At 32.7% G+C, this 130,150-nt stretch overlaps 6 protein-coding genes and 1 long non-coding RNA gene across 17 annotated transcripts; 3 read left to right on the top strand and 4 right to left on the bottom strand.

Moving 5' to 3' along the window:
* The first annotated feature begins 787 nt into the window (after positions 1-787).
* On the top strand, positions 788-3,373 carry LOC126838346 (cytoplasmic 60S subunit biogenesis factor ZNF622). 2 transcript variants are annotated; one of them, XM_050572700.1, is made up of 5 exons: positions 788-862; positions 1,544-2,255; positions 2,332-2,515; positions 2,623-2,739; positions 3,138-3,373. In XM_050572700.1, exons 2-5 carry the CDS (start codon positions 1,553-1,555, stop codon positions 3,247-3,249), a joined length of 1,116 nt encoding a protein of 371 aa, XP_050428657.1. In that variant the 5' UTR covers positions 788-862; positions 1,544-1,552; the 3' UTR covers positions 3,250-3,373. The 2 variants fall into 2 exon arrangements, with proteins under 2 accessions (XP_050428657.1, XP_050428656.1); XM_050572699.1 differs by having other exon boundaries at positions 795-924.
* Positions 3,374-4,423: 1,050 nt separating this feature from the next.
* Positions 4,424-7,012, top strand: LOC126838605 (uncharacterized). Of its 2 annotated transcripts, XM_050573148.1 has the most exons (6): positions 4,424-5,324; positions 5,401-5,538; positions 5,634-5,816; positions 5,882-5,962; positions 6,273-6,417; positions 6,570-7,012. In XM_050573148.1, the coding sequence occupies exons 1-3, from the start codon at positions 4,662-4,664 to the stop codon at positions 5,646-5,648; spliced, it is 816 nt and encodes a 271-aa protein (XP_050429105.1). In that variant the 5' UTR covers positions 4,424-4,661; the 3' UTR covers positions 5,649-5,816; positions 5,882-5,962; positions 6,273-6,417; positions 6,570-7,012. The 2 variants fall into 2 exon arrangements, with proteins under 2 accessions (XP_050429105.1, XP_050429104.1); XM_050573147.1 differs by having other exon boundaries at positions 6,273-7,012.
* A 3,745-nt stretch (positions 7,013-10,757) lies between these two features.
* Positions 10,758-12,006, top strand: LOC126838466 (uncharacterized). Its single transcript, XR_007685700.1, has 3 exons — positions 10,758-10,899; positions 11,561-11,745; positions 11,858-12,006. It is a non-coding gene; the product is annotated as an uncharacterized LOC126838466 (long non-coding RNA).
* A 1,532-nt stretch (positions 12,007-13,538) lies between these two features.
* Positions 13,539-15,439, bottom strand: LOC126838718 (uncharacterized). Of its 2 annotated transcripts, none has more exons than XM_050573370.1 (4): positions 15,301-15,439; positions 14,591-14,713; positions 14,416-14,521; positions 13,539-14,255 (listed from the first exon to the last, which is right to left on the bottom strand). In XM_050573370.1, exons 2-4 carry the CDS (start codon positions 14,704-14,706, stop codon positions 13,599-13,601), a joined length of 879 nt encoding a protein of 292 aa, XP_050429327.1. In that variant the 5' UTR covers positions 14,707-14,713; positions 15,301-15,439; the 3' UTR covers positions 13,539-13,598. The 2 variants fall into 2 exon arrangements, with proteins under 2 accessions (XP_050429327.1, XP_050429328.1); XM_050573371.1 differs by lacking the exon at positions 15,301-15,439 and adding an exon at positions 15,201-15,298.
* A 4,205-nt stretch (positions 15,440-19,644) lies between these two features.
* LOC126838714 (D site-binding protein-like) lies at positions 19,645-20,802 on the bottom strand. The gene is made up of 2 exons (XM_050573365.1): positions 20,541-20,802; positions 19,645-20,475 (listed from the first exon to the last, which is right to left on the bottom strand). Exons 1-2 carry the CDS (start codon positions 20,633-20,635, stop codon positions 20,046-20,048), a joined length of 525 nt encoding a protein of 174 aa, XP_050429322.1. The 5' UTR covers positions 20,636-20,802; the 3' UTR covers positions 19,645-20,045.
* A 4,110-nt stretch (positions 20,803-24,912) lies between these two features.
* LOC126838085 (uncharacterized) lies at positions 24,913-107,076 on the bottom strand. 3 transcript variants are annotated; one of them, XM_050572199.1, is made up of 19 exons: positions 72,469-72,773; positions 51,150-51,275; positions 48,692-48,731; positions 39,940-40,083; positions 31,726-31,894; positions 31,541-31,654; positions 31,081-31,329; positions 30,876-30,995; positions 30,655-30,794; positions 30,023-30,242; positions 29,844-29,921; positions 29,567-29,671; positions 29,359-29,488; positions 29,069-29,291; positions 28,663-28,999; positions 27,579-28,029; positions 27,004-27,506; positions 26,763-26,915; positions 24,914-26,663 (listed from the first exon to the last, which is right to left on the bottom strand). In XM_050572199.1, the coding sequence occupies exons 2-19, from the start codon at positions 51,169-51,171 to the stop codon at positions 26,319-26,321; spliced, it is 3,543 nt and encodes a 1,180-aa protein (XP_050428156.1). In that variant the 5' UTR covers positions 51,172-51,275; positions 72,469-72,773; the 3' UTR covers positions 24,914-26,318. The 3 variants fall into 3 exon arrangements, with proteins under 3 accessions (XP_050428154.1, XP_050428156.1, XP_050428155.1); XM_050572197.1 differs by lacking the exons at positions 48,692-48,731; positions 72,469-72,773 and adding an exon at positions 106,623-107,076 and having other exon boundaries at positions 24,913-26,663; XM_050572198.1 differs by lacking the exon at positions 48,692-48,731 and having other exon boundaries at positions 24,915-26,663.
* On the bottom strand, positions 57,542-61,035 carry LOC126838087 (uncharacterized). Of its 6 annotated transcripts, none has more exons than XM_050572202.1 (5): positions 60,799-61,035; positions 60,661-60,719; positions 58,113-58,293; positions 57,946-58,036; positions 57,542-57,841 (listed from the first exon to the last, which is right to left on the bottom strand). In XM_050572202.1, the coding sequence occupies exons 1-5, from the start codon at positions 60,886-60,888 to the stop codon at positions 57,651-57,653; spliced, it is 612 nt and encodes a 203-aa protein (XP_050428159.1). In that variant the 5' UTR covers positions 60,889-61,035; the 3' UTR covers positions 57,542-57,650. The 6 variants fall into 6 exon arrangements, with proteins under 6 accessions (XP_050428159.1, XP_050428162.1, XP_050428163.1 ...); XM_050572205.1 differs by lacking the exons at positions 57,946-58,036; positions 58,113-58,293 and adding exons at positions 60,162-60,209; positions 60,307-60,397 and having other exon boundaries at positions 57,542-57,793; positions 60,480-60,719; XM_050572206.1 differs by lacking the exons at positions 57,946-58,036; positions 58,113-58,293 and adding exons at positions 60,070-60,209; positions 60,307-60,397 and having other exon boundaries at positions 57,542-57,701; positions 60,480-60,719.
* Positions 107,077-130,150: the final 23,074 nt, after the last annotated feature.

The raw sequence follows: 130,150 nt of genomic DNA on the forward strand, positions 1-130,150 counted from the left end.
TTTATAAGCAAATGAAAATTGAAAAAAAAATAGAATCTTCACGAAGAAATAAATTTAATTGTGATTAAGTTATCAAAAAACTAAAATCGCTACCCCGTAAATACAGTTCTTCTCTATCCATTGTAAAAATTGTATACGGCTACTGTAAATACCGCCTTCACATTCTTGTCCCCCACAAAGCCATTTTTTGCGGATAAATTACGGGTGGGTAGCGTCCTCTTAATCGTTATAATAGTATATTATAGCAAATTATGTTCATATCATAAATAGTTTTATACGTTTTATATAATTAATATTTAAAGTAATAAATCTATTACAACTAGCTGCCTAACACCGCTTTAAAAATTAAATTTTTATGCTTGTTTCAGTTTTCTTTAAAAGAGAACAAAACTGGAAGTCGTAAGTGCCAGAAGACCTTTAGGCACAAAAGAACCGCAATCGTGTAGACCGCCCAGGGGTATATGTATAATCTAAAATGTATATTTGTCTGTACAATTTTCTTTTAATAAATAATAATTATATTGTGTTCTATATCTTATTTTTTAAATTTATTATTAATTATGAGTAACTATTTTGTTTGTATATTTTCTATAAATTATAGTGCGTTGTTATTTTTTCCCTTCCTCAATAACAGGGCAAAATAATAATATTTTTGATTTCGTGTAATAATAATATTATAGTCGGTGTATGTACTGCCCCTTAGAATAATAGAGTGTAGGCAGCGCAACATACACCAACGCCATGACACTTTCTGTTATCAAATATTGCTGGCTCGTTAATGAGATAATGATAACATGTGACTTCACAGTTCACTTCACACTTGTAATAAGTTGTAATAATTTTACAAATTATATTACAATAGGTAATTATATTAATATTTGTATTTACTTCCACGAGAACATTGCTTATACTTTTGATTCAAAGGTAAGTTATTTTTCTTGTTGTAATAACGCTAGTGTTGAATGTTTACTTGCTTCTTATCACAAATAAGTAAGTAACATGCTTCAAACTGAAACGAGACATCATTTTTTCTTGTTTTGCCGAAAACGTCAATGTTGTAGAATAAATTTAATCTTTTTGTTCATCGATTTGGATTATACAATACCCAGAATAAGTTTCGTTAATCAACAACCTGGAACGAATCCTTTTGTTTAACTTCATAGGTACTAAAAAGTGTCACTATTATAAAATTTGTCTTTTTAGTATGGTTATGGAGACACCTTTACTTTGAAGGAGGCAGTGATGGCCCTTAGTAGGCCATTTTAACGGGAAATATAAGGTTTTTTGTTTAGTAGGTTAGGATATATAAATATGAGTCAACCATGTATTAATTCCTAATAATACATAAGTATACCCAAAACTAAAAATAATAAGATTTTGCACAAATTAATTTGTCAAGCTAAATATGGTGAATTGTTTAATGTACCCTAATAATAAAAACTTTAGTACTATCTTATAATCGGTTATGATTAGACTGTATTTAGTTTTACGTTATGCCAAAACTTCTTATAATATTTATGGTAAATTTTTATTTTTTTTACAGTTGTAAACTATGAGTATCTCATATCCAGGGGCACACACGTGTGTTACGTGTCAGATTGTCTTTGAAACAGGCGATACTCATCGAGTGCATTACAAAACAGACTGGCATCGTTACAACTTGAAAAGAAAAATTATTAACCTGCTTCCCGTTGATCTACCGACGTTTAACTCGCGCATTCTTAGTCAACAGATCAAAGAGGAACAAGATAATTCAAAGAGTTCTATTTACTGTACAATATGTAGAAAATCGTATACTTCACAAAAGTCGTTTGACAATCACTTATCGTCCAAACAACACAAAAGCTTGGCTGCTGTGTCCGATAACGATAACAAAGACATTGGTGTACCAGCCGAGAAAAAAATCAATAAGCCAGTTGAAGTTATTAATAATACTGAGGAGAGTGACGATGAGTATGAGGACGTGGACGAAGACGATGAAGCGTGGGATGGTGTAGTCAGTGACAACAACCCAATTATTAACAATATCTGTTTGTTTTGTCCGCATAGCAGTGAAAATATGTTTGAAAACCTTAAGCACATGTCTGATGAACATTCATTTTTCGTACCAGATATTGAATATTTGGTAGACATGAAAGGATTGTTAGTGTATTTAGGAGAAAAAATATGTCAAGGTTTCATGTGTTTATGGTGTAACGATGCTGGTAAAAATTTCCGAACAATGGAGTCTGCACAAGCTCATATGGTGGATAAAGGTGTGTTGTGTTTCCAAATGTTTAGATTTTATTTTATATTAACATTGTGTTTATGGTGTTCCCTTTTTGATTTCAGGTCATACAAAAATGGCTCACGAAGGCGAAGCTCTGTTAGAGTATTCAGATTTTTACGACTATTCTTCTAGTTATCCAGAAAATGATACCGAAGACAATTATCGAATTGTTGAAGATGTCAACTCTCAGTTGATATTACCTTCTGGGGCTAGAATAGGAAAGCGATCGCTTATGAGATATTATAGGTAAGACTCGTTCACAGATTATTAGTACTAGTGTTATAGAAATGTGCTAACGTTATTAAGCGGGTACCGTGTGATGTGTGTTTTAATAGAAATTAATTTGTTTACAGGCAAAATTTAAATCCGAATAGCAATGTTGTAGCATTGAAAGGGAAAAAGTTCGACAAAATCATCAACCACTACAGACATATTGGGTGGACAGGAACGTTCCCCGCTGCTGCTGCTAGGTACTTATTTATAAATTTTCATTTATTTTTATAAAACATACCTATTGTACTTATATAATAACACTCGTATAGTTAATTAAGCCCTTATGGAAGTCATAAAAATTGTTGTTTATACTAGAAATGCAATTATATATATATATAATAATACAAAATTGGTCCTGATATTCAGTCTTTTTTGACCAAATAAGGGTTAATGTCAATCATATCACAATTTTGTTAAAATCGCATCTTTTTGACAATGTGTGTATGTAACTATTTTATTGTGGTATGTTGTTATTCCAGTTTGTGCTTACACAATACAAATACACACAGTGTCACATCATGTGTTTTAAATGCCAATAGTTATAATTGTTAATGATTTATTATTCCGCTAATATACTATTAATATATGTTCATAGGAAAGCCAGAGATTTGAAAATCATGAGACAAGTTCAATCAAAAATTTACATGCAGTTGGGTGTGAAAGCAAACAAATTCCAAAAGCATTATCGTCCACAAGTGAACTTTTAGATTTTATATTAAATATGCTGAAATTCTTATTGTATTTTTATAGCTGTTTTTCCTTGTAAAACATTATAATGACAATTAGAGTAACTGCATTTTAAAATAAATTACCTTGTTTAATTTGTCTAAATTATTGTTCTTGCCATTTTATTTAAAATTTTAAGCTAGATTCACCATACTCATTGTTTTAATTTGCCTATATCTCTTGACCAATTTTTGGCTAAGTTAACTCGTAAATTTATTTTTTTGTAATTTGTCCACACAATTGGACCGCCTTACCCATACTTTGTTTTAATAAGAATGAAAAATAAAAAATAATAATGTTATTAATAATTATAATAATAAATATATAAACAATTAAAGTAATGACTACTATAATCACGAGAAACACGAATGTGAGGCGATTGGGAGAGCTTAGCGCTTATCAGCAGCACTCCCGATAACCGATTTTAATGAAACAAAATTAATATTTCTTTAAAGAAATGTGAGGAATAACTTGTTTGTTGTATATTTTCTGTAATGAAACTGCTTTTGAATAAAACATAATTGTATATTAAATTTCATTAAAAACTGTCAATAATCTAAGACTTTGTACGGGCTTAGGTAAAAATAAATTTCATGTTCGGATTTCTTACTTTAAATGTATATAAAAACCACTCTAATTCTTGGTGAGGTCTTAGTGTATACAGAAATAGGGTATTGCATATGGACTAAAATGTATTGTCATTGTAGCTTTAAACACACTTGAAGGGCTGTGATAAAAGTGTATCTATTAAGGCGCATTGTATAGACAATTGTTCAGTAAAACTTGACATTAAGCTAAAATTTGTAAACTTTTAATTAACACATGAGTCAAGAGAAGAGGGATCTATTAACATAGTAATAATCTAATTAACAAATTATTATATTTTTATTTCCAACAATCCAAATATTTTGTGTTAAACACAGTTACTTGTTAAGTCTGTATCTTATAAAAAAAAAAAGTTACAATTTAGTCTCTAACCTCTCTGGAAATAATATATTTTCCCCCTATTTTTTGATATACATATCACAGAATAACTATAGACTACATAGTAAATAAATATTATGAAATACGTAATAACTATCTCATGATTATTTTGATTTCTGTTTACACATCACAAAATGGTTTTTTTTTGCTTACATACGAGGTATTCCGTATTAGTCGCCCATCATAATGGATACCCATTGTATATTTTGTTATTAAAATAATAGTAAATACTATTGTATTTCTATGGACGATATATGTTCAAGTATAACCTCTGTGACTGTAATTAATATATTTAACTGTTTAATACACAACATAGTGCAGTCGGAGAGACAACACGACGTACATTTTTAAAGGCTATTTTTTTTAAAATTTGAGTTATTTTTTAATTTTATATTGAATTAATTGCACCATGAATTACAATAAACCAGAACCGTTGTCGTTGACGGGCAACTTGGTAGAAAACTTGCGTGTTTTTCGGGAATCGTATGATATCTACATGGAAGAAACTGGACTGGCGACAACAAATAATGAAACAAAAGTCAGTATTTTACTTCATTTCGTTGGTAAAGAAGGCCTTGGTCTTTATAATACATTTGTGTTTGAAACCCCAGAAGACTCTAAGAAAATTGATAGTGTAATAGAAGCATTTGAAGATTATTGCAAACCGATAAAAAATATTTTGCATGCCAGAAATGTTTTTTACAAGAGATATCAAAAAGAAAATGAATCTATCGAAGAATTTTTTTCTGCGGGTAAAACCTTATTTGAAGATAGTGAGTTTGGGTCAGAAGATGAAACGGTCTTACGAGACAAAATAGTAATGGACACTACTGATGCTAATACTCGTAACCGTCTAATTGAAAAAGGTGATGTCACTTTGAATGAAGCTGTAGAAGCGCTGCGTATTGCTGAGGTACAATGTAGGGAGCTCGAGCAAATGCAGCTGGATGAAGAAGCAGGAAATGTAGTGGGTGTCGTTCAGTTAAAGAAGGAAGTTGGCAATGTTATTGAAAAAACTACCAAAATTGATGGATCTAAGTATAAAATTGATGACGATAATTTAAAAACCGAGGTGAAATTATATATTTTTTTTCTTTTTTAATAACATTAAATTTTGTTTAATTGGATCAAATGTTTTTTTTTTGCAGTATGTTATCAAAAACGTAATATCAATTTTAAACAAAATTACTCCGGAAAATAAGGAATCATTGACTGAAGATTTTAATGCATTGCTTATCGATTCACACGAACATTTAGAAACAATAATAGATATAGTATTTGAAAAGGTACTTCTGAAATCCAATTATTGTTTTTAATAGTAAATGTATGTATATTATTTATCTAAACAACTATATATAATTACTATATTCAATTACACTAGGCAATTGAAGAATAAAGCTTTGCTCCTCTGTGTGCATCTTTGTGCCATGCTGTACAAGGTATGCAAGTTCAAAAAGGTGGCAAAACCACTTCATTTAAAAGAGGTATCATTAGTAAATGCCAAAGTATTTTCGAATTGGATTCTGCTAAAAAACTTGCAGAAATAAATACTTTTACAGATCCTGTGAGTAGTTGTTGTGCTCTTTGAAATCCAGAATGGTTGTTATTAATATTTTATTTTCATACTAGAAAAAGAAAAAGGAACTTCAAACAGAATTTGAAGAAAATGTGAGAAGGCTGAGTAATGAAGGAAATTGTAGGAAATTGCTGGTATAATTTTTAATTAATATAGAAACATGGTTTACCACAGATTTTAGTTTATAAGGAATTTCTTAAACTTATTCTTGATTAATATTAGTTTTCTGTTAAATCATAATATATGACGTGTAATGATAATTTTTTTTATATATTATAATAATTTTCAGCATACATTTACTAATAAATTTAGAGATCTGTTACACCCTGAATCCCACTACTGAATTAACATACTAAATGTTTTCAATCAGATAAAAAATAATACGTTTAAGAATAACTAAAATAGTTTTATAGAAACTTGAACGGTTATCTATTTGTTTTTAAGATTTATTGGCGAGTTATTCAAACAAAAAATTCTTTCACCAAATATTATGTTATATTGCATAAAGAATTTAGTAGGTAAACATGATGAAGATTCATTAAAATGTTTATTCACTTTGTTAAAGGCTGTTGGAAAAGAGTTAGAACGAGTAAGTTAATTTTTTTGTAATATATTAAAAAACTGTTATAAATTAAAGCGCAATATTTGTAATTTACGTGTGGCAGTGTAACACATTTTGAAATTAAAATTTACATTATTCACTGAATGCTTATAATTTTGTATAAATGTATTGTTTTTTAGAATTACAATTTAAATGAAATTTTTGATAAATTAAAACAATTATCTTTTGAAAAAAAGAAAGCAAAAATTCCCGCGAGGATACGATTTATGATCCAAGATGTTTTACGTTTAAGAAAGGATAGATGGATACCTAGAAAATCGCAACAAGATAATCATCCTAGTGCTGATCGGTTGGGTAATTTAGCTCTTTATTATAGAGCAGATGTAAATAAATTATATTTTTACTTTATTTAATATGTTATTTCAAATAATCACCAACCAGGTCTACCTAACCAGGTAGGTTGAAGAGTATAAGTGTTGAACTCATTCTTCCTTTTACTTTCAAATTTATAAAAATAAGATTTAAAATACAAATTTTAATTGTTAATCAATTTTTTATTTATGACCTTTCGAATTCAGTTATTTTAAATCTGAAAATATGTGTATACAGTGTTTTTGTTGATTTGTAGAGTTTATTTTGTATTTTATTTTTTGTTTATTTTTTATACTTTATTCTGATTTTACTTTTTAGTTTTGACAATAGGGAAATTACAATATTATTTTGTTAATTAAAAGCAAATGACATTGTGTCGTATATTTATGGTAGTGACATTTTATTTAATTGTTAAAAATTACGATAAAGAAATTGTAATTTTTTTTAATATTAAAAAATAATAAATACAAGTTGAAAAAAAAAAAAATACATCTTAAGTACTTTTTTACACTGTGCGTTACTACTATTATTTCTTATAAAGTTGTTTTATCTTGTGACCTTTATACACAAAAAAAAAATCTAATGAAGTCGCAATTAGAGAGAGTAGGTACAAGTTCAATTATCATCGAAAGTAGTCATTAAATTCTGTATTGTGTTTTATATACTTGAAGTTGCTGTAGTCAATTGATACATTTTTGTGACATACTGATGGCCTTAACTAAATGTACATGAAATTTGCGGTAAAAATATCTTGCTTAATAAAATTATGACATTATGCTAAGTCTGAATTTTATATTAAGAACAAAAGGTAGTGGAGATTTTGTTTGCCAATCAAGAAAAAAACTATTTATTATAGTGTACATTTTAAATATTATTACATTTGTATGATAAGCATTGTGTTATGGTTATTTGATTAATGTAAATAAAACGTAATAATTCATAACTTTCTATTAAACCGCAATTTATATAAACGCACAGAAAATGTAATAATTGTAATAAAATAACTAATTTGTTGCGAAGACTTGTTATAATAATTTACATTGTACAGAGTACAATTACATTGAATTAAAATACATTAGTTATACTTTATAGTTGTAAAGGTTTTAAATTTATTAGCTTGTAATTTCAAAAACAAAAAATCATGGTTATTATTTTCAAACAATGATATTTTTGAAAACTAAATTTGATAAAGTTTTTTAAAAAGTCTAAAATGTATTTATGCAAGTTCTTCGTGTTAAAAAAAAGTTTGGCTAGATGATTGTCGGTACTTAAGTACCAACAAAAAATTGGTGAAGTACCATCCAAGTACCACAATCAAAACTCAAATTTGGATAAAAAAAGAATAAATACAATTTTATCCATATCTAGGTCAACTAACATGGTAAAGCAAAAAAATGTTGATTAAAAATTATTTTCTTAGATTTTATACAAGATACATAATACATATTTTTTTAAATATAATATTTACATTTATGTTCAAGTTTTGAGGCCACCAGGGCCTATTGAACTTCAAAAAAAAGTTTTCAGAATCATTTTTATCGGTAGGTAAGTTTTAATCCCATCTAGTAAAGTGTAGTTTCATCGAAATTTAGGAGTTGATATTTTACATAAATATATAATACATGTTTAAGTATTAATAAATGCTTAGTACCTACTCTGGTAGGGTACAAGGTATAAAACAAAAGCTAATAGAGATTAATACTTTCGATGTACCATAGATCATTGCAATTTGGAAAAAACGATTTTTTAAACTTATCCAAAGATCGTGCGTATATGTATAAGAATGTTGCTGATGTTAAGGAATAACAATTATACACTATATGATATACACTTAATGAATAATACTATCAGGACAAAGCATAGTTGAATACCTGTGAAACTAGACCCAGCTAAAATGTGTTACCTTAAACTTCATAAAAAAAACGGGTTAACCTCGATTTTTAAAATATACATTTTGCAGTAAACTATCATCAGTAATATAAAATAATATAGCAAAAAGATTTTTAACAGTTATAAAATATATATTGATCACCATTAGTTGAACATAAAAAGGGCAATATAAAAATAGCTTTAAAAAAATAATAGGCTATTTTAAATAATTCTTTTCTTATACTTCCACAATTATTATTTAGCCCATATTTGATATATTTTTCAACTTGACAACAATTAAATAAATTAAATAATTTAATTTTTAAATGGTATATCTCATGAAATTTCAAAATATTAAAAAAAAACCAAAATTTTGTTAGAAGGGTTTATCAGAAATATCATCCATAAGAATGTGTTTATTTTTAGGGGGGTTTAGCGTGGACAATTTTGAGAAATTTATTTCGTTAGACATAAAGAAACTCCGGTTGGGAATTGCCCTTGTAATTAATTATTGAAAATAAAATTATTCAATAAAAAAAAATTATTATTCTTAATGTGTCTGCACGTGACTACTTTACAACAAAAAGGTTTAAGCAAATCTGTTTGTTATGTCGACTTACAAAATACAGTTTTTTTTGTACAGTTTGTAAAGACTTTTTTTAGTAGATATTTATTTGGGGTTTTCACAAAAATGCCAGAAAACCAACACAAAAAATGTATAATATTCCACCTTTGGCATAATAGAGCAGCATATAGAAATCTTATTTTTGAGAACCGGAGAACAAAGCGCCTAATAGGAATCCTATTAGGAATAAAAAAAAACCTATCCATGCCCCATAGCAAAGACAGGGAGAACACAGGTAAGTAGACAGGCAGGTAGGTAGGTATTGAAAAATATGAAAAGTGAAAGTCATAAATTGGTAATAAATTTGTTTGCAATTTTTTTATTTTTCTCCAATAAAAATAATTTGACTAGATTTTTGAAATATTTTTATTTTAAAGGTATACCGTGTTACACATTACATTTTTCATTAGTCCGCTTTATGTAGATCTAAATGCGCATAAAACTATATTGCCGAAAATTGAAATAAATTAACGGTTTTACCCCTCATGGGGGGAGGGGTAAAACTGCCAACCCCAGTGGGGTTTTATGGAAAGAACAATAGTGTTAATATAAAACTTAGTTTGATGATATAACATGTCGCATATATAAAACAATTACCTATTTTAAATGTTGATTACCTAATCTGGGTTTTTTTTTTTTAATGTAGATAGTAAATAATTATTATTGTCTTGAGTCGAATCTCAAAAAGATCTTCGGTCAACATTACTCTATCGGATAATAATTAGAAACAGGACGGTTAATTGATACCTAAATATTTAACTCCGCAAAAAAGATTCAAATAAGAATTCAGGACAAATTCTTCCCAATTAACAACTTGTGAATAATATGGTAGAGAAAGAAGCAATAAAAAATGTATTTATTAACACACCTACAATTTAATGTAATATCGATTATTGTTTAATTGAAATTTGACACTACATAACAACGTCTTTTACAAATAATTATATTATTATATATTTACAAATCGGTTGACAAGACACACTTTGTGTGTGATCCGCAAGAAATATGCTTAAGACGTTTAGTATAATATTTTTATGGAAAAGGTTAAGAAGAAGATGTCTGATGGTGCTCAAGGACGTCTAGTGACTTTTATAGGTGCAACGCTACCGCATGATTGTAACTATAAACCTACAATATTGTATAATTAATTGTAATAATATACATATGTTTTAGTGACCCAACTGTGTCTTTTATTATTACAAGAATACCCTTGGCCGCCGGTTGACCACAAGGCTCGTCCGAATTACTTAATCTCTCTTCTACCTATCTAGGCACATAATGTAAACGTCTACCGGTTTTACTCGATTGGCTGTAAATATAATAATAATATTGTGTCAATGCATATATTAATATAGGTATTATGTATTAACGTGAAGATGTATTTTTGGCCGAAAACATCTAAAAACGGATTACCTCGAACGGCCCTGGTTGGGTTAATATATTGTATATATTTTTTTATAGTTTTTATGGAATTCAATTATTTGCCCTCCACTACTTCTGCTACATCTTAAACGGGTATATATAGGCTTGTGACGACCGGCAAACGCATATTACTTTCTTACCAAGTCTTTGTGCATTCACAACTCGTTTGAAACACTCAGAAAAAAAACTCAACCAAAATCTCCATCATGTCCAAGTTCACGGTAAGCTAATCAAATATTGTTAATTAGTATATATACTTGTTTAAAACCTAGTATTTAACGAAATACATTAAAGTATTACATACTTTAATGTGTTTAGAAATCGTTAGAAAAATGTTTATAAATTTACTATTAAAAAATTATTTTTAGTCAAGGAAAATATATTTACAAGGTTTGAGTTTTTCGTAAGTCGTAACCAGTGAAAAAATATTTAAAAAAACACTTTGCCACAAAAAAACAATACACTATAGCTGCTATATTGTCCGGCAACAACATAGTCTGAGTTATTGTTTTTTATGTGGTTAAGGTTTTTTTCTTTTTATATAATATTTTATTATTTGTTTCTTACCATATTATATAATAAACTCTTTTGCAACAATTGTGTTTGTAAAATATAGTAAGAAAAAAATAATAAAATATGCCTTGATGTCCCCTAACACGATGGATTCAAAGTAAACTAGTCGAAAATCATTTTTTTTTTTATTTTATCGTAGTAGATAATTTTTATTTTTAACGTCGTCTTAAGACGCTATATCATTTATGAATAAAATCCCACAATTACTATACAATATTTTTAATGCTGGGCATAATAGAATAAGGCTTAAGTGTAGTTTTGTTTTGCATTAAAAAAGTTATTAAAAACAATTGTATATTTGTTTTTCAGATGTTTTTGCTGGTAGCCATCGCCTTGGCTTTCATCGGTTCTGCCGCCGCTCAATTTGTCGTCTACCCGACCAACCCCGTGTACTACAACCCTTATGGATACAACTACCCTCTGACCTACAACTACAGACTTGGCGGATACCCTTACCTCTTACGCCGTTAACCATTCACTTCAGCCATAATGTGGTATGTAAATTGATGATGTTTTAGAAGTGTTAAACAATTTTTAATAATCGTTAAACACCTGAGAAATGTTTGTATAAAAAACCATAATTTTAAGAAGACTGTTATTTTTCAGATCTTTACCGCTACACTTCTTTTTCAATATTATTCTATCTATACATCCAATCATCAAAACGTCGAAGCCGCCTGTGAATCGGAAAAAAACAACGTTTTCCCTTTTTGTATAATACATTAAATTATTTTAAATATATTATTTTGTTTATATTTCAGTTAATAAAATTATAACAAAAAAAATCCATCTTTTTTTAAATTCTAAAATGCTTAATTAAATGTCCTAGGTATTGTCTTCCTACACCGACTAATATATATATATATATATATATATATAAATAATATATTAACAGATTAACTGGTTTAAACATCAGTATTAAGTATCATAATTCACATGCTTGTGTAGTAACTAATGAAGAACTTGTAGGAACTGAGTCTCCCGAATCCAACGGCTGTTGCATTCAAATTGAAATCTATAAAATACAAGATACCTATTTATTAAAAAAAAAAACCCTAAAAGTATTATGATAATATGACTTGGTCTCTGACTTGGACATGCTATTGAACCGGTCTGTTAACTTCATTATCTACTCTTTGTTATTTTGACTGCGGTCAATATTGATATAGATGAATATTGAGTTGGAAAATTCAAGTTTTTTTTTACACGTGCAGGGCTATGATAAAGTCAAGGTACTTATATATATTTGTTTTAACCAACTCTTCTTAGCTAACTGAAAACGGTTCCAGTATGTCTCTAGGCTAAAACACTATATTTAATTGTATACAGGTAGAGGTTCATTTTATCGTGAACCACTAAATATCTCATAGGGTTTAATGAGAAATTATAAATTGTTTTTTTGTCATAATGTTTTTATTACAATGTGATCACAATTTTTAACAATTTGTTTTTGTTTTCCCATATTGGTTATTTTTTATAGCAACTTTTTAAACTTAAACGGTAACTACATACATTATATTAACTTTTTAAATTGACAATAATGTACTGTGTAAATGTTGACCGGTCGATAACCGGTTTTGGATTACTATATTTCTGAAGTTATTGAAGTAAGGACGGGAGGGAAGTGCAGGATGGGCAGTGATGAAAATAATACTACACTCCACATTTCCTCCTGCCCTAAACTTAAAACTTCAATAACTTCAAAACGTCGTCATCGTTTCCGCAAATCGTTCACAACAAGAACAGACAAAGGTCTAATAATGATAATAATAATAATAGTTCTAAGAGAAGGTCTAATTATTTGTATTCAAAAAAATAATTTTATTGTTATTGTTTAATATTTAATTTCTATTTTCTAAGATGATTTTCGTTGTTACTTGTTCTTGTTATAAATAATTGCTTACTACGTATGTCGTTTAATACAATAAGTAAGTTTTAATAAATGTTATTATGAATAAAAATATATTGAACACAAATCGGAATCAACAAAAAATATTGTAATTGTACAAACAGTTAATTTATTCAAAATAAAATGCCAAACAATTTTTTTATTCTATTATTTTGTGAAAAAAACTTTATTTTATTTTATAAATCAAATTAGAACCAATCAATAAATGGTTACATTTTATACTTGTAATAACATTGATTGTGATTACACTAAAACTGCATTTTTATTGATAAAAAAAAAATTAAAACTTTAGATTACCGTAAAACATTATTTAGTTAAAACTCAAAATAATAATATTTGTCAAAGTATAAATAATAACAAATTTAAAAGAATCTTGATTCAAACATAGTGTAAAATGTAATTTAAAAATTAAATAAATCCGCGATTTTCAAAAATCAATTAATGGAAAATATGTATATTATATTGCTTGGAACCGTGTTTGAAAGTTACGCTGTAACAACTATTACTTATCAAAGATATTTCGGGAACATTGTTCAAATTTTGTTGGAAAATGTCATTGCAAAAATCTACGACAAAATGGACAAACTTTTGGAAGTCTTTATCGTCGTTGTTGTTCGCTGCTTTTTTCATTCTGATTAATGAACTTGTATGATTCGTGTCCGTTCTTATTTTATGTGCGTTGAGTAGAAAATCTTTTTGGTCCTTGACATCTAACAGCGTGACATTAATTTTGAGACAATGGATCAGATCGAACAAAACCAAACCGGTGGGGTTGCCCATGTGCAAATTAACGATCAACACGTGACTGTACCCTTCTTGAAAACTCTGGATCAAATTATGTTCGTTCACGAAGAAGCAATAGTGTACGGCCGAGTTCGGTATTATTTCGCACAAAACAGACAACAGACTTTGTGTCGATTCGCTAAGGCTTGGTGCCGATACCGAGGTTGTTATTTTCGTAGTAGCGCTCGTTTTAAAGAGATCCGTCAGAGACATGTTTGATTCGTCGGGATCGATTATCATCAGACTGGCGTCGCACTTGGAGTCGTTTCCAATGTTCAACGATTCGTCCAAGTTAATGATACTGTCGTTGGCCTGAAACAAAATAATATATATATATATATATATATATGTACCTATTTAGAAACGGATAATCTTTGCACGGATATTGACCGTCTCACGAGAACTGCCCAAGTACTTAAATAATATCTATATACTAAATGATTTGTACATTACATTATGATATAATACACACCTTGATCGATTTTACAGTGTCTTTCCAGTCGGGGTCGATTTGGACCTGCAGTTTGATCAATTGTGTTTCACAAACCATAACGGCACAATACGGACACTTCGGCGATCTAAAAAATGAAAAATTAATTAGCGCAGTCCTTTGCTTAATTAAATACACAACCAATACGCTTTCATACCTACGTAAACAGAGCAGTATGCACTTTGTATGGAACAAATGGCCGCACGGAGTAGCGTGAACGCTTTCCGGGTATATCCCCGTAAACATTGTGTAGCAAATACCGCAACAAAACATATCGATACTAAAAAAAAAACATTTTAATTATTACCTAATTTTCATTCGTGTGTGTGTAAAAAACAAATCAAGTTTGGTTAGTTTAGGTTACATAACAAAAATACAAGTGTTTTAAGTAAAATCTAAAAAAAATACAGATACAATTTTTTACATTTTTTTTTTTTGTAAATTTTTAATCAAACAAAACTTGGAAATATAATCAAAATGAAAAAATTCAAGTGTGTATAAACACTCAAAGGAGTGCATTACACAAAACCGTTGTTAAAAATACGTTCTTAACCGTATAAAATGTTTTGATAGGCAACGGCCGCACGACGGAACAGAAACGATGAGATTAATGCACAACTAATATGTTAATTTTTTTATATTGTACATCTACTCAATGTTTTCTATTGGCTATATTGTATATAATATGTATTGTCAAGTACAAGTCAAATTATATATATATATTGTAATTCAACAAGGTAGGTAGAACATGAACTACCGACACTTACTTGGATACGGTGACGATTATTGGAGTAGTTAAAATGTATGCACAAATAAAAAGTAACCAGATTGTGAAATATTTTCAAAAATATAAATTGTAATACTCACTATATTTGGAAACCGCACTGGTATTGAAACAATATTATAACGATGCCGGTAGAAAATCGACTGTATTGGCATGACAGTCGTGTAATTCCCAGCAGAATTTTAAAATATAACTATTTAATTACAACGGTCATTAACAACAAATTATTTTCATATAATCTGTGATAATAATAAGTAGATATTGTATCACATTTAGAATATTATTATGACGCTATTGTTGACGTTTAGCAACAAAACCCGGTCAATAATTGGATTATTATATCAATATACTTTTATTAGTTGTATTTTTAAAAATAAACCGCCCCACCGCATTTATAGTCTCTCTCTACGCCTCTTGTATGTAATAGGTATAACAAAAAAAACAACAATCAACTGAAATATCCCATCATTTTTTTCTTGTTAAATCAATTAATTAAGTATACCTACAGTTAATACTAGGTTTATGATTAATCAAAAAATATTTAAAAAATTGTTCGTCGCTTTTTTAACCAGTAAAAGCTGTTTTAATGCCGAAAGTTTGCGTTTTGAGATCCTTCTCACTGGTCTGGATTTTGTACTTAGAGTCTGTTACTTAGAATATAATATAATCTAGACATGTTGTCTGATATACTGTCGTTGGCCGATTTTGTTGGCAGTTCTTGCCCTCCGGAATTTTGTTGTCTTTTAATTGTATAATAGGTGCTTTTACTGTAAAACCAAAATTAAGCGAGTTATTTTCAGTCTGCTTAAACATGTAGAGATGAAAAAACATTTTTAAATCGCTTTCAACAAGGGTGCTGTGATAGTGGGAAAAATAAATCAACTACCAAAATAGAGTCCTATTTATTGAGCTAATAATTATTACTCATCACAGTTTAACCTTCAAATTAAGATTTTGTAAAAATTTGCCCATACTTTACTCCTTAAAAATGGGCGGTGCGACGCCCTCTTAAGGTGATTGCATGCGGTCTGTTTTGAAGGAGTTTTGTATAGGCAATATATATTTAAAAGAAAAAGTGGTTTTTAATCAATTTCGACCGTGTCAATTAATTTACCGTTTAATTTGTTAGGGCTACAAGGTGTTATTTTTAATTTAAATAATTTTTTCTACGAGTAACAGGCGTTTTGATTTATTTCAGACCAAAAAGCTAGACAAAATTTCGAATACCTACTGGGATTTCAATTTCTGTAAAGAGATTCCGAGTTAGGTTAGGTTAAGTTAGGTTGGGTTAGGTAGGTTAGGTTAGGTTAGGTTGGGTTAGGTTGGGTTAGGTTAGGTTAGGTTAGGTTTGTCTACTTTACTATGTTTTGTTGGAAGCCGATTTTCGATTTAAAGTTTCTTTAGTTGATAAAATAAAATTTGCAATTTTACCAATATTAAAACATAAAAACATCAAAAATCCGTTTCCCACATAACCTAGTACATAGTAAACTTGCCAAAGAACTCTTATTATATGTCTTTACACAATTATTGAAATCGGACCGTCTTCATTTGTCCAAATTTTGTATAGCAAATTCGTAACGTCTCTCGCTTTGGTTGTACACATTAACACATACATATTATATACATTATACATATATTATGCGACATTGACAGTAGCTGTAGTAGAAGTGAGTACAAAGGACCGTATACCATATATATCATTATGCGGAAGGGTTGATTCCACGTTGCAATAACCTTTGTGTGCGGGATTCGATTAGAAGCTCATGTGTATATATATATATATATCCTATAAATCATATATATATAAATATATAGAGAAATTGTTCTATATGATGGCGGTTAGAACGCGGAAACGAGTGGTGTTCGACCCATTTCCGACCATACCAATAATATGTAGGGGAAACGGTGTCGACAACCTATTGACACAGTTCACATGCCCAAAATGCGAAAATGCGAAATAATCCGGACCCTATTCACTACACCACCGCTGTCACATTCGCATTCTACATTATATTCTGTATACACATCTATATTGTGTGTGGGATGATGATTCTGTGGGCCCACAAGAGTGTTTCTGTATCTTCTGTGTATTTGTGAGTGATGAACGTGCCCGCCGACCACCGGCAACCCTTTTGTCGTCGTCGCACAAATAAACACATCTCGCTCGAGGCACCTGCGTCTTGTCCTCCTCAGCTGCTGTGAATACAGTTGACCCCTTTTTTTTGGCCTTAAACACATAATATTATATATTTTCGGCGAAAACCGAATCGATTCGAGGTAAACGATCGTTTTGGGGCTATATAAAAATGAAACGTTTTCCAGAATGAATTATCCAAAAAATATGTCCAACAGAAAAACAGTTTCAAAATATTTTAATATTTTAATCGTATATCAAAATTATTAAATTAAATTTTATATTATATTATCGATATTTTATTATTAATATATTATATTGATAAATTGAGCTGTCGCCAACAATTTAAGTAAGACAGAAAATGTCTGTCAGATTAATTGATAAACATGATAACATGTTATGATAACAATGTTTTGATTAAAAATGTGTTTTTTGCTTCTCCTGTAAACCTTTAAAAGCTGAGATACACACTGTTAAACGACGATTTGTATGTGTCCTGAGATAAGTAATTAGTCAAGGTCGATCGGTTAAGTTGAATAATTAAAGGATTAACGATTAACTATGTTTAAAAAAAAACACTATAATACAGGGTGATCTTACAGGGTAGGCTTATAGCTAAAAGAAAGAGATCCTACAGGATGATCAATTTAACGTTTTTTTTTCTTAAAATAATTGCAATTTTCTAGTTTTTCTTATTGAAAACATTTTTTTTATGTTATCAGTAATTGTGCAATGATCGAATATTTACATTTTTTTTTTTTGTATTTTTTAAAGCTCTATTAACTTTTTGTTTTTTTGGCTGGAGACACTATGGTTATTTTATACACTTTTTTTTGACAATATCGAAATTTTTATCTTTTTTAAGATTTTCCAGATCTCCATCGACTTTGTAAAACTTTTACGGTAACGTATATAAGATTTAATTGACTTTTTGAATTAAGTATGACTTGCTAAACATTTTGACTGACCGACCAGCCAGCCGATTTGGATGATAACTTTACTACAGTTATAGTTTAAAAATACCACACTCCGACTTTCCTAAATTTTCAACTTTAACAGCTTTAATAAATTTAGTAATTGTCCAAACCGGTTATATATTATTATACCACCTAACATACTTTATTGGAAAAAAATTAATTTTTAAAAAGTGATGGGTCATTTTTTCAGATCTCAGAAACGCACTTACAAACGTCGTCCGCGTGTGTTAGGTAGAGAAAATTCAGCTACACATTTTATTATTATATTTATTTCTGAGAATTTCAAATATAATGTCCTTATTGGACCGAGGATTTTCGAACAACATATTATATTATATTATTTGAACGAATGAATGAATGAACACGGTTGATGGATGGGTTCGAACGGTTTTGCACACTCATCATATTATTATTATTGTCGAGAAAAACGGTGTGCATTTCGACCTTTATCGGTCTACACACAAGTAATCTTTTATGTTGACCAAGTATCTCAAAAGGGCGAATTCATTTCCAAGGGTTTTCAAAAAAAAAAAAAAAAAATAATAGGAATCCTTTTGTAAATATTTGCCGCTCTTAGCGTCTAATGCGTACCGGTTAGGTGCACTCCTTTACCGAATCCTGTATAGAATAAAATCTAAAATATGCACTCTGTGTGTGTGTGTGTGGTCAATCTTTTTGTGGAATATCACAAAATAACACAATAACAATATACTATTAAATAATTATCATACGTATCATCCACTCAGCCACACAGTTTCCGGATATAAGCTAAAAAAAATTCACTACTTGAAAAAAATAGCTAGTATTTTTTATTTCAAATGTGTTAAACGTGTGTAAACTGCAATTGGCTTTTCAATAATAATGTTTGTTTTGCTTAAGAAGCTTTTAAATGGGTTTAATATTATTGTGCAACCATAGCAAACCATGTCGACAAGACGAATAATTATTGCCGTCCTGAAAATGTTACATTTCAATAGTACTGATGGATTACAGATCTCCTTACACTGTAAGACTTTGGTTAGGTTAGGTTAGGTACAGCGTGGAGACATTAAAATCATTACTTTTCGGTAGATATCATCTAAACAACACAGAACCGCCATAAGGATCTAGAGAATTATAACCACTATCTAGTTTAATGTGTTACGTTGGTACACAACAAAATAATATATAATTGATTATGATAAATAAAAATATAATTTATATTTGTGAATTTAAAAAAAAATATATATAATATATATATTTCATAAAATATAAATGAGTATAAAAAAGTTAATAAAAATAAATAAAAATTGAGAAAGCATGTATTGTATAGTTAGACAATAGAAAAATTAGCTAATGTTAATAGCTAAACGTAATATAAATTACATAAATTAATTGCAATTAATAATTGTGAGGTTTTTTTTGAAAAAACTACGTTAAAAGCCGTACAAAATTATATTAATAATATTTCAAGTCACACTTAATAAGTAGAAGCTAAAAAATAAGTGTTTTTTCTTTGTCGCAAAAAATAATTTTTGTTGATATAAATAATAGTCGAAGAACACAATAAATTAATAATTGAAAAACCAAAAGAAAATTAATAGTACAAATGGAAAACCATGATGTCGTTTTTCATGTGCCGGCGGCGTGTTATGTGTGTCATACACGACATGATAAAAATAATAGACTAGAATGCCTTAACTCTAGAAACCCGTTAACGAATTATTACCGTGCATCACATGGACATGAGGAGCCTCCGCTTAATCTCCTTCATTTCGCTAACTTTTTTCGTCAGGTACATAACGCTAATCTGATTTTCTACGTATTTCTGCCGCTTCGCGTCTCTCGACCGCTTGGCTGCTTCGTTATTTTTTTTGCGCTTCATAACGTATGTATCGCACTGCTGTCCGTCCGGTCCCGGCGGCTTTTTGTTGGGCACCGACCGGCGCATCTTTTCAAAGTTTTTCGGCGGTCCCAGGCTCTCCAGGTACCGTTGCCTGAACGCCACAAAGTCCGACTGCTTGTATATGGCGGCTATCTCGTCCGGGTCGACGTCGCGCAGGTCGTCGCCGCCGGACGCCAGAGGATTGGCGTCCACCGTGGTCGATTCCGGGGACAGCCGTTCCGAGTGGACGCCGCCGCCGCCGCCGTAGTACGGGTATCGACTGTAAAATTAACAAAAATAATTATTATAAAGTTGTCGGCGTAAAAACGCATGCGGGTTACTCACCAGAAATCGTAGGCCGACACGTATTCGTAGAACGGGTTTGACTCGGGAGACGTGGCCACGTACACGGGACTGGTGGCGATCTTGGGCACCATCATGATGGGGTTAAACCCGTGAGTGGAAAATCCGGGTGGATAGGCCGCGGTCGCCGGGTAGTGATGGCTTTGCGGCACCGCCGTCGTCGCGGCCGCCAAGAACGGGTTGTACTCGGCCGCGTACCGTTGCGCGCGGTACGACGGGTCGTCGGCCGCGCCGCCAAAGTGCGTATGAGGCGTGTGGTCGGCGATCTGAGGCGACACCGCCGGCGCCCGGTACACGCTCGGGGCGACCACGGCCGCGGGCGGCGGCGGCTGCGCCTCGGGCGAGGAACGCGCCAGAGGCGAACGGCCAAGCGGCAAACGGGCCAGCGGCGATCTGGACAAGGCCGGCGGAGGGATTTTGGATACCGCGGCCGTGGTGGTCGCACGGGTCAAGTCCAACGGCGCGCCGTTCTCGACGTCCAACTCTTCATCCATGACGATATCCATTGCCTCCTCCTCGTCCTCTTCCATTTTCGTTAAAGTTGTAGGAGGCACTTTGTTCACCGTCAAGTCCAATGGCGCCGACTCGAATTCGTCCATATCGGTCATTTTTTCTAAATAACAATTAACAATTAACGTTTCAATTACTTGAAAATTACACTAACAAACTATTTAAATAATATTATTGGAATAATTATTTCTTAAAACGATTTAAATAATTAATCTTTGAAATTGTTCTAATAACTTTTACTTGAATAATATGTTATCTAGATATGATTATTTGTAAAACGTTTTATTCCACTGATGCACAACTCTGGCTTATGGAAAACTAATATTATATATAATTAAGTTTCAAGATAAAAAATAAATATTAAATTATTATTGAACTAAGCTAACCAATTGGTTAGCTTAGTTCGTGAATTACTATACATACAAATGTCTTTTTTTTCATAGTTTTAAATCGTAAAATCTGATTATCATTACACTTGAGAAACAAACTTACAAGACAACAATGAAAACAAGCTAATACAACCGAACAACTGTATAGAATCAAAATTGGATAATCTCCTCTATTATAATAACAGAATCCAACTTCTGAAGGAGACAAGTTTACAAACAACAGCCAATGCACAGCTGTGTTTAACTGATAATCCAGTTTTGGCGGATGACATGATATTGTTCATTGACATTAAGTTAGCATAATATTTACTGTCTACATAATCGTTGAGGATAGAAAAATTAACTCCAAAAATTCAAATAACTAATTAAACGTGTATTGTTATTTTCAAAGTCTAAGACTGAGGTGTAGTTGATCTCATATTATACACATAAATATTGGAATGGGGCTAAGGAAGTTCAGACATTAAATGGAAGCCAGATAATTAATACATTTTTAATTGAGTATTTTAATGTATAATATATAATATTAAAAAGTATAATTTTTTCGAATAATTCTTGGGGTTAGATATTTTATAGGTCTGCCTAAAAAAAATGTATTCCTGGATTACAGTGTGTGTGTTTTTTTGTCAATGTTGAGATAAGAAGATGTCGGCCAAGTGGGATTTTTTCCAACACAATAAGAAACCGGTTTGCGAAACACTTGTCGGCAAATTGCGAGCCCAAACCGTGTGTTGAAAGTGTGTTTAAGAAATCAAAGTATGAGACTTTATCGGCGACCGAATAATCTTTGAAATAACAACCGTTATTTTGATAATAATAATAAATTATTATTGTCCAACACTTGACAAACATAGCTAAAATTATAAACAAAACTTCTTTTCCACATGAGCACAACATTACTTAGGTAAGCCACTTAGTAATGTTTCTTTAGACTGTGAAAATCGCCTAGTGAGTGTCTTTAGAATAATAACTAAGTAATGTCGATTTGATGAGTTAGAACAAAGTAAAATCGACAGCTAAGGATAAAGTTTAAAACTATTTGATCAAAACTGATTGTCGACTTGTAAAAATGTGAGTTTAATTAAAAAATGTCTATAAATATATATGTATTATGTTACCATTTAAGTTTGAAATGTAAATACTAAATAAGATTGGAAATTAAAAAATACCGTCTTATATTGTAAAAATGTTTTCATAATTAAAAAACTACAAAACTGAACACCGGTGTAAGGCGTTAAAAGAATCATCCGGTACACACAATTTACTTTTTAAGTTAAGACAAATTTGCTGAAAAAAATTAGTGCCTATTGATCAAACAAAAGAAATATTTCTTTAAACTATAAAAAAAATAAAACCTTTTCTGGACTTGTTAACACAATGTTATTAAATATAAACGTGATAAAACCCGTAATATCGGTTAAAAAATAAATTTGAAAAAATGGCATTCGCAAATTTAAATAAGTGTAGTGAATTAGAAATATTTTTTATAATTTTTCTCCAAGTAAATTTCAAGTGAAAAACGATTATTTTTAATCTACCCAAAGTCGAACTAAAACTCAATTGACGTTAAATTTAATTTAAAAAAAAATCTCTCGGCTTTTAAAAACAACTATTTATATAATATACATATCGTTTTAGCAAGTGTTACACAAGTTGTCCAAATAAAATAAAAGATGATCCACCGAGATAATACGATATATATTAAACAATCTAAAATTATTACCTCGTTTTAGACAGTAATAATAATTTTAGACACTATAGCTGTTTAAAAAAAAAACACAAAAATAATAATAATTTAATTTTCCACTTACCGGAAGTATGATAGTCGATGGCCGTTTGATGAATAATTAAGACGTTTGTTCGAGTGTGTGTGTTTCTTGAGTACAGCTGCACCCTGTTGTCCTGTGGTCGTGGTCGTCGACAAACTGTGACCCATCAAGACATTTTCAGGCCTTTTCAAGTGTCATGGCTGTGGCAATGATAACCGTTGTTGTGGTGGTGGTAACAGTGGTTGTAGCTGTAGCCGGTGATGGTGTGTTGTCCGGTCTTGTGTGTGTGTGTGTGTGTGTGTGCACATTGAATACAAAAAAAAAATGGACCTGAACCTCTAAAAACGTGCACTTAGCACTACTTAGGTAGGCGACCGCGTTTTTTCACGGTGTTTAAAAAAGGTCAGATTGAGTTGAATTTTCAAAAAAAGGTACACCACAAAAATATTATTCTACTAAAATGTGCGGAACAAAAGGCTAGCGGAATCGACTCAAAATGGCAAAATGGTACACACCTATCTACGGTCAGGTATAGTATAGTCGGATAGCATATATTAGCACACAATAGCAATCATTTTTTTTTCCCAAACGACTTCTACTCGTCTCCATTACCAAGTCGATAATATGTAATAATATATATTAGAAACAGTCGCTACATAGAAAGTATTTCTGAGGTATAAAACGGTTTTTTAGGAAAATTATCAAAAAAAAATATATATCAATTACAATATACCTAACTATTATTAAAGCGGCAGTTAGCGTCTAAAAATCAAATATAATTTTTACTAATGTTTCAATAAAAAGTATATTCTAAGTATGTACTAACGTCTGCAGTAGACGGCCATTTGTTGGTTACATACAAGTTCTGTTAGCGGTCATGTGTGTGTGTATAATATTATGTTATTTATCATGTGCAACTGTATTTTTCAAGTACACAATTTTATAGTAACTTAAGTCTGCACAGCTCTGGTACCTACCAAAGAAGAAGGTAAAAATTTAAATTATACAGTCTTGCGTTGGGAAATAACTTTGAACTAAAATGTCTCCCAAAAAGAAAACCTAAAAAAATGTATAATTATTTTTAAAGATAATTTGCGTTTTACCTTAAATAGATCATCATATGATATTTATATAATGTCACATTTGCATGCAGCTTTAATTATGCAAATAAACACTTGAAGCGAATGAATCATAAATTTGCGTAACTTATTTTTAGTTTTGAATTTGTAGTTTATTTACTCGACTGTAAATTTTATCTTGTCCAGATAGATACTTAATAATGAAACGATAAAAATTCAGATGTTCTTTCAACAAATACGTTTATTCTTTGCCATTTAAAAGTCTTAATATTACACGGTATAAATTTGATTTGTAGATATGTATCCAAGTTAAATATTATGTTTGTAAAAAAAAATGTTATTATAATAACAAAACCGAAACACTTTTATTCAATATTCCTTTTATAAATAATTATATAATAAATATTTACTTAAAAATAGTAGGATATAGAACGGGATGATTCGTTAAGGAAAAGACACTAGTTTTTTTTAAAAAAACAATTGCAATTTTACTGTATTGCTTTTCGAAAATATGTTTGTTTTTATGTTATTTCACAACAATATTATATTAATTACTAAATATTATATTAGCTGTCAACGTTTGAAACTCAGGCTTTAGTAACTCGAAAAGTAATAATTATCCAAAACTAATTTGTAGACAAGTCAACATTGTCAGCAAATTATTTTTAATTTGAATATTATCTAATATTGTAAAATAACAACAACTAAAGTGTCCTTACCCCGTCTTAGGAGGAATCCAGTGTCAAACTTGTCATTATATTTGACAACAAAATCGTTGTGTCGTGTCTTAATAAATAAAAAAAAATGCAATACAGATATTGTGTACAAATAATTAACATTTTATTTCTACGTTCTTCTCACAACACAGTTCTGTTCTTTATAAGAAATTCCATACAAAAAATTATACAAGATTCACACATTTCCCCAGTTAAGGAGTGGTTAATATAAAATATATTAACATTGGTATCATCCTTTTTTTTCTTCTCGAAAATTTACAATTAATACACTATTTGTCCACTTGGCGGAGAGCACTATAACATATAGAGTACATACGTATATGTATTATATTATTAATAGTTTAATAATATTTATTAAGAATTTAAAAAAAAACGATAACTTATTAATTTCTGTTTTTATATAATTGTAATACATTTTTTTTTTCTACGATTCTATTACACATATTATTTTGTATTATTCGTGAGACTTATAATATAATATATTATATTTCGAGTGCACTGTGATAAAGATATATATATATAAATAGATTATTCCGGTTAATTGACATACACCGTTATTGTTAAAAAAATAAAAAACAAAAAAAGATTACTAAATAAAATAATATCGAAAACTGACTATTACGGATAGTGTCAAAAGAATATGACATAAATATGCGCATAAACAATACCTAAATTAATAACAATAACAAATTGTATCGGTTATTTACTATAAAAAAAGAAAAGAAAAATTGACTAGATTCTTTTTACACGTATACAAAAAACTAATAATACAAAAAATTGTAAAGTAGAAAAAAAAATACATATTAACAATAATTCATCCTCGGTTGGGGGCTTAACTAGAAATAATTCTCATGGTATCTAATCAATATATACCTACGAATCGTGCCAACTACCTGTGTTAACATGGGGCACACAATATATTATAGAGGTTCGACGTCTATTACTAAAAATATAATAATATGTATTTTAATAATATACACGCACACAATACCGTCGCTTAAGACGCAAAACCTTGTATATCATTTTTTTTCACTTTAGGGGAGAGCAAAAAATTCAGTTTCAATAACATAATAATCATCATAACTGATAGCGTGATACGTTATCAATCATTCGGTTATCGCGTTATCTATTTGACTTTATCATCGGTCTGAGCCCGCCAAACAGTGTGGCCAACTTGATTTGGCCAAAAAAAAAAAATATATATATATATATTATATGGTATTCAACAACAGAAAACGGTGGTCGGGTCGCGGGGCACCGACCACCGGTCTTAACGTCACGGCGAGAACACCCTGAGACTTCGCAGCAACTTGGCCAGCACGTTTGCCAGTCCTTCGGCGTGCCTGGTGAGCGTCTCCGTGCTGACGTCCGTGTCTATGAGCAGCCCGTGGAACGTGTGCAGCACGTCGGTGACTTTGACGATGAGATTCCTGGTCTGGAGCGGCGAAGACGTGTGCCTGGTCATGTTGCCGCTGAGCACGGTCATCCGGCGCAGTTGGGTCACGCACTGCGACAGGTTCGACTGGAACTCCGGGCTCTTCGGGTTCATGTAGCACCGGATCAGTATTTTCGACGAGGTCACCAGCTGCCGGGCCTCTTGGCACAGTATGTCTTTGGCTTCCTGCAAACCAAAACGGACAACGGTAAGCGTTGGTAAACAGCAGGTGTAAACCGCGTAAGAAAAGTCCTAACTAAACGGCTAAACTTCGGGTATTCGTACCTGAAACTTGCTCTCGTCTAGCTGCATGCCGCCTCCCTGGGCTTGGGCGACGTTACACTGTTCGCTGAACTCGTTCAGCCGTTCGATCAGTTCGTTGATGACCGACACTGCGTCCCTGGGGTTCGTATAGCTACCGTTACGCAATAGGGTTTCCTATTGCGACACAATAACAAGGAAGGAAATTTAGCATTTTTGCAATACCGTCAACGACAGCATAAGAGAAATTGGCAACGATTCTTACTTGCGAAGGCGCGGGTGGCAGAGGTGGTTTGGTAGACAGCGTGGAGTCTATCCTGGGAGGAACTTTGGGTTTGACCCGGGGCAGTGTCATGTTCTGGGCTCTGGTGGGCAAGAACGGTTGCTGCTGGGCGTCCGGACTCCGTTGCCTGGGCCTGGAGCAACACGAGAAACCGGGCAACGTCTTTTCGTTGGTAGCACTGGGTCCGTCGGGGGTTGTGACCGCAGCCGGTAGTGGCGGTGGTCGGGGGGGTTGAACGCCGGAAACGGGATCCGGCGGCGGTTTGGCCGGCTCAGATGGCGGCGGTTGAGCAGCGACAACCGGTTTCGGAGGCGGAGGTATGATGAACGACGATATTTGTTCGGAAGTCAACACGTTGGCCTGCTTCTCTGCGGCCTTGCCGTTGGCCTGCGGCGGCGGCGGGATCGTCATCGTGGCCAAGAACGACTCCAGGTCGAGGTTCATCAAGCCCGGGTTGTTTTTGAACCCTTGATCCAGTACGGAGTCTACGCGCAAACACCAATAATTATTATTCTTACTTATATTGCAGCAGCAATACGTCTTATTGTACCGCTTACCCAAAAACCTGTCCGAGGCGTTTTGCTGATGCTGTTGGTGGTGGTGGTGATCGTAGTCGGCGAACAGGGTGGGCGGAAGGCTACACTGATTGCCGCTGGCCGCGGTCGAACCACCGTTTACCGTTTGGGCGCTGTTGACTTTGTTCTGGTCCGCGGGAGGCGGTATGAGGGTCAGGTCGATCAGGTCCGGTTCCAAGTACAAACTGTTGCGCGGCAAAGACCTGTTGTCCTCCTGTAGGTTTTTCCACAGTTCCTGGAGTGCTTCGTGGCCCGAAGACGACGTCCCGACTAGTCCCTCGGGACTGTGCAGCCCGAAGCTGATGTCCGAATCCCTGTTGGTCGTCCGGTGCGAAGGACTGGTCGACGGGGTGTTTATGGATTCCGTGTCGCTTTCCATGTCGCCCAGATTGAGCGCTTGGACGGCCGCGGTTATACTGTCCTCCGAACCTTTCTGTTAATGACGATAATAAAAAAATGGTTTGGCTTAAAGTTATTTTTCTAAAAGAGGTATTACATATTATATGTTAACAGCTTGCGTACGAGCCCGCAACACCACGGGATACGTTTTTATGTATCTAAAGTGGCTAGTAAACATATGGAGTTTCTGTCTAATATTTTAGTGTTTTCATAATATCTGGCCCAAAACAATTCATTTGGCCCCTTAAATTATTGAATTTATTATTCATTTCTATTTTGAACGTTGTGAATACAACATATCTGCCCTCCCCCATTCCTACCCCGACCCCAACCCTCATCTCTCACTCTTCCTAACTCTCACCCCTTCCCTTATCTCTTATCTCTCTTATCAGATAAATCAGCTGTTATTTTTCGGTATGATAGCCGGTGTCGGTGTCGATATTTTCCGGTTGTGTTCCAAAGTAAAAACCATATCTCTCATCTCTTATCGCTTTCCCTTATCTCTTATCTCACTTTTCTTATCAGATAAATCAGCTGTTATTTTTCGTTATGATAAGCGGTGTCGGTGTCGGGTTTTCCGTGTGTGTGTGTGCCATAGCAAAGACATATACATGTCAATAGTTTATTATATTCGCGAGACACGGCGGGGCGCGGCAACAATACTTACTTGAGCCAACAGCAACAGGGAATCGCTGTGTTTGAGCTGACCCAAATTGGCCGGCGGCGGTGGCAACGAAACCGACCCGTCGGATGATATGTGAGACCCGTCCGAGTCGCTGGACTCGCGCTGGTGCCGGTTCAGATACTGTTCAGAGTTCTCTACCAGCTGTTGCATCTCGGCCACTCTTTTCAGCACCTCCTCGTTGTGCGTTTCCACGGCATGGCTATCGTCGTTCTCCAGTATTTCCATGGACACCACGCTCTGCACGTCGATGCAGCTTTTGTCTTTGGGTTCCCCGTTGACTTTGTAGCCCAAATGGCCGTTCGGATGCCTCTTCAAAGACCTACACGGACACACATCGGGGTTGGCGTTAAACCCAATTTTTTTTTAAAAAGTTTTTTGGTCTTATTACATGGTATTCATGTTTTTGTCCACGTTTCCGTTTTGCATGCCCGTCCAAATGGTTCTGTTGAGAGACCCGTAATCGTTGGGTTTCAACATTTCGTGACTGAACGGCGTGTACATGGGGCAGAACGCAAAGTTGGTTAATTTTTCTTCTTCTTTTGCGTAGATGGTCGACGGCCCGTAACTCCAAGTGGTCGGTTTGACGATGTGATGAGAGTAGTATTGAGGAGCTGCAAAGTAAAATTGTATGGTCAAATAGTTTTTTGTTAGCCTTTTTAACGGGCCGGATCCACTAACCGCTGTCTATGTGCACGGATTCACCTTCCCGGTCGATTGGCAAACAGCTGGCCATCAAAAGCTTAAAGTAACCTTTGATGACCAATATGAACTCGTCTGCGTCACGGTCTTCCATGCAAAAGCTCACCTCCTGTAAACACCGTTGCCAACGGGCTCGTGTCAAAACACACTACAGTTTGCCAATATTAATACAACTGATATTTTTTACCTTCTGTACCGTGTTTTGTAAATACAAAGTGACCGTGCTGGAAATTTGATCTTCTTTTTGCATTTTCACCAACGTGACTTGTTCGATGTCTGCCAAAGGAACAGGCTGCAAAGACCAAACGAGACTTTTATATTTTAACCTTAAAATGTCCGAATGAATGTGCAGTTGTAAAAATGGTCTCAAAGGACTATCAATTGTATTAATTAATACCCGCTATGCTATATTATACTCTTTTTGTAAACGGCATTGACAAACGACCGAATCGTCAATTGCTTACCATGCTGTTGCGCAGTCCCACGATTTGGCTAATTCCCATTTTGGGGCTGACTAGTATGACGGTTTCCAAGTTGCAATCCTGCAGACATGACGGTTGTCGTTATATTATTGACTGTGGCGGTGGAATGGGATCAATGGGACAAATTAAAAAAACTTGGCAAACAGCAGTGACACACTCACCCGGACGTTGGTGGAGAAACATTTGGCCCCGTAGCTGGGCAGTTCGGAAATGATAGTCAAGTAGTAGAGTTTGGCTTGGAGGGCCGTAAGCGTCTTGTAATTGGTGCCCGTCATCGTCTGGTTGAGCTTCAACAGATGTGTCAACAACTTTCGCAATTCCTTCCGTTTCATCGACTCCATCAGCGAAATCGGCACAAACTTTTCCAAACCAAACTCTCGCCTGCGAATCAAACGGAACACATAAAACAAAATCCGTTCCACGACAACAGTTGCACGGGCTACTGTCGGTGGTGACCAAAGAAACGGAGGGGCTTAAAGTAGAGGTTAGATAAATTACAGGGTGTATCAAAAAGAATGGTGGGGTTTCAAGCGGCTGTAGGTTGTGAAGTATTGGACTTACAGCGCTCTGGTAGGACTTAAATGAAAGAGGGAGTTGTCAAGTTTCGAATGACTGACACTAGATGTTTCTTAGTCAGAGTTCCTAGATAATTAGGTGCAATACTTCACAACCTACAGCCGTTTGAAACCCCACTATTCTTAACCCCACCATTGTTTTTGATAATACACCCTGTATTATGTAGTAAGCTAAGAGGCGAGCTGCAGTGTGACCAGAATACGGTGAAGAAACTTACTCGATTGCTTTGACCGTCACCTTGCAGTAAGGTATGTTGTTGGCCATGGCGTGTTGGTGTATGTGCAGTGCTGCCAACCTGAGCGCGATGTCGTACTTGAGTTCCGGCGCGTACCTTTCTTGGACCACGTCGTTGCAGCACTTGAAAACAAGAACAAAATAAAGAAAAAAAGTCATAAACATCTCGCGCGTGTGCGAGAAACGGTTAAAAGTGTCACATACTTGTAAGTACAGGTATTCGAAGGCGTTCAAGTCTTTTTGAGCTAAATCGCAGGCGTCTCTGGGCACGAACGCCACGCGGAACAGACATCTCAGGTTATGAGATCCCGGCCTGGAGGCCACCTGGAACCGAGCGAAACATCATGATGGTTTCGGTTAAAGCTAGAAAAATTGAAGGAAAAAAATAATAATAACAACAATAACCAACCCTGGCCAAAGTGTGTTCGGGGTCCAGCAGGGTAAGCTTATGTCTCCGAAGACTTTTGACTTGCTCGAGCACAAGAGCAAAGTGCTCGCCGGCCTTAATGCACAGTTTGTTCTGCAGCGAAGCCACCACGTCCTTGACTTTGGTAGTGGAGTCGTACTTGAACGACTTGGTCTGTCCGTTTTCCAGAAACACTTTGAGGACATTTGGTAACAACGCTATGTTCGGGTCACCACCGCTAAACGCAGACACCTGTGCAAAAAATACAGCCCGTGAACATTTCCAGACCAAAGACATGATGAACAAGGGCATCTTATTAGCATCGAAGAGTTTCAGAACTATCATCTGACGTAGTTCTGAAACTACAGAGCTTTAAAGCTGTACATCATAAAAACATCTCCCCCGTCCTTCTGAAAGTTCATACTTTCTTAATTAATTGCTCGCATTTCACTGTACTACTTACAGGGCACAGCGGTGAGCCGTTGACGAGAACACCTTCGGCGAACCGCACTCGAGACGGGTTCGACTTGAGTTTGGCTTTCTTGGCCGAGCTGAGCAAAGCAGATTTTCTGGCCGACTGTTTGGATAGGACATAAACGGCAGTTGAATAAAAAATATATGATTTAATCGAAAACTCAAGTGACTCACGTTGTCCAACGGTGGTTGGCAAACGAGCAAAGTGATGGTATCCGTGCAAGACCTGACCAGCTGGATGACATAGTCCCTAAGACCGTTTTGGACGTCTTCGTCGTTTATCCGAAGGATCTGGTCGCCCGGAAGCAGTTTTGAGTCGCTGGGTCCGCCTTCGGTGACAAACCTGCAAATCATAGCAATTGAAAATGGTTATAATTGAGACGATGATTATTAGAACAAGGGCCCAATTTCAAATTTTGGTTTTTTCAGGAGACAAAAAAAACTATCATTCTAGGTACAATAATTTTGTCTAATTTATTGCCACTTAACGGGTTGATTTAATTTAGCCAATGGAATTTTTTAAAAGTTATAAAATTGGGAATATTATACAACACTTAAAAAAAGATATCACAATATTTTACTTTAAAGAATTTTTACCAATTTACAGTTGTACTAACAATGTCAATAGTTTTACTATTGTTTGCCAAATGGTAAATTTACACCGTGGAATAATCTTAATGAAGAAGATTTGTTTTATAAAAAAAAAACCTGTTAACGGTGTATTTTTATTTCATATAATATAGTCATTGTAATACTATTGAAATTATTGCAATCAATTATAGTTAATTATTATGACACGGACAATGTGACCGTATTTAAGCTGTCAGCCCAAAAATGGTCTGGCACAAGGACCATTTCTTACTTCTTAGACAGAGTTGGGAAAACCCACGTCTGCCCCCTACCTATGTATTATTAATACATTTACAGAGATAGTTAATTATTATTGACAGACTAAAAGATCTAACCGAAAACAAAATAAAATTATGGTTTAGAATTTCTGAAAAAAAAACCGAATTGATAGTACACCGTTATTTTTATTATTAAATAAAGAATGTGCTTGTTAAAGACACTCGATATGAAATCTAACACTTTAATTCCAAATATTATATATCATTTCTTCAATCAGTATTATTATGTTTAACACCGGGAAAAGGCAGATAAATAATTTAGCCCACGCTTGTAAATCAAGAAGTATGTATAGTATATTTATTTATCATGAATTCAGTTTTTTTCTAATTATTAATTTTATCTGTTGTGTCAATAAAAAATAAATCTTTCCGTTTTCGGTACCTCTAAATTATTATAAAAAATTATATATTAAAGAAGACCATTTCTGAATGTTGTATAAAAAAAATATAAACTTTAATTGAAGTCTGAAGTCATTGACTGTAAAATACTAGAAATAATTTTTACAATATAAATGAGGATATAAAAATAAAACCTTAGTTGTATATAATGTATACAATTAAATAGTAGAATAAAAAACCGAAGGATGGATACATAAAAGTGACATTTACTTTTCATACTTTATACAATTTAAAATATTATGACTTTTAAATGCAATTCGCATATAAAATGCTTTTATATAAAAATGCTTTTCTCGCATTGAGTTTCATTTAAATTAAATGTTGATTTTATTTTTCGAGTTTATAAATCAAGAAATATGTTTATTAATTAATTTATCATGTGATTTCAATTTGGAATCATATTTTTAGAATTATAATTAATGTATATATAAATGCATTTATTTTTAAATCAAAACCATTTTATTTCCTTCAAATTTCATAATTTTGAAGAAAAAAAACAATACTCAAACAAACAAAAACACCTATGATGATTATTTATATACATAATAACTATTACCGTTTAATACATTTGTTTGTGGGCAAACACAAATAATTGTTTATTTTTTTTCTTCGGGGTAATACAATGTTAATATATATACTCGTATATATATATACATATATATTTAATACATTTTTTTTCAAATAATATTAAAACTTTTTTTTAGCCAAGTGCAAAGTCAGTTTCGCATTATTTTTTTATTTCCAATTTACTAAAAGCCAATCAGGTCAGGCGTTTCTTATGTAAAATAATCTCAGATTTTTTGAAAAAAATACTGGAAAAAATTTCAAATTTTCGGCAACAAGTAAAAACCAACTTTTTAGATTGCAAATTCAATTTTATCATCTTTCTGTTAGTCGAAAAAATAAATCAATATTTTTTTTCCAGGAAACCGAAGATTGTTTTACATAGAAACTGATTTTTCACAATTATTTTTGATGGCAGACACTATAAAAAAGAGGTGTCGAGACAAAAACTGAAAATACATTTTAGTCTGTCATTATTAACGTGACGTTTATTTATTTAAGCATTTTTTTGTTATTGGTAATTACCGATTTTTTTTTTACCTTAGTTCTTCACGGCAACTAACTATATATATAATGTTAAATTATAGCCAAGGTACGTGTGAAAATCTTACCTCGCGGGTCATTAGCGCGAAAAAGGGACAAAGGAACAAAAGTAAAAGACACACATAAAAAAAAAAATACTAGACCCGTTTACCTACCGAGGCCTTTTGGGACAAACAGATAACGGTCGAGATCCGCCGATGTGTGCCATCAAAAGACGGTATATATTAATACTTCAATAGGTATATGGAAAACATACAATGAAAGGTAATTGGGCGGGCGATGAACGGTAGAAAAAAAGTCGTCCAGGCAGAAGACGTAGGTCGTAAAGGTCTTGTACATGTACTGGGACGTTTGAAAGAGACTGTCGCTGAATATTTTACCGGAACCGCATTATCATTGTCTAGGAAATAATAATAATAATAAAAAAGGTATCTCATAAGATTCCTGCAAAACACAAAATAGACACTACAGACGCACATTATAAGAGTAAGTAGGTAGATTTGTTAGACGACGACGCGACGGTCTCCATTGAGAACATAATAATAAACATGTATTTTCTTCCTTAGAATATCTAATTTTATACAGTGAATATACATCAGCTTACTTATATAGCTCTTGAGTAAACTGTAAAAAGAAAAATACATCTTGGCGAGTCTTTGAGTGTCTTATATTTGGCTTCATCTACTTTGTCGACACTGCGAATTCGACATGGTATGTTTTTATTAAGAGACTTTAAGTTAAGATACACGTTATCATTTATTTTAGTAATATAATTGTACTATGCAGTCGTTTAATAGAATTAGAAACATTGTTTGAAATTGTTTTGTATTGTGTTTCCAATCATTTTGAATAGACACAAAGCGTAGCAATATATTTTTTTTTAGTTACTGACAAAGTGTTTTGAAATATTTAGGTCATCATCATAATATATTATTTATGTGCACATTTTCTAAAGCCCATACTCGAAAATGCATCGCTGCAGCGCGTCGCCCATATTAAATATGCATAAGGGCGAATACTGCATTTTGTGTATAAAATATGTTGATTTCTCTTGCGCAGTGTGCACTGTGCTTCCAATACAAAATGCACGGTTAGAACATACATACATAGTATTATGTAAATGTGTTCAATGTATAAATAAAAAATAACATAACAAAGCGCAAACAGAAATCAACTCTCTGATACTCCTCTGAAACGAACAAGGTTTTCCTGATTTTGTTATTTTTAACAATTTGTTTACACATATATTTATAAATATTATAATGATTTAAATTTTAAATAAATAAATACATTTTGTTTTAATTTCAATTTGGCAATAAATAGTTCAAGACCAATAACAATATATTATAACATTCGTAGAAAATGTTTTAAATTTTAAATAAGTACATTTTTAAAAATTTTAATTTGGTAATAAATAATATTATAAACAATAACATATAATATTTTTTGCTATCTTATATATCCTTATCCCTCAGTCTTTTTAGATTCTAACATTTTAAAACTGGAAATATCGACTAAGTTTGTTTTTCCCGCAAATCGTTATATATGTATATATATATATATATACAATATATAATTGTCAGTTGTCTGAGTGTTTACCGGTGTGCATTTTTTTTTTTATAATTTATACTCAGCCCTGACAGTTAAATAACCAATAAAAAAAAATGACAGCATCGATAAGCGGACAGGAACTATTACTCAAATAAAATATATATTTTTTTTAATAATAAAAAATATCCATTTTATAAATTACATTTTATTAAGTAATTGTAAGAACATTTCAATATAACTATTTTTTTTCATATATATATATATATATATTCATATACGGTTATATACGACTATCAAATTGATTCCTTGGTTACGACAAAATACTTTGAGCTCTATTTAGGTCATCAGTATCTATATAATAGTATATTTGACCCGTGACCGTGTCTAATAGCTTTCTTAAGATCAATAATTATGAACACCATAAGTATTTGTGTACAAAAATTTATTTTATATTTATAAACACTTCATTATATAAATGTGGAACGGATTTGTCAAGTCCTAATATTACTCTTCAATAATTTCTTAGATTATATTCATACATTTGTATCTAACTTTTACAAAGTGCTTTCCTCCTTTGTCGACTGCCTAACATCGTCCTTTGCAGTGTAATGGGAAAGCTTACTTCATGTTGCAATAGCCGCTATGGTCCTCACAGAGGTAATATTTTACAAAAAAATATACTTCAATAGCGCCGGTTTAGCAAAATATAATTTCTTTGTTACTGGCAGGTTGATTTTCAATATGAAAGGTATAAAAAGTATTAAAAAAAGAAAACTCAATAAAATACTTTTCTGCTGTGCAAGTTTCAGTTAGAAAATATGCAGTTGTAAATGACAAGTAAACAACTTTCAACGTATTATGATTATCAATATAAATTATGTAAATAGTAATGTGCTCAAAGATAATATTTAAGAACTGTTAATTAATAAGAAGCTATACTGTTTGGTGAAGACGTCTATTGATTTTTTTAAAACTTTTTACACACAAAAGATAAAATCGCTACACCATGAAAATAGTTTTGACCTGAAACTGTAAAAACTTTCTTTTTTTTTCTCGGTTCGTTTATTCATAATAAGCGTAGAAAAAAATTGTATTATTTAAAAAACCGTTTTGACTTTTTACAACTTTTAATTACATTTTTAATATATTTTAATCCGAAGCGAAAATGTCAAAACCACATTTTCGAAATACTTTTAGTAGTTATCTCGTTTTTTAAATAGCTGTTGGCGAGATTTTTTTTTTTTTTTGTGCAGTTGCAAACAGAAATTGAATTACACAATATTTAGCTTTTATACTACATTTGCTGACATTGGCACTAAGATGAGTACAAGTTGTACATAACTGCTGTAAAAGTTTTCCATAGAAAGAATTGTGTCTCTTTTTTTAAAAACAATTTGGGGAAAAAAACTAAACATTTCGTTAGTGTTGTCATAGTTAAATATACTAAATAGGTTATCGTCAAACGGAAACTGTTATTCTGTTCATTATATCGATTATCGACATAGTTCTATAATATATTGTGTACAATAGCTTTAAACATTAATTATACCGTGTCTAGGGTTTTGTATTGATTTTTCTATGCACTAGTTCTACTCTCCGAAATGTAGTTTTGTGAACTCTGACATTTCCAGACCAACCATACTTGTTTATTCGATTCTATTATACATCAAACCCACGTTTCGAGGGTATGCTTTCAAATGGTACAGGCGATGATAATAAATAACATGTGTATATTTTCAGTAGGTATAGTCTGTGGTATAATATTACATTGTGTATGTTTGGATATGAAAATTACTCGGTCAGTTTCAAATTCACAATGTTGACAGTACACCGTCGAACGAAACGAATAAATCCTATAAACACAATATAACTGATTTCTAATATAAGCTACAGAAATATGAATTATGTTTGTCGATCAACTTGAACGGGTCCATACATTGAAATACAATTTAAAGCCTAACACTAGGTATACAGGTATAAATGCAGGTCGGCAGCTATTGGATTTTATTGGCTATTCAAAGTGCACTACAGTAGGACATTTTTGATACACATTGCAAAATCGTTTGACCCCAAACTATGTAAGTACGAATAGGGCAATTGTAGAAAGCATATTGCTTTATAGTCTCGAACGGATACTGGAAAAGGGCAAACTAGTATAATAAGTGTGTGCTTGTCGAGTGCGTAAGTCCGTAGCTGTTTGTACTTGATCCTTTATTGATGTTCAGATTTATATAAAGATGTCTGACATGCACAAAAGTCGCACGTTGCCATGGCGAGAGTGTAACGTTGTAATCAAACCGTGGACGAGGTTTCAAAGAAAAAGTCACGAGGGTGTTAAGACGCTGGCTGGTTGATGCTAAGATTAATATTGCTGCTAAAACTCCTAATTCTGTGTGATGGCCAGCCAGCAAACCTCGGTCGTGATAAATGATTCTCGTTTTTTCATACATCTTTTATAAAACGATTGTCATTAATTGTTGAAACCTACGCTGAATCTATACTTTTTTGAGAAATATCTCTATCGCCAACAATCTTGTAGGCCGTCGACTTAAGGAAGACAAACGCCGTTCCTTTGGAAAAATCTTAAAAAATTAGTGTTCAAACTAATTAGTCTCGGAGAGAAAATCTGTCTTGGAGACGTTGAAGGCATATAAACTGCACTGCGTAGGAAAAAGCTAGTGAGATAAGACTACCGAGATGAACAAAATATAAGAATAACTGGAAATATTATTCTATTGTTATGTCTAAGGTAAATTTGTATTTAATTTGTCATTGTTTAATTTTCTAAGAAAAACCTATATTCTTGTTTTTTATTAGAACAAGTCATTTTTTACAAGGCCCAACAACTGAATGGAATACACTAGTAAACAACATAATATGATTGAAAAAAAAAGAAGTTAAAACATTATTATGTTTAGTACGCCATATTGGCAAATACAATATCAACTCAAGAAGATAGTGATTAATACTTGAAAAATGTACCCTACACAAAATTGTTGAAAATGGCTAAACCGTTACAATATGTATTTTTTTAAGACTCGAATTTTCTTAACACAAACATACAACAATATGGGCTTGAATTGATTTTTAAGTTAAAACAATCAATTGAACTCAAACCGAAGTCCTTTTTGTAAACCGGTAAATGCTCGTGACCAGCTTTCAACAGTTTTTATTTTTTATTAGCGTTATTTTATTTTATTTTTTTGCCTTCGAAACAAAATACCGACGTCCGTTATAATAAATATCACAATGGGACATACCGTTAAGCGACAACGATGGGGATTTATTTTGAACACGAGTCCCAGATAAGACAAGCGAAAAAAATGCATTAGCACTTGTCCGATTGAAAGGCGTAACAAATAAATAAAGAAGAATAACAAATTGAGAAATAAGATGGCCGGCGACAAACGTTTATTGAATAGTTTTTTGATTTGTATCACGGTAAATTTGTATTATTTTATTTTTTTAAATAAATTAACTGAAATTACTGTGTTTGAGATATTTCAAAACGGCAAAAGGTTACTCGAATAATTAAATAATTACCGTGCAAAAATGTAATGAACTCAACAGTGTGTCGCTTACCCAGTGTTGCCAGACGTACGGTAATTACCGAACCTGCACGGTAAATGTATACTACATACGGTATACGGCAGCAAAGTTAATACCGTACGTTAAAATTTTCAATTTTACCCCATTTTTAATCGGGAATCAAAAATATATTGATTTTTATTGTCAAAGAGGTCTAGTTTACAGTCGATTTAGTGGTCCCTTGGTATCCGATATAGAGATCCAATGACAAAAAAATAGATAAGCTTAGGTATAATGTTTACTTATGCCGTCAGCCGTGGCCCGTGCGGCTAACACAGGTCTATTTTTTAATTATTCGGTATTATTCAACAACGCTGGATAATACCAACCTTTATGGGTTTTCCCTATATGCGTTATTCGTTCTAGATTTACGTGTGATAATTATTATTTATCATATTTTTTTTTCTAAAATTTCATTAGCATTTAGCCATTACAAATTTAACATTACATTTCCATTTATAAAATGGAGAGGTTCCTATGCAAAATTACCAAGGTAAGTTATCACCTAAATTTTAATCAATTATTAGTATAGTGGCATGTTTTTTTTATGTTGACAAAAATGTATAATTTTTAATAATTGTATTAAATTGGATTGGTATCTAGCATCTTTAACGTAGGTAGTCACTTTACTTAAGACTTAATTACCTACCTTCCTAATAATTATTATTAACTAAATCAGTGTAAATAGTTTATAAATATATAATGATTATTGACTTATAATTCGCGAAAATTGTGTGAAATTTTTCGTGTACGGTAATTTAATGTACATTACGGTAATTTTGAAGACATTGTACACGTTAATCCCATTTTTTAATTCTGGCAACACTGCGCTTACCTGACGATAACCGGTTTCTCGCTGCCCGCCACAAATCCGAATCCAAGTTCAGGGTGTCTCTTCAGTGTCACCAACCTCGGTTTCGGGCTCTCCTCCACCAAATCGGATCTGGGGTCGTCGTAGCTGGTAGTTTTCGTGACATGGCTGCGAAACAAATAATGGTAAAATTACAAAACAATAACATAGTTACAGCAGTAAAATAATATAACATTAATAACATGTCGGTTTATCGGTTTATTAAATCGTTCACAACGACCGCCCGAAAACGACTTTCTGGGCATTTGTGTACGGATTACCAAGTCAAAAGTGTACATAAGAATCCTCGAATTCAAGACGTGCTCGTGACGACGGCCGCACGCGTTAAGAATAAATTATTTATTATTTCACGAAGCCTTCAGCAGCATGTCGTCTGATCAATACGCGCCAAACGTCTTACACCAAGTCAATTAAGTCGACTTGGGCCGTTCTGAAATTAATATTTACCGTGTCCGTGCTGCTCGTCTATTTATTTCAGTGGATGGCTAATTTTAAAAAGTTTTAATGCGACGCAAACGGTAGGGACCAAATACAGTCTGCCTAGTTAGAAGAAAAAAGTGGTGATAAGATACCAATGATAACAGTATCACAGAATAGATAAAAACAGAAGCGTCACTTTGTATGTAAACAAAAAAGTGACGGCCATTTTGTGACCGACTATTTAGTATTATGTGTTATATACACAACTAAAAATAATAATGTATAAATGTAACATTATTATAGTGATGTAGCCTAAAGAAGATGGCCAGTGTTTAACAATATGGAAAAAACCTCAACACGAACAATATTCCAATTAAAAAAAAAATTAAATTTGTTCATCGTTGTGATAAATTAAAAAATCACTCGGTTGATAAAATATTGTAGTTCGTTAAATCTGAATGATTAATGTGAGAAATTACATTGTATTTCAAATTATATAGGTACAAAATCTAAATTGATGTAAATTTTAAGCCGACATTTAGTCAAGCCAACCACACAGCTGGCTATACTTATATATTAGATGTATGTACATATAGATTAGAGATTGCACCTCTTCGGCTGCGCTTAAGACCAAGTAGAAAATTGCCATTGTCAGTGTACAGCACAGGCTTCTTGGTTGGTTTTAATTGTCCATTAATTTACCGTCAATAAATAACGAGCCTCGGATTTGTTTGCAACGCAAAACGTTTATTTAAAATTAAACAGCAAGCTATAATATATTATATTAGCGAAAATACAATAAAGTATTTATTCTCCAAAGTCCAAGACCTGTCAGACCTTCTACACAGGTCTGACAGGTCTCCGAAATACAATAAAGCCGGGCCTATCGTTTATTAGTTTTTCAACTTTCTTACAATTGACAAATAAAAAAAATAAAAAAATTTTACATTCCAGTACTACGATCAATTGGAAACGCTTTTCAGGTAAGTAAAAATACCTTTTGGCATAATATATGATATTCATTAAGAATGCAAAATCAGTAAACGGATGCACATAAATACAAATCATGTGAGATTACTATTGTACTAGTTAGTTTCCATAATACTATACATATCTCTAATTTAAATTCACCATTGTACATCTAGTGTAGTATGGTAGAGAGAGTAATGGTTAAATTTAATCTACAATAAAACATAGTTTATTAGTGAAAAATAATATGTTTTGTAAATAATGTATTAATATATTTTACACTGATTTTTTCTTTCAAATTATGTTCCATTTTATTTCATAGCAAAGCAAAATCGTTATATAAAATAATTAAATATGATCCTTCAAACAATATTGTTGTGCTCCGAAACTTATAAAGAGTATAATAAAAGGTAACAAAAGATTTAAGGTAGAGGTATATTGTATCGCCTGATCAGTTGATATTTACTGCTGAGAACCTACGCAGTTGTTTTACATTGAGATTGTACAATTCGAGTAAAATCCAATTTTGCCATCATAAAAAAGCATACAGCCCGATGAAAATTTCTATAATAACATTTCGATATTGGTATTTTTCAAGTGTTAGTGACACGCGTGAGATTAAATGTCAAAAACATCCAACCGTTTCCGGGTTTCAATTCTCCAGCAACAATTTTCACATCATGTTCACGTGAACTCAATTATGTTATAATATTTTGTAATACAACGAGAAAAAAAATGTATTTTTTAAAAGAAAAACATCCACGTTGCACTTGTTTTAAGACTACAAGCCATTGTAGGGCGTTAAAACAATCATCCTGTATTTTATTTATAATCTCTTATCTCTTATCTCTCTTATCTCTTACCCAAATACATTTCCCCATTAGATTACACACAAACTGTAAACAGTCATCAGAAGATCTGTAGAATATCAAAAACGCCTATTTTATTATTATTTTTAAATTATATTTTAATTTAACTTATTGGCAAACGTTTTATGGGCAATACAAATGATTACATATCTAATGAACAATGTTTTCGGCAACGATTCGACCTGAAAGTTTACTTATCCCGTCTAGAGGTTGTGCTAAAAGAAAAATGGTTGTAATGTGAAAACCGCTAATCTACTCTAAATATGCACGACAGGCTTAATAGACAATTATCTACCGCTTATTTGGGCGAACGGGTCTGCTGCTTGTAATTTAATTTGGACGAAGCAACACTACCGGAACATGTCCTTTTGATTGTGTTAACCTTAGGTTTACCTTCTTGACAGCTTAATGAGAATTGAGAAATTCCAAGAACGGCTTTGCACAGCACCTGAGCCCTATTCTTCCGTTGCTGAAATACTATATATACACATTTTGATTACAACATCTGGTGATAGAGACCAAAAAAAAATATATAATTAATAAAAGATTGTATTATAATTAAAATTTTTGAAAAAAACAAGAAATAATTCGATTTTTGTAAATTGAAAATGTGTCACCGTGAGAAGTTTGCTACCCGTTTATGGTATTTGCATTATTTAGAGTTTGAACACAAACACAAGTGCGAGAGGATTATTTATATTTTCCTCGGTTTGTACTGTTATCTCGTTTATATGCATATATTTATTAAGAGTCGAGTTCATTATGAATGCAAACAAGCTAAAAAGTACTTTATTAGAACAACCTATAACCGGGTTATTGGCGAAACATGGGAAAACGCTCGAGCTAATTGAAGTTGAACCATAATATATGTTAAGTGCGCATAAAATAAAATAAATAATCATTCGTTGCATATTTTAAAATTCACAATATAAATAAAGGTCCCTTGAAATCGGCGGGGAGTGGGAGGATATACAGGTCAGGTTAGAATTGTGTAGGGTAAAAAAAATGTAAGTAACCAATAATATGTAAAATAATTATTTTAACGAAACTAAACCTAACGAATTATGCCAAAAAAGTCAACAATATAAATGTATAAGAATAAGGAAACTGAAAAAGCTTGGAAATGGGTTTTTATGAAGCTCTTCACTGCACTTCTATATGCCAGAGTGATTCTAATAAGACCCCAAATGACAATTTTTTTAACCGTAAAAAACTTGAATACTTTATATTTAATTTGTATTTTGTATATTCTTGACAAGCTGTTTTTAACGAGCCAAGAATCCACTCTCTATATTATATTATAGTTTAGGAGAAAATTAAGCGTTCATGTAACACACAAACTTATATTAAAGCCAAGACAAATATCTATCTTTTCATTTTTAGTGTATAGCGTTATGTTTTTTCCTATTCACAACTTGTGTCTTAAAATGATCAACATCAATTTTTTTTTACATTTCAATTACCATCTTTTATTTTTTATTTACCATACTTCCATATTTTTTAAAAATCAAGAAAGTAAATATTATAATACACATAAAATGTACAAGACATTTCTCTATTGACTTTCGGACGTGACTGAGCATTTTCAAAAGTAATTGGAATAGAAATGTAATCGCTTGAAATGCAATAATATCAGATAATCACATTGGGAAAAGGTTTATACCGTATATTTATTTTGAATTAATAATAATTGTCTCTACTGCGCTTTGTTCTGATGGCTACATAATGATGATTTAAACATTTAAATCAACGAGGTCCGCTTTTTTAGATTGTTATTTTTTTTTTTTGTTTTAAACGTAGGTATGTAAAAAAAAAGGGACCGAATAAATATTAAAAATGAAAACTCATTAAAATTAATTCGACGGTGTTTACATTTTGCAAGGATGCTCATCATATAAAAATGAGTGAATATATAAATGTCTGATGGCACAAAACATGGGAGAACTTAACAACCTTTAGCCCCGGGCAAATAAAACTCTGCTACACACTATAACCGTGTGTGTGTCATGTGCATTAAAAGCATAAAACCCTCATAATAATATTGATTATCTTGGTTAGAAGCCGTTTATGTTGTTTTGAGCGTATTCAGACAGTTCAACTGATTTGCGATGGAAAATGGTCTTATTATATTATAAACCAAGTAAATCATATCTTTGCTATATCTCTGAGTTACCTGAGCCTATGATACCTACGATCAATGTTTTGTAGCTATAAATTCAATCATCGTTTGTACCCGTACAAAGTGTATCAGAACAGAACAGTATCAATCAAACTGTGGTAATGGATTACATATATTATATGTACTCCCTTATCGCAGAATTCCTCGGAGACTTTGGAGTCAAACCAAATTGAATAAAACTTTAAGAGACTGCCGTTGAAAATAGCCTACTGTGTGGACTCCCTAGAGACATTATTTTATCTGAGGCTACATTATTTCTGGCCTAGACTTCTATAGGCCAGTACGTCTGCTCGGTTATCAGTAAATAACTAAGTTTTAAACCATCAGTTAAGACTGATAACTGATAGATGAGCTGTGGGACAACGCTGTATTTTCAATCTTGTGTCTGTCTGTTGAAAGCTGAGAATCGTGTGAGATGTCTGCTTTAGAACCGGTAGAGAGTATTTACACATTGTTTTAAATTCATTAACAGAGAAATGCAACAATATTGAGCTAGTTGGTGTGTGTGTGTGCGTTACTGTGATTTAAACGGTTTACCAGCGATTCAACTTGCTTTTCCACCCCCCCCCCCACCCCTTAAATATTACCCCATTAATGAATAAAACCCAAACAACAAAGGAGAAACACTTTTGAGGGTTAATCGCTAAATCGGACGACGGCGCTTTCGTCAGCTTGAAAAGACATTTAATTGCTCGTTAAAAAAAGCCGATTTGGGTTTATTTAGCGAAAGTAATTAAAAATAAACGAACGCGCTCAATACTCATTATAAACGTTATACGCATAAACTCATCGAGGTTGGTTTAAAACGGTAATTATAGGTTATATATAGTTATATATATATATATATATATATAGGTTATAGTTTTTAAATTAAATTATAATTATTGTAGGTACCTCTACTGTATACAAGTAAATAACGCTTGATTGTTTTGAGAGTTGTTTTTTTTTCCTGTAAAACGGCATATCTTTGATATAATATAATATATATAGTAACATTTTTTAATGATTATGTCACTTCGGTCAATTACGTTCCATTAATTGCATATTAAATTTAAAAAAAAAAATTTTTTTAACGACATTTTATTTGAATATCCAACACACAAATTATCTTTTTTTTTTATGACATTTTCATGTCTTAGCTCTGGCACATAACCGAAAAAAGTGTTACCAAAAAAGTATTTTGTACGTTCAACGTTCAAAATAGAACTAAATAATAAATTCAAAATAATTTAAGAGGTCATATTTTTATTAATCGTTTTATCACTAAAATATTTGCCAAAAATTTGACATGTTTACTAGCCACCTTAGATACTGGCTTGTTACTGCTTGTTAACATACCATTTCATTATCTATAATTTCACCACTACTCTAAATTTATTCGGTACTTCTACGAGACAAGAAAATGCTCTTTCGCGGTTGCAGACTCGGCTGAAAAATGTTTTTTTTTTGTTTTAATTGATACTCAAATCGCATTAACTACAATATGTTTAAGCGTTTACTATTCATTTAGTCAAGTTGTAGTATATGGTATATGTAGAGAACATACAATATATATATATACAATATATACACAATGTATGTATCGCAAAATTTGTCTGGATAAACAATAGCTATTGTTAGCAGTATAAATTAACCAAACCGTGTATAGAGATAACGCAGTACAAAGTTAGGGTGGACAAAACAACGTGCACTCTCTTTGCAGTTAATTCGGGACTGAAGTAAGTGAAAACGCTGTCCCCAAGTATTTTCAATCTAGCGTTGGTAAAATTAGTAAGAGAGTAGCAGTGTTCATTCGACCAACGACGACAATAGATCTGCGGATACTTGGATTCTTAGACGATCTAGGCGTAATAGGGAATTCATTGCTGGTAGAGTTGGTTTACAGAATTGTATTCGATACAGATTTGGGCAACTGGCAAGGAAGGTACAATAGGGAACTGCAGGAAACGTTGGACATGGTGGACCAGTGACTAGTTTTATCAAATGTCGAAGCATCCAATGGATAGACCATGTCTCTAATAAGAGAAGAAAGCGAACCACCAAAAGCAGTTTTCTGATGGAAACCACACAAGGTAAACGACCACTTGACCGATCCAAGAAGATTGATGGACTGATGGAGCTGCAGAGGATCTAAACGAAATGAATGTAAAAGATTGGAATGAAATTGTGCAGGATAAAGTTAAGTGATTTGTAAATGTATTATCGTGCAAAGCCTTTCAACGTCATGTGAGTAAGTAATTACCGTAAACCTTTACAAAAATATTCAACACTGTAATAAATTGTTTTATGGTTGTTTTATTTGAACAGTGTCGACAAAGCAAAACGGCTAATGGCCGTGAACTGACACACGTATACCGTGTAAATATTTGTCCGTTCGGTTTCACTTTTATTCATTCTTCCGTGTAAACAAACCCCAAGTTTCGCATTACACATCCATAACGTGTACAAACCACTCAAAAAGTCAAACAGGAATTGCTTTTTGATAAAAAAAAAATCCCTCTGGAAACGATAAAAAATGTGCGTGTCGCTTACCCATAATTGTGCATTTAAAATATAATATATAAATTTGTATTTTATCTCAAAATCTGTAGTCAAACATTTTTTTAAATTTTTTTATGAGGAAATCCCCCCCTCACTCAACAAAAAAAAATAGGAAAATTACCCTTCTTTGTTGTTTTTAAAAAATATAGCCCAAGTGATTGAACAAGTGATTGAAATGAAATAATTTAGTGTTCCATAAAGTTCACTCCCCGTTAGTTTTTTTATACATTTTTTAGCTATGTCAATTGTCATAATTTTGCACATGTGGTCCAATCCCCTCACGTTTTTGTCACCGACTATACGTTTATTTTACGTTCGAAACACATTGAATCGTGTGCCAAAACGGTGTCCTAAAAGAATAAATGTTCTTTAGCATTTGTCAGATCCCAGAAGTATGATGCGATAATGCTTCTAGTGGTATTAATTGTTTACGGACAGAGCACCAGTTGCGGTCGCTTATTGTTGTTGTGTGTCCCGTCTTGTCACAATTAGATTATATATAATATTGTTAAAGACCCCTTCAACCACATCCCCTCACGCTCGTCTGCCAATTATTCCGTTTTATAATTACATCTTTATTCATAAGTCGAAGACACAGTGTCTACAGACATACACCGTCTTACCTTGTGTATAATATTAAAATACTGTGCAAACAACAAGAAAATAGCGGTCTTGGTCGTCGAAATTATTGCACTTGAGACTTGAAACTAAAGCGGCGAAAGAAACTAAACGCTTTCATTTGGTTTACGGTCAAAACTTCAACACACGGCTAATTAAATTAACAAAATTACTAAAGTTTACCGTCTACTAACCGCTGTTGTATTTATTTTAAAACATTTTTTTTTTTTACAACCGGTGATACCTTGCTAATAGGTTTATTAGTCCGTGTATAATCGCATACATGTATCTCGTGGAGTGTTATTATAAAATGTAACGAATAAGACTGCGTAGGGAATTGCAAACAAACTGTATCTATTGTATTCCTCGGCTGGTTTATTGGACATTTTTGGCTTTTGAGCGACATGGAAATTTCGTTGAAATCGATTTGCTCCTTTGCGGCGACGACCTACCATCTTATCTCGTCAGTGGAATTCCATCATTCTTAATCAAATCACCCGCAGCGATACAGGGGACCCGATGTGAGGGCTGTGAAGGCCCAAAGCGAAATTCGCCTAGAGTCGTTTTTATATTGATTTCACGTTACGTTGATGTTTGAACGAAAAACCGAAAATTTTTGTTAACATTATACGAAACTAGTATAATACAAACACACACAAACACATAGAGACAGACAAAGAAGGCGCTACGGATAGGCAATACAACGACTTGACGGTATAGGAGGACATAATGTTTTGCCAATAATACAATGTTTAAAATATATCACAGGTCTTCTACTAATATAAAACGGTAGTTAAAAAATACCGTTCATTTCGTTTCTCTTCCAAGGCATTTATTTGTTAAAATATAAAACCTGATAGCGCACAATGATAACGTAAACTGATAACAATTACTGATAACAAGTAGACAGCCAATGAGAAATTCGAAATCTGTAAAATAGGTGAGAGCGTCAGTGCGATTATCTGGTTTTATTCAGTCTGCGAGAGTATTATATTAGCTGGTGGTTAGTACAAGTCAATAAGTAAGTACACAACACGTTATAGTATTAAGTATTATTGTTGTTATCATCACACGGACGGGTACACCAAGATTTTTTGTAAAAGGGCGTAAAACGATTTACCTGCGGCCAATGTGATTTTTAAACGGGTTACACGATACATCTGGAAAAACAGTATACAAATAGTCGTCTGACCGTTTAACAAATCAACAAAATCAATATTAGATTGCAACATAATAACAATACCTATCATTAAATTTATCTCAACGGTTTTACCTATACTAACGCGCAGACCAGTTTAAATATTGATAATCGCCTTTTGTTTTAGCGTACTCCATTTACATTTTCTATGCTGTGGCCACAGTAGTTATCATCAATACTGTTCATGTGCATGCACGTACATATATAAATGTGTTGTGTTTATTCAAAGCCCTGGAAAGTTAGATTTCACAGCCGGCTGTACAATGATAATGATTTCGCATACATTAGCCAAAGATGGAATAACCGCGAAACAGCAGATTTATTATATCCATTACGGTGAGTTTTAGAAGTTATTGTAAGCCTGACGAACGGGATCATTAAACTGTCATGGGCTAGCACCCTGCGGTTCGGGTATTAATTAATAAGACAAATTATAATTTGAAATATATTATGATTATGGAATTTCAGAAAGGTTAAGTTAGATGACATGACATGCACCTGAAAAATACTACAGTTTGTTACCGTCGACTGATAAAGTCAAAAGAAGTTATAAAAATGATATTTCCAAAGAATTTTAATAGAATACAAGGTGATCCCGCCTGATGTAAGACACTCATTTTCTTGGCAAATATGAATATTTTGAAAATTATGTTTATTATACTCGTAGGTACATATTTTACTATATTTTTCAATACTTTGAAATTGTCTACCTTCATCCCACTTAAATCAAGTATCGACCTCGTTTTTTTTTTCATATTTCTAAGTCATGGCGAACGAATAGATTGATGAAAATATTGTTAATATGTTATCAAATGTATAAGCGACGGCTCATTTTTTTTAACCCGAGACATAAAAAGTGATTTGATATTGTCTTGGGAAAAAAATGGCTCGTTGATCGATCGCCTCCCTGGGGGTTTACAAAACGTGCCCGTGTCCTCGGCAAAGCTATCCAATTTCGATTAAATTTACCTAATATAACGCGGAGAGTGTATAATATATAAAACTGTTGTATAATTTTATTATCATAAAACACATTTTGAGTGGAACTGTTCACACCATTAGCGGTGGGGTGTGCGTTGCTGTCAAGCGATGGGCTAGACTGTGTTTGATTAACGACGAGGACACGGGCAACTGTTTGGATATCTGTGGTTTTTCGCACTATCTGTGAACGCTTGTGACATATTATACTATTCTATATATATACATGAAATAATATATATTTATATATTATACTAATATACAAGTAGTTCGCGGTCAAATGTAGGTAATGATCAGTAATAGAAAGGCAACTGAACCGCTGAACTCAACATATATGGAACGCGCCATTTTGTGTACAAATTTCATGGAAAGTAAAAAATGGTACGTTAGTTTTCCCATGATACATATTAAAATGTTAGGTTAGGTGATGATAACACTACAGAACAAACAGAAGAGAAACTAAATACATTATTTTGTTTACACACAGATATAAAACAGTATCGGTATTATTTTATACACACATAAATCCCACAAAAATGGCGGACGTCGACTTCCGTCCTTATCACTAGTTAGCAATATAGCTGTTTATTGAATACATCTGTGGATTCCCTTCTGTTTATTCTGTGATAACGCCGTCACATATTTGATAAATCGTAGAAATTTTAGGTAAGGTTAGGATGATAATATGATGATAACGCCGGCATATTATTTAATAAATGGCAGCTTCTTAGTAGAGGACAATTTCTTAAGCAGCCGACTATAGGCATACGCGTTCCATATAATATTTAATTCAGTGGACACAACACCTTAAACCGAACATCTCGAATAAGTAAAAACAAGAATGGTCTATATGATTGTTTAAAAAAAAAAAAATTATCCTTATGGCGGCACTATTATTGTACAGATATTGAATCAGGGGGCGGTAATAAGTAAAATATTATGAAGTAAACAAAAAGGCGAGCTGCAGTGTGACCAGAACGACAAAATTACATATTTTTTTAAATTTCTTTCACTGCAGCGACCATGTGGTATAAAACTTATTGCTTATCAGTTATAATATTATCACATCATCGTGTTATCATGTGAAACTCAAATTTATCTATTGAACTGTATAGTTGATGAGGACTTGGTTTAATGACTTTTAAACAATTAAAACAAACAAATTATCAGCAAAAACTTTTCTAAATTAAGGTAACACGTTAAGTATGGTATGAATTAAAATTAAAATTTGTTCTGGAAGGATCGTCATACTTTTCAGCCAGTCTGTAAACTATTATAGCACCACGCTTGAGTATAATATTGGTTACAATCAGAAAACATATTATATAGAGACATTACACCGAACGGATGTATTTTCTTATAATATTATACGTATGTATGTTTTGTAAACATGTACACTCACTTGATAAAATAAGGTCTTCCATCACCGTCTTGAGCTTGTTCCCAGCCGTACGGTAAAGATTTGGCAGCCGGGTCCTTGGGCCACGCCTCTACGGGCGGAAGCCAAGACGCCGTTTGAGTGACGTGACTGCAACAAACACACACAAAAACAAAACGCGTTATTATTATTATTATTACAGTACTAGTTGTAATGTTATTTCATTTATATGAATTATTAAACTTGAAACGTATCGTTATTATTGTTATTATTATTAATATACCGTTTTGGAGTAGTTCCAACTAGATACGGGGGTCTCAGAGATAATAATAATTGGCGTGGTGCTTATGTGTTAAAATTTAAAGTGTTGAATTTTAAGTGTACCGTATGAGTACAGTAAAAAAAAAAAAAACACCACTGCAGTTAGACTCACACACAACGTACTGTTTACTCAAATGCAACTAAAAAACTATAGAGATGGACATGTTTTTACACATTGTACACAAAATGCACTCGAGATATAAGTACTGTTGATTTCTCAACTTTCAGTGGCTTGTAGGTACTTCAGTAAAGTTTGGTGTCAATTTTTTATACTGCTCACTCAAGCAGAGTCAAGTATAGTATAATAGTCACTAGATGAGCTTTCGTAGGTAAGTATGTGACGTGACAAGGTGATTCATTTAATAAGGATAAGAAATTAATTTCCTATTTTTGGAGACATTATTCAAGTTTATGTAATTTTACAATATTAATTAAAACACCACACTTGGAGTTCGGTTAGGTAAAGTAAATGAATTGATTTGAATTGATGAAATTAAATTGATATCATGTATAAATATTTTGTATCAAACATGGTGTTCAAAAGTACTAACGTTAATGGATAGTCGTCAAAATGAATGATAACGTTTAAAAAAACATGAAATAATAATAAAAAAGAACATTTCCGAATCAATGGTGAGTGCGATTATGACGTGTAAGTACATAATTAAGTTTTGTCAACGTGTACAAATCAAAAAACATGGTCATTACTCTTTTAATTGGTATTTTTAGAACATAAAAAAAAATAACAGCAAATATATAGAGTAGTCGGATTATTTTATTTCTTAAATTAACATAAATAACTTACTAAGTATGTATGATGAACGTGACGACACGTTATAATTAATAGCGAATGTGTACCGTGCACGCTCAAAGCCAGTATTTTATGTTTTTAATATCTTGGGAGACGGTAAGTATTATAACTACATGGTAAAAAAAAAAAATAGAAAAAAAACATCGTTTATTTTTCTCTTTTAATATTTTCGAAATACACATAAAACGTCTGCGGTAGTAATATTTTGTGTTTTTAAGATTCTTTCACGAACAAACATATTCAAGAGCAATGTCAACAAACACCGGGTTCGAACTAAAATGTTTTTTCTTGAAACGTTCCAAAGACATTTTTAACATAAAAATATTTTTAAAAAAATACCTTTTCTCTTCCAAAACACTCAGAAACAAAATACTGTATTATTTATCTTCTTTTAAATATGGTAAAAAATACATTCCATGTGTTTGTACAACACACAAAGCCAACAGCCATAAATGTTGTTTTTGTCAGTTCATTTTGTTCGACGGATCCGAGACCGTTTGTTTATTAATTTTTTATTAATTTGAACATTGTATAATATATTAAAACCAATTTAAGCAACTGCTCCAGAGATAGGTATCTCATCCACTAGGGTTTATTGATCGTATGGCCCCCAAAGGCGAACCGTACACCGTGCAAGAGGACATTATTATGTTAATTCAGCGCGTAATTACCTTGGAAATGACTATTAAATCACAATAAATATGATACATGTACCGTCAAACAATACACACACACACACAGCAAGTCCACCGAAATTCAATACTAGCAGAGGACACAGAGGACCTGAAATTATAATATTATGTTTGTAACAGCTGACTCTTGTCCACCTCTTCGGTTTGAGATTTAAGCGTTACAAAAACGTCTTTCAGTTGCTGTACTTCAAATGACAATTTAGTTTTGGGTAAATAAGGTTTTGTAATCCGTCTTTACTCGCTATTGTTGTCTTTGAGTTGTCTGGCAGTAAAAGAATTTCAAACATATTTGCTATAATGAGGACTTAAAGAAATGTTTATTTTGTATAATAGAATTTAGCTGTTTTTACGGTCGACAACAAGAAAATCAAAATCATTCATTAAAATTAAATGAATTCATGTATTTTGTTGGCATTACTTTTTAATGTTGGGCTTTATAAAATTTTTTTAAATTTTAATACGAGTTTAAATTATTCTAATCTCTTATCTCGTATCTCTAGTATCTAATCTCTTATCTCTTATGTGTTATCAGTGTCAATATAAAGCGTTACGGAAATCGGTCAGACAAAAAAAAATGTGTAGCCATCCCAAAAACATATATTTATGTTTTGAAAACACATCATTTGAAAAAAACAATACCTTCTCAAGTCCGAATGGAAGCTAAAATAAAAATATGATAATTTAATTATCCATATGACGTCAACGCCTGCGGCATAGATACAATTTATTGTACCATAAGTTAAGTATATTATACATTTTGTTTTTTTTTTAATTTAAAACTTTTAAAACTGAGACACGGTCGAAATAAAAATGTGTTTCGGTCTTGCGACACTATCTGGACTATTGCCAGAGGACTATATATTATTTTTTGTAATTCCCTATGGTTAAATAGATGAAAAAAAAATTCAGACGAGGCGCCAATTTCCGAGCAGGCGATTTTTTTTACGGTCGGCATTATCCGTCTGCTGCTTAATAATAATTTATCACTACCAGTTGCTTTTTTTGCCCTCTTTGATAGTTATCGTTTTTTTGTTTTCAAGACCGTTGTTGGTCCGCTTCCAGTGAATCTGAATATTTTTCATTTTTTATTTTTTCAATTAACTTTAACTGTGTGTGTGTGTACAAATAATTGGCGCAGACACTTATTATAATGAAATAAAAAAACATACCACCGAAAAGCCAAGGTCGGTTAGGTCGCGGTCAGTGTTCCTTACTGTTAATAATCACTGTTCAGAGTGTAAATAATGAGTATTTTGACAGCTGTTGAAGCTCCTATATTGGCTTCGGGTCAAAACTAACATTATTGTATTGACGGTTTGCTAACGGTTTACGGGCTTATTCGCCCACACTGACCACTATCGTTCATGACCAGAACTAGCGGTTTTAGTTAATTGACAATAATCTCGAACATTATCCTTATCCGTTTTATTGATCGCCGGACATGAATGTCAGAATCGTCCATACATTATTATTATTATTAGTTGTGTATAGCAGGTTTAGAACATGGCCGCCACGTTTTTGTTTACACTTAAAACTGTCCGATTTTCGATTTCATTTATTCTGTGGTTAAACTACAGTAGTTTACAGCAATGAAATTATTAAAACTATTATTTTTAAGATATTTTTATTTTATATGGAAATTTTGCTTTGGCAATTCTTAGCTTATCAGTTTTTGATAAGAATTCCTTATCATAAAGTATTATTGTTTTTTTATTTCAAGATAATGTTATCATTATCACAGATAACAGATCACCGTGATATATTGAACGGTATTTTGTTTTCATCTAACTGGGCAGACTGACTTAAGTAAACCAGATTTGTTTTTTTTATGGAAATTCGCCTCGACTTGCGGTGGAATAACAACCGAAAGACGTGCATTATATTATTATAAATGTGTTGTAGGATCCACGTTGTTTACTTTTCAGAGCTCCAAGCGAAAGCTCTCGTTTTCCAAAACATTAAAAAATAACAAAACCTCTTCCGGTCCGGATCCAATGAAAACACATTGAACTCTCGTCTTGGTATCGCATAAGATGTCTGTCTGATGGCATCGTTGGACAACTGTGTTCTTTTGGATTGAAATTTCAAAGTACTTTTAGTTTATGTTGTATACAAAAAACCATTGGCATCCGTCATTTTCAACGCGGTGGACGTTTTTATTCGATATTTCTCTGGCTCTCTAACGGGGTGGCAAATTACATTTTCATTGCACTTCACTCCGAGGCGCTGGTCCGTCGTCATGGCGATGAGACGCCCAAGAGATAATGAGAGAAGGCCGACCTTCGAGTGTATAATGCATCGCCTTGAGTATACCGTGTCATGGTTTTTTCTTCTTTCTAAATACTACCGGCAAACTGTTCACGCGAAATCCAGTCAGTGTATTGCCTTCGATAAGACGTCTTGTTTTACCCGCTTTGACGCCATTTTCTTGACACGGTACACGGATATATGTTTAAGAACATATTACCCAAATACCTAAGACAACAGTTGCAACATTGACTACATGACGTTATCTCTTGATGGCTATACGTGGAACTTATTTTAGACAAACTAACGTGTCGAATTAAATAGATACGTTATCGATTGGTAAACTAGTAATGAGTGTGATGCTATACTTTTTCCTTCTTTCCTTGGCTCCAATCCAAGGAGTTGCTATACTATTAAGTCTACAGTCTGCCTAGTTAGAAGAAAAAAATATCGTTCAATATACCGTAGTGACACAGTAGTCAATGATAACAGTATGATAACTGTTATCAATGATAACAGTATCTCAAAAAAATGTATTTTATCACATAGAGTACCAACCGCACTGCAATAAAGATTTTTTTTTTTTTCTGTGGCCATACTGGTTCTAGTCCTTTTGCTTACTTCTTGAATATACCGTACAAGCTATTATATATTATTATCCGGTTCACAATCGATTGCCTGAAGCGTGGAATTGTATTTTCCTCGTGCTCGCAGGCTGTACGTTTCTTCGAGTAGTAAATAACAAAAAAATAAAACCGTTTTGTAAGTGTCGTTGTCGCTTGAGTTTAATCTGGAAATTTCGTATGGACGTCGCGTTCACTTTAAAGACATTACAATTGGGGAAATCGTTTTAATCCTACCATCGGCTGCTCATCCCTCTAGACCCGAGCGCGTGGAATATGTTAAGAAGCCTGTCGAACTTATATATATATATACACAGGACCGCCGTTTATTTTCTTTTACCATTAGATAAATCTAACGCGGGTCGAGTGTGAAGGTAATTTTAACGGATTTCCTTGTGTGAGCAAATATTTTATTGCACGGTTGCCTGGAATACAATGTTACACTACGGTCAGCGGCAACCGCCACAAGGATAGAAAAACGTCTGTCTTTTTATTCATTTTTTTAAAATTATTTTTTTCTATCCGGTAAAGTATAAAATATATTTGTACAGCTGATTTGGCCTGATTCTGATTCGGCTTTGTATTATGTTGGCAACATGCGTACTAATGAAATTGCAAACGAGACGATTGTATAGGTACGGTCAAAACGCCTTCTTAAACTTGGATTTGATTACATAACATAAATTGCCTAACTAATAAATAGCTTACTTTATTGATGTAGTAGTCGTAATAAACGGTGTTCAGAATATAGCGTCTAATTTAAATTTGGCGCCATTTTTTCCCACGACGGTTGGTAGCCGTGGTTTTTATCACTTTTCGTTATCTGTTATAATTCCGATTACTTGTGTATTAGTAGGCTTTTTTCAGTAAAATGTTGTTGATTTAGTTCGTTTCCATTATCGAGCAGATACTATAAATCATACTATCTATCATTGTTAAGTACATTATTTGTTTTTCAGTGTCAAAAATACAATTATAAAGTGCATTAATTCAAATCGACTTTGAACATACTTACGGTGACGATCCGGTTGTACCAGCATTACTTACTTATTTTATAAATAGTATTAAATATCAAATAATATCAAATAGTTTTTACTCAGTTGAGGCACATGTTTGACTATGTTTTTTTAAGATTTTAATTTATAATCCCAAATGTTTATATGGCGAGGTGCGCGCACAGTCTGTATTTGTACAAGTGGGTTTATTAAAAGAGCACAAACGTTATTTAAACGACCAAATACATATTAAATGTATAGAAGATCCTTAAGTGCTGGCAGTCCTGCTTATAAAATCCGTTTTCAGGATTAAATTAATAGAGAACCTGACCAAACATGGGTTCAATGTTAATCAAAGCATTTATTTTCTATGAGCCGGACGACAATTCACCCAGGAGATTCGAAGCCGCTTTCTTCTTGCAACTTTTAACGAAAACAGTTTAAAATATTTACTCCGGATTCTAGTAGCTTCCTCTCCCTATCGAGAATTTGCCACGTCCAAGCAGAGAAAATCGGATTTTAGAGGAAAACAAAATTCCTTTTCACTGTACAAACAAATAACTACTTAAGTATTTAGTAACAATCAAATCAAATCACTCGTTCTCCTCGATTGACTATACATTTCATAGTATCATACATGAAATGGATTATGTTATCTGATATGATCATCTGTCGTTATAGATTTTCAAATAACAGTTTTAACAAAAATATTAATTGATTGTAAAGAGTATATTTATTTATTTATAGGTTAAAAATAACGTCATAATAATATGATGTTGCGATAATAATTGTGCAGTTTTTTTTATGCGAATATGGCAAAAAAGTTAATTTTTGTTTCAATAAACGTCTACTACAATGTCAAAGTGATTGCCATTTGTGTGTTTCAGGTACAGACTAGGCTCGTCCGTCGCTATGCCCTGTACACCATCCTTACTGAACAATTGCCATTCGTTTCTAGAGTAAACGTAAATCGACGTACCTAACATCTCAGCCGCAGCATATAATTCCACCTCGGTCGCAAACGTCCCTATTGAAAACCAGAAAAAAGGTAACAATTTTGATAAAACTGTTGAAACAAAGATAATCGGACCTAACCAATGTGTTGTTAATCGACAAAAATGTACCTATTACCGTTAATGGCCATATTGTGTAAATGTTGGTCCAGTGTTACGGTCGGGTTTCCATCGAACAACGTACGAGCTATTTGTGAACCTCTTATAAACTAAAAGTGAATATATATATTATATTGATCAGATTATTTCATCGACTAAATTATTGTTTTTTTTTTGTGTTATTACATCGACCAGAATATCTCGCAACGAGCCACTGCATTGGAACGAACCAGTTAGCCACTTTGCCAGTGCAGAAAAAAAACAGTTTCCATCTCCGACCACGTCAATGGTAACAGTTGGACGAGTCAACGGCTTGCTTACTCTTCGTGGCACGGTTGCTTGAATGAACTGAAACATATTATTCGACCTTGCGCATATGTTTCTTTGCCAATCTTCAGTGACCGGCTTGAAAAACCGGCGTGAGTTCTGGATTTAAGACATACATCATTGATAAGTACACTATTGGTTTTTCGATGACAGTAAAAATTTTTAAAAAAATGTACATAAATTCAAAATAACTTTGATCGTACTTGCGGTGTACATGATATACATGACTTAATTAAACCAAAATTGTCCACAACGTGGGCAAACGCTACTAACAATGCACACAAAGTTATCGTTTTAAAAAACATTATTATTTTATTCAACGTTAGAACAACCTCTGTGCATAGGATGTAATGAAATAATGAAGTCACAACAGTAGTGTAAAAAAATGTATATTAATTTCTACTTCAATATTGATATTCTAAAATAACTCAAAGTTGGCTGGCAGTTGTTTATACAAACTGGTCCACTTAAAAAACTGTTATATTGGAACCAAGTTCTTTATGGCGCGCTCTTCTGGGATATATTATAATATTGATCTTTGTTAACTATTGATTGAAATATTATTATCTAGTTTTTACTCAGATGAGGTACTTGTTTGACTATGTTTTTTAAGTTTTTAATGTATAATCCCAAATGTTTAAAACTTTAATAGGTACACATTAACATAAAACGATTATTAACTATTTAATAATGCACCGACGAGGTGCGCGCACAGTCTGTGTTAGTACAAGTGGTTTTATTAAAAAATATTTTTATATCTTTTTGTGTCTAGCCCACGATATCTTTGAACAGATATTTTATCTTAAGAGTAACCAACCGCACAACAATGAAATTTTTTTTTCGTTTGTGTGATCATACTGGTTTTAGTCCTTTTGTTTACTTCAATAAATAGCAAACAAGCAATTATCATTAATGTTAGTTCATCTATTCATATTATTATTCTAAGGTATACAGATTACAAACGTTATTCAAAACACCAATCAAAGAACTATAACAATTATCCAATGGTGTTGATTGGTTGATGTTTCTATTTAAATTCTGTACAGCCAACCGAGTGGATTGGCTGCACTGTATATTATTGTACAGTACAGCCAACCGTTTGCGTGGAAGCTTTGACGGAGTGTGGTGCGGCCACAACGGGAACTAGTCGAGTAAATTAAGGTCCGAAACGACCAAATACATAATAAATGTATAGAAAATCCCTAAGTGCTGGCATTCCTGCTTATAAAATCCGTTTTCAGGATTAAATTAACATAGAACCTTACCACACACGGGTTCAACGTTAATCAAAGCATTTATTTTCTATGAGCCGGACGACAATACACCCGGGAGATTCGAAGCCTCTCTCTTTTTGCAACTTTTAACTGAAACAGTTTAAAATATTTACTCCGGATTCTAGTAGCTTCCTCTCCCTATCGAGGATTAGCCACGTCCAAGCAGAGAAAATCGGATTTTAGAGGAAAACGAAATTCCTTTTCACTGTACAAACAAATAACTACTTAAGTATTTAGTAACAATCAAATCAAATGACTCCTCGATTGACTATATATTTCATAAGATCATACATGAAATGGATTCTGTTATCTGATATGATCATCTGTCGTTCTAGATTGTAAAATAATAGTTTTAACAAAAATATTAATTGATTGTAAAGAGTATATTTATTTATTTATAGGTTAAAAATAACGTCATAACAATATGATGTTGCGATAATAATTGTGCAGTTTTTTTTATGTGAGAATGGAAAAAAAAGTTAATTTTTGTTTCAATAAACGTCTACTACAATGTCAAAGTGATTGCCACCTGTGTGTTTCAGGTACAGACTAGGCTCGTCCGTCGCTATGCCATGTACACCATCCTTACTGAACAATTGCCATTCGTTTCTAGAATAAACGTAAATCGACGTACCTAACATCTCAGCCGCAGCATATAATTCCACCTCACTTGCAAACGTCCCTATTGAAAACCAGAAAAAATGTAAAAATGTTGATAAAACGTTTAGAAAAAAAAAAATATTGGAAACCCAATGTGTTGTTAATCGACAAAAATGTACCATTAAGGGCCATATTGTGTAAATGTTGGTCCAGTGTTTCGGTCGGGTTCCCATCGAACAACGAATGAGCTATCTGTGAACTTCTCATAAACTAAAAGTGAATATATGTATTTATTATATTGACCAGATTATTTCATCGACTAAATTATTGTTTTTTTTTCTTGTGTTATTACATTGACCAGAATATCTCGCAACGAGCCACTGCATTGGAACGAACCAGTTAGCCACTTTGCCAGTGCAGAAAAAAAACAGTTTCCATCTCCGACCACGTCAATGGTAACAGTTGGACGAGTCAACGGCTTGCTTACTCTTCGTGGCACGGTTGCTTGAATGAACTGAAACATGTCATTCGACCTGGCGCATATGTTTCTTTGCCAATCTTCAGTGACCGGCTTGAAAGACCGACGTGAGTTCTGGATTTATGACATACTTCATTGTTAAGTACACTATTATAAAGAGTACATAAATTCAAAATCACTTTGACAAACATACTTGTGGTGTAGATCTAACTATACGATAATTGTCCACAACGTGGGGAAGAGCTACGAACAACGCACACAATGTTATCGTTTTAAAAAACATTATGTTTTTATTCAGCTTAAAAAACAACTTTTATGCTTAAGATGTAATGAAACACATACACGATGAGCCACAACAGTCGTGTAAAAAAATATGGTAATTTACACTTAAAAATTGAAAATTCTGTTCAGACACACGTCCTACTATGGTTTTGTGTATAATTCCAAATGTTCAGAATTTTAATTGGTACACAAAGACATACAACGATTGTTAATTATTTGATCAGTCATTGGCATGTCATTTGTCTGTGTTTGTTCACGTGGTTTTTTATGAAAAAAATATTCACATTTTTAACCTTCGATGCCAAACCGAGAAGGTATTTTTTAAAAGAAATCTTATAATAAAACATTTGAAAAAATATATATATAAACCTTCTGCGTGCACAAATCCTTGAATTGTACATCCGATTCAAAGGCAATTGTCATCTTGAACGGAGATGAATTCCTAGTATAATATATTTAATTACAGTAATGGCCAAACACACACCTCTGCCTCACTTCCCGCTTAATTATTGAGACATTCTCTGATTGAGAGTTCTCCGTCAATGCGAATCTGGCGCCGTTGTTTGAATCCAATACAGATTACTCATTATTCTCAAAATCTCCAACAGCTATGTTCAATGTTTCTATAAGTTCAATCATGTTTCACTTTATCAAACGCCAATACACTTGTATGCAGAAAATGACCTATCTCGTGCCTCTCCGGTATTTCTGAAACCAAATTGTGTTGTGTTGCTCAAATGTTGTCTTCGCATCGTTACAAAATATGTAGCTTTTAACCATACTTGAGGTGTCTCGGGCTCAAATTTAAATTACACTTATTTCCCATCAAATCTGGGAAGTTTAACCTCCAAGATGAAAATTAATCAGCAGATAGGGCTCATATGTATCCATAACATATGTCGAACAGGGAAAACAAATCTGGACTACAGATTTTAAGACTCTAGGGCAACAAAAGAAGTGCAATCCGTCGGTGGGCAAGTTGGCACGGTGTCTTGGAAATTATTCGTTGAACGCTGCTGTAGGTTTTGTGTTAACCGTGCCAAACTAATAACTTTCGCTTTCTTGTAGTTATATGTGCACAATCAATTAGTACACACATGTACGACAAACTAACGTGTGCTGCGCTAGAACCGAGAAAAAAATTTCAAATTTTTGTTTTTCGTTTTGTATTGTTACTATAATGGAACGTTCAGTATTTATACCGTACAAAATACATTACAAGACCACATAATAATATAGTATCACGTCGGGTGGTCCAACCGCTGCACACAAATGGCAATATACAAATAGCTTTTTTGTAATTTCTGCACATTTATCAAAGTCATATATATAATTTATAACTGTTTGTATCGTTCAAGTATGAGATTAGTCCTGAGCACTCGACGCGTTCATAGTTTACTCATCCTAATTTATATTAATTCTAATTTATTAAATACTGTTGAGTTATAAACGACAAAGGTGCGCTGGATAGTGATAACGTTTGTTTATCGTTGGTTATAAGTAAACCCTATCAAAGTATGTAACTTAAGATACATCCATGTGAAAACATTTTTTTTGAAATTCGAATGATCGCACACAGCTCTAAAAACAGCTAAGTGAACTATTTATTTATTGAAATAATTTTAGAAAAAAAATACAAGTTTATAAAAATAAGATACACAGGCGCAACTAGAGGGGAGGGCGGGGGCTAGGGAAGTTCAAATCCTTCTAAACTTGTTCAGGCTCCAAAAAAAAAAAAATATTAGCAAGCTTTCAGAGTTTTCAGGAAAGGTCTGTACTTGCTTAGCCTGCCCTCTAGATGCGCGCCAACGATAAGACAATATGTAATAATATATGGGAATGGGATAAATAAATAAAGCACGGGCATAATAATATTCGGTATCAATATTTACCTACCCTTCGGTTAGGTTACCCCCAAGCGACCCATTACTATACACAATATATATATATATATATATATATATATTCGATTCGACTGTAATAATAGTAATAATAATAATAATAATAATAATTGTATTATTGCTTTGACACTCGAGTGTTGTACAGTATTGGCGTATGTGCTCTGTACACCTCGAGTTCGGTTAATCACCCAGCCCATGCCCGTGCCCAAGGACGGTAAATGATTGACGACACGTTGCCATGGCGACTAGGCGGCCGAATCCCACGCCGAAAACAAAGCTCGGCAAGAACCTTATGCCGTACAATAATAATAGTAATAGTAATAATAATAATAATATGTGTAGTGTGTGGACGGCAAACGTGCAACAATAATTAAGACGTGTAGTTCCTCGGTTAGGTTAAAAAAGAAAGAAAAAGAAGACCCGCTTCCGCCTTTCGTCGGAAGACACCTTTAGACATTTGACAGCACACACAATAGACACTACCATTGACGTTGCTCTTTTGCTGCTTTTCCGCGGTTTTTAAGTATTGTCTTTTCATTTGGACGATGACGCACAATTCGACCGCACGTGCCTAATGTTGGCGTCACTTATATCGACACTTACAGAGTATGGAATAAGAAAAAAAACCACAGGCGCGGAATTTTCCACCTCTCAAGACGGTTCGAGTTAAGCTCTAAACGACGAGTCTCCAATGCTAAGTCTCCAATCAGAGTTGTGCATCATCCGAATAAAACGTCTTGATAACACATTATCCGAGTAAAAGTTATTCGAATGATTCCAAACATAATTTATACATATTTGATTCGAATAATTGAATTTGAAATTATTCGGATGAAAAATTATTCGAATAATTTGTAAACATAATATTTAAACAGTTTGTAAGCGCTTAATTGAAATGAATATATTTTAAAACATTATTTCGAATAAATATAGTATTTACTACGTTCATAAAATATATAAAACCAGAACAATATACAGGATAACAATTTTTATTCGAATAATTATTAATTACAACTATATTTTTCACTAACTATTTTACTATTTTATTATGCACAACTATATTTTCCTACGAGCCTGAGTTAAGCGTCTAATCAGAATAAATTGTGCAAATTGTTATTCGAATATTTACTGCACAATTTATTCGAATTTTACATTTTTCCCCTGTACGTTGGTACCAGTGATTAGCACTATAATCCAGTCATTGGCAATGCAATGTTTTTTTTTTTTACATCAGATAATTTCTTTTTTAAATGGATTTTGTGTAAAAAATGTGTATCTCGACGGTATAAAATATCTTCTGTCTGATATAAAACCTGATTCTGTATTCTATGTGGAATAAAAAAAAATACTATACTGCCAAAAATTGAGGTAGTGCTAATCACTGGTGCCGTTACCTGCAAATGATGTTTAAATTATAATTACTCCAAAAAATCACTTAAAAACTAATTAAATAATTTGTCATTCGAATAGTAATTGTGTTTGGAATTATTCAAATAACTTTTACTCGGATTGTATGTTGTCTAGATGATTATATTTTGATAACGTTTTATTCGAATCAAGTCCAACTATCTGTTTCTAATTTCGATTAGGTCGTGGTATACTATACAACTCGTTTCTCCGAAAATTTCTAATTTAACTTTAAGTTCTAGTCGCGGGTAATTTGTTTCTAACGTCGCTTCCAAAATCGATTACTTATCAATTACCGTTAACCTACAAGACCCGGGTTAAGACATTCGTACCGAGATTTCTAACTAATTAAAAAGCATTTAGTGAGTTTTTTAACGTTTACACAATATTATCGTTTCATTGGGAAGTTAATAAAATATCCAAAGAGCATATTATGCATGTGGGGACATTTATAATTTATACTTTGGAAAGCAGCAAGCAGCACTCGAGCTGACATAAGTGCAAACCGTTCTGTTCCGTGACGTCAACAGTCGATAAAGTGAATTGCCAGGTTCATTACCATAATATAATATAATATAATATTATGTGAACTGCTGCGCACAAGAAAATGTACAGAAAATGATAAAACCGCCCATCGATCCATCACGTTCTTCGACAAAAATATAAATTAAATGTATGTCAAGACGTTCAAACGAATGTGCTATATTCTATAATACACATAGTGATCTGTATACATATATTAATTTACAAATTCTGTGGTACCTTAAAGGGGTCTGAATGACCTGAATCCAACAACACCGCCCTCCCCTCCTTTATTTGTGCGCCAAAGTTTTTGTTAAGAGTTATATAGTTTCACTTTTTTATCCCGGCAAAAGTAATTACCTGCCGGACACATTTAGTGGTTTAATTAATTTCAAACCCTAATATTATTATAAAGCAGCACAAATCGGCTCAAAAAAAAAAGCAACACTGGAGATGCAGGTCGAGCCGACCGTTTTCAATCTACATTTATTAAATTATATATAAAATATATGGCTTATATGTATAATATACGGTACATAGATATAGTGTATCCGTTCAGAGATAACGCTGTATAAACGGATTTTAGAATAGAACAGTTTGACCTACTCTAAACAATAACGACAATGCAATAATTAATTACTCAGTTCACCCTACAATCCAATAAAAAATGTAAATAACCTCAATTGAATTCGTTTTAAAAGGGGTTCCGAATTAATTGTAATTGTTATAAAACACGGTTTGTATTACCGGTTTACACACAAAACGGTTGTTTGGAATTAATTGCATCAGTCAAGTCTAAACTCGGATCGACACATTATGTTTTTGTAGCATGTCTTTTTTGCCGAATGCAATGGAAAACATTAGTAAGATTGAATTGAAGAATTATTATCGAGATTATCGATTGAATAATCTCAAGTAAAATTAAAATTAAATATTTTTCATACGGTATACATGCACTTATCTTATATAAAGCCAAGACAAATATCTACCTTCTCACTAGTGTGAAGCACTTGGTTTTTTTCCCAGTTCACAACAAGCTTTTAAAGTTATCAACTTTTAAAATTTCTTTTCGTTTCAATTACCATACTTGCTTGATTTTTAGATCATTTTCAATGTAGTTTACATAATATTATTTTCTATTTCCGGTTGACCAAAACCAAATCCCTCCTTGTTAAAAAAAAAAAAAACCAAAATTTGGTACGGTTTACACGGATTATTTTACATAGTAGGTACAGATAACCTAACCGAATTTCAAAGTAAATCACTCATAAGCCATTTGCCAGCGTGTGCACACAGGTGTCATAATAATACATTGTTGTATTAATCCACCGGCGGTGGTCGGGTGGTGTCGCTGGGCTATTACTTGCACAAGGTATTATTATTATGTATGCATATACAGGGTGATCCTTGTATCCGATGCAAGACACTAGTTTTTCTCAGGAAATTCGTTAAAAATTGCTCTTTTTAATTGTCATCGTATGTCTTAGGTTTTCCAAAATCCAGTAGCCCATAAAATTCATGTTTATCAAATGTTTTGAGATAATAATTATCACAGTGACGCGGTAACAGTTTTCGTCGACGAACGAATTGATCTCAAATTCAAATATTTACAAAGTCATAGCAAATGAACGGATTGATGAAAATAGCAAAATCCGAACGCTAACATTTTTTTATCTACATATTTACGGAATTAAAAATATAATATATTGTTACTATTTGAAAAGAGCCAAGTCCATACACTTTTTTTTTATGCATGCAAACATTTGTTAGGCATCAGACATCAGACGGATCACCCTGTATACGTGTAAAATATTTACATTGCACAGTGTCGTTTGTCACTCTGTTTAGACAACCTGTGCCGGCTATACCGCAGCAGCCGGCGAGAGTACAAAAATAATGGTCGAGAAAACGACAAAAAATAAAATAAAAAACAAAATACAAACTCCACGACCTTTTGTACACTCCGGTGCTATTTTCAGGCCGGATCCGCCGTATCCTGTTAAGTCTGAGCATTTTGTAACGCCCGTGAAGGGGTGACGAATACCTATGTCCGGACTAGGACGGCAAAAACGGAAGTCGATCCAAATGAGAGAACTTAAAATATATATATATATATACGCATCCAGACAGCTAATGGGGGAGGTAAACGATTTCCGGAAAACCGTCTGGTTTGCCCCCCCAGCAGCGATGATCGCATCTCTAATATACACAGTAATTATGTTATTATTATTTAAATGGAAATTTTAATAAAACTCTCGAATCTTTAATTTTCGTTTTTTACCGTCGGTATATAAATAGATAGTAGTTTAAAAGGGAGCTGCCCCCACGGCTAGTCGGACGGTGTTTAATTAACAGAACTGTACACTAATATTTCGAGGCTTCCGATTTATAGGGAAACAGTCTTAGAGCGTCTATCTTTTTAATTTTGATGCTCTGTTTTTTCTAATTGTCCGTGTGAGACAAAATTAAATGATAACTAACAAAGATATATAATTTTGAAAACTTTACATTCATTTTTAATATCTTATATCGAAGTGTTAACCTAACTATGAAAATATAAATGTCCAAAAGTAGTTTTTTAATTATTTGTTTTAAGTTGGAAACAATCACTGAGGTAGTCTATAATAATAATACCAATACAAACTATCCACTAAGCATCATCATCACCGTGTGTACATATAATAACGAATTAAAATATGTCTGGTGTTATCTGTAAGAGTTGAAGCCAAGACAAAAAAAACAAAGTTTTTATTGGTACAAGCTTTTGCGGTAAGAATATTATTTATTATGAAAACAGATGACATTGTTTACAAACACACGACCTCCTGCTTCTCCTTCATTTAATTTTGAGCTCTTTTGAGTTAAAACATAGACGACGTTATTCTGGTAACTACCTAGTAAGAGTTTCTGCACGTACTTACACGTTTATATATATTTTTGCCTTTGAAGAAGAAAAAAACTGCACTTTAGAAGAGTTTTGCTCGCGGAGCTGCACGACGATTGAAAAGTAATTCAAATTCCGTGGGAAAAATAAAACCGCTCCGAGCTTGTTTTTTATATTTTGTTAGTTTCAACGAAAAGTTTCTGCCCGACCGCATTCGACAAGTCGAAAAAAGTATGTATATTTTTATTTGGCGAAAATCGATACCTAACGGTGCCACGGACATATCAGGCGAAATTAGTTTTGACGGTAACTTCTCGGCAAGACGGGTATACTTTCTGCTAGAAAATGTATTTCATTTTTCTTAACAAACGCTCTCGACTGGCTCCAAGCATGATACCGTAGTAGTTTATAACAATTTTTATGGCCAACTAAAAGTTTATTTGAATAGAATTAAAAAAACATACAGCCACAAACGCTAACAATCTGTGGTCATTGTCTGTCTGTAATAATATTATGTTCTAAGCCTCGGCAAACGCACTCCTTTATAAACTTCGGTGACTTCACTTTTCGAATAACACACGCTTAAGCTGTTAACAGATAATCGTCAACTATTGGCATACCAATAGTTAATTGTATATCTCTATGTTATTGGTCTGGATTCAAGAAATTTGATGTCGCCGTTATCGCGTTACACTTTCATTTTCACGTGATAGAGATAAGAGAAAGTGATAAGTGATAAGAGAGAAATGATAAGAGATAACATATCTATGATTAAATGTTTTTCCGTGGAGCGTAGAAAATAACTAGATTCTTTGTTTTTCGATTAAAACAACTCTTCCCTGCCATAATTGTTACTTACTGTCCAACGTTTATCAGTCTTAACTCTTAACGTGGTCGGGTTAAGCCTTTCGGGCGACATTGAATTATTGTGTGTTTGCATTTATTTGAAATTTTTTTGGGGGATCCGTGGCGGTCGCAGCTGTAGAATTCCGCCCTATATTTAAAATAAAGTTTTTTTTATATAATTCAAAAGTGCTTGAATTTGTTTGGGACGAGGTTAAGCAACTCCGTTTTTAGTATTTATTTTTCCGACGAGTAATGCTGCTATTGTGCTCGTGTTCGCACTGGACAATGAAAACCAATGGAGTTATAGCCGAGGAAACACGACCGTGTGATGCACATATGCCAATATATAATATAGATTTGCCCAAAGTACACAACAACCATAATAAACATAGATAATATAATATATCCGTGTATAAATATTTGTCGGACGAACTGCTTTTCGATATAATTGACGAGCAAACAAAACAAGTTGCCGGAAATAATAAATATATACATTTTGTGTTTGTATGTGAGTAGGTACTGTGTATCAAAATATACTCATCGTCCACCTACCTACATTTATCTCTCTCTCTCTCTCTCTCTCATTGTTTGCATTTGACCAATACCCAGTTGATATAACAAAACAGATTACACTCACACACACATAATATGCTAAATTGTTTTATTTGTGCAATTCGAATATCAGTCTTACTTTTTAAAACAAATTTGTTTATATTGTTTTTAATAATAGTAGTCTTATTCGCAGAGTTGTGCAAAAAATTATTACTCGAATAAAACATTATTCCAATAATAATTTGTTTTCAATTTATTCTAACAAAACGTTATTCCAATAATTTGTTCGAAATTTATTCGAATAATAAAATTATTCAAAACATTTTTCATTCGAATTATGTTCAAATTAATTATTTGAATAATAAAAAATATATTAAAATATTAAAATAATTGTATTACAGTTCATTCACGAATACAGATTGTTTTCCTATACAGGGTACTCATAGGGTATAATAAGAAATTAAATTTTTGTTTTTCATAGTGTTTTTATATGTATTTATGTGATCTCAAATTTTCGAATTTTTTTTTGTTTCCCAAACTTATTTTTTTTATATCAACTTTTGAAACTAATAGTAACATATATATTATTATATTAACTTTTTTAAATTGAGAATATTTCGCTAAAAATTGTTATTGGTCGATAACCAGTTTTGAACATTTACTTTAAAACTATAAGAGTTTAATAGTTAGGACGGGAGGGGGGAAATGCACCTTTCCTCCTGCCCTAAACTTGAAACTTCAATAACTTCAAAAAAAGCTGTTATCCAAAACTGGTTGTCGACCAGTCAAAACTTTTAATATGTTATTCTTGATTTAAAAAGTTAATGAAACGTATGCGTTAGCATTGAAGTTGCAAAAGTTGATATAATTAGTTTGGGAAGAGGGTAAAAACACTATAAAACACAAAAATTAAATTTCTTATTACAGCCTATGAGATATTGAGTGGTTCACGATAAATTGATCACCCTGTATATTATACCTGTTTTTCTATACATATTTTGTAAGTGAGTACAATATATAATATTTATACGAAATAATGTTTTAAAAAATAGTTCCTTAAAAAAAAATACTAACTATTTATATAATATGTTTGACATTTATTCAAAATAAAATAATTTGAAATTTTTGGAATCATACATTTTTGGAATTATTATTAACGGGAACAAAATGATTCGAAAACTATATTTTTTTAAATTATTCGAATAATAATTAATTTTTGAAATTTTTCGAATACTTATTTTTAAAATTATTTTTTATTCGAATAACTTTTACTCGAATCATTATTCGAGTAATGTGTTATCTATTATTATTATTAATTATTCGAAATGTGTTATTTATATGATTAAATTTCGATAACATTTTATTCGAATGGTGTTGAAAACTGTTAGATTTCTGTCTAAATTTTGGTCACATTCCGACTGAACAAAAAATCAAAACCTACTATGCGTTTAAGTTGCTTTTTTTTGACATATTAACAGTTCATCTACCTCCCCCCTCCTAGTGTTTCTATTCTCTATGATTTTTCAGACTTTTCGAAGGTTGTCGCCTATGATTTACACACAACATCAATGTGGGTAGTATCAATTTGTTGTTTTTTATAATATTATTTTTTTTATTTGGCAACTGGCACTCTACCTATGCGTTATGCTTCGCCGGCGGACCGATTTGAGCGTTCAAAAAAACTGAAAAAAAAAATAAAATACTCAAGAGGCGACACGGAAATAAAGATGATAATATTCTTTGTAACTTCTTTGCAAACAAAAAAAAAAAAACCTCCGTTAGCAACCACCTAGCAACACAAATAATGTGAGTAATGTGAAATAATTATTGTTGTTTTCATTCGACTAAAAAGGTGAACAGCCCCCCTTAGGCTATACGATATTACCATATAATAATATTATAACATTGTGTACTCGACGGAAATTTCTACTTTCTTGACAGAATCAAGTTGGTAGTTATAATATAGTCTAGTTAATCGCTAATTGAATCTTTAACATAGTTGTCGGTATTATAAAAATTAGTCAACAGCTATTTTTTAATACAACTATTATGTAAAATTAAATCACTAACTAATAAACCTACTTGCGGGTAGTCCGGTTTTTTTTTTTTTTTTGGGGACTGTATTCCAATCCAGTGACATATATATATTTGTGTATATAGCTCTCACTCAACGAGGTCGTATAATTCAAAACTGTTGGACAACAGCTATAAAATGTAATTTAAGTGAAATAGTGTTTCAACGGCGATATACTAGTTTCTCAACAAGGAAACTTGTGGGTAGAACGGTTGAAACCAGCCATTTTGGCGTTAACGATATAGCTGCTGTTCCTATACAACAAGTATTATTGTTCCTAAGATGACTCGACCAAAAGATGTTTGACAAATAATTGACGTTGGCCTCGTGCGGTTAATTAAATTATCATTCCAAAATGGTTGCACTAGGCTAGGTATTTTTTTTTTTTTTTACTAAAAATTAAAACCATAAAGTTTGGCTTAAAATTTAGTAGACATGCCGTCGATTAATGATTTTCCAAAATAACATCACTACTATTACTAAATATTGCATCGCTCGAGTGTTGTGACCAATTCGAATGGGATGATGCTAAAATGCCGTTTGGTATATTGTACTCGGGGAAAGTATAAATTATTCTTACTCAATTCAATTTATAAATGTGCTATTAAAAAGCTATTTGCACGTTTTTACAAACGACTTTTAAATGGCTTCATTTTCGTGGAACCGTCCCGTCTTTAGTCTAGAATGATAATAATTTTTGAAAAAAAATAGCGTTTTAAGCGACATTTTTCATTGCGATTTTCAAGACAATATGTTAAATGCAAATAATTTATAGACTACTTTTTATATTCTTCTAATTTTTTTGAGTAGAGGGAAATATTTTGAAATTACTGTTTATTAGTAGGTATGTACGTGTTGAGTAGCAAACAGTTAAAGAACAGAAAGAGTCAAACTTTTGGCTAATTAAAAATAACACATACCTACAATTTTACTTGAGAAATATTTTTCGCATTATACTTATATTTAAATTTGCTAATACCGATTTTTCAAATTTATTTTTTAACCAACAGTAAGAGTTTTAATTGAAATTTTACCCTTCTTTTCATAAGCAAACGAGTTACTTAACCGTTTTCATAAATAAAAATATTACTAAATCAAACGGCGTTGTGTAAACCCTAAACTACTTTACCAATAAATATATATATATATATATATTTTATTAAACAAACGTATATGATTATTTAACAGGAACTTTTGTTGTAAATGAATTGAGCCGCCATAAAAAAAAAAATTAACCGTCATTAGAATTTGACTATTTGCTAGAGTAAACGGATCCATGTCTACGGCCACAGAATATAATATATTATATGTATATTTATTAACAAAAGTCCTTTTCCATAAGAACTGTGATAAACGATTCGATTTTGGCATTTTGTTATTATTATTATGTTTTACCCTGCTGATGACTGGTGACCGCCGCCGCCATTTCTTTGGGCTTTTAACACCGGACTCCGCTGATGGTTGTTGACGGCTACACACGCTATCGCGCCGAACATTACCACCGTTGCCGCCGCATTTTCGACACATAAACACAGTATACAACGTCTTTGGAAATGCACACACTCAGACACACAAACACTGCGTATATATAGGTAGATATTATATTATTTTTTTTAATTTTGCCGGTGGAAAATTCGGGAAACCAACAACACCGCGCGGACGAGCGACCGTAACGCCATCGGATGACCGACTAGCTGTTTGCGTTTGTGTGTGTGTGTGTATGTGTGTCCGGTTAGGTTAGGTGGGAAATCCACTATGATGATGATGATGGGAAAGCGACGCGGATCCCGTTGCACATATACACAATAAAAAAAAAAAATATATATATATATACATTATACAGATAACAGCTGCCCAAGATAGCTGCCGGAGACGGAGACAGCAGGAACGAGTCGTCCGCGCGTTTCTTCGGAATCCCTAAAATGGACTTACCGGTGCAGAGCTGGTTTTTTGTTTTCTTTATTATTATTTTTTTTTTTACATCCTTGTGGCTAAGGCCGTCGTGCCTGTGTGTGTGTGTGTGTGCACTGCTCGCGCATACATCATAATAATTTCACCTATAATATTATTATTATTATCCGTCTTACCAAACTCTCAATGTGTGTGTGTGCGCCACATAGAAAGCCCACACGGCGATTGTCTCAGGACTTTCTTTCTTTTTAGAATTTTTTTTCATTTTTTTATTCATACTTGTCGCCCGGGGCGGTTCGCACGCGTTTGGCCGCCGAGCCGACTCGCACAAAATACTTGCCGGCAATCAAAAAGGTAATTTTTTTTCCTTGATAATTTCACCAATAAACCCGTTCGTTTTTGGGTAAACGTCTTTCGTTCTATTCGTACAACACACGTATTGTTATTATTATTATTAGAATTACCCACAGACACGGGTATAACAACAACAATTTGACTACCGACTACACACATTTAAACGTACACTCAAAACTGAAGCTTGGCCGCCATATGCAAACACTGCAATGTTTACATTGTGTTATCAATATTTCATCGCGGTAACGAGGTATAAGGTATACTTTATGCCGGGTTCCATAAACATAAATTAGCACATATATTATATTGAATAAATTAGATTGTTAACAGTGTTAAGAATGAAAGTCGACATCTGCCATTCTGTGGGACTTATGTGTAAAAAATTATATATATATATATATATATATATCTGTAAATCTGTGTTATCAACTTATAGTTATTATTAACATATTTTCGTGTGATAAGGTTCTAATTGCCACAAAGATGGCGGAAAACGGTAACTTCAATTTTCTCTATTGACAATCTAGTTTATTATACTATATTATATTTGTGTAATTAGTGATTGGCCCATTAAATTCTACCACTCAGCATTTGCTGATAACAATCGAACAAATTCAGTGATGCTCAGTTGTGGAACAATAATTTCTCATAAACAATTTGGATCCGGTCCGAAGCAGCAATGCCAAACACAAAATATAATATAATAATCATTATAACTGTCAAAGCTCGTTTCGCAGATACAATATATTAAAGCTGTCATTACTAGAAATCTGTCTGCCGAAAACGGTTTTGGTTGGACTCGGTCCCAAAGCGAACAATCGTGATTAATCGGCCAATATTGGAGTTGACGTTACATACAAATATTATGGTGCAGAGATAGCAAATAGCAAATGCATAATCTACACACACACACATAATAATAATAATATACAGCCAGGACTTATTAACGACCGACCGCCAGAGTGGTGAACACTGACTATGGGATGGAGCCAAATTGATTTGGAAATTGCCGGTCAATGTATGTGTTTAAAAATAGTATTACCACGTTGAAAACTTTCCACGGTGCGTTAACCTGCAACTTTAATATATCTAATACACGTTTGGGTGAATAATTTCAACAGGCCAAAAACAATATCCCGGTGGATATTTTTTGATCGTTTGCCAACCGAGAGCTGCTTTCAATGCCATACGTTTCTCGTCGTCTTGACAAATTTCGTTTTCACATTTTTTCATCGTTTCAGCGTCCAAACGACAAGGCACATACACTTACACTAGATTCGGAGATATGGCTAAGTAGATGTGTCGTTTAAGATTGGACTTTGTCTATAAAACACAAATTGTATTTCACACACAGCGAGATCCGCCAGTCGCTCAGACCTTTAACACTAAAAAGAGTATGTGTGCAAGTGATTTCCAAGCAAACTCATTATGTTGTGTGGAAAATATTCCACATATTATTATTATGTAGGTAAGTAATGTATTCATATACACCTATACACGTGTACCCATAAGTTTAACGGGTTATGTTTATTTACTCGGCAAACATGTATAAGACGGTATTACATATAATATACATAAGAGGTACAGCGAGACGATCATATTATTATTCAAAGCGTATTATTATTACGTGAGAATACATAACAATATTGTCATGTGTACCTACATAGAGCTATATACACAATATAAATAGTACCTGAGCGAAAACACCACCCTGCCGTGCTATGTACAACTTGTTTCTAAACGAAATCTTACAACTTGTTAATATTCATATGCTGGCGTTGAAATTCTTTAAAATTTCTGCGATACGCTAAATTCTCTATTGTTATTATCACAGATTTGATAAAGCCAGCTGATAACGAACTTCGGCATTTACTGATAACAGGATCGAGATCAGTGTGACCACATAAGTGGAATGAAATTATCGCAGAAAACATTACACCGCTCGAATAGAACGCGCACCGTCCGGCTTCTATCTAATCTGTATTATTGCCGTGACAATAATATTATTTTATTGCAGTCAGTGTAAGTCTTACTCGAGGTACAAACTAAAAGCAAAAATAAAAATCCGTCTAATTTCGTTTACACGAGGAGAATTCTAATCCGTTTACTCGCAAACCGCGTACCGTGACCTAGTTTCTGAGTTTCTTGAAAAATCAAATGTATTCCACGACGTCTCGGATAATTTTACGGTCGCAGCTGAATTTCACACCGATAAATTATTATAAAATAGTAGATACCAAAAACAGGTAACCACACTGATTCATATGAACATGAAAAAAATACTATAATAACCATCCGGCTCTTAATTAATTTACATAACATTAAAATGTCCAATAAAACGCATATCATTCAGAGATGCATTGACTGTCTGAAGGGCGAGAAACGTCCCCAATGAAAAAAAACCTCAAGGTAAAAACGATAAAATCAGCAAAAACGGTTGGACTAAAAACAAAATATAGGATACAATATTACTATTGTACGAGTGAGAAATCATAATAATAACAAGTAACCGCGTGCTCTAATGGTGGGTGTTTGGTTGACTGATTTTATGTGAAAAAGTCAACATAAAAGTGGTTATCTATATTTTTAACCACCACACCTAATAGACCATGAAAAAATCTTTTAATAAACCACCCCTCGAAGATAGTGTTATACTATCAAAAATGGACAAACAAAAAATGCAAGACAATTTTTTAAGACTACAAATTCATTTTTGTATTTACAAACTCAACTCGTTCACTCGTTCTGATATTATGTGTTCACATAATATTATATTATAATATTTATACAGTTTTGTACACGGTATTGAATCTATATTGTTATTGTTGTACTAAAGAAAACGTTGTTATGAACGATGTTCGTGTATTAATTAAAACAAGAGGTATTATCTGAGGTCAAAAGGGTGTAAAGAAAAGCTACCCCTACGGCTCTGTGCTTGTACGTTTGGTCGTTGGTACTTATACACCTTGATCTGCTTATCAAAGAAAAACAAACCTTTGTCTTGTTGCTACTTATGCACATTATATGGCGACGGATGTATGTATATATTATTATTATAATTAAATTATCAAAGATTTCAAAAGCTTTACACCGTGGAAACTGGCGTGGGAATGAAATTGGCGTTGTTGTTGATGTTAAGAATAGGGGCAAGAGGTTGTTAAAAACACACTCCATAACAAATTGTTACTAATTTTGTATGTATATATATATATAGGAGAACGATAAAACAATGTGTAAACGTGTGATTGTTCGGCCAAGGATAAATGATTAGAGGTACTTAATTTTCCTTTAAAACAAATGCAACCCGTCAGTCGGTCGTTTACAAATAAATAATTATACACCTAAACGCTGCAATGGCGCTATAAATGTTTTTCTTCGGATTACCATAAAATAATTAAAATTTCCAATTGTTGTTATATCCTAAACGGTGGTTTAATATAAACTTTTATTCTGTTCGAATAGCGATTTCAATACATTTTCAAATATTTACTGTTAAACTGTGTAATTAAAGATTTGATGAAAGATAAAGATGTGTACCTCAGTTTGTGTACATCCATTTGAAGATCTTTCTCTTTTTATGATAGCCGACATATTTTTACTACTTATTAAAAATACTCATTAGTATTTTATCTGTATACTTATCGCTATATTTTATTGCTAAAGTTTTTTTTTACAAATAATGTCTTACCGCGTTAGGAATGGTATAATTTTCTTTGTTCACTTACCTGTAAAAACACAAAACAATTTTTATTAGTAAGCTAAATAACTAAGAAATATTTAATACATATTGATATTTGAAAAAATTAACAAAAACCTTTTGGTAAAAATGTATATTATACATTAACACCATTTATACTACCAAGTTTAAACTAGACTTTCTACCAAACGAAAAGTTTTCAAAAGAGAATTACAATTCAAAGTCTATCAAAGTTTCTCACAGTGTTTTGATGTCCACAAAATGAACCCAAACGGGCTTATAAGATAATTATAAAGTTATGTACACATTCTATTTTAATTAATGGGTCTTTAAGTGGAATTAAATTATAATACAGCTAGTTATTTTTATCAACAAGCAACACTGTTTGTGACAATCAATAACATTACAGCACTTAAAACGTTACTTTTCACATGATATTAAAAATGCAAAAATATTTAATTAAATTATTGCACTGTCTAAGAAGTAATTGGTTATTTTGAATATAAAAATCAAATATTATATTTATGAGACATAAAATGTGTACTATTTGTAACTTTCAACGAATGATGAACATTATATATTTTTTTTTTTACAAAATCCAAAACTAAAACAAACCTGTTTTTTTTTTTTTGTATTGAATATCTTAGTTTAGAATATCGACTTAAACAAATGCTGACACAATTCGGTCCACACCTTTTGGACATGTTCGCTTGTCGTTTCAAATAAAAACAATCAAGCAAAGTGTAGGAAGTTATGCACAGTGTTATGGGATGTCACGTTTGGGAAGGAGAAAGTGAAAAACTATGTATAACAATAACAGCAGCGGTTTTGTGCTGTTCCAAATACATATTACAATAGTCGGATACACCGAAGAAACGCGATGAAAGCAATGGAATTATACTGATCATAGTCTGAAGTCATAGGATTGCCAACAAACGAAAGTCACAAGCATTGATTCGCATTTTTAAATCAGTGTCACAAGTACAAACACTGATTATTTGCTATTAACCATAGAGTAAAAAAAAATGTTTTAACTCTAACATATCATAAATAGTGTCTTGTACTTGGCAACTAAGTAAAACGAGCAACAGTGTGGTGATCACTTAAATTAAAAACAAATTACAGTCGTTTGATAGTATTTACAATAATAACGTAAACTGATAAGAATTGCTGATAACGATGGTTGACGGTGATAACATTACAGTTGTTTGATAACATTTCTTTGACCGCATCTAACAGAAGGATTATTTTTTGTCATTTTTTTTGGTCACGCTGAATTGAGATTATTAAAGTATTTAATATATGTGATATTATAATGCCTTGTACTCGGCAGCGAGATAATGAAGAAAGCGAGCTACAGTGAGACCACTTTAATAAATCATTTTTTTTATAGGTTGTTATACACTGCACAGTATATTGCTTATCGGCTATACAGATCTATAGATAAATTCCAATTGATATTGATTCAAATCATAACACGATAATGACGTGATAGTAACTGAAATATTATAACTGAAAAGTCATATTTTTTGTATCAAACGGTTGCAGTATTGAAACAAACTAAAAACACAAGTGCCAGAGAAATGTAATTTCCTCATTTTGGCCACACTGCAGCGCGACTTTTTGCTTACTTCATAATATTTCACTGATTGCGACCTCCCGGTGATAACCCAAACTGGAATCTGTACAAACTTTTTCTTCATTCAATACACGTCTCGGCCACGTTTTGTATTTGACAGACATCGTAGCATGTCACTGCTCGCTTAACGTTTAAGATATATTATTAAATTGCGAACAATAGTCACATTTAATCACTGAATTCGAAGCATTTACCGCCACTCTGTGGTTTTGTCAGCACTTGAGCGCAGACATCATGCACTTGACAGACACAGGAAATAGTTATTAACTTAAATGATGGATAAGAATCTTCTTAATAAAAAAAAAAAAAATTGGCAACAATTAATTACAAGTATTCAACACCTGATGTATACACTAAATGTTTCCTACGGGGGATAACCGAGCTCAGAGACGTTTCTTATGCAAAACCCATTACTATTATTTTACGGTCGACCGACCGATTTTCTTTTCGAGCATTTTCATCGGTCTCGATAATAATTGGTATCGATGCAAAATCAGCACGACCTACGAACGAATTATGTGTAAAAACAAAAAAAAAAATCCTAACATAAATACACAAAAATATAAACTGTACCGCCGTCCGTGACCGAACAATTATTGTTATTTGTCTGATAACGGGCTGCCGGTGATGATTTTGCCAAGTCATACACGTCACGGTATGGGTTTTTGGTATACACACAAAGTTAAATAATTCAATAAAACACGGTCGGAGTAATCGCTATGTTTTATTTTTTTACCCAAAAACGTTTTACCCGCACTCTGCTAGAACCACGAAAAGGTTTCGGAAACTGTTTTTCTCGACAGAATACTATAATTTTGGACAAATTGACAAATCCGAAGAATTTCAGTCTCTTATCTCTCTTATCTCTTATCACTCTTATCTTATCAGATAAATCATCTGATGTTTTCGTTAGGTTTTTTCCTGTCAATTTTTCCGGTTAAAAATACAACTACTAATTTTTATTAATATTTTAAAGTGTTTGTCTATTTTCGTTGGCGTTTCACCAGAGTGTCGAACGCTAAACACAGGATACATTAGTTTTTTTGGCCCAATTCCTACCTGGCAGCGGTGTGGACTACCGTGTAAAATGACACAACACCGTTACATGTCGCACGAGCCGAGACTCAGACGGCGTGTGTTATTTTTTCTTCTTCTTCTTCTTCTTGCTGTGTGTGTGAATAATGGTAAACACAAATGCATCCAGCGTGTATTCCTATACCAATTCGTCCGCAACAATTGGTCGTGACCGCGTTACCAGACGTTTTACATTGTCGCATATCCGTCAGCCGTTCTATAGTGTTCTTTTTGATGTTTTTTTTTTTTATCCTAAACAAATATAAGACTATCGAATTAATCTACCAGCAAGGACCGTGTTCCGTCTCCAGAGCTCGCAAGTGTGGCTGAAATAGTTATTAGTAAGTAATCCCGCAATGTGGGTCGGATCGCTTAGAGAATTCCAATCCGCGATAGCAGGTATTTCTCCTCATTCACCGGCGGAGACACATTTACCTGACCCAATAAAGCCTAGTAATTTACACAGTCGGTCGACGATATTATAACTCTATTATATTATAATAATGCATTTTTTATTGTACTGTCCACGACTTGATACGCCTACGCGCCAACAAAGTAGCAAAAGAGGAATGGTGGCAAAGAGGAAAAAACTACTTGCACCAATTGACAGTTGACAATGAAGATTAAATGTGCGCACACGACACAAAAACACGGTTTTAGAGAGAGAGAAAAAGAGTGAATATTTTGACAGATGATACAACAAGATGTAGGGGATTTGTTGAGAACAAAATCTCTCAGATCTGTCAACCGCAGGGGTTTGAGACAATCGTCCTAATCCTCCTCAACGACAATCGCTTTGTAATTATCGTATCCCGTGTGTGGGTCTTAGAGTCTCAGTCGATCGGGCAAACTGTGTTTTAGTTGATTAAAATAAGCCTGCATTCCAAGTTGGTTGGACAAAGGGTGCAATTTTCCACAATTACAAGTGGGATATTACATAAATGCACATAATATTATGTATTACCAAACTGAGAATCGGAATGCGCGTATGTCAACATCACCAGCCCGCTGGAAATACATGCACGATACCGAATTTCCATATTAATTATTTTGGCCCTTACAATACAGCTATCCGTTTAGAAAGTCTGTCAATACACATATCCGCTTGTCGGGTTTCGCGGGAAGCATTAAGTATAAGCCGTGTAAGTCATAATCAAGTGGTCGAACGCTGTGTGTGTGGAAGAGTATCCGAGTCTAGCAGGCACACGGTTAGGTTCCTTATTAGGAGCCGGACGGCGGAATGTCACCTTGTTAGGAATGCAGATCGCGTGCCATCGCCACGGACCTCATAGCCGCATTATTATTATTATTCTTATTCTCCAAGGTTCTAAGGTCTTTTCCGTCCACTATTATATTGTTGTCAACCGGTAGTCGTCTCAAAAGTGCTCAGTTTTCTTTGGATCTTTTTTTAAGAAGCCACGGAAGCACAACAACGGTACGAGCACAGACCGGAGGAAACCACATTGTGGATTGTGTAGTAAAAAAAAACAATTCGGATTTTCGAATAAAGATTTTTGATTGGTCGAAACTTAACGACTGATAAGAATTACCGATAACAACATTTCTTTGACCACGCTGCGCTATTATTAAAGATTGTTGCATGTAATTTTATTCAATCAGTCTAAGAAATCATACTAAGTTGATACTGGCCAATATTCTTTGCACGAATCGCGATGCGAACTCCACAGATTTCGGTTTGACGCCGTTCGATATATTTTGTTAAATTTTTTCGGCCAACAAAAATGTTTTTTTTTTTTTACTCGACACACGACGCGTTCCGAATGACCTATATTAATACGTTATAATAATTTATTATGCGCGCTATATTGTGGTATGTTCATTTTTAATTGAGTGTTTATAACGACCGTCGCATAATGACAACAAAAACAACACAACAGCAGCATGAGAGATAATCATAATTTGAAGCGTATAAAAAAAAAAACAGCTCATCATTCCGCCGCACGCCAAATGCATATTATACAACAATTATTATTACTCTGACCTTCGCGTGCACTGATATTTATCAGATAGCGAGAGAGAGATGAGTTTGGCATACCATCACACCGAACAATGATGTGTGTGTACGGATATGCATTATTGACGGATGCCCGTGAAACCGCCGTTTCCACGATATTGAACCATATTTTCTTTTGCCATCGAATTAAGAAGTAAAACGTGACATTGCGATTCTGGGTCAGCACACGCACAGCAAGGTCGTGTATCGCGAATGCCGTTTCCGGCTCGGTTCATGGTATAATAAATGAGTCCGAAAAGGAAAAGTAAAAGCCAGACCAGATTTTTCTCCACGACGACGACCGATGATGGATCTATAATATTTTTGTACATATACAATATTATAATGCTGCGAAAAAATGTGCATCTTGGTCACCGGCTTTCCCATTTCCTTTTTTAGCATAATATTTTACACATTCCAACTCGGCCAAGTGCAATCGTTTACAATCCTAGCCAAATACACCGTGTGAAACGGTATTATAATAATGTTGTGTGCGTTTGCCAAAAAAAAAAAAAATTCTACACAACGGGGTCGTCCTGGGTCTGGAGTGGTTTCGGTTTGCATAATAACATTATTTTTGTCAGAGCCAATAGGGTCGTTTTGTGAACGGTGATTTATTTTTTATTTTTACTACATTATACAAATACTACAGTATGGACCGTTGCATTAAACGCCTACCGAATAAAAAAACACACACTCTTCTGCTGCGATGATTAAAAAATCCTACGTCCAATCAACCGGAGAGATAACGATATTAATGAGACGCTCAAATATTCACAACCCATCTAACTATGTATGTCTAGTACACGAGACAAAAACCCCGTCGAGGCTGAGACCTTATGTCACCTTATGGCCAAAAAGTCAATCGTCACGTCAATGGTTTTTTTTTGTGTGTTTCTTCTAACTGGTCATTCAATATAATTCTGCCTACACTTTTTCGGCCAAAACCGATAACGACCGGTTCCCTATTCGGGCACTCGGACCAATAACAAAATATGTGGGATGTATTTAAAAATCCATATACATCTATTATATAATTATTGAGCATAGCTGATGGTTCTAATGCACATTAGATAAAACCAGATGGTGCATTTCGTATCGTTTACCGTTAACCGAAACCCTCCTCGACTTGATGTGTGTGATCACATTCTAGAAATGAAATTATTGTGCAAAACATAACATTATGTACCATATGGTTGTATAATAATCTGTACTATCTACGATATTACCTAGGTTAAATGTAGATTAAGTTTAGGTTTTAATCGTTGGTTATCAAATATTTTATTATGGGTTTAGTGCTTAAACTAGAGTAGCCTATTCTTTCAATCCCTAGAATGGTTGAATATTCCTCCTTTCATCTATAACCAACAGAAAATGTTGTTCTATTCGCTTCTTTCTTCTCTCCACGATTGACCTTTTTTCTCTTATCCTCTGGGCTCTGATACGCTTTTTCATTTGTCACTCGTTCTGCCCAAGAAATTTTCATTCACACCCTTCGCCAGCATCACGTTTTAAAAGCCTCTATTTTTCTTCTGTCAGCTTTCATTTTCGTCCACGATTCAGCCACATGCAATGCCACACTCCATCACAAGTGTTTATACACTTGTATGTCTACTGGCTGTCTGCTAGAAACTAATATCTTTGTCTTGGCCAGAATAAACGAAAATTAAGAATTTTTCCTACACCTACCAGACACTGTCCATATCTCAAGATGTCGGTCATGATTTTATCTCTTTCCACAAGAGCCCGTGTAAATATTATAGAGTTTCTCTTCGCTGTTTGTGCTGCGATAGTGGTTTCTTACAGTTGATACGAACAAAGGCGATGATAAACCTTGTTGACGGCTTTGACGTTCAACAATACCGGACACGGGTCGGCTTTCAAAATAAAATAAAAAAACTTTTGCTGTGGATTTTGGCATGTCGCATACGTGACCAAACATAAAACAGTGGCACGCCCTTAGGGGAATTTCATAAGCACAGCTTGCTACAGTACCCAAGCTTAATCTCTCAAAAGTTAATACCGGCAGCACGCTCTGGGTTTTTGAACTCTGAACAACTGAAATCAGCTGTTTAATCAATATTTCTGATTTTAGCGGATTGCTCGACTACGTTGGTGGAAACCAATCAGAAACAACTAAATATAATAAGCAAGAACTCACTTAGGACGTGGAACATTTAACTTGGTGCGAAGCTGAGAAGGTATTTTTTAATTGTACAATGACGGTTTTTCCCTTTTTGCAAATGAAGTTAAAATTAAACGAATTATTATTTAAACGGTATCTAAATTATACTACAAAGGAGGAAGCTGTACTTGTTTTTCAAATAAGAGTGCTTTCACTTTATGTTTTAATTTGAAATGTTCAGACTTCTTTAATTCCGGATTTTTTAAATAGGAATATGAAAAAATGTGCAAAAACAAATGTCTGTGTAATGTATTTTAACCAAAGAAAACGAGTGCGTTGGTTTTTTTCTTCAATACATCCTTTCGTTGTGGTTTTGCTCGTGCAACTTTATGACAGCCACAATATAAGATAATATAGCACACCGTGTATCACTAAGAGGATATTATGTTTCTTCTTTCCGTTCCGTCAGACCTCTGTCGACACGCATTACACCGATGTCGCTCACGTTGTTCGAAACGGACCATACAGATATAGCAGATGATAATAATTTTAATAACCGTATTTTTTACGCCCACAAACTGACCATAATATTATAACCGTCCAAAGGTGGTATGTGGTTCTCATTTGGATGGTTCATATTATCCAGATAGAGTCCTAAAGTATTTTAGATAAATTAAATGCACGTGTTACACAGGTAATTAGTTGATTTAGTCGTACATAAAATACGAATTAAAAGAAATGGATGAAACCTATAACTTGCCGGACTACTGAAAGTACACCAGCCCAATTATTTTTTTACTTGCACAGAGAGATACCTGTTTTTGTCCTCCCCAATTCTCCTGACCTGTTCAGTACTTTATTATTGGTAAACTATATATCTAGATTGTTAATCGTCATCATAATAAACTATCTTAAGACTTTCGAAAAAAACACTGTACAATATTATCATCGGCATATAAGTGTCAAAAGCGTTCTATAAAAACTTTACTTTATCGTCGCCGTTGGTTCTAACGTCGAAAGCATTATACTTATTTAATGTTTGTTTTTGTGTTGAATAGGGTAATTATTACGAATGCTTTTACATTTTTATGACCCGCCGAGTCAGATCATAAATGGCTTCTTTTTACTATTTAGCGTATCAAACGCCTCGGTATCGTTAAAGATGCAATTATTATCTTTCATATTATACAATGGTATTATAATATATGAAAGAAAAAAACTTCGTAATGGCTTTTAGCCGGAATCATATTATGCTTTTCAGTTAAAAAGAATACATTTTTTAAACAACTTTAATTTTCTACGTTCATAAAAAAGTGATTTAGCTTGGATTTCCATTTATATTGTCATTCCTCATTGACTAAATATATTAATTAAAAAACAATACAGTCATAGCTCTAAAAGTTATAAATACCACAACTTTTTTTTCCCATTTCATCTACCATATTTACTTGATTTTTTTGAAAATCAAGAATGCAAAACATATGTTAAATTAAATTCACTACTCATCAATGAAAACAGCGAGACTATTTTGTTTTCCGATTACAAAATACAGTTACTCTTTAATTGAACCAACAATATAAGTAGGTACATACGCTGTGATTCGTACAAACCCAAGCTAATCAAGTAGCTCATTAATAAAATATAGATTTAAGGCATGTTTTTAAAACGGAGTCGAGGCTGAAAGATTACATAATATGTAGTCTGATATTACAATAATTAAAATAAAACATTTTTTAATTTTTTAATAGTAACATGACAAGTTTTAGCAAAACTTGTTTGGTACGGTAATATTTAGTTAAACATAGTCTAACGACATTACCAGGTTATTTACCCGCTAAATGAGAGGTATTCTTTTAATAAGCCCAGAATCAACGTTCAATTTATTTAGTTTGAGAGAAAATTGAAAATGTAGCGTTGATCATTATACCGCATGGTTATGCAATCCGATCCATCTGTATATTATCTTATATTAAAGCTAAGACAAATATATTTTCGATCCGTTATGTATTTTGTGTAATATTTGTAACGAAAATGTTCAAATTTGTATTATTATAGTGTTAATGTTACTATGATAATTTTTTTTTGTGATCCTTTGTTATCATTAATCATAATGTAAAAAACGGGTTCTTATCAAACATTGTTTGATAAGAAAAGTCGGCCATTTTGTCAACATTAATTCTCAGTCGGCTATCTAGTTGTAATATGTATATATCTGTGATTTAAACTACTCCAAGGTTATTTACCGTGGACTATAGCCGTATAGACGTGTGTAGCGTATGGCGACAGGAGGACTTAAATAATATAATACAATAAAATATAATAATGATAATAATAACGCGGAAACGGAAACAATGTGAGTAGGTTGTGGTACGCGAACGGACGTGGAGAATCGAAAAATAATACCGACTGACACACGGCTGTGTGGTGGTCTGGATGTGGTATTATATATTATTATTATTGTGATGTGTTTACAGTTAACCGAGCAAATCACAGTTTGCGCGCTCTCTTCACGCGTGTAATGCTCATTGTTTTTTTATTATTATCGTTGGTAATTATTTCAAGGCTATGTGATCGACAAAAAAACGCGGGATGCGCGCGGTAAGGCACCGGTTTATTTGCCGGCCAACCCGTAATTTTGCTATTTCTCCTCTTTCTAGAACACAGCTGCAGAGTATATTATGCGTGTCCAAACGAAATTCCCGAATCTGGGCGGATACGCTGTTAAACTGTGTCTAACACAGGAGTGTATATATCTATATACACTATATATAGATATGTATGTATCCACAGCACCGTGGTCAGAGTGTGTCAAACTAAATTCAATAGGGCCAAATTGTTGTTAAATAGTGCCGAAAATATTGTACACGCCATTTACAATAATAACTGATAAGAATTACTGATAACAAGTAGTCGATAAACGATGGTTGATAACATTACAGATGTTTGATAACATATTTCTTTGACCGCATATTGTATAACAAAAAAAAATTATTTATTGTTATTTTTTCGGTCACACTGACCTGAGATTATTAAAGTTTGTTCTGTCTGTTTTTATTCAATCTGCGTTATTATCGTACAAACTCCTTATCAATGGTACGGTTTAACCGATTTTAACCGACTATATTACCACAAATCGGATTATTTATTTCTACCCGACCGGTGATATTACTATGAAATCTTATGCTCGAATCTGCGGTCACACTGATTTCGTTTCGATGATTTTTGTTTACATGCCGAGTGAGCTATAAATATTGAACACACACACTATTCGCAATAATAACGTTAACTGATAAAAAATACTGATAACAAGTACAATACACTGATCTGATATTATCAAAGTTTGTTTGAATTTTTTTTTAAAAACCACAGCAACAAAGTCATCGAGAAGGCGAGCGACAGTCCGGCTACAGTGATTGCACGTTTTTGTACTTAGTTTGTATGTTTTATTTATGTCTTAAAACGTGTGCTTCTATTGAATCCTAAATGTTCACACAGAGTGCCATCAAATATGATATTTGTTTTTTGTGACCTGCTTTGGTGGTAATTTTCCGCTGCCTTTCCGGTTGTGCGACACATCAAGAGTGTTCAAGGATGTTATCCCGTGGGTTCCATTTGTCTGTGCCATTTTTCTCAACTAAACCCGAAAAGGGTAAAACAATAAAATGGGAGAAATCCTTTGCTAAAGTGCAATCCATCTTCTAGATAAGACGGCACACGAGGGAATCCGTCAATACAAAATAAACCCACAAAGCAACGGCCACTTTTTACCCCTCAGAAGTTTCAACTGTGTGTGGACTTTCTGCAATGGAGCTTATTACAATGATAATATTACAGTACATCCGTAACTATCGCCCAAGTGAATTATGTATTTTAAGCAGCTAAATAACCTTTGTAGTTTTGATGCTATACCATTAATATATATATATATATTATAGTACACATTAGGGAAATTGTAGATAATTGCATGCGGTAAATACAAAAACCGCTGAGCAACGATTAGATAATAGTTTTTAAATTGAATTCAGAACTGTGTGTCGCAGCATATGTTATGTCACAATAATATACATTTTCGACTTTCGTATGAAGTATATAATATTTTTTGAGAACCACTCGGTGCCATTAGGAGCCAATTCAATTATATATATTTTTTATTTTTGAGAGCCAATTAAATGGTCGCCAGTAAAACGTCGTTATCAACTGACAACTCACAACTGAATGTACTGAACGTGCGGGCAAAAAATAATCAATTTTTTTTGTAGTGTAAAGCTGCTGATTTGGAACAGCCGAAAAAAAAAGTCTCGATTTACTGACAAAAACGACACATAGTCGGCGAGCTCGATTCAATAGCTGTTTGATTTAAGAGAGAATGAGAAAAAAAATCATACAAACGGCTAAAAGTATAAAAAAAAAACGGAAAGTCGTTAATATCATGAGCAAACAATCGTTAAAAACAGAGACCGCAAAATTATTTCATTCATTCATTCACAAAAATAAATAAATAAAAATCACTCTGGGTCATGTAGTAGTAGCTTATTGTTATTTATCATCGCGGCCATGGCATATGTTTGTTTTGTTCAATGCATTTTTTATTATTCTAATTTTTATTATACTGGCAACAAAATTGCCACTGTTTGACTACTCGATAAAAAAAAAACCACTAGATATTTAATGTTTTCAAAAAACAACGTCCAATTATTAAAACGTATTGTCGAAACTAAATAAAATCCAAAATCTCGCCATATTTCTCAATTTTATACTGTACTTATTTAATCACACACACAAAAAAACACAATTATTTCATGTTTATTTTTTTGTGTAACTGTTTGTGCTACAATCTAAAATCGAACGTTGATTAAAATTTAAATAAATACATTTTTTTTTTGGTAAAAAATGTTGACTGAGCTATGTAATTGCACAGCTTTAAATTACATGCAGCTGTGGCAGCATGTAGTTTTTTTAAAATATACTTTTTTTGCTTGTTTTTTTCCAATTCTCTGACAAGACTGGTCAACACAATTTTGCAACGAGTAAGGTGCTTACTAATAATTTTGAAATCACCTATCTAGCCTCGTTGAAAAAACATATATTTTTTTTTTATTCGATCAGGTCTAGTTTTTGGTGTAACAGCAACTACTAGTAAAATTGAACGTTTAATGTTTTATGAGATTATGAAACATTTTTTTTAACAATTTTTTTTAGGCAATATTAATACCGCAACACTAATTATTATAACCTCATTCTTGTGCATAAAAACTGTATTTTTAATAATTGGACTTTAAAGGGTATTGAATGTTTGTGACATTAGTTTGCACCTGGTGTTTTTTGTAGGTATTTCATTATTTTTATGTTGTTCAATCATGTTTTACATAATATGATATCTAATATGTGGGACCGTCTTGACATGGCCCACGTTTGGCTGTAAACGTTTTTAAGTTATTTTACAAGTACCCAAGGTAAATTAAATGAACAGGATACAAGTCAAAATCAAATAAACTATTATTGACACAGCACCGTTTGGACAATGCAAATTTTTGCAGCTCAAAATGGCGTGGCTAACGATAGGGACAAATACAATAAATGTCTTCAAGAAGAATAATATGCGATAATCATAGTATGTGTAAACATGTTATTTTTTTTTCTTCTCAAGTTATGGCTTTTAGGTAAACCAATAAGTTTAACGCGTTGCTCGATTTTAACGAGTAATCTGAATTCATGGTCGGCCATAAATTACAAACAAACAAACGATGCGAATTTAACAATAGTACACATTTTGAATTAGTCTCCGGCTAATATATTGCAATATATTAGTATACTTTAAAACAGCTAATTTGAGTGTTTACCAAAACATACAATCAAAAAAAACCCCATTCTTGCGGGACGAGTTTAATTGTGTTAAGACAGCTGTTGTAAACACACTTTGAAAATGTCAAAATACAAAACAAAACTCGAACAATACTACTAATAATGATTAGCGGTGCCGACCAAACCGGAATGAATATTAACAGAGTTATTATATTCACTTGGGTATTTTTTTTTCTTCTTACTTTACACTCTAAACTCTTATAACGATTACACTGATGATTTGATCTGGGAAATATTGTATTTCAACTATTATAATACAATAGTGTAGGAAGTCTGAAATATTTCACCGATTTTGTGAAATATTCGGTTTTTGACATTTTATGTCTTTATTTTTAGCACACAACCGGAAAACCCGACAGTTAAAAAACCTAAAGACAATTTCTGATGATTTATCTGATATGATAAGAGATTAGAGATAAGAGATAAGAGATAAAATGTCTTTACATTTTTTTTTACTGATCTTTAAAAACTAAAAAAGTTCTATTTTTTAAATTATTTAACTATATATTATATCTTGCCAATTTAGGAGATAATTAGATAAAAGTGTTATTATTTTTAACGCGCAACCACAATGACACATTAAAGTAATTTAACTTTTAACACTGTGTTTTCTGAATATAAAAATGTATAATAGATAGCCACAGTGCCCAAATTCATAAATTTGGAAGAGACCAAAAATAAAAAAAAAACTGTAATAAAGATAGTGTGCATTTATTGAAACCTTAGAAAATGCCACTTGGCAAAAAAATGTTGACTGATATACTTTACATATTATACACACAATACTAGTTCAAATAGTTGTGTGTAGCACACCTCGGTCGGGTGTGCGTGGGCAGTCTTCGATAAGACGTTGTGGGTGCGTTTATATCCTATACATATTATACATTATAAGAAGTCAGTAATAATTATTATTATTCGACAAAAAGTGAGAGGTCGAAAACCGTGGGCAGTACCTACTGTGGCTGTAGAATAATTGTTGCCGGGAGGTATGATTATTATTTTTTTTTTTTTTTATAGTCTATAAGTCTGTTTTGAAATGTTAAAAATGTGGGTAGACAACCGTTTATAGAATGACGATGATGATAATAATAACGATGCTAAATAGGTTGAATTGAGGTAAAAACAAGGTAGGTATTTAAAGACCGCGCAAAACGGTTAACGGGGGTCTCTTTGTGGAATAATTTCATTATACTTACATATTTCTAAAGAAAACGTTTGTGGGTAATATCTAAAAAGCCTTTGCCAACTTTTTGTATTCTTCTGGTTCGAGTACGCGGTATTGCTGTGGAAAAGAAAAGGTTCTTTAAAGTTACATATTGCTTTATCCGAAAGTAAAAAAAAAAAAAAAAAATAGGTACAATACTTATAAATTGCGTTTTCCACGTAATCCAGAAAATCCTTGGGACCTTCTTAGGATAATATTATATGCCCTACACATTCTGAAAACCGAACAAGTAAAAATCTCCAATCTATTTCTTCGGCGAAACACCCAATAGAAATTGAATATAATATTTTTGAACATTATCTTATTCGTGTTGCTTCGGATTTGGCACGGTTCGATACTCGTTTTAGTGAAGTAACTATACTTATAGTACTCGAACTTGATTCGAAACGATCAAAGCATAGAAAATTTGAAAAACTGCTGTACATTTTCTAAGCGACAAGATGTAAAACCGACTAGTTAGAAATATATTATATGTAATTTTTTAACTGTGAGCAAACTTATCAAAGAACAAATTATAGAGACCAATTGGAATACTCGGTAGAATGTATAGTATTTAATTAAACTTCAAGTTAATAATAACATAATAAACTTAAAGTTTAATTGCTAGCTTTCTCGAAAACCGTCTACTAACAAACTCTTTGGTCGGTGTATGGACTGACATCAAACATAAGAAACATTTCATAATGTATAGTTCACGTCTTAAACTTTACATAATATTATTGTTTTTAATTTCCGTTTTTCCTTTAATGAGACATTAACTTTTGCGCAAGTCGTTTTACAATATTATACATTTACCATTTAGTACTTTATATAAAATATAAAGTATATGTATAAAATATATGTACAGCAACTTGGTAGTAAAATGGATTTGGAAAACAATTGTATAGTATTCGTACAAAATTGATTGGAAAGGTTGGTTTTTTTTTAATAAAATCAGATATATTTTATGATAAACCTAACCTAACAGACAGTGTGAACTATACACTCAAAACCTGAAAACCCCCAAAACTTATATACAGTGTGATCAATCTGATGTAAGACACTCATTTTCTCGAATAAAATATATATCTATGAAAATTGTTTTTTCCCCATACTTGTAGGTGTATATATATTTCACTACATTTTCCAATACTTAGACAACTCTAACCTTGATCCCTTATAGATAAAATAAGTGTGGACTCGGTTTATTGTAAATTGGAACATATTTTTATTTTATTTCCAAATAATACATTTCCCATTAAGCGTAATTGTCAAAGATGGAAATGTGTTCTTGGTATTAGTAAATCATAATATATACCTACAAGTATAACATAGAAATGATTTAACCGGTTTGCATGTAAATTTTCCTACAGTTTCTAATCTCCGAGATCATCATCATCATCATCTTGCCATACACCTTCTACAAATAATTATAAGCATATGTAAATAAATATATATATATATATATTGTTATTATTTAGTAGAGGACGTGTTCGCCGGTTGTGCGATATGCCGGAGTGCCTGCGTGTCGCCTCGTCTCAATGACCGAAATCTATTAATATAATAATATGTATAATCTTGTGTGCTGTAACACGGAGGAGCCGAGTCTCTCCTCCTTGTGTCTGCCACCGATGATGCCATCGCAGATGTTTGTCACGTGCGGCGAAACATAATATTATGTGTGTGTGTGTGTGTTTGTGTGTCCATGTGTTTGCCGCACCTAGTGGATCCGCCGGATACTTCCGCGTTTTCCATGTATGGACGGGAGCCTGTTTGTACACCACGCACATGTTCCCAGTTGCTTTTCGGATATTTTTTCCCTCCCAATGATGATGATGATGATGATGATACAGTATGTAGAACCGCATCATCGCAGTCCGTGCCTTTCGGATTCAACAATATTAATGGGGGGGGGGGGGAAACAAGCCAGTATATAGTGGCATAGTTGGGACTGCGGGCATGTCGCAGGTCTACAGCATAATTCAATTCCCACTGAATGTGATAAAATCACTTTTTTAAATAAGCGCTTCGATGCGAATCTGTATAGAGACACCAGTAAGTTCGAACCATTACAGCCAAAACCGAGCAGAAAATAAGAACAACAAAATGCACTACAAGCAGTTCTTGTGGACGATTCCACGGCAACGCTATAGTCAGGCAACTGGTAACACGCTTGGTAATATTAGATATAGTCAGATATAGTCATAAAAATACATAAAAATAATTTAAAAAACACATTGTTTATCGCATCGAAGCAAAAAGTCTAATTAGTTTTTTCTCCAAATTTATCAGCCAAAACTTTTTAATAATTAACAGCTCTATAATAACGCGGCAATAAGCAGTACAAATTTAAGCTATTAACATACTTGGTAATAAAAAGAATATCAGTTTAATAGCATTTATTGACAATATATTTGTTCGGAAGTACAAATCTGTTGTAAGATTTATTAATATTTCCTTAAAAAATATTGGTTCAACAACTTTTATTGACAATATATTTCATCTCTTGATGCATAAAGATTTATACGAAATTATCTTAACGACTATTTTACTCCAAAACTGTTGTAGGTTTTATTAATATTTCCCTGAAATGTATGACAACTATATTTTTTTATAATTTCATTACAGTCAACTTATTATTATTTTAGATTACGTGTACACGTAAAAAGGTATAAAATTAAAATGCCACGTTGACGAATAATGGTTTCACATGAGGTTGTTAACACATAATTGTGTTTTATGCATTGTGCTAATATTTCAATTATTCCGGATTTCTACGTTTCCCTCCTCGTCGTATCCAAAACCCAAATTGTAGAACCAACAGATAAAGGTCTCTTCGACGTAACCATCGATTTGGTGTTCTGCATATTTTAACATAGATGTTTCCTGTGGTATACGCTGGTTGATTTTTGCGTGCAAAAAATCGGTTATTAAATTTTGTGCGATCCATATTTTCTTTCTCGGAACGTTGCAATGATCCAAGTTAAACGATTTCACATTCCTTAAGTATACTTCCTTGAAATGTTTGTCTATGGCGTTTATTTCGACATCGACCGCGTCCGCTTTGGTACCGTCTTCGGGCAATCTCGACAAAATTGTCTGCCGCAAAGTTAAAGTATACTCCGCCAATTTTTCCGTGGCTTCCACCATACTATGCTTGAGTTTCGATGTCGGATTTAGCGAGAAAATATAGACCGAGGCGTCCACCATGCATTTAAACCTCGGTGACATGCTGAACAATTTGACCAATAGCAAATCGAAACAATCATAATACCGTTGACGCGAAAGGGACGACTTTTTTTCGTATAGGCAGACTTGTATTAAATTTCGTATGAACATCTTGTAATGGTAAATTATTTCGCCGTACCTACACATTAGGACCGTCCAAATCTCCTTGTGTCTTCTCACCACGTTGGATTCGTCCACCGGCTTTTGGTTCAACGACATGGCTTCCAGTATTTCGGACATGGGATCCTTGATTTCGCCGCGTTTCGTTTTTAAGATTTTAACGTCGTTCATCGACTGCCATCCCGAATAACGCACCAACGTGTTTAATTTATTAGCGATTTGCAATTTTTCGGACTTGCTTATCCTGTCTGACACTACGCCTGTAGAACAAAGTACAGCAACCCATACCAGTATGGTAATCAACGTTTGCAAGAACATTATATAGTAGTGGTAAAAAAAACAATACACAGCAGTACTATTCGATTCAAAACTTTAACTAAACAATGCAGTGCCCAGATATTTGATTACAATTTGTACTAATTATATTATTTCACGAAACACATGTCTAGACTATTTGCCAACAATGTCTGTGTCGGTATCTTGATTTATATGTAACGTCCCGCTGGTTGATTATTTAAAAAAAAACTTACTATACACGTGGCAATCACTATTTAACATAAAAATCAATTCTATTTATTGACATATTTTGATAATTGATTTCAAGATTTATACCAAATTTTCTCAACAGCCATTTTTCGGAAGTACAAAACTGTTGTAGGTTTTATTAATATTTCCTTAAAATAAGTGACAACTATTTTATTTTATTTTATTTCATTACAGTTTACTTATTATTATTATTTTAAATTACGTGTACACGTAAAAAGATTGGCCACGTTGACAAATTATGGTTTGATATGAAGTCCTAATAATATTTCAATTACTTCGGATTTCAATATTTCCCGCCACGTATTCAAAGCCCAGATTGTAGAACCATTTGTCAAAGGTCTCTTCGACGTAACCATCGATTTGGTTTACTACATATTGCAACATAGATGTTTTCCTTGGTATAAGCTGGTCGGTTCTAGCGTGCCAAAAATCAAATATTAAAGTTTGTGCAGTCCATTTTCTGTTTTTCGGAACGCTGCAATGATCGAGGATAAACCATTTCACATTCTTACTGTATACTTCCTTGACATATTCGCCTATGGCGTTCATTTCGACATCGACCGCGTCCGCTTGGGTACCGTCTTCAGGCAATTTAAACAAAGTTATCTGTTGTAAAGTTAAATTATACTCGGCCAATTTTTCCGCGGCTTCCGCAACACCGTGCTTGGCACTTGTAATTTACACGTGCCAAACACTATTTTAAATAAAAATCAATTCTGTAGGGTTGGCACATAGTTGGGATAATTAAAGAAATTATTATAACTGAAAGTTGAAAAATCCCTTTTAAATAAACGCTTCGATGCGAATCTGTAAATAAACCACACACAGCATCCTAAAAACTGACTACGGTCAAAGTGTAAGTTTTCCCATTTTTTTAGTTTTTCCTTAGTAAAAAAAATGTTTAACATTGGTTTTTGAGGAAATTATAAATGTGAAAGCCCCGTTCTAGATCTACCTTTGGTCTAATTTCCATACATAAACCACTATAACTTTGCATAAAAAGCAAAAGATAGCAAAAACTTCCGCCCTTTCTAGGAGAAAGAGTGTACAATAATTGTTTAGGTTCGTCGGTGTTACTATATCTAAAGAATATTCTATACAAAATTGATACTATTTCGATAAAAGATATAGAGCTCCGTAGTTTTAAGTTGAAAACAGTTTTAACAATTTTTCGGGTGTTTTTCTTGATTTTGAAGGGGAAGGGATGAAATTTTGAAATTTTTTAGTTTAATCAAATACCTTACATGTACGATTTCTAATCTAAAGAACTGCCACACGAAAACGATTCAGTAGCTTAAAATATATCGCAGATATAGTCATAAAAATACATAAAATTATTTAAAAAAACACATTGTTTATCGCATCGAAGCAAAAAGTCTAATTAGTTATTTCTCTAAATTTATCAGCGAAAACTTTTTAATAATTAACAGCTCTATAATAACGCGTCAATAAGCAGTACAAATTTAAGCTATTAACATACTTGGTAATAAAAAGAATATCAGTTTAATAGCATTTATTGACAATATATTTGTTCGGAAGTACAAATCTGTTGTAGGATTTATTAATATTTCCTTAAAATGTGTGACAACTAAGGTTTTTTTTTATAATTTCATTACAGTTAATTTATTATTATTTTAGATTACGTGTACAAGTAAAAAGGTAATAAAATAAAAATGCCACGTTGACGAATTATGGTTTGACATGAAGTTGTTAACACATAATTGTGTTTTATGCATTGTGTTAATAATATTTCAATTATTTCGGATTCTAACATTTCCCGCCTCGTCGTATCCAAAGCCCAGATTGTAGAACCAATTGACAAAGGTCTCTTCGACATAACCATCGATTTGATATTCAGCATACTGCAACATAGATGTTTCCCGTGGTATACGCTCGTTGATTCTAGCGTGCAAAAAATCATTGATTAAAGTTTGTGAGGTCCATTTTTTGTCTCTCGGAACGATGCAATGATCGAAAGTAAACCATTTCACGTTCTTTATGTATACTTCCTTGAAATGTTCGCCAATGGCGTTCATTTCAAAATCGACCGCGTCCGCTTTGGTACCGTCTTCGGGCAATCTCGACAAAATTGTCTGCCGTAAGGTTAAAGTATACTCGGCCAATTTTTCTGCGGCTTCCACTATACTATGCTTGGGTTTCAATTTCGGATTTAGCGACAATATATAGACCGAGGCGTCCATCATGCATTTAAACCTCGGTGACATGTTGAATAATTTGACCAATAGCAAATCGAAACAATCATAATACCGTTGATACCCGATGAACAACTTTTTTTCGTATAGGCAGACTTGTATTAAATTTTGTACAAACACCTTATAATAATAAATGATTTCGCCGTACCTACACATGAGAACCTTCCAAATCTCCTTGTGTCTTCTCGGTGCGTTGGATTCGTCCACCGGCTTTTGGTTCAAGGACATGGCTTCGAGTATTTCGGACATGGGATCCGTGATTTCGCCGAGTTTCCTCTTTAAGATTTTAACGTTGTTCATCGACTGCCATCCCGAATGATGCACCAACGTGTTTAATTTATTAGCGATTTGCAATTTTTGTGACTTGCTCATCCTGTCCGACACTACGCCTGTAGAACAAAGTACAGCAATCCATACCGGTAAGGTAATCAACGTTTGCAAGTACATTATATAGTAGCGGTAAAAAAAACCTAACACAGCAGTACTACAAGATTAAAAACTTTGCATAAAGAACGCAGTGCATTGGAAAATTTTTACTAATTTTATTAATTCACGAAACACATGTCTAGACCTTTTGCCAATGATGTCCGCGTCATTCACTTGATTTATATGTAATGTCTCATTGGTGAATTTTTTTAAACGCGTCTGTAATTTACACGTGCCAAACACTATTTTACTTAATCACCAATTCTGTAGGGTTAACACGTAGTGGGGATTATTAAGCGTTTCGATGCGAATTTGTAGAAAGTAAGTTCAATCCGGTACGTTTCCAACCAAGCACATTACGCAAGTACTTGGTATACGTAGTGGTAGTAGGCAGTAAAAGTAAAAGTAGTGAGGTAAGTAAGTTCTACAACAGTAGGTTTTATTAATATTTTCTTAAAATGCGTGCAACTATTTTTTTTTTTTTTCATTACAGTTTACTTATTATTATTTTAGATGACGTGTACACGTAAAAAGATAAAAAATAAAATGCCACGTTGACAAATTATGGTTTGATATGAAGTTGTTCACACATAATTGTATTTTATACATAATATAATATTTTAATTTTTCCGGATTTCAACATTTCCCGCCTCGTCGTATCCAAAGCCCAGATTGTAGAACCAGTTGACAAAGGTCTCTTCGACGTAACCATCGATTTGGTTTTCAACATATTGCAACATAGATGTTTCCCGTGGTATATGCTGGTCGGTTCTAGCGTACAAAAAATCATTTATTAAAGTTTGTGAGGTCCATTTTTTGTCTCTCGGAACGCTGCAATGATCGAAAGTAAACCATTTCACATTCTTTATGTATACTTCCTGAATATGTTCGCCTATGGCGTTCATTTCGACTTCGATCGCGTCCGCTTTGCCAGTACCGTCATCAGGCAATTTCGACGAAATTGTCTGCCGTAAAGTAAAAGCATACTCGGCTAATTTTTCCGCGGCTTCCGCTATACCGTGCTTGGGTTTCAATTCCGGAACTAGCGATAAAATATAGTTAGAGGCGTCCGTCATGCATTTAAACCTCGGTGACATGTTGTACAATATGACCAATAGCGAATTAAAGCAATCATAATACCGTTGATACGCGATGGACGACCTTTTTTCGTACAGGCAGACTTGTATTAGATTATGTGCGAACACCTTGTAATGATAAATGATTTCGCCGTACTTACACGCGAGCACAGTCCAAATCTCCTTGTGTCTTCTCACCACGTTGGATTCGTCCACCGGATTTTGGTTCAACGACATGGCTTCCAGTATTTCGGACATGGGATCCTTGATTTCGCCGCGTTTTGTTTTTAAGATTTTAACGTCGTTCATCGACTGCCATCCCGAATGATGCACCAACGTGTTTAATTTATTAGCGATTTGTAATTTTTGTGACTTGCTCAACCTGTCCGGCACTACGCGTGTAGAACAAAGTACAGCAATCCATACCGGTATGGTAATCAACGTTTGCAAGTTCATTATATAGTAGCGGTAAAAAAAAAAAACAATATACCTTCAGCAGCCAGTACTATTCGATTGAAAATTTTAACTAAAGAATACAGCGCCTAAATATTTGATTAAAATTTATACCTAATTTTATTATTTCGCGAAACATGTGTCAAGACTATTTGCCAATTATGTTCGCGTCGTTTTCTTGGTTTATATGTAACGACCCGCCGGTTAATTATTTTAAACGCACTTGTAATTTACACGTGCCAAATCGATGCTAAACATGTTCGTTTCAAAACCGTTATAAGGTCGCTTTCCTATTGGGCTGTGATTGTTTAACATCATAAAACACAAATTAAAAAAAAACGAGAATAAAAATCATAAAACACACGCCATCTGGTCACGTAGGCGACCGATTACCGATAGAGGATACAATTTCAAAATTTACCAATATCCGGTGTAGCAATCACCGCCAAGCTCTGCCAATCCAAATTGCTGTTTTCTTTTTACCACAGGCACGTAATAAGACAAACTTGTAGTATAATTATTGTGCTTAAAGCGATAAGACAGCTTGATCACTTCGATAGCGTTTATTGCCATTTTTGACATATGCATAATTTAAGGTTTAAACTCATCCTACAATTTATGCCAGTATGCCCCAACGTAAACAATTGGTATTTCAAACTAATAACTTCAAATTTGCATTGTTTGACTTACTATAGACAAACGTACGCTATTATTCATGCTTTAAGTATCATTCAAACAAAAGCGCAGGAAAATGTCAACATTTGAATAAACTTCACCGATGTTTTAAATACAACAACATTGGCACGCTTTGCCGCCATTGAAAATTTTTTAGAAAAGGCAATGTTTTTCTTAAACTAAATTTTGATATTAAACTTTTTAGAGTTGATATAATTCAAGAACTAGGCACAAAAGCATGCTTGTTCTCGATCATCGACAATTAAGTTATCTATACATGTATATTAACTACGTATAGCTTATCTATAACTAAACTACTTGTTATCAATATTTCTTATCAGTTTGCGTTATCATTGTAAATAGTGGGTACAATATTTTCGGTACCATAATGGTTTTAGCCTACTACGTTAAATTAGAACGGATCAAAAATCGCTGTTTGAAAACCTATGAGCACTATTATGTTGTTTTATTTAATCTGTGATTATACCTACTCTTTTAACCGTCTCTTAAACGGCATTAGGAAACGACACTGTTCGTTTGAGTTGGCGTTTATGGTCGTTTTGTGTTTGAACAACGCGAAATGGCCGACTCCAAATAATAATCTAAAGTTATTATTTTAGTAAGCCAACCGTTAAACGAAAATATTAATAATATAACACAGACCCGACCTTTTTCCGTACCGTTTACCGCTTTTTGGAAAATCTGTTTCGTTCCATCCTACTCCACAGTCAGCCCTCTTCCCGCCCTGTTAAACGGAAGTAAAGTTTTCCGGGAGAGGGATAAAGAGATGGTCATGATTTTCAGTGAAAACTTTTTCACTAGTTTTACTAAGTATATCCGGTGAAAATTATTATTTCAGTCGGATTTCTGTCAAGTCCAAATCGCGCTGTTTATACTTGTCTGCAAATATATTTATATATATATATATAGATTATTTCTCGAAACCATAAATCCTTTTAAATCAAAAGGTCCAAACACAAGTCGAGCCGAAGAACGATTACAACGACATGTCTAGTAATAATAATATGGAAATACCAGCTATTCGACGCTGTATAACGCTGACGGTTCTAGGTTAAGGCCGTGTCCGATAAGAGCAGCTGATTTATAGGTTTGTGCAAAGTTTGCTTGCTGCGTTAAAGAGTACTTCACACCCCATTTAATAACGAGTTGGGACATTTTTTGCAAAATCTTGACTTAAAGGTTAAACCGCGCTGTGTAACTATTAGTAATCACTAATTAGGACTATTTTTGTCGGTAGTCAGTTTATCAGCAACCTTGACAGCGATTTAAAAAATGTTTTGTTCATCTAAACGTGTTCTAAACATTTAAAAGATAAAATGCCTATAGTCAAAGACAAGATTTCCTAGGGAGCCTCGTGGGCGTTTTGCATTATCTGCAACGCATATTATAGGTCAATATATAATGAATGCAAAAATACATTTATTTAAATCTTTGTAATCTGGACACCAGAAATTTCGTGTCGCCATTTTTGAGTTACACTTAAACTTTCAGTTAGAGATATGAGATTAGAGATAAGTGATAAGAGATAACATATTATCCGTGATTAAATGTTTTCTCCGTGAAGCGGAGAAAATAACTAGATTTTTTATGTGTTTTATCTGTAAAATCAATTTGAAAAGTGTTATTCATTTGTTTTTGTGTAAACATGTTTTAACCATTGAAAATCATCGACGAGACGTCCTTTTGAAATGCACAGCGTGCCGTAGAAAATGCTCATAGGATTCACCGCCAAATGAAACTGTGATTTAGATTTTGAGCTTCTTTTTTCCAAAAACAAACCGTCTGTCCAAAAGACTCGGTAGAGGGCAAGAAGCGCGCAGTCGGACAGTCTAATAAAATACAAAAGCGCTAGTCCTATTTACTTTTTTGGTTTTTATTGATCGTCAAAAAAAAAAAAAATACCACGTGCACTCTCGAAACATGATAATATTTTTGTTCCCCTTTACAACCAATTTTTGATTTTATGTGCCGACCGACTCGTTAAATCACGTGCAGTCCACGTCAGACGGGCATGAAAACGCAAATAAATACAACGGATTAACGTCAGCAAGAGAAATAAAATAAATCACCCCCGGTGCCGCGAGCAAAAGAAAACGAAATGTGTTAGTTGTATAGTAGAAAAAATGTTCAAAGTCATAATAATAATAATAATTCATCGTGGCTGTCGGCGAATCAGTTTAAGAACGGAAGACATCTGAGACGTCGCCATGCCATTGTATTGCAGGACACACAGCAGCTTAAACACATGAACTCCATACAAACCGAGGGAAAGCCGAAAATGTGCTAATGAGCGCGAATTTACATTAAATTATACGAAGGCGTTATCATCATGTTATCATCACCTCACTCAACTAGTCTACTTTGTATAACATTAAACGGTCGGTTTTCTAGTTCTGATAGTATATAAACTTCAGCCAAGTGTTGTTCTCTCAGATAGGCGTTTAGAGTATAGAAGTATAAGGGATAAAACTTATTTCATCACACTGGTCACACTGGTTTTAATCATTCTGTTTACTTCGTTGTAGCATGCAAGCTATTGAATATTATTTCATCTCTTCATACGATCACTGAAGATCTTAAAAACAAGAAGAACCAAGTTAATTGGACACATACTGCGCCATAACAGTCTATATTAGTCGAATAGCAAGAGACATGTCCTGCAGATCGTATTGCGAACTCTTAAAGGAAAGCGGGGAAGCGCGAAAAGTGGAAAATTGGTGGCGACCAGCCTTTGGGATGTTAACAAAAGAGGAAGATATTATTACCCTGCAATATTCTTATTGGGTAAAATGCACGATAAAGCCGGGGGCCGGTGTGGCTAGTTTGGCTCGGTCAATAGCAGAAATTGTGTTGGAGCCATTCCGCCCGACAGAAGTTGGAACGAGTCAAAACTTAAATCAAAGAGGAATGCCTTTTCCATAAATTATACCAGTGTAGATACACGTCCCTTTAGAACTTGTGTACACAAGGAAAGTATTACACGACTACCTGCTATGCCTATTCTGCCCTAGGCTCAGCGGGACAGCGTTAGTTTAGACAAGCACAACGTTTGTTTAAAAGGGACCACGAAACGTTATAATAATAATAATAATTAATAGTAATAATAACGACCGTTCCAGTCCGACGGTTTTAGTAATTGCAATTAAAGTTACAACGACGAACGGTTAAAAAATTAACACACAAGAGCATGTTGAGAACCCCATTGTGCAGTTGCATCCCTTAGAGTCTAAGAGCTTAATTAAATTTGAGTATTATGTATGTCGTCAGATGTGGGCAGTTATAATGTGGATGTCAAGTGCAGAGCAACGGACGAGCAAAATCAGAGGGAAGGGTTTGATTAAAAATAAAAAGTAAAATCAATAGGTAGGTACATATTTTCTTATCGACATATGAGGCGCTCAGATGACAAACCGATTAACTCCAATTTTTTTTTCAAATTGCATGGTTGTATAAAAAATGTGTATAATTTTCAGTGGCCAAGATAAATAACTCAATAGTTGAATTTTTCACCACTAGAATGCGCTAAGAAAATTGGCAATCGCACCTACATACATTGTTTCAAATAACTTTGACCGCCTGTCCTGAAAAATTTCATTTTATTCAGTTAATCGGTTTGGCATCTGAGCGCCTCATATGGTGCTGGAATTATTACAATAACTGTACAGTATTGACTGGATCTTAGTCCAGATTAAACGATTTTTTCTTGATCATTATTCTTACAATGGACACTGGAAGAAAACCGTTGACAAGAAATTCAACATATCTGCCCGTTGACACTACGATGGTATTGCCTGCACTCAAATCGATTTTCGCTTACACACGTGCATGCAGGTAATAAAAGCAAGCAGTAAAAAGACTCGAGACCGAAAATACACATCGTTAATGTTTTCAAAAACAGTAAAGGTGTATAAATTTCACGACCCAACCACAGGCGGAAAAGGTTAAGCTCTCTCTCTCTCTTCCTATCTCTTCTCCGTCTCTATCCACAATAATTGCAAACAGAGAACTTAAATATTGATTCATCTGGAGATTAATAAATATTACACAATTCGCTTTAGTAAGTAGGTATTTTATACATTTTGTAGACTTAATTTACAGGAAACCAATTTCATGTTTATTATGAAAAATATACCTTTTTTTTTATGATATTGCAAATAGAGTACAAAAAATTGTTAATACTATTTTATGTACTCACGTGTAAATTATTATGTAAAACATGGAATTTATTTTAAACAAATAATGCTAACTAATAGGGAAAATGATAATACATAAACTATTATGGTAATAAAGGCATGATTTTAAAATAACCGATCATTAAACGGGTCTGGATTTTTTTTTTTTTTTTAACAACCGTCGTCAAGATTGATACATTTTGCCCTTGGGAATGGCTTGGGAAAATTTTATCTTGTATATTTTTTTTTTAGTCGGCAACGGAATCATTTAGGATTATCGATCAGCGTGAACGTCCAATTTTTTTTTTTATGTATAAAAACTCTAACCCGATGTGTAATATTTTACAAGGAAAAGTTTTACCGCAAAAAACAAACACTAAAAAAGTTAAATGAAATATAGCCCCATACAATACAGCAATAATGGGTCATACAAGCAAAATAATACATTATGTTAAACCCACAATAGTTATAATGCAATTAACCTAAGAAGTATAATTTGATTCAGAGACGTGATAGTATGCCAGTTAAATGATTCTAACCGATTAATCCCCGGGTCTAGTATTAAAAAAACGATTTCCACTATGAAATTCCACATTCCATTAGGAAATAAATCTATTTTAAAAAAAATCCTAGATTAAAGTCGTCCACACGAGTCTAAAGTTAGGATGACCACTTTAAAAATGTCTAAAATCTACACTGAATAAAGAAGTACAGGCGCTTTTGACGCATTACTGTACACAATTGGCATTAGGCTGGACCTAATAATTAACATAGATAACGGTTTAGAACGTCAAAGGAATGCATCAACATTAAGGCTGGCGTCAGTCTCTTAAAATGTTACAAGAAAATCCAAGTATAGATCTTAGAGATTCATTTCAACGTTGGCCACTATCGTCAGCCGAGTCGAGCTCATAATCTAACAAGTCATCACTTTGATGACTTGGTCAACAACTTCAGACCCTTCAACTTAAACAACCCCATTAGAGGAATCCGTGCATATTTTACCAATTAAATGCGGTTCCTGTACACAAACCCCCAACGCATTGACCAAAACAAAAGGATGCCGGCATGTCGATTGACAACCCTTTCACGACCACGTTTTACATTGGGTTCATTTGAGTGGAGTTTGCAATTACCGGTTATACATTTGCACATAAGTCGCTAAACTCGAGACTGACCGTGTGGAAATTTCAGTCAGAATTAACCAAGAATCAGATAAGGCAAGCCGGATCCAGATTGAATAGGTAAACATCTGATTCGGACATTTAATTTATGCATAGAAGAACCGTTGAAAGAAATTAGGAAAAAGAATAAATATAGGCGGAATGTTTGTACATTCTACGTTTTGACATTGCAGTAATTGCAGAAAACGAAGAAGACTTAACTAATATGCTGAAGAAAATGAACGACACACTAAAGGTAGTGATATGTTGCAAAAATAGTCTTAGATGGTATAATGTTGGAGACAGTGCCACACGTCACCCACCTGGAAAGTAAACGAGCTTTTTGTAAAATAAGGAATTCTATTACCACAAACGCAATAAGTCTGGACACTAAGAAAGCACTTGCAGAGACGTGGACTATACTGGAGGCAGGGAAAGCCAAAATAGAAACCTTGGAAGTGCGGTTTTGGAGAAGAACATGAACAAAACATGTAAGGAACGATGAGGGATTTAGCAATTAATAAGGTAAATAGTCGTTGGACAGCCACAGTAATAGAAGGTATTGCCCAGGAAGGTTAGGTTAGAACGAATCCCTTCAGTGGCGGATTTGGGGGGGGGGCGATTGAGTGATCGCCCCCCTTTCCCCTTGACCCGAGTTTTGGCCCAAGAAAAAAGTGGTTGTAATAAATTTCGACCATGGCAATTAATTTACCTGTTAATTTGTAAAAACTTCATGGTATTATTATTTTTTAGTTTAAATAATTTTGTCTATGAGTAAAAGCCATTTTAGTTTATTTAATAGCACATTTTTTGTTCCGTCGCTGAAAACAGATTTGAATTTGTCATGATGTTTCCTTGAGATCGGCCTGCGTACTTTTTTTAGAATTTTAATATTTAAAATTTTTAAATCAAATTTGGAAAGGGATAAAATTAAAAATTGAAAAAAGTACCCCGACCGATCCTAAGTAAACTTCATGGCGAATTCAAATCTGTTTTCAAATTACTTATCGGATTACTGGATCGGCCTGTGCGATGGATAAAAAATGATATTTTTTGACTGAAAAAAACGGCCGGTATCGAATCCCCTTAAATGTAAATGATATTATTGAAAGATTTGTTAAAGAAAAAAAATATGCATTGATTTTATATCAAAAATATCTGAGTATTGTACTTTACTTAATTATAAGTATGTATTTGAATTTAAACAAACTTGCTGTAGCTATTTTCTATGAAAGTTTATTGGGTCAAAATTAAACTGAATTAATAATAATTAATTAAAAAAAACTAATCAAAATAATTAATACATTGCAACATATTTTGTAGACAATTAATAAAAACAAAAAAGGTAATTCTATTATATCTACAAAAAACGAAAATTCGCCACCCCCCCCCCCTTTGGACAACCCCTGGATTCGCCACTGAATCCCTTCGGACATGACTATGGTGACTTTAGACAAGGGGACCGCCTTGGCCCTACCGGATGACAAGACAAAGGGGTCCCGAATGACATTTCCACGAGGCCCCCTTCGAGGGGGGGAGGTGCTTTTTTCTTTTGACCCAAGAATGTGGCACTTACTTGCAATAGTACAGCCTATTGTCGTTGGCCAGGTGTACGCTCCATCCCGGGATCAGCCTGTTCTGTATGGACTGCAGGAGATGCGACGGGTTCTTGTGTTGGCCGGCGCCGCTGCCGGCACCGTGCGTTTGGCCGGTGGTGGTGCTTTGTCCCTGCTGCAGCAACATGAGGAGTGCGACGGCGGCCGTACCGTCAACATGTCACGCGGCGCATCGCCGGCGGGCAACAAACAAACAAACAAAACTATTCAGTATTCAAAAAAAATATGTACAGTCGATTGGTAAATTTCGCGTAGGTAATGGGTATTTTATATTTATTGTATTATATCTACGAAAACCCGAACAAAATGTTATTATTATTATTATTATTATCGAGTAAACGCACACACAGAGAGATACGAACGCGGACGAGAGGCAAACGCGCGGACGCCGGACGACGGACGGCTCCCGAACGGATAATGGCACTGGCACGGGGGACACGCGCCTCGGTGCCAAGGGTCAGCGGCGCGGAGACCGGGGCGTGACTGGTGGGCACGCGGCGCGGCGGCGGCGGCGGCGTGCGTGCAGTGCGGCCAAATGGTCGGCGAAACAGCGCGGCGGAAACGGTGTAAAAAAAGCGGCGGCGACAAAAAAAAAAAAGAAATAACTCCCCGGCACCTCCCCCTGGCACCCTCACACACGCCGCCACCACCCCCCCGTCGGGGCATCGTCAAAGCGAAAGCTCCCCGGCGTACCTCCTACCTACACACACCGAGTTGATCCCGCGCGCCTACCTACAGCTCGCCGCACCCTTTCGGAATATACAGGGTGATCAAACTAACGCCAAGGCACTCGTTTTCTCCAAAGGGGATTTTTGGTATTTTTTTTTAAACGGCAACGTACGTTTTTAATTAAATAAAATATGTGTAGACAAAAAATTATACTAACTATGTTAGCGTTTGATTTTTTTATTTTCTTTTATCTGTTCGTTAGCTATGACTTTGTAAAGATACTAAAGATTTCCTCTTTTAACAGTTATCATATTTCTCCAGTTTTCCAAAACCGGTAGCACATAAAATTCATATTTATGTTGGCATTGTCCAATTGGCGATAATACATGTAGGGTAATTGTTGAACACAGGTACTTTACCCTTCATGGTTGGGTCATTGTTATTATTGAACATAAAAGAAGGCCTACAACGGCGAATTTTCAAAAGTATAACATTTAAGTTTTTATAAACCACAAGTCTCAAGTCAACTTAACATTTTTCTTAGTACTTTCAAGGTGGTTTGTAGTTTCTTGAGTGAGAAAGGCAACTCAATACATTCATGATAAACCTGATAAATATATATATATATATATATACAAATAAAATAAACACAAATTAAAACCAAAAAAAAAGAGGAAATTATTTTTTGTATAAGGTCAGCAAAATTAATTTATAATGAGGTTTGTAAAGGTGACTTATACTAAATTTACATGAAAAATATGTATAAAATGTTATTAAATTTAATTACTTAACAGATAAGTAGACTTAAATATACGATTATTATTTAAAATAAATTATTTTAAATTATATTTTGTGTACCTTGGATTTGAAGTCACTATAAATTATTTTAAAATAATTCGAGACAAACGGTTCTTATCTACAGATTATATTAGTGATAACAATTTTCATAATATTGAAAAATGTAGTAAAAATATGTACCTAAAAGTTAAGGACAATTTTTTTTATAAATATTCATATATTCAGAGAATATGAGAGTCTTACGTTAGTTGGATCACCCTGTATACACAACTACCTACAGAAAACCACCGCTTCCATGACTACCGTCGGGCAAAAACTACAAAAAAAAAAAAAGATGAAATGAAATGTTAAAAAAAATATCCGTTCGGGCCGGAGAGAAATTTCAATAAGACCTCAAAAAAAAAATATATGCTAATTACAATAATTTTAATTACCATTTAGACGATTAGCGTTTTTATAGTTTTATCGATCATGATTAATATACATTTCGTTAAAATTATTCCAATCGGTTCTGACAAATAACTTTTAACATTTCTATTTTCCAATGCCTCCCACCCCTCACTCTGAGGGCTAAATTGATATATTCATTCAGAAATAATAAAAAAATGTTATAAATACATAACCGTTGAAATACCGCATTAACAGTTTGAAAGTAAAATTTACATTCGACAATAAGTACTTAAGTACTTTAAAAAATGATTCTCGACAAGAGGGCCAATTTTTTTTTTTTGTTTTTCCAAATTTTGAGAAAATTCTATTTCTGTTATAGCTTCATTCTAGATCTACTACCTTAGGTCTAACTTTCAGGGGTAGAGTTGGGCATTTTATAGATAATAGTTTTTTATCTAAATAATTAAAATTACAAATTTGGAACTAATCTAACTAAAACTAGCCCATAATAACCGGCTATCAACAATAGTGTTCTACAATTAAGTGTGAAATTACTAAAAATCAGTGGAGAATATACTGTTGGCGATAAATAATAGGTACACGTTAAAATATTTCAAATTTCATTATCGCATCCGTTTAATTAAAAATAATACAACTGTCTGTACAAAAACAAAATAAAAAACTGTTTTAATATACTGCGTAGCGAATAGTATAATTAATTAGATAATAGCCAGTGAAAAGGTCTTGCTAATATAAACGACACCTGCGGGCTTTTACTAGAAACATGAGGTACACGATATCAAATTTAATTAGAATAAATTCTACTCAGTTCTCTCTCTCTCTCTCTTTGTCTATGAAAAAAAAACCATAATGTACAGTATTTCCCAAAAGCATAATATGTGTTCTTTCCAAATTTACTAGAAATTGTACTTCACTCGAAATAAAAAAAAGTGTTTTAAGTGCCACAAGACAAAATGCATAAGCACACAAAGCAATGGGATTATAAAAAATAATCATAATTGACTTAGTAAATTGATAATAACAAGATAAGAAATTTAAAACAAAAATGTATTGTGTCTTTGTTATATATTATTATATAATTATTTACAAACAACTGCACAATTAAAATTAATTTACTTTGTTTATCAGCGTTTTAATTGAATTGTTTTACGTTTTGAAATGTTCTTACACCGACGCGACGTTAACGTTTAAATATAATTATTTAATACTTGAAAAACAATTGAGACCGTCAGTGGAGTCATTTGAAGGACGACAGGGGTAGGGTGATTTGTCTTATTTTTGTTAAAGAGAGTCTTGTGGATTTTCCATGGTTGACCCACCATTCACAAAAAAATACCTCATTAAAATATTATAAATAACTAAATGAAACAGAATTTAAAACTAAACTAATAGCCTAAAGACAGTGCGAGATTTTCAAGGAAATGTTTGTTTATAAACAATGTGACAACAACAACAAATTTGACATGAGAAACTTGATGGTCAAGTTAGGAATGACACAAGACTGTTAATGAGCTCGTTGGACGTTTATCATAATTTTTTCAATTAATTATAAATTTGTTAAGTTTGTATTATTTACAAAACGTTCGGTATATGTTTCCATACCTATTGGCTTTGCTTAACGTTTCAGAAACCTTACATTTTCCATCTTCAGCACTGTGTTGTTGTGCCAAGTTCAATGATGATCGTTCCGCTGCTGCCTGTAGACTGAAACTAGTGATAACAGATTTTTTACGTTATCACTACAAAACTCTAGAATTAGGACATATACTAAATTTTGTTATACCTAATAGTTTTTTTTTAACAAAACTTGTTACAATTTAGCAAAAATAAAACAACAGAGATAATGTTGTGGTTTAAGATGATAAAACTAAAGGGGTGAGTGGATAAAGGTGTTAACTGACAATTTCAAAATTGTTCAGGAGGCAACATTCCAGTCAATATGTTATATTCAAATGATTGGAAGCTTTTTCATATTTAAGCAGTTTGGAGGGAGGGGGTGTAATATTTGAAAAAGTTCACTTATGTACTCTTAAAAATATAGATACACGTTTGTATAGTATATTAAATCGGATAATTTTGGTATGGTTTTCATAAAATGTGTACTGGTAGCATAATATCTGTTATTTTTTGTTTTTTTCAAACCGTTTATTTGTATTTTAGAAAGAAGCATTTATATAGTATATTAAATCAGAATCATTTAATATACTATATATTATATTAATTTTATATATTATAATTAACAACTTGATTTTTTTCAAACCGTTAAATTCGTACAAGGTAACCTTCACATTGTTTTTAGTTTAATACCAAAACATGTTATCATTTGAACAATACACGGGTAAAATATTTTTCTGCTTGTGTATTAAAACTTGTATGATACTTTTTTTTAATATTAAAACAAAACACTTGTATAGTATTTTTCTACTTGTGTACTTCTCTTCCCGACAATGTCTATTTAAAATAATTATACCATCCTTATTTCTGACATTCTATTTTGTATTTTTAATCATTAGATTTAACACATAATTTATAAGGTGCTTAATAAATACATTGAAACAGCATTAGTGTTAGGATTTTTGGAGTAACCTGTAACAGTAATCAAATCAGGCGAATGCAAATGTATTTCATATAAATTGATAAATCATAATTAAACGCATTTATCTATATTATACTATTTGAATTGATCAATAAATGTACATTAAAGAACACAATAATTTTTTAAAAAAGAATCAATGCGCAAATGCAAAAACGAACAAATGTATTAAACCATACAAAACTATCAACTTTGATGCGAAGCTGTGAACGCAATAGTTTTAAAAAATAACTGATGTATGAATATTGTGTTAATAATATGTTTTTATTAGTTTAAATAATATACTATAACTATAATAAAATAAGTATTTCATGTTTGGTTTTATTAACACAAACCTATTATGTTTTTGATAACATGTTATGGTAGCCCATGTTCAATAGTTTAAACAGTATAAGCAAATAGTTTTAATACTCCCAATTCTTTTGACAACACCTGTCACTAAATATTAATTTTCTTTTTAAAAACATTTCTGTTATTATAACTTGAATTTGGTATGAAAATTGTGTTATCAATTTAAAATTTAAACAAATTGAGCAGCGGACATTTTAACTGCATCCATAAAATGCAAAAACACTCTATAGGCCAAGACGGTTTTAAAGTTTTTTACATAGTCTTCGAATTCCGTAATGGTTCCTGATATCAATTGGTCACAGTCGGTGCCTGTAGACAGTTGGCGTTCGTTAACGTTGATACTGAACCGGTCGGTTCTGCTTGGGCTGGTACCGTTTAAAACGTTTAAAATCTCGTTGGCCTTTTCCTTCACACTTGCCAAAATTTCTTTAGTATCTTTGGTGTTGGTTGTACTTGTCATAATGAATTCTGATAGAGTAACCATAAGAAGTTCATCTTTGTACGACGTGAATTCCATGGCGACAAAGAACATTTTATTTATTAATACTTTGACGTTACCAATAGTCAGACCACCGGCGGGTATGGACATTTTTTTTTCATAAACATACAGTATAACCGAAAGGTAACAGTAAATCCTAGCATCGATAATGTTGATCAACAACTGTTGGTGGACGAATCGACCGTACGGTTTGTATATCCAAGTGCGATTTTGCACAAATTCTCTGGTACCTTCTACCTGGACTTCATGTCGTCGTTTCGCCGTACTCCAGTCGACATTGGCTCCTGTTATTTGCCTAAACAAAAATTGTCTCTCGTCGTCCCAGAACGGTTTTAAGTATAAAGAATCTAACGCGGTATTGAAATCTGGCTCGTGTAAAAAGTCTATAAACCATCCGGAGTCGCGTAGATGGTGGAACATGTTTTCGTAGATTCTCATGTTTTTCAAAACAAAGTCAGATTCCATTGCAGCCGAAGGTAGGTATTTTTTAGCCAAACAATGTCCGATGAAATCTGCAACACCGATTTGCAGTTGCTCGTCGTCGAAAGGGTTTTCATCGATAAAAGTGTCATTGTCGACGTACTGTCTGATGGCAATGATTTTCAACAAATAACTCCAAAGCCATTTGCCCGTTTCGAAATTTCCAAACAGAAACAGGTGAACCATAATTTTGGCTTCCCGTTTAAGACGTTTCAAAACATGCTCGTTATCGATGAAAGGTTCTCCGCTTATTAAATTTTCAGCTATGTTCTTCAAGTACATTATGTTCGATCTGACAATTACACCGAAACTACATCTGATATCCATAATTTTTTTCTCGAATTTAACCTGGATTTTTAATTTTAATTTGTTACCTTTAGTACTGGTGCAAAAAGGACGCGACAGAAATCTCCGATGTTTACGTCTGATTTTTATTGGATGATTGTTGAATGTTTTACATTTATATATGGTACTTACATAGCCTTCAAGGAACATTACATTCACAAACCGTGTAGGATAAATCTAAACAAAAAATGTAAATTTTTTTATAATAAAGTAACCACATTATGATTATTTGGCATCAGTATTATTTTTAGCTTTGATGCGGATCTGAGGAGGTATTATTCTTCCTGTATAGATCAGAAATCTTACCTGAAAAGGTTCGTTTTTGGGCCAAAAAAAGAAAAAAATTCAACCCGCCCCTTCGAGGAGAACACCCAATTAATCCCAAGTTTGTATAGAATATTTATTAAACATAGTACAACCGATGAACGTTGACAAAAAAATATCAAAAGCCCTTTTCCCTAGGAAGCATAGAATCTTTCAGGGATTTAGGTCTGCAAACTAGACTGAAGGTAGATCTGCAAATTAATAGAAACTACTCGTTTGTACGAATAAAAATATTCTTATTTGTAAGTGTATTTTAACATAATAACATAATATATTTACAAATTTTGTCGAATTTTTTTTTTATTACTATAAAATATTTAATGGCAAAGAAATTTTTTTTTTATAGTGCACTATTTCTATCATCCAGAAAATGTAAAATTATTTCACAGAAAAATAAAAATTCAAAATTAATGCTTACCTGGTTTTTATGTTTTGATTCGATCGATTTTATATTTGACGTTATAGTAACACAACATAACAAAAATGCACAAATGTTAGCAACCATTGTTATTTCTTTTTTTTTAATTAATAGTAAAAACAAGTCTTTCTTATATTATAGTGTCACCTAATACTAACGCGTTATACTCGCAAGGCGTTGTACGGTCACTAAAGTTTTCAAAAAAATTTTACATATCGACTTCTTATAATAAAGTTATAAAAAAGCCATAATTTTTAATTGAAAAACATGTTCATATTTTGATTGTTTTTAACACAATAAAGTATTTATCACCTGTGTACTTATCTATAAGCTGAAAATGCTGAAAAGCAGTTTACATTATATCTCGTGTGTACACAAAAAAAATATTATTGTAAAAACAATACTGCTCAGCAGTTTAGGGCAAAATCGTTATTAAGATAAAAAGTGATATCCTATGTTGTGTAAATCATATGTTTTAATGTAATATTGCGGCTTGTAATAAATGTTTTTTAAGAAGTCCAACTGTAAAAATGTGTATTAAGTATTATTTAGATAAAGTATGCTCAATATGATATGTAGACACACCGAAAAAATATCATTTGTTCACACAAATGTTGTCGAATAAAATTATTTACTTACGCTATTTTACAATATTTAACACAACGAACATTTTAGCGACCGTATAACGTTTTGCAAATATAATACGTTAGTATTAATTACACCATATCATACGAAATACTTGTTTTTACTGTTAATTAAATGTATAGAAATAACAATGATTGCCAACATTTGTGCATTTTTGTTATGTTGTTTTGCTATAACGTCAAATATAAAAACAATAGAATCAGTAAACACCAAGGTAAGCATTTATTTAAAAATCTATGAAATCTAGAATTCTTCATTTTATTAGGTTTCTGGAAAGTTATTTTTTTGACCAATTCCATTTTTTTTAAAAGTTAACAATAAAGCGCCAGTTTAGTGGAAACGGGGAATAGTGGGGACTAGGAGGTCTAAGATCTACAGGAATTATTTTAGCTAAAAGTGATAAAATCACTTTTAAATAAACTGATGTGAATCAGTGAATAGTAGGTTCAAATCAGTATAATACAAACCAAGTACAGTATAAACCAGCGCAGTAAGGAAGTATTATGCATAATTCAGAAGGTAAGGGAGGTCCAGTGTTCACAGAAAAAAATAAAAATATCGATAAGGGATGAATTTTTTTTATTGTTGATCCAATAAAGAACTTTTTAGGTAAGAATTCTTATCTATAGACAAAGAAATCAGTTCAGAGTTTTAAAAGATTTTGTGGGTAATGACACACCGAAGCTAAAAACTATATTTAACAGCTCATCATACTGATAATGGGTTCATTTCATTTTAAAACCAAATAGTCATTCAATATACTATAGTAGATTGTTAAACATAAGCTGTATAATGTACATAACATGTATAATGAATAATTAAACAAAAAATCCAACTTTCCAACAAAACTCCACATTGTTGAAGTTACTTTTGAATAATTATGTAATAAAATATATTTTTTTTAGATTTGTCCTTTACGATTTTTAAATCCGTTTTATACTGAATTCTATGTACGTACCATAGAAAAATGTAAAACATTCAACAAACATCAAATTGGTATCAGAAGTGCATTTCGGAAATGTCTGACAGATTCTAGAGAAGACATATATCAAAATTACAACTTAAAATTAAAAAGCCAATTTCAATTTGAGAAAAAAGTTACGGATATCAAATGTAGTTTTTGTTTAATTGCAAAATCATACATATCGCATTTGAAAGAATTAGTTGAAAAATTAAATAGCGGAGAAACTTTCATTAATAACGAGCATGTTTTAAAACGTCTTAAACGGGAAGCCAACATTATAGTTGACCTAATACTGTTTGGAAATTTAGGAACGGGCAAATGGCTTTGGAGTTACTTTTTGAAAATCATTGCCATCAGCAAGTACGATGACAATAAAGCTTTTATCCATGAAAACCCGTTCGAAGACGACCAACTGCGAACCGGCGTTTCCGAATTCCTCGAAAATTGTATGACTAAAAAATACCTACCAACAACTGCAATGGAATCTGACTTTGTGTCGAAAAACATGAAAATATACTTAAAGATGTTTCACCATCTACGCGTCTCTATGCTAAGGTTCTCAAGCTATCTACCCGAGCCTATTAACAATACTACCATAGAATTTTTATATTTAAAATCATTTTGGGACGGCGATAGACAATTTTTATTTGGAGAAATAACAGGAGCCATTGTCGACTGGAGTACGGCGAAACTACGACTTGAAGTCGAGGTGATTAGTACCAAAGAATTTGTGCATAATCGCACTTGGATATACAAACCATTCGGGCGACATGTCCACCAACAGTTGTTGATCAACATTATCGATGCTAGAATTTATTGTTACCTTTCGGTTATACTGCATGTTTATGAAATATCTTTTCCCCACCTCAATGAACAGTCTCGGATAATCAAAAAGCGTTGTATAAATGAAGTCATCATGGCCGCATTGAAATTTACGGCGTTCAAAGATGAATTTCTTGTGAGTATTTTATCAGAAATCAAGTTGTCAAGCGAAAACAACGCCGACGACATAATAAACATTTTAGCAACTGTGACGAAAAAGGCCAACGAGATACTCAACAATTTAAACGGTGCTAGCACAAGCGGAATCGATCGACTCAGTATCAACGTTAACGAAGACCCACAGTTAATCAGCATTTTATGGTATATAAGGAAATTCGAAGACTATTTACACCACTTAACAAACTTTTTGCCTTTAGAATACAAAGTGTTGCTAAATTTTATGGGTGCAGTTAAAATTCCCACTGCTCAATTCGCTAAATTTTAAATTAATAACACAAATTTCATACCTTAACCAAGTTATAATAACATAAAAGAAATGTTTTTAAAAAGAAAATTAATATTTAGTTACAGGTGTTGTCAAAGAAATTTGGAATATTAAAACTATTTGCTTATGCTGTTTAAATTATTGTATATAATTAAAATATTTGGATACCGTAAAATGTTATCAAAAACATAATAGGTTTGTGTTAACTATACGATACATGAAATACTTTATTTTATTATAGTTATAGTATATTATTTTATTAATAAAAAAATATTATTAACATAATACTCATGTATCAATAATTTTTAAAATCTTTGCACACTTACAGCTTCGTATCAAAGCTAATAGTTTTGTATGGTTATTGATCAGGCAAATCATATATTATTGATAAATGCATTTAACTATGTATTACCATTATGTTTTTAAAATAAATTAATATTCGTTTAATTTAATTACAGTTACCCCTTACACTAGTCACTAAATAAATTGAGGTGGGGAAAAGATATTTCATAAACATGCAGTATAACCGAAAGGTAACAATAAATTCTAGCATCGAAAATTTTGATCAACAATTGTTGGTGGACGAATCGACCGTACAGTTTCTATAGTAGTATTGTTAATAGGCTCAGGTAGATAGTTTGAGAACCTTAGCATAGAGACGCGTAGATGGTGGAACATCTTTATTGATATATTCTTATGTTTTTCGAAACAAAGTCAGATTCTATTGCAGTTGTTGGTAGGTATTTTTTAGTCATACAATTTTCGAGGAATTCGGAAACGCCGGTTCGCAGTTGGTCGTCTTCGAACGGGTTTTCATGGATAAAAGCTTTATTGTCATCGTACTTGCTGATGGCAATGATTTTCAAAAAATAACTCCAAAGCCATTTACCCGTTCCTAAATTTCCAAACAGTATTAGGTCAACTATAATGTTGGCTTCCCGTTTAAGACGTTTTAAAACATGCTCGTTATTAATGAAAGTTTCTCCACTTTTTAATTTTTCAACTAATTCTTTCAAATGCGATATGTATGATTTTCAATTAAACAAAAACTACATTTGATATCCGTAACTTTTTTCTCAAATTGAAATTGGCTTTTTAATTTTAAGTTGTAATTTTGATATATGTCTTCTCTAGAATCTGTCTGACATTTCCGAAATGTACTTCTGATACCAATTTGATGTTTTACATTTTTTTATGGTACGTACATAGAATTCAGTATAAAACGTATTCAAAAATCGTATCGGATAAATCTAAATAAAATATGAAATTATACAATTTTAAAAATGTGACTTCAATAATATGGATAAGGAATAATTTTTAAGTTTACAACTCCTATGAATCGCAAAATATAAGAACGAAATTATTTCACAACTTTTAAAATAAATGCTTACCTTGTTATCTACTGATCCTGTTGTTTTTATGTTTGACGACGTTATAACAAATCCACATAAAAAAATGCACAAATGTTGGCAATAATTGTTATTTTTTATATTTTCAAATACACTTTAGTAAAAAAACATGTCTTTTGTATTATATGGTGTACTAACGTATTATACTCACAAGACGTTATACGGTCGCTAAAGTTTTCGTTGTGTTAAATTGTAAAAAAGCATAAGTAAATAATTTTATTCGACAACATTTGTACGAACAAATTATTTTTTTTCGGGGTGTCAACGTATATTGATCATACTCTGTCTAAATAATATGTTTCTATAATTCGACTTCTAATAAAAAAAATTACAATTAAGCCATAATTTTACGTTGAATTATATGTTCATATTTTGGATGTTTTGCTAGATTTTAGAATGCATTTTTAAGTTTTTAATACAATGAAATATTTCTCATCTGCGTACCTATCTATAGAGTTATAATATACAAAACTCAAGAATAAGGATATATACTCAATTTTGTAATACCTAATATTTATATAACCTAACCTAACCTAACTCTAATGAAGTTGTCATTAAAGTTAGAAAAAAATACTACCTATTAAAAAGCATTTGTTCGTGAGGTACATATCTATTTTTGTTCTGAAAACAGTTCCTCAAATACTATGTTATATTGACTTCGTAATTTCAACATAAAAATTTATACTTTTTCTAGTTTTCCAGAAAAAATTGTGTAATTACCATACAATAAAATCATTTTCAATCCGTTTAATAGATTTGCGAACAAGTGAATTCTACATCACTCATCTATCAGTTAAATAAACTGTCTTGTTTTAAATGACGCCTTATTAATAGTTTTATTAAATATTGCCCATTTTTTGCGCCTTAATCGCGAGGCCTTTTTCGCCTCTTTTTATACACTTGAAACAATATCCAACGACAACTTCACAGGAAGGAAACATATTTATGTTTACAGCTAATTTTTAATTACCAAAAAAAGATTATACACACACTGATGATGAATTTAAGTAAAAACATTTTGACATGAACCCCGATAGATTTTTTATTCAAGCCACATAACACACTCCAATGTAAATCTTTGCCGAAAACGCCCTGGATGAATTACAAGCGAAATTTGTCTACAGAGGTTTTTTAATAATTTGTTTGTTATGTAACTCTTTCCCATGCTTATGTATAGTATCTATTTCACGTTGGTATGTGATACACCAGATTACACTGCCTCGTTAAAAAAAAAAAGGCCGTATAATTAACGATATTAATTTTAATTAAAGTTCTACTTTGGGACGGTAATCCTCGTGCAGCCGCATTTTTTATGACAAATAAAAAACAACCTTTTCAATTAGTTTTTTTAAAATTAAAATAAACCACGCATATACATATAATATTATTATGTACATAAGCATACACATTTATAAACACTAAATACATCATAACGAAAATGATTATAAATATTTATTCAGAGAGTGTTTAAAATATTGTAATACCTATTTTTGGTATTGGATTTCAATTCTGTAAAGATATACCAGTTTTTTGGCTATTTTACTAGATTATGTAGAAAAGGATTTTTTGACTTTATCATTACACAGGGCCATGAATATGTCTGAATATACAAGTAAATAGGACCCTGGTAATTTTTGGTAATTTCTAATATCGAATGTTTTATCTCTAATCTCTTACCACTTATATCTTATCTCTTTAATCATACTGAATGTTTTTTAAGGAAAATGGGCTTCCTACATAACATAGTAAAGTAATCAAAAAACTCGAATCTCTCTACACAATTGAAATCGGACCACCCTAAGTAGTCGACATTTTTACAGGCTTTTGGTTTGAAATGCCACCAAAATAGCGTTTACTTGTTAAACAAATTATATAAGTTAAGAATAATACTTTGAAGCTTTTTTCAAATTGATATGTTAATAATGTAACATGGTCGAAATTTATTAAAACAATTTTTTTTTTTACTATTGCCTTTTAACACTCCTAAAAAACCGTCCGCTTTTGATTCCCTTAACAACTATTATACTAGAGTCCAGAAACAAGAATTATAAATGCAATTAAACCTTTAGGGCTTAGTAAGTATTAGTATATAATACAAATCCTCATATCGTCATTGCCAAAACAATACTAAGTATCTCCAAAAAAATAAAAAATGAGTTATATACATCAAATAATTCAGAAAAAAAAACACATAATTTAGTATAAATACCACGTATAATACACAAATTATTTTAAATAGAATATAAACGTTGAAACATTATCACGAATATCCATTATCAATATTATTGTCAAAATACCTCGTATCTACTATCTATCATATTTTTTATTTTTTGGAGATACGTGGTATTGTTTTGGCCATGACGAAATGATTTATTAATGTTTGTATTGAGTTTTATTACTTGTTGGAGTTTGCATTTTCAACAATGCATTTGCAAAAAGTATTAAAAAAAAAATACTAAATGAAAAACTTGAAGCAAACCATAATAGCATTTAAAAATACTAAACCACTTTTCTTTCAATTTATCTTTTAAAGTTTTTATTAGGTATGTGGTTAGTAATTTATCTTTGCTGATTTTGATTTGGGTTTTAGGTTTTCAACTCGACTACAGTACATTGTTTCTTATTTTTATTTTTTTATTATTATCTGATCAAATGATCTTACAAAATATACAAATAGTGTAATAAGAAATGATACTTATATTTTAATTGTAGATGCTATAGATAAATATTAATTTAATGTAGTGATGTACTTACTTTTTTTTATGATACATATTTTAGCTAAGAAAGTATTTTACCTACAATGTCGTTAGTATGATGGGTTATATGATTATTAGAGGGAATTTAGCTTAGGGAAATTAGTGGTAATAAAACCACTTTTACTATTGGCATAATGGAAACCTAGTTACATTCAGTATTATTTTATCAAAATTAAAACTCAGTTTATATATATATATATATATATATATATATATATATAAACACAGTTTTTACTTTTATTGCGTATTTTATAAAATCATTTAATTATGAAAATAATTAGTTTTAAAGATAATCTTATAAGATATAACATATTTACCATGGCATAATTGTTAGCATTTTTAGTATAATGGGTTATATGATTATTGGAGGAAATTTAGCTTAGGGAAATTGGTGGTAATAAGTCCACTTTGACTAATACAGGGTAAATATCGACTATATTGGTATAATGGACACCTAGTGACATTGGGTGTTTTTTATCAAAATTAAAACACAGTTTATATATATTAACAATTTTTTTACTTTTATTGCATATTTCATGAAATCATTTAATTAAGAGAATAATTAGTTTTATAGATAATATTATAAGATATAACATATTTACCATGGCATAATTGAGAGAACTTTTATTAAACATAATATATTAATTGGTCATTATTTGTAAGTTATAAGAATTCGTGGTAAGATAAAATAGTGTTTGTATCATCTTTATAACGGAAACCAATGTCAAACAAATGAGTGCTTACCTCTTTCATATAATATGTCATTAGGTGTGCATGAAACTCGTAGAGTTTAGCTCTAGGGAATCGTTCTTCTCTATTAGCTTCAAACTCCTCCATTAACTTGTCAATATTTAACTCTGGGCACTCTCGTTGACAGTTCTCAGTCATATAAGTCTTCAAGGTAACGATATGGCTTTCTATCAGCTGGATGTAAGTTAAACCTTCGGGTGATACAGCAGTATATTTCGTGACGCCACATTCGTTTAGAAAACTTTGGGTAATCGACGTATTTTGATAAAATGCATTTAAGTTCTTATCCACGCCGAGATTACCAGATATGGAATAGTAGCACGCCAATGAGTGCAACACATATAACATAGTATCCGAACCTTGTTTGAGACCCCCAGTAAGTTCATTCCAACAATCGGTAGGGTCGCCATTTTGCTGTTGCGACAATTCATTACATTCGCTAATAACCCGAACGGCTAATAAGAGAAACCAATAATATTTTACTCCGTACATGCATCCCATCAACTGAGGAATCAGGCGAAGCTTCTTCCACGGTCCGGGTCTACCTTCTGCACTAAGTAAACTTTCTGTATTCGCCCATCTGCGTTCTGGTGCGGCTATGTAATCTTTGACTGAGGTAAACCAAATTCCGGGCCAAATGTGTTCGCGACATATATCTTCGGCCATATCTGACTGCTGTATCGTCAGCGGCACCGGCGGCTTTGCCGGCATCGCTTTTACCCTCGTTTCGTTTTGAATGTTTGTAATGACAAATGCAGTTAAAATGGAAATTTTTAACAGGTTATACATTGTGTACGACTTCAAATTTACAATTTGTTACTCGTGTAAGTTGTACTGAGAGCTGAAATGTCAGAATAATAATGATTCGTAACGCGTACCGCACAAAATTGTTTAGCTATACTATAACATATGCTACATTTCTTTGTAATATCTCAAAGCTCGACGCGTATGCAGACACCACGTCAGTAACACGTATGCCTTGATAACATATAAAATGACAGCCTGGCGGTGTTGGAGCATAGTAGGTACGGATAGCATTTTGGGTTCAACGAAACGTTTATATGAAAGTTATAATAATTCCTGTAAACTTATCACCTCACTGCCCCCACTATGCCCGCATCCCACTGTACTGGCTTACACGTATAAAATCACTTTTAAAAAACATGTTTTTATGCTAATCTGGGGACACTGAACCTCACAATAATACTTTCTTGTTGTGAAATTTAAACTGTGCTTGGTTTGAAGTGTAAGTGTTTGAACTTATCCAAAGATTCGCATCGAAGCGTTTATTTGAAAGTACTGGCTTTTTTTGGTTAAATATGAAAACACGTTAATATTTGAACGATTCAAGGACAACATATTTTTCCGTTGTATCGTGTACGGTGTTTGATATCTACTATATTTAAGTATGAAGAAGTGACGGCGCCGTCGTCCGTATATACTAATAACAGTTGCCGTTGTTTCATTCGTATAAGAAAAATATTATTTTTTAATTATGTTTCCACTCTTTCCTGTGTTTTTTTTTATACGCCTGATGGAAATGGAAATGTTATGATTAATTTTGTTGTACACTATTCTCAGTATTTTAATATTACAAGTAACTGTAAATTACAAATTATGATATCACTCGATGATATTTATTCTCTGTATGATAATATTATATAAGTATATTATATTGGATCACTAACAATAATTATAATGGTACCTACGTTTATAATTCAATAAGTGTTGAGGTAGCCTAAAAACAGGAATTGATTTGTTGATAATGCATACTTATAATTATTATAAATTATCAAAATTAAAAAGGTTTCACTAATGATTATTTCTTTTATACAACTGTCAATTTTGTTCACCTGTTAAGTTGCATAAAAATCTTTAATCTAATAAAACATGGGTATTTAAAGGACCCTAGAATTTAACGTGTGTGAAGTTAGCTATAAACGAGCCATCAATATTTGATAACAGAAAGTGTCATTGCGTTGGTGTATGTTGTGTTGCCAATACTCTAATTATTCTAAGGAGCAGTCCATATATCCCCATATACCGACGATTATTATTATACGAAATCGACTTAATTAATTAAAATATATACTAATTATCGACAAAACAGTAAGAGTATATTATTTAACTTAAAAAAAATGGCACTTGAGGTTTTGCGGCCACCAGGAGCCGCCAAACCCGTGCACAAAAATATAGCCAACCGACCGAAACCGGCGGCAGTTATGTCAATTTTTGACAATGTTTTGGAAGAGGTCCCCTCAATTTGATTATACCAATCGAAAGCTTACTAAAATGTCTAAAAATTCGTCTCTATGAAAAAAGTTGGCACCCGGGGGTCTTGCGGCTAAATTGAGGGGACCTCTTCCGAACATTGTCAGCGATCGGCCGCTTTTTTATTGATGGGTTGGGTTCGGCGGCTCCTGATGGCCGTTGGTGTATTTTATACACTTCATTTTATAGTAAGTAAGATTTTTGCTTCAACTGTTTAGAAATGTATCATTGATAATATATATAACATTTGTGGCGGGATGTGATTGCATAAACGTTCAGTAAAGATTTAATGAACCAATAAATGTTTATTCAGTGGCATTTAAACACAATTTAGTTGCCTGTGATTGGTCCATTAATATTTAATAAACCATTAAAATGATTAACTTTTTATGCAACTTAGCATCCCACTTTTAAAATTTAAATAATATAAATAATAGCTCTATAATTGTCAGTAAAAGGATTCTCAAAAATACTTCAGTAACCGTGTGGTGTATAGCGTTAACCAATGGACAGTTCCTTTCTTATTTATAACGCAATAATGAGGCAATTGTTACTATAATTAAGATTCAACTTTAAACATCTCTGTTGCTATAATTGGTAAAAATTTAATATTTTGTTTTGATTCAGATTTGTTTTTAAATTATTATTGTCTCCTTTTTTATGTATTTGTTTATTATACACATTGATAAAGTAAACTGTAAACATTATACTCATGTTAGTTATTCAAATTCTGATGTAAACATTCAATTAATATAAAAAAAAAGTTAAGCGACTTATGGTTATATATATTAATATATAGTAAAAAAATGAATACCTATTTAAAACTTTTAAAGTTACTTATTTTTTTAAACCACAATTAAAACGATGAAGAGTCTAAACGGCGGCATAAGACAACTACTTTTATACAATTTTACAACTTATGTATGTATATAATATAATGTATGATATTGTTTTAGAAAACAAAATGTCATTATCATATTTTTTTTATAACTTAATTAAAACTAAAAAAAAAAAAAATCCAGTTATTTTTTTATTTAAATGGAGTTCAAATATTAAATTCAAATACTTTTTATATAAATTAATTCTGTACTTAAATAAATGTTATTTTTTATAATTTTAAGTAATAGTAGAATACTCACATATTTAGTATCAAAAAATAAATACCAATTTATTAATTATCATATGAATGTGGACAATTAGTTTTTAAATTAATAGGTTAAACTTTTATTTATGTTAAAAAACCAATACCTTCCCTGCTTCGCAACGAAGCTAAATTGTGTACCTATAACAAATTATTTTTACAACAGTTACATAGTATATTTGAAGTACTGAATAACAATTGCCTAAATAAGAACAATGTATTTAAAAATTATTAGTACTGTAGCTAATTTTTGTGTTATATTATTATGTTGTTTATTGAAATACAACATAAACATTTAATAACTTTTTCATTATTTACAGACATGAAATATTTATAAGTTTTCGCTCCACCCTACTTAAATCTACCAAATGATTCTTTTCGCCAGTTGTCTACAATTATTATAACTTAGTATTACCTATATACATGACCCATGTACATATATTATATATTTATATATAGGTATATATGATCACTATCGAGTACCCATCTGTTTGGTGTTAAACATTTTTTTTATACTTAATTTTTGGTTTTAATTTTTTAATTGCTTACTGAATCATTAAGTAAGCAACACCGAACACTTGATTTTTAACCGTCTGATTTTATACATTTCTTTTAATCTAATTAATCTAATGGTGCAAGGAGCACCAGCTACTCAAATTTTTATATGTACAAAGTTCGTTTCTGATCTGACAGATAGCTAGACACACTACAGTTAATCAGTTAGCTTGGAAAATATTTTCTTGAACCTAGGTATGAATTCTGATAGCTAGATATAGGTACTATGACACATAACGATATTACTTTAAGACACAATGCGTTGGCTCGACACCCTCCTCGGAACCGCTTTAAACAATAACAAACATTTAGCCGACTGACCTCAAGAAATTTTTATCTGTTTTCAACTCATAAAGTTAAGCGGGAAGACACCACTTTTCCCAGCTTCTTATCAAGTCTCTTTAACTTTTTTAAAAAAACTTTACTTTAACTTAATTTTAAACCTTTAACCTCCTCCTAGACTGTAGCCTACAAACCTAGGATATTTTTAGTTAGCGGAGCGAAGCGACGGCGCCGAGCGAGCGTAGCGAGCAAGTGCCAAAACACTCGGAGACCTGCAGTCCTTATCAGTTATCAATACGAATTCCGCCCGCTGATAAGAAACTGGACATCGGTGATTCATGCTGTTTGGTAAAAGTGGTAACAACCCAAGTAAGCAATTGATATTTGATTAACCGTCAAAAATTACAGATACAGAGCTAGACTTACACAACACTTAATCAGTACTTAGCTTGAAAAATATTTGTCCAAAACTAGGTATGAATTCTGATCACTAGATACAGCCTATGAGTACCATGAATTATAACGACATTATCTCAGTGGCGGATCCAGAGGTTGTTCTAGAGGGTGGGCGAATTTTCGTTTTTTGTAGATATAATAAAATTTCCTTTTTTGTTTTTTACTTTTCATTAATTGTCTACAAATATGTTACAAGGTATTAATTATTTTGATTAGTTATTTTTTAATAAATTATTATTAATTCAGATTAATTTTGACCTAATAAACTTTCATAGAAAATAGCTTAAGCAAGTTTGTTTAAATTCAAATACTTACTTGTAGTTAAATAAAGTACAACACTCAGATATTTATGATATAAAATCAAAGCATCTTTTTTTTTCTTTAGCAAATCTTTCAATAATATCATCTATATTTAAGAGGATTCGATTACATTTTAAAAATGTTATCATTATACTTAACACATCATTTATAAGTGCCTAATAAATACATTTGATATTAAAAAACAGTATTTATGTTAGGATTATTGGAGTACCTATAATCAAATCAGGCGAATATAAATTAATTTCCTAAGCATATAAATTGATAATACAAAATTAAATGCTATTATCTATAATATCGCAGAATTAATAAGACCAGATACCTAGTGCACTTAAAAAAAAAATAGAAAAATGTAAATAAACTTTAATAATTTCATGTCAGTGTAAGCAAAAAATGAGAAAAATATCCTTCTGGTATACAGTGTGGTCAAATGTGGTTGGTATTTTAGAGGAAGTTTAGCTTAGGGAAATTGGTGGTAATAGGTCCACTTTCACTATTGGTATAATGGAAACCTAGTGACATTCGGTGTTTTTTATCAAAATTAATACACAATTTATATATATTAACACAGTTTTTACTTTTATTGCATATTTTATGAAATCATTTAATTTTGATAATAATTAGTTTTATAGATAATCTTATAAGATATAACATATATACCATGGCATAATTGAGAGAACTTTTATTAACTATAATATATTAATTGGTCATTATTTGTATATTATAAGAATAAACTATTAGACAAAATACTGTTTGATTGCTATTATTCAAAAATTAAGGTAGTATCCACGTCATAACGAAAACCAATGTCCAACAAATGAGTGCTTACCTCTTCCATATAATATGTCATTAGGTGTGCATGAAACTCGTAGAGTTTAGCTCTAGGGAATCGTTCTTCTCTATTAACTTCAAACTCCTCTATTAACTTGTCAATATTTAACTCTGGGCACTCTGGTTCACAGTTCTCAGTCATATAAGTCTTCAAGGTAACGATATGGCTTTCTATCAGCTGGATGTAAGTTAAACCTTCGGGTGATACAGCAGTATATTTCGCGACGCCACGTTCGTTTAGAAAACTTTGGGTAATCGACGTATTTCGATAAAATACATCTAAGTTAATATCCAAACCGAGGTTAACCGATACGGAATAGAAGTACGACAATGAGCGCATCACATATACCATAGTATCCGAACCTTGTTTGAGACCCTCAGTAAGTTCACTCCAACAATCGGTAGGGTCGCCATTTTGCTGTTGCGACAATTCATTACATTCGCCAATAACCCGAACAGCTAATAAGAGAAACCAATAAAATTTTACCCCGTACGTGCATCCCATCAACTGAGGAATCAAGCGAAACTTCTTCCACGGTCCGGGTCTACCTTCTTTACCAAGTAAACGGCTTGTAATTGCCCATCTGCGTTCTATTTTGGCTATGTCATCTTTGAGTGAGGTAAACCAAGTTTCGGGCCAATTATGTTGTTGACATATAGCGTTGGCCATGTCTACCTGATGTTTCGTCAGCGGAACCGGCGGCTTTGCCGGCATGGCCTTTACCCTCGTTCCGTTTTTAATGTTTGTGATGACAAGTACAGTTAAAATTGAAATTATTAAAAGGTTATACATCATGTACGACATTAAATTTTACAATTTTTTACTCGTGTAAGCGCTGTTCTAAGAGCTGGAATGTCAAAATATTATAGATTTGTAACGCATACCGCACAAAATTGTTTACCTATACTACAACATATGCTACATGTCTTTGTAATATCTCATAGCTCGACGCATATGCAAACACCATGTCAGTGACACGTGCCTTAATAATATATAAAATTATTTATAAAACAACTATGGATTTATTTAAAATAAAATTTAGTGGGTACGGATAGCAATAAAACGTTTATTTGAAAGTTACAATAATTCCTGTAAACCTAACACCTCAATGCCTCCACTATGCCCGGATTCCACTGTACTGGCTTACACGTATACAATCACTTTTAAAAAAAACATTTTTATGCTAATCTGGGGACACTGAAACTCACATTAATACTTTCTTGCTGTGATAATTTAAACTATGCTTGGTTTGAAGTGTAAGTGTTTGAACTTATCCAAAGATTCGCATCGAAGCGTTTATTTGAAAGTACTGGCTTTTTTTGGTTAAAAATGAAAACACGTTAATATTTCAACAATACAAGGGCAACATATTTTTCTGTTTATGTTTTATAACTTTGGCTTAGGTTGTACCTAGACTGAGAAGCCTCAGAATCCCCCTGGGGAATTTTCAATCTCAATCCATCCCAAAACCAAACATTTACTAGATATGCATTAAAAAAAAAAATTATCATCCAACTTTTTCCGAGATTTTGGTTTAGGCTAGAAAGAGGTAAAAAATTTAAAACCCTCATTCCCCTAAAATAAATAATTATGCATATATTGTTAAAGCATAATTTATGGAGTACAATACAAGGTTTTCTGATTTATGTTATTGAGTACTTAAACTATATAATTTTACATTTTGAATTGTTCTTATACCGAAATTAACGTTTTAACACAATTATATAGTTATAGTAATACACTCAAAGAACAATTGTGACCGTCAGTGGCGTTATTTGAAAATTAAAGGATGACAGGGGTAGGGTGTATCACCCTCCTTTTTTTGATAAAAAGAGTCTTGCGATTTTCTATTTATTTTTTTTTTTGCTGAAAAGGAAAGAATAACGTGTAGCCATTATGCATGAAACGGTGATTATATGGTTATTTAATACATTTGCAAAATCATTTATTCACTTAGTTTCGACCTGATACGAAACAATTCCAAAGATACTCATTGGTATTTATTTTTTATTACTACAATAATTTTGATAAAAACGAATAGTTGTAAGATATTCTAATGGCTTAACTGAGTTTTAGCTTGTAAAATAAAACATTATTATGAACATGTTGTAGTAAAGTTGGCCTAACTTCAACGGACTGGGACGATAATATCATTACTATTTTATATAGGCGTAACTTAACTTTGACTTGTTTTTAATTGAGTTTTATTTGACAAGATTAAAAGCAGTTAAGCCTAAGACACCAGAAAATACCATCAAATCATTGTAATAACATGAGCCGCTTTTGATTTTTTTTAAGTTTTGACTGAAATGTTCCGTTTTTATATGATCTCTTTTATTCGAATCAGATAATTTGGTATGCCGTATGGCTTTTAAAAAATATTAAAGCAGTATAATTATTGTTTTTTTTTTCAGCGATAAATTTGTACACGAGTTGTCTTGATATTTTATTGCGTTAAGTATACAACATACTTTTTTAGTATTTGAACAATACACGTGCAATTTTTTTTCAGCTGTTTACTACATCTATAGATGTTTAAGAGGCCCTCGATTGTTCTTACTTTCTGACAGTCCATTTAAAATAATTATGCCACCTTTATTTCTGGCATTCCATTTTAGAAATGTAATCATTATATTTAACATATCATTATTATAAACGCCTAATAAATACATTTGATATTAAAATAGTATTTATGTTAGGATTATTGGAGTAACTATAATCAAATCAGGCGAATGTAAATTTATTTCCTAAGCTTATAAATTGATAATGCACAATTAAATACTATTATCTATATTATCGCAAAATTAATACACCTAGATAGTGCACTTTAAAAAAAAAATCGAAAAATGTAAATAATCTTTAATAATTAGTGAATCCAAAAAAATGAGAAAAAATCCTAATTTTCTTAGTTTTTTTATGCATTTTAGTTCGTAGCTTTCACCACCAATATCGAT

Source organism: Adelges cooleyi, unplaced genomic scaffold, assembly GCF_023614345.1.
Source record: "Adelges cooleyi isolate 19-005CV unplaced genomic scaffold, UGA_ACOO_1.1 ACOO_flye_CR_arks_rails_tigmint_CR_PRNA_30, whole genome shotgun sequence".
In the NCBI taxonomy this organism is placed as follows: domain Eukaryota; kingdom Metazoa; phylum Arthropoda; class Insecta; order Hemiptera; family Adelgidae; genus Adelges; species Adelges cooleyi.

Coding starts and splice junctions, on each gene's coding strand:
- LOC126838346 (XM_050572700.1), top strand. CDS start 1,553: ATGAGTATCTCATATCCAGGGGCACACACGTGTGTTACGTGTCAGATT. Junction 2,256..2,331: donor AGCTCATATGGTGGATAAAG/GTGTGTTGTGTT, acceptor TTTTGATTTCAG/GTCATACAAAAATGGCTCAC. Junction 2,740..3,137: donor TTCCCCGCTGCTGCTGCTAG/GTACTTATTTAT, acceptor ATATGTTCATAG/GAAAGCCAGAGATTTGAAAA.
- LOC126838605 (XM_050573147.1), top strand. CDS start 4,662: ATGAATTACAATAAACCAGAACCGTTGTCGTTGACGGGCAACTTGGTA. Junction 5,325..5,400: donor ACGATAATTTAAAAACCGAG/GTGAAATTATAT, acceptor TTTTTTTTGCAG/TATGTTATCAAAAACGTAAT.
- LOC126838718 (XM_050573370.1), bottom strand. CDS start 14,706: ATGTTTTGTTGCGGTATTTGCTACACAATGTTTACGGGGATATACCCG. Junction 14,522..14,590: donor ATACTGCTCTGTTTACGTAG/GTATGAAAGCGT, acceptor TTCATTTTTTAG/ATCGCCGAAGTGTCCGTATT. Junction 14,256..14,415: donor ACACTGTAAAATCGATCAAG/GTGTGTATTATA, acceptor ATTTTGTTTCAG/GCCAACGACAGTATCATTAA.
- LOC126838714 (XM_050573365.1), bottom strand. CDS start 20,635: ATGATGGTGCCCAAGATCGCCACCAGTCCCGTGTACGTGGCCACGTCT. Junction 20,476..20,540: donor GTGTCGGCCTACGATTTCTG/GTGAGTAACCCG, acceptor TTAATTTTACAG/TCGATACCCGTACTACGGCG.
- LOC126838087 (XM_050572200.1), bottom strand. CDS start 58,558: ATGTTTTTTAAAACGATAACTTTGTGTGCATTGTTAGTAGCGTTTGCC. Junction 58,353..58,456: donor GTATATCATGTACACCGCAA/GTACGATCAAAG, acceptor TCTTAAATCCAG/AACTCACGCCGGTTTTTCAA. Junction 57,842..57,945: donor ACACAATATGGCCATTAACG/GTAATAGGTACA, acceptor GGTTTTCAATAG/GGACGTTTGCGACCGAGGTG.
- LOC126838085 (XM_050572197.1), bottom strand. CDS start 106,789: ATGTTGCTGCAGCAGGGACAAAGCACCACCACCGGCCAAACGCACGGT. Junction 29,000..29,068: donor GACAAAAACATGAATACCAT/GTAATAAGACCA, acceptor GTGTCCGTGTAG/GTCTTTGAAGAGGCATCCGA. Junction 26,916..27,003: donor TGCCACCCGCGCCTTCGCAA/GTAAGAATCGTT, acceptor GTGTCGCAATAG/GAAACCCTATTGCGTAACGG.